This window comes from Phalangium opilio, unplaced genomic scaffold (assembly GCF_054372755.1).
Source record: "Phalangium opilio isolate 3A_F unplaced genomic scaffold, DU_Popi_V2 ptg000002l_1, whole genome shotgun sequence".
NCBI classification, from domain to species: domain Eukaryota; kingdom Metazoa; phylum Arthropoda; class Arachnida; order Opiliones; family Phalangiidae; genus Phalangium; species Phalangium opilio.
Window position 1 is genome coordinate 14,820,479 of NW_028324144.1, and position 143,378 is coordinate 14,963,856.

The following is a 143,378-nucleotide window of genomic DNA, read 5'->3' on the forward strand; positions in this document are numbered from 1 at the left end:
ATTCTGTAGGTCTGCGCTTAAACAGATTCCGTAGACTTGTACACAAGCAGACTCGTGTAAAAATTTAATTACCTATATTTGGTAATTATCTTTAATTGCTTATTTTGTTTAATTATCTTTAATTGCTTATTTTGTTTAATTATCTTTAATTGCTTATTTTGTTTAATTATCTTTAATTGCTTATTTTGTTTAATTATCTTTAATTGCTTATTTTGTTTAATTATCTTTAATTGCTTATTTTGTTTAATTATCTTTAATTGCTTATTTGTTTAATTAAGTTTAATCTGTACTTCGCAACTAAATTAGTTGGATGCGCAATAGTTTTAATGACAATTAAGCTAGCTAATTGCCCTACCAATTTGATTATCCGCAGTAAAACGACGTAAGTCCTAGAATGAGTTTCTTTATTACTTAACCCAAGCAAAAAAGTCTTAAGTTCCACAGTTTAAAGGTAAACCACGTAATTCGGAGCAGGTACTTAAAACTATTAAAAACAATACTTAAACTTTGCTTTTCTTAATGAAACAAAAATTGGCGCCCACTTTAAAAATGGGGCTTTCATTTAAGACCGTTTTCAAATCTATTAAACGTATAGTTATTTTTGTAAGGGTAGTTACAAAATGGGTAAGTTTGGAAAATTTCCCATGTTATTTCTATGGAGATTCTCTAGTTTTTCGCCAAAATCTGTGATTAATTTTATGGAAATGAAAACCACCCTTAGCAACTTTATGCTTTATAAAATAAACTATTAGGTGGATCATCTTGAAATTTTTACCACATATTAAGGGCCTGGATTTTAGTTCAGTAGAAAAATTTCGAAACAATAAACTTAATACGAAAAAAGTTAAACCAATCCAGAAACCTTCCTTATACATTAAAGCCGTCATCAGGCCTTATCTAAGGGAGCTACCGCTCCCTTAGAATTCTTACTATGCCAACATGAATGTTAATGTTAAATAACACCAAAGCTAAATTGTAGCTAGACGCACTAATAGTCAATGCGCACCATAAAGAGAATAAACAGTCTGTAGCTACTACCCGTTTACCATTAGCCCTTTTACTATTCTAATTGCCACCATGATCTTTTCTTCTATTATAAAATCTTAACCTGATTATTTAATAGTGTATTTAACTTTCGGCTCACTCTGAACCGCTGATTTCTCTTCATTTCAGACACGAAAATCAAAGCCCAAAGTTTACTTCACCTCAGGCCTCAATTATTTACTCTTTGTTTCACTAAGCCTATTGCGGATGATACTTAATATACCCGCCGGAGACTAGGTCTTAGGTTTCTTCATGAAATCACTAAACCAAGGATTATTCTATATACAGATGTAGTATAGCTTAAGTTATATATAAACAGCCATTTCAAATAACAATATTAAAAAAATCTTTGAAATATCAAAACGAAACAGAGCTTTAAAGCTACAAAAGTACTAAATGCATCATAATTACGAAAAATACTTCCACATATTCACTTTATATTATGGAAAAAGGGAATATTAAGGTTCTGTATGATTTCTTAACACATCAACACAAGGCTAACTGCTAACGCGACGCACTAGTGTAACAATGGACGGACACACACAGACAAAAACATAGACGGCTTTTTAACTCTTTCCGTATTAATTTTGAGTTGAGAAACAAAATTATCTTTAATATTTAAATAAATATAATTATTTTTAATTATTTTAATCTTCAATAATTAACATTAATAATAGTTAAATCGTTTAAAATAAAGTTATACCTATTATCATCTCAAACTTTGCTAATATTGACGTTTAAAGTGAAGGGTACCCCTCTTGCCCGCTTTCTTCAAATTTTGGGGTATATATACGATTCGTTTCCATTATAATAGTAAGGAAAAAGCGCAATTGCGAAAACCTTTGGTGGCGATCCCACCTTAGGGAGGCTAGACGTTACTCGTAACCCTAGCTGATCGCCGCGTATATCCTAAAACCAAACGATGATAATGGAGTAGAAGCCAATGAGACAGATTGGTGTCTATGTGGAATAGACTGAAGACCAGTAAATGGTGGTGTTAGAAGCCAGAATGTACAGACTGGTGTCCAAGTGGGATGGACAAAGACCAGAAGATGGTGGTGATTAGAAGCCAGTATGTACAGACTGGTGTCCGTGTGGGATGGACAAAGACCAGGGACCCTATTCTCTAAAAATCTAAATCATTTGGACGATGATCCAAATCTAAATGTTTGGATCGGCTCCATTTGGATAGGGCGCTTAAAACCGTATTCTCTAACCCAAATCCAAATCGACATTTGGATCTCCCGCCAAACCTTTATCCAAACCAAATGTACGTCACTTCCTCTTTCATTACGTAATTTTACTTAGCGTTTATTGGTCAATTCTTTTGCAGCGTTTAATATAAAAGTAAAATGTTTTTAAGCCTTGGATTTTTGCAAGTTAGATTGTAATAATTTTGTAAAATTAAGAAACCTCTTAATTTGATAGTTTAAGCTTATTAGGCCTAATTAATATTAATTGGGAAATTAATTTGAATGAAAAATAGGTGGATATCTTTTATTAATTGGGAAATAATGCACACATTTTACATTTAAATTTTACAAGTAAACATTTATTTTGTGTATATAAAATTCATAATTAATTTCACTAAGGCAATAAATTAATTACCTACGAGGAATTAACTAGTACATATGTTTAATATTAGAATTTAACTCGTTTCAAAACTAATTCTAGAGGGCCGGTAGGCCCTTCTAGATAAGATCCCACACCCTCCCGTAATGTATGGCGAGCCAAAGCGGACAAAATTCGAAATTCGCTCTCCCTCCTTAGATATTTCGCGCTCTCCCTCCTTATAATACCCTCGCTCCCTCTCTTTAAACCTCGCTCCCTCCCTTCAAAACCTTCCCTCTCTTTCAAAACCTCGCTCCCTCCCTTCAAAACCTTCCCTCTCTTTCAAAATCTCGCTCTCCCTCTTTTTATTACCCTCGCTCCCTCTCTTTAAACTTCGCTCCCTCCCTTCAAAACCTTCCCTCTCTTTCTAAACCTCGCTCTCCCTCCTTATAATACCCTCGCTCCCTCCCTGCAAAACCTTCCCTCTCTTTCTAAAACTCGCTCCCTTTCTTTAAACCTCGCTCCCTCTCTTTCTAAACCTCGCTCTCCCTCCTTATAATACTCTCGCTCCCTCTCTTTAAACCTCGCTCCCTCCCCTTATAAAAGCCTCGCTCTCACTCCTTATAATACCCTCGCTCTCCCTCCTTATAATACCCTAGCTCCCTCTCCTTATAATACCCTCACTCCCTCTCCTTATAATACCCTCGCTCCCTCTCCTTATAATACCCTCGCTCCCTCTCCTTATAATACCCTCGCTCCCTCTCCTTATAATACCCTCGCTCCCTCTCCTTATAATACCCTCGCTCCCTCTCCTTATAATACCCTCGCTCCCTCTCCTTATAAAAGCCTCGCTCTCCCTCCTTATAAAAGCCTCGCTCTCCCTCCTTATAAAAGCCTCGCTCTCCCTCCTTATAATACCCTCGCTCCCTCTCCTTATAAAAGCCTCTCTCCCTCTCCTTATAAAAGCCTCGCTCCCCTCCTTATAAAAGCCTCGCTCCCCCTCTTTATAATAGACTCGCTCTCCCTCTTTATAATAGACTCGCTCCCCCTCTTTATAATAGACTCGCTCCCCCTCTTTACAATAACCTCGCTCCCCCTCTTTACAATAGCCGCGCTCTCTCCTCGGAAAAAACGGTCGCTCTCTCCCCTCAGTAAAACGGTCGCTCTCTCCCTTCAGTAAAACGGTCGCTCTCTCCCTTCAGTAAAACGGTCGCTCTCTCCCTTCAGTAAAACGGTCGCTCTCTCCCTTCAAGAAAGCGTCCGCGCTTGCTTGTTTTTTATCGTTGCCTTCCACAGTACATTTTTTTGTTGGGATGCGCTATTTTGCAAAGCCATACGGTTGCGGTGAAGATATTAAAACAGCTCGCGCTACTTTGCAGACCGTAGTTCAGGAGACTCATACTGCAGACTCTGTATAGGTTGGAATTATATACAAATTATTATGGATAATTACAGATAATTATAAAATAAAGTGCAAAATAAACTAAAATCGTATTATCCATAATTTTTTCATGTAATACCATGCCAATGTTCTGAGTAATTTTAAAATAAAGTGGCGTAGCTTATGGTTAAAAAGACAGAGCTCTGGTGCTTAACTATGCGAACGTTAGCTCACACGATTGTCAGATATTGAAGAGGTAATTTCGGAAATTACTCGGGTACAAGCATGCTTGTTGTAGTGTTTTTTCGACAGTCATTTAGGCGGTCCAAAACAGTCCGAAAATTAGTGAGTGCACTTTTCGGCAAATTGCAAAATGAATTAATTAATCTTCATTAACAAATTAATTCTAACATCAATTTTGTCTGTATGTTGTACTCAAGCATTTATTGTGCAACTTTAGAAGTAATTGCTTTTGTGTTATGGTTTTAATTAACTTTCCCATCCCATTTCTCCCCATCTCAGAGAAATAATCGGATTTTTTTCTCCCAATTTTTAAGATTTCCATTTCTCCCAATCGGATTTTTTCTCCCAATTTTTCAGATTCCCATTTTCCCCAAAACCACGTTCCTCCCATAGCTCTTAGATACAGAATTTAGTAAGGTGGAATTGATTAGGTTCGTTGCAGTTGTAATTGATTACATTAGGTTAGGCTTGGTTGTATTATAGTTAATAAGGTTAATTAATTAATTTAGTTTGGAATTGAAAAAAATAGGTTGGGTTAGGCCGCCTTCTTATTGGAAATGTTTTCTATACGTTTTTAACTATATTTGGAAAGTCATTATTTTGGTCGAATACATCTTCTTTAGCAAAATATTGCTTCTTTTATAGGGCAGGTTTCGTTAGGTTGGAATTGAAACAATTAATAATGTTGCGCTCACTCAAAAACCAAATTTTTAGGAATTTCGGGAAAAATAACTCAAAATTAATAAAAACTCAAAATTAATAAAAACTCAAAATTAATAAAAACTCAAAATTAATAAAAACTCAAAATTAATAAAAACTCAAAATTAATAAAAACTCAAAATGGGATTTGATTAAACGTCGTAACTAATTCAGTATCTATAACCTATTGCGGAAATTAAGAATGAATGATAGAGCCAATTATAAGAAGTGCTTGAGAATGACTCCGACAACATTTGAGAGTTTATTGCAAATAGTGGGTCCTTATATTCAGAAGAACGACACAATTTCTATTGCTTAAAAATAAGGCCAAGTAGGATGAAAGAAAGAAAAAAAATCTTCTTTGGTCGCTAAAAAATAAATTTTTGGGCGATAATAGGTAAGAGCTGAGCAGCGAATAAAAAGGCCTCCTACCCACCCACATTTTATACGGGCAAAGCTGACCTATTCGCTCGTAAAAATAGTTTGGAAACTATTCCGGGCGAAAGGGGTGAGCGAATGGCCATAACTATGTCAGACTAGGCGAACGGACGAGCGAACTGCTCATGACGGGCTATTCGCTCCTCCGTTCGCTTCTCAATTCGCCAGGTGTGAACCAGGCTTAATGTTAAAGTCCCATAGAGCAGATCATTTAGCGGGCCGTATCCTAAAAAACTTAATTCACCGGTATATTTCCGTTACATTTTTTCCCAAAATTTTCAAATACCGACGAAAAGGTAACTGAACATAGTTGGATATAAAAAGATTCTACGAGTACGAAGAAAAAACCTGTGTATTACCATAAGTTAATTATCCTCCTCTAAGTACACAAATGCGGGGTTTCGGCTGGGTATCTTCGGCAGGGTGGCGTGACGTCAGAACTTGTATGGCTCTAAGATCGAAAGAGAGAAACTTCTGTCGAGGTGCAGCCACCGAACGGCCGAGACTGTTACTAAATGTGTGGAGCTATATTTTGGCAGAGTTCACTAGTAGTATTTCTGTTAGTGGTCAAGCTGTCAGGTGAACCCCCCCCCCTCCCGCTATCTCAAAACTTCGTATTTTTATCTCTCGCGTAGGGTATTGGGGGAAAGCATTTTTCAAACCGAACCCCAAAATTCTTCTCTCTGAAGAGTTCGAGGCAGGTTTCAAGCCTAAAGCGTAGTAAAGAATATGTAGGAAGCGCTAGCTCATACAGCACAATTTTGTATTAATGTTGAGTTGATACATGTTACGGATATAGTATAGGGTCTTTGTAAAGGAATCCAGACAGACACTATTGCCATAGGAAGCATAGCGTTTTGTGTACTTAGAGGAGGATAATTAACTTATAGTACTACCAAAAATATAAAGATATTAGAACAAAAAAAAACAGTTCGTACAATCTTAATTGCGAGGGGGTAGACACTTCATTTTTTTGTGTAACCTTGAGTTCGAATTTTGCAACCACCAAAGTTAATTAAAACCATAACACAAAAGCAATTATTTCTAAAGTTGCACAATAAATGCTTGAGTACAACTTACAGACAAAATTGATATTAGAATTAATTTGTTAATGAAGATTAATTAATTCATTTTGCAATTTGCCGAAAAGTGCACTCACTAATTTTCGGACTGTTTTGGACCGCCTAAATGACTGTCGAAAAAACACTACAACAAGCATGCTTGTACCAGAGTAATTTCCGAAATTACCTCTTCAATATCTGACAATCGTGTGAGCTAACGTTTGCATAGTTAAGCACCAGAGCTCTGTCTTTTTAACCATAAGCTACGCCACTTTATTTTAAACTTACCCAGAAAATTGCCATGGTATTACATGAAAAAATTATGGATAATACGATTTTAGTTTATTTCGCACTTTATTTTATAATTATCTGTAATTATCCATAATAATTTGTATATAATTCCAACCTATACAGAGTCTGCAGTATGAGTCTCTGCAAAGTATGAGTCTGCAAAGTAGCGCGAGCTGTTTGAATATCTTCACCGCAACTGTATGGCTTTGCAAAATAGCGCATGCGCATCCCAACAAAAAAATGTACTGTGGAAGGCAACGATAAAAAACAAGCAAGCGCTGACGCTATCTTGAGGGAAGAGAGCGACCGTTTTACTGAGGGGAGAGAGCGCGGCTATTGTAAAGAGGGGGAGCGAGGTTATTGTAAAGAGGGGGAGCGAGTCTATTATAAAGAGGGGGAGCGACTCTATTATAAAGAGGGGGAGCGAGTCTATTATAAAGAGGGGGAGAGAGGCTTTTATAAGGAGAGGGAGCGAGGGTATTATAAGGAGAGGGAGCGAGGGTATTATAAGGAGAGGGAGCGAGGGTATTATAAGGAGAGGGAGTGAGGGTATTATAAGGAGAGGGAGCTAGGGTATTATAAGGAGGGAGAGCGAGGGTATTATAAGGAGTGAGAGCGAGGCTTTTATAAGGGGAGGGAGCGAGGTTTAAAGAGAGGGAGCGAGAGTATTATAAGGAGGGAGAGCGAGGTTTAGAAAGAGAGGGAAGGTTTTGAAGGGAGGGAGCGAGGTTTAGAAAGAGAGGGAAGGTTTTGCAGGGAGGGAGCGAGGGTATTATAAGGAGGGAGAGCGAGGTTTAGAAAGAGAGGGAAGGTTTTGAAGGGAGGGAGCGAAGTTTAAAGAGAGGGAGCGAGGGTAATAAAAAGAGGGAGAGCGAGATTTTGAAAGAGAGGGAAGGTTTTGAAGGGAGGGAGCGAGGTTTTGAAAGAGAGGGAAGGTTTTGAAGGGAGGGAGCGAGGTTTAAAGAGAGGGAGCGAGGGTATTATAAGGAGGGAGAGCGCGAAATATCTAAGGAGGGAGAGCGAATTTCGAATTTTGTCCGCTTTGGCTCGCCATAGTAATGTTAAATGAAAATTCACAGATTTTCGCCGATTTTCCCATAGGAATAACATGGGGTTTTTGGTGCTCCTGTACATCGAATAATTTAAAAACTACATAGCCGTTAGCTTTCGGAATACTTTTAAATTAACAAGTAACTATTCAAGGTGTGCCTTTTTCAAGTTTCATCAAATTTAATTAAGTCTAAGTATGTTAATTTAATTAAAAATGTAAGTACCTCAAAAGATTATTCTACAGCAGACGACGCTAATTGTTCGTTACTCTACAGTAGACGACGCTTATTTGCCTATTCACCGCCTTGAAACTTTAACTTAATATTTTTCAATAAATATAACACTATATTTATTAAAAACTTCTCTGGCGGGTCTAATTATCATTTAATTATGTGTCTCGGTTGAAATTCTATACTTAAGATACCTTTTTAATTTATATTTTAGATGTTAGTTTCGACCAAGGCTTAAGTTGCCTTACTTAGGCCATGGATTTATAATAGAAGCTTACGCATCATGGATATTTCCCTGTAGCCTTCAGTAAGGCATTTTGATTTTAAACACATTTATGGCACAAAAATTCGCGCGGGTGGGGACTGGGGGGCTGATGACGTAGAAATTGAGGCAAACTTTTTACTTTTGGCGCGCGTGCGCGCGCGCTATTCAAAATTAGAACTCGATCACGTGAAAAACTTCAACCCCCCTCTGAATTTGCCTCAAATTCTACGTCACAAACGCGCGTGCCAGGCTGGTACTATTTCAGACGAGGAATAAATGTTGCGCGCGTTTTAAGGTGAGTGAAATATCCAGGAAGCGTAAGCTTCTATTATAAATCCATGCTTAGGCAGACTATTGAGTGAGTCTATGCAATGGGTGATTGTAAAAGCTGGAAGGATAGATGGATCAGTGTTGGAAATAAGGATATTTTTAAAACTGGACCTGTGGCCTAGGTATTTTAATTAAAATAACTGTCCACGGTGCCAATCACTGTAAACGTACAAGGGCAGTGCACGCAATGTCATGGATAATTGCAATCATAAAGTGGACTGTAAAAGATACGGCTTTGATAGTTTAAAATCGTGGCAGGTTTGTTTTGAAATTGACTATAAAGCTCGGGTTCTAAAACGAATTGTGAGCTGTATCTTATAAGAATTAGTAGAAGTGTAGAACCATTTTTAACCTCGTCCTAGAAGTGGAAAATTTCACATTTCAGGCAAAAAATTGTTTTATAATAGAATAATACAAACGCAGACTGAAGGAACAGATATTATATAAAAAAGGACTTGGTTTGCCCAAGCCTAAAAATCAAAACGATAAGAGTTTTTTCCAGTTGACTGAAGCGCGGATATTTTATTTTTCTATATAATTTTAAAGACAATCTGTATTTTACTACTCTTTAATTCAATCTCCTGATTTTACTGGTAATGGATTTATTTCCTATAAATTAATTGAAATAAAATATTACTTATTTCAGATTTTTCATGATAAAATTTTTACGAAAATGGAAATTGTTGTTGAAAAATCTGAGATAAGATTTTTTATTTCAATTAATTTATAGGAAATAAATCCATTACCAGTAAAATCAGGAGATTGAATTAAAGAGTAGTAAAATACAGATTGTCTTTAAAATTATATAGAAAAATAAAATATCCGCGCTTCAGTCAACTGGAAAAAACTCTTATCGTTTTGATTTTTAGGCTTGGGCAAACCAAGTCCTTTTTTATATAATAAAGTTTTGAACCGGTTTTTTTAACTTAGTAAAATTTGTGATTGTCGATTGGTCAATATTGTAAATTAACCAATGGTGGAAGCAATTTTTTTTAAACTCAATGAAACTGAAATATCAATCAATCATCTACTGAAAGAGGTAAATAAGGATTAGATGGCCGCTTGCTGCTTCAAACAAGATTTTTAATCATGAAGAGAATATTTTGTTAATTTTGGTCAAATTTAGATATTCGGTAATCGAGTTGATATGACTTGAAGCACTTTTTGCTCATGTCTATTTTAAACTTTAATCACAGATTTCGCTTACCATTTTACAAGCATAATAAACACTACTGAAGGACGCAAATCTATCTGTGATCGGTAACGGTGACCAATATAGCAATTTGCCCAATTTATCGGTTTGAACTTCATTTGCACATTTCTACTCGTTAATTTGAAATGTTGCGAGAAATTTGAATGCCCTTTCAGTAGATAATTGTTGATGTTGATATTTATGATTCATGGAGTTAAAAAAAATTATTAAGCTTTGATATCAACATCGGTTAATTTACGATATGGGCTTATGATGGTAGTCTGTTTATAAGATTAAATCGTTACTTTAAGTGTCACTAGACAGTATCTACCTCCAAAATCGAGAGTTAGTAACTTTATAACCATCTCCTAGTCACAGGATATCCGAGGGTCAATTTCTTATATCATATGACATGTGATAATCTGACGAAGGCTTACTATAGCTCAGTCAGTTTTTGGCAAGGCCTAATACCGTTTTGCTTGACTTTCGCGGCCAAATTCCTTTTAAAGCATAGATCATATAGTATCCACCCTTGATTTTCATTTCGCAACACACGTTGGATTCGTAAACCTCGACGCGCACCACGATTAGAAGCTTTAAAATACAAAAACAACACACTGACCGCATACATTTTTAGTAAATAACATCATTTCTCACTACAGCTGTGTTTTGAGGTCTGAAGCGAGACGGCGATAAAGAAAAAGAAAGGGGGTAGTTTCGAGGGAACGAAATTCAAATGCAAGGCGCGTCCCTTGAATTCGTAAATACCGACGTTTAACGCTATTATAATATTGAAATCTTATACAATTAAGTTAAATTTAAGAAAACAAAGCACTACTTTCAAAGTCTAAACTTTAAAAATACGACGATAAGAGAAGGCGAAGTAACGGGCAACGAAAGGCAAACATTTAAATGGCAAAAATTAACGGTAAGCCAAGGCTTAGCGCAATTTCACCGCCTTAAAAAAAGGGCCAAGTTTAGAAATAGATTGTGGGACAATAAAAAGGTGGAAAATTATGATATTAGGCTTATATTAAAGCTTGAAACCTACTTTATATATTATATTTAAAATCCATCCATCAGCAAATCCTCAAAAAATATGAAAATGACCACAAAAAAGAACCCACTCTCAAATTGTTTCCCCTTAAAAAAATGGCGGCCACAAACGGGGTGAAAATGGGGAAAAGAGCTATCCAAATGACGATTTGGCCGGCCATTTGGCTTGCCAAATGTTTGGATAGGGTTTGAACCAAATGAAAAGGGATTTGGAGTTACAGAATACGGATTAGTGTCATTTGGGGATGAGCCGACCCCAAATCCAAATCATTTGGATTAGGAACGATCCAAATGTAGTTAGAGAATAGGGTCCCAGAAGATGGTGGTGTGAGAACTCAAGTAGAAGAGCCATTTCCGTGACTGTGAAAGCAGTTCGGAAATGGCGAACACGTTTGCTCCGATTTGTAAACTGCGAACGCGGTCACGTGGGGTCTGACAGACAGACAGACAGACACACACACAGACACATCCAGTGTAAAACCTCTCCGTGACGTCATCGTCACTCGGAGGGGTAAAAAGATAATTATAATTTTGTTGGATATCATTACATACAAAGACAAGGCAAACTGCTAACGTGGTGCAATATTGTAACCACGGACGCACTCAAACAGACACAGAGATAGAGAACTTTATTACTCTTTCTATAATAAAACTGAGCTAAGAAGCAAGATTATCTTAAGTATAAAATTAAATATATAACTAATATTATATATTTTCCTCGTTAATAATTCACCTTATTTGCGCGTTATATCATTTTAAAAAAGAATAATTGAACAATTTTGAGCGACGAGACTTCAATTGACGTTGGAAATGCAGCGTATGTCTGTTGTTTCGCCATACAGGATTCGGTAGTGCGGGTTTTGAATCCCATCGAAGTCTAGTGTGTCAACGGTTTAAGATTATCTTAAACATTAAAATAAATATAATTAATATTATATATTTTCTTCGATAATTATTAACCTTATTGCGCGTTACATCGTTTAAAAAATAACTATTAAACATTCTTGAGAGACTAGACTAATATTGACGATTGAAATGAAGCATACGCCCATTGTTGTCTTACTCAAATCGGTACATAAGGTTTCGAATCTTAGTAATGGATAAGAACAGCTCAATTGCGTGAACCTTTGGTGGAAACTGCACCATTAGGAGGCTAGAAGTTTCTTGTAACCCTAGCCAATCGCTAACCTTAACGATGATGAAGGAGTAGAAGCCAGTAAGTACACACTGGTGTCCATGTGGGATGGACAAAATACCAGATGAAAGTGGTGTTTAGAAGACAGTAACTACAACCTGAAAGCCGACCATAAATAAGCTTTAAATCCGACCATAAACAATCCATAAAGCCGACCATAAACAGTCCATAAAGCCGACCATAAACAATCCATAAAGCCAACCATAAAAGAGCCATAAAGCCGACCATAAACAAGTCGTAAAACCTACCATAATCAAGTCGTAAAGCCTACCATAATCAAGTCGTAAAGCCTACCATAATCAAGTCGTAAAGCCTACCATAATCAAGTCGTAAAGCCTACCATAATCAAGTCGTAAAGCCTACCATAAATCAAGTCGTAAAGCCTACCATAAATCAAGTCGTAAAGCCGACCACAAACAAGCCATAAAGCCGCCCACAAACAAGCCATAAAGCCGACCACAAACAAGCCATAAATCCGACAAATAACAGTCGATAAAGCCGACCGCAATTAGATTAATAATCCGACCATAACCAGAAAACAAAGTCGACTTCTTGTTTGATAAGGTAAGAGCTGGACACGCTTACTTTTTAGAGTCGGTTAAAGTGCTGGCAAAATTTGTATGACCTGAAGTCGGGCCGACGCTTAAACGGATAGGACATTTCGACGGTCGAAATGAAAGTTTACCGACGCTTTTACGTCAGTGTTGGTTGGACCTCGAACCGACTGCGTCGGTCCAACGTCGATTTTGTTACTGGGGACTTAGCGTGTGCTTGGGGGAGCTACACGATATTCTCTAAGCTCCTAGGAAAGACCTCCCCTTACGCGGAGGAACATAATTCAGTAACACGGCTTCTTCGCGTCCTTAATATCCTTCCGCCTTAAGAACCGATTTACCAGGGAACTACTATAAAGACTGAGAAGGGTGTCTAAAATATTTTTTGGATAAAACTATTCACAATACCAAAGATTATTTGGGAGTAAGGCACGAAGATCTTATCAATCTGGGTAGCTTTTGCTTGGACTATTTAAGACGCCGTGTATCCGCTTTATTTACGAGAAATGTTTTCTGTTCTCGGGATATCACTGATACCTAGTCAAGGCTTAGTTCAGTTTTCGAGTCTACTATTATTCGCAGAGCTATTTTTCTGTTGAAATTAAAAACAATTCTTATAATATTTAGTTGAACACTTATTAAATGACTCGAAAATGTTCGAAACTTGAGCTTAAAAACTTTGAATATATTATAACGACTAACGAACGATACCACAAATTAGCCTTCCGAGCTTCCCGGTTATGTTGACGGCGAGGTCGAGTCGAGGTCTCATGCAAGAAAATAGTACTGTAGCCGTCGCCGATTGGTCTGGCATTAAAAAGGTTATCTACGATTAGGGGGCTTATGATTATAGTCTGTCAAACGAAAGAAGAGCCCTGAGAAATTTGTCCAAATTGGTGTCGCCACCATCGACCCCATAGTACTTTATCAACTTGTTTTGTTTTGTCAATAGTCGTCTGTAATATAGTCTGCTATATACAGATAGGCTTAATCGCAATAGAACCAATACATTTTGCAATATATATTTAATACGTTTATGTTTCATGGTTTTTTACGATCATCGAGTATTAAAGAATATAAAACAAAATTAACGACAAGACACCAGTTTTATCTTTGTTGAACTAGCATTGAAATATATTTTAATGACATAAGTTAAAGTATCTGTATATAGCAGACTATATTACAGACGACTATTGACAAAACAAAACAAGTTGATAAAGTACTATGGGGTCGATGGTGGCGACACCAATTTGGACAAATTTCTCAGGGCTCTTCTTTCGTTTGACAGACTATAGTTAAAAGCTGTTTTGTTTGTCTGCTTAGTTTTTACCTCGGGAATGTCATGAAATCCATGGCCAAAAATATGGAAAAGTGGGACTTACGTACTTTATGTGTGAAGCATAATCCGCTTTTGGTAAAAGAGTTTGTATTCAGTACATACGTAATATTTGTTTTTTAAAATCGGAATAAGACCCTTTTGCTTCTTTTTTTAAATTCAAAGATGTTCTCCTCTACCGTGTCGCGAATGTTCCGAATGATCATTGGAGTTAAAACTTGAGATTATTTACTATGGGCACCCACTGTCTCGACAGCGACTGTATAGATCCAGCACTGTTTACCCAAGCCCGAACGAATTACCATTTTGTCTGTAGTTTAGCTTCAGATCCAGGGAATTCTCATAAGAACGATTGTCCGGATGACGAAGGGACCAAAGACAATCTAATTGTCTTTTCCGCTCGTCTCTGAAGCTGACCGAGGATGGTTTCTTCCGCAGTGGTGTCTAACGCCCTTGGTTTTGCCACTGAGTGTTACATATGCCGGCATCATTGTCATAAGACTGAGAATAATAGTTATCCAGAAACGTGTTTGTTGATGTCAGAGCCGAAGTAGGGGCTGGTTGTGCATTTAGGAAAAGGTTAAAATGTTTATGTTTGAAAGTGTGCTTCGTTTGAGGGAATTGATGCCAAACCCTTGAGGTAAGCGAGAGGCATTTAGTCCAAGGGCTGTTCCCAGTTGAAAACACCGAGCACCTTCAGTGGGGCGTGATAGCTGACAGTGCTTACTGGACTCTAATGCCTTGCATAAATGAAGGGTCAGCGGAGAAATTTAATGACTTGGGGATAATTTCCCTGACAAAAGGGGCAACGCTCAAGCTAGAAGTAAAAAATTGGAAAACGGCACATTTCGAGGTAAAACAGGTATCCAGACCCCTTAAGAGACTGTGCGGTAAAGTCAAAACATTGTTCGACTAATGTGCATTTAGTAGTTTAACTTTATTATATAATAAAGTTCATCCATACTTCTCTTTTATATTTTTTACAACACAAAATATTAGGATATCTACTTATTTCAGTAGAATAGGCCTAATACTATCACCAGGAGCAGATGATCACATTGAAGCTTTGGAAACAAATGTCGAGCCCACTCGTATATGTTTTTGATAATACCTGGCGTTGAATCCAATTTAATTTGTTTTCTCAGTAGCATATGATTTAAATAGCAAGTAATTTTCAAATTACATAGGAGAATTATTAGACAGTCATTTTTTGCGAAACATAGGAAATGAATTGTTTGCAATCGAGCTTTCCAAAAACTTTTATGGGTCCCGACAATTTGATGATTGTTTAAATTTCAATAGTTCTAAGTCGGCACCGATACTACGGGTTTACCGATAGTGTCAGATCGGTTAGTTTTATCCTATACTTCACTGATACTCGTTGAAAATCGGTTTGATTGAGCCACATATCATACTTTCTAAATTTCTTTTATAATAGACCGCTCATTAACATTCAATCTATATCTATATAAATCAAAGTCCTGACTGACTGACTGATAATCAACGCCTAGACCAAACCGCTTGCCCTAGAAGGCTGAAAATTTGCAGGAACGTTACTCATAAGTAGTAGGCGCGTACTAAGAAAGAATTTTCCAATCCGCCGCCATCTTAAAAAATGGCGCCCAGAAATGTAAAAAATCTTCTCTATGCAACTGAGTCCGCGCGTTTCAACCGATTTCACAAATATTTAGTACACTGGTTTCCTTTAACCTATAGACGGGCTGAATGGTCTTTTTGGTTCGATTTGTTGCCATCTTTTGAAATGACGGCCATAAATTTAAAAACTCTTCTTTATGGAATAATGTCCGCATGAAAAGTAATAAAAAATGTACCGACGGGCTGACGGGCAACGCCGAGTGCCTTCGCTGCTCCTAGGGTGTTGCAAAAATATTAGGCGTCAGTAAAATCTACCCATTCTTTATATCCTTTTGATGGAAGTTCTTATTACACGCGAGCGACGCCGCGGGCAACAGCTAGTATGTTCATATATTTAGTTAAAAAGAGTGACTTTTAGGTTTGAAACAACACCTCTTTAATTCAGCACCTGTTCTGGTAAAAATGTTTTTTACCTTTGCCACTCTTTAGAGTGAAAACGTATTGTTCCGATCTCTGTTGGCTGGACGGCTGGCTGGATATGTTGTGACTGGAAATGTTGTGACCTGATGAATTTTGTCATAAATGAATATTTCGAATTTTAAATTTCCCGCGAATTATCAACTCGAAATTCACCCGTAAGTTCACGTTACACCTCATAGATGGCGTAACGTATTTAATTTCAATTGAAATTATTTTTCTGTCGGTGCCGGGCCTCGAACCTACAACGTCCTGATCCATACGAGACGCCAGTGAAGGCGCCCGCCCGCGCGTGCTACCACGAAGCCACGCTTGCTTGTATTATAAAGCGAGTTAAATTATAGTGAAGAGAAGAGAGAGGTTAGAAGGATATGGACCCCCCCCCCCACCTCCCCGACGCCCGCCACTCGCGGCTTTAGCGGGAGACGAGAGAGAGAGGGCTATGGAGAGAGCTGTTTGGCGTAGCGCCCCCTAATTTTTAAAATTAGCGATATAATTTAAATCTATGAAACATACTCATTTAAAGTTAAATAATTCTAATTAGCTAATATGATTATTATAATTAAAAAAAATTATATTATTTAAGTAATAAATTTAACGATAGATGTTGAGAGATAATCAATAGAGGGCAACATGAGATGTCATAAATAGACTGCAAACTTCGTCTAGTTTGTTTTCTGCCTATTGCAAGGTCTGATGATTGATGATTAGATAGTTTAATCAGGTGTTTAAATGTAACTTAATTCCGGCGATACCATTAATGACAAACGCAATCAACATACTCATGGTTTAATTAAAGTTAATTAAATTGAATTGCTCAAAGATAATTATAAAATTAAATCAACAATTCAACTATCTGCTCAACGATAATTTGGCTAGTTTTTGTCAGTTTTGCTGTTTATTTAAACGTAATTAAACAATGGTTAAATACTGCAGCGTGTATGGGTGTAAAATTAATGCCACAATGAGTGGTGTCCGCTTTCACCAATTTCCGCGCGACGTTAAATTGTCGAAACAATGGGATATAGCTTTAAAAATGGGTAAACCACGCACCAAGTCCATGGTTGTCTGCTCCCTTCATTTTAAAGAGGATTACCGCCCTCAACCGAAATATGAACAGTCAGGTATGATTTAAGCGTACAATATTAATTTAAAACCAATTATAATAAGAGTTATTATTGTAGATAAGTTAAGTTACCCTCCCAGACTTGGACCTTTGGCTGTTCCTTCCAAAAAACTGCCGTTAAGGAAACAATAGTTCAAGTCTAATGGGAGATTGGAAAGACTGAAAAAAAGAAATCAGCTCTCACAATCTCCAACTTTGCATGCAAGTGAAACAGCTGAAATAAATGGACCAGCAGACGCAGAAATTCAAGCTGAAAGATTGGGGATTGATGCTGTTCAACAAACTACCGAGGAAACTACGACCGACAAATGCACCACTCCAAACCCCAATGATAAATCAGGGTTGCCACGGGTCAGGGAGAACCTGGAAAAGTCAGGGAATTTGAAAATGGGCCAAAAAGGTCAGGTAAAAGTCTGGGAACTTTGAAAAATTTCAGCAAAGTCAGGGAATTTTATTTTAGTAGGTAAAATTTGTGGGGATAAGTCTTTATTGAAAGAGTAATGAAAGTTTCTTCTCATCCTCTCTTAACACAGAAAACTCGAGAGCAATCCTAAAAAATGTCTAGAATTGTTTTTGTAAAGTTAATGCTCTCTAAAGAAATCTCTCAGACTGTTATTTATAGTTAAAATTTTTCTTAATCATTTTGGCGAAAATGTTTCTTAATCATTTTGGTGTGAAAAATACATTGGAAAACTTAAATGTAGAGACTTCATTTAATTATAAGCACTTAAAACGTGCTGTAAACATTTACACTTTCGGCCTAAAAGGTCAGGGAAAATCTCAGAAAAAGGTAAGGGAAAACCTGGAAAAGTCAGGGAATTTGGTTTTGAATATTCCGTGGCAACCCTGTAAATGCATTATGGTCAACACCTTGGAAAATCATACATGTTATGTTAATGCTTCTAATGGAATATTGAATGCCCCCTCTATAATTTCATTAACAGGATTACAGAGTACTGGTCTATTTGATGTGATCATTAAAAATATTAACAGTAAATTCATACCCCTTTTCATGGACAAATAAGGTAGAGAGGAAGCATGGGCCAAGAATGGGGGAAACTACGAGTCTCGAGATAGGGTATTTTTGACACTCATGAAACTAAAACTTGGCATTTCATTCACCGCTCTATCAGCTTTGTTCTAGGCGCGGAATCTGGCAGAACTGAACTATTAAAATTTTGGTCCAAATGGTAATTTCATTGAGTTGAGAAAATTACCACTAGAGTGGCCTTTGCGTTAACCTGCCTATTGGGGTACGTGGCACACTTTTGAAAACATTAGGACGGACGGACAGCTACCAAGTTTATCACTCGATGGGGTCGCCATCTCGAAACCTAGATAAGAAATGTATAAATACATGTATTCTTGAAATCAGTCAAATTTCCCGCCTTTTCTTCTAGTTCCCTCGGTTGCACCAGGATGGCGTCACAAGCGCGTGATATAGTTAATCGGATTATATCCTAGCGGATGAAAGGCCACTCTAGTGGTAATTTTCTCAACTCAATGGGTAATTTAGTCCAGTTTAAAAAAAATCCATATTTCCCACCCTGGTCCGACATAAGTGAAGGACGTGACGTCATGCGAGACTGCGCAGTGCAAATTTACTTTCGTCATCGCAAAAATTTGCCCCAGAAAAGAGCCATCTAACGGTTACTAATCGCAAATTCAAAACGTCACATAAAAAACGCTTCTGTTGTACATTCAAGGCAGTGATGTGCGTGAGGATATTTGTTTTCACGCTTAGAGGATAGGTAACTCCTTATCTCCGACGGCAGCTTATTTGATATATAATCTTTTCCAGCGTTGGTTGTCAAGCACGCGCAAACCCAGATTTCTATGTTGGAGCGGCTAAATTATGATCACTAACGTAGGTTTGTGCGTGCAGACAACAGACAATGCAATTACTGATTTACAGGATTTAAAACGTCGAGATTTTAAATCCTAAATATCAGTTATTTTTTTCGTCTTTTGTCTCGAAATATTTCTTTCGTGTGTTGTCAGCACGCTTAAAACTAGGTTATAGATTACCGCAAAATCACTCCAGTATAGGAACCAGGGTTTGCTCGTGCTGAGAACCAAAGCTAGAACAAATTTTAAATAGAATAAGCTGCCGTCGAAGATAGAGAGTTGCCAATCTTGTAAGCGTGAGAAAAAATTTCCTCTCAAAGTTTTTACTTTCGCGAGTTTTAGAGGTTCGGAAAAGTATTGGTGCGACCCTGGCTGGCAGGCTGAGCGTCCCTTCAACCACATTTTTAATTATAAATTATTTCCTTACAAAGTTTTCACTTTCGCGCGTTTTAGAGGTTCGGAAAAGTGTTGGTCCGACTCTGGCTGGCAGATTGGGCGTCCCTTCTACCCCATTTTTAGTTCTAAAATTGTTTTATACTAAATTAAGATATATAAAATTGTTTTTAAATTAACTTTCTTGGCACAAATATTATGAGATTTTTGTAAGTTTTTTCGTTTCCGGCTTCTCTGATTAATTAACGCTTAGTACGTCATAAACAAAAAGGAATGAGGTTGTTTTGGGCGGTAATATCTATCGGGCCTGCGATTCAGTACGATTTTCTCTGTTCTTTATCTCCACCATCCGTTTCCGTGTCACGTCTAGCGTTGTTCTTTAGGGATTATGCAAATTACTTCAATTCTATCGCGGCAAGTTTCAAAACAACATGACTTGGGGCTAATTCTAAGCGCTTGTTGCATATTGCTATAAGCGTGCAACCAATAAAATAATTTTACTGCCCAAACGCATCAATTATCCCACAAATATTAGGTTTGCAACAAAATTGTTCCAGTTCATAGGACAGAAGTTGGTTATTTACTTGTTTCATAAATCTATAACCCAAGATCAAGCTAGATTATTTTTATTCATAATTGGAATGATATTTGATATTTAGAAGAAAAAAAATAACCGTAAAGTATATAGGCCGGGGTCACCTTACAATAAGTTTAGCTTGCCCAGGCAAAACGTCATATGGCCGGGGCCATCTTGTTTCTCATCTAAAGTCATTGTGGCTACCAATTGATCCGATTAATGTGGGGTTATTTTGTAGTATCACTAGAGAGTTAATCTTTAGCTAACATCAGTTTCGGTATCGGGTTAAGCTAGTATTGGCCTTCCCTATCTCTAAGCCAATGGATTTTTTTCAATGTTTTCAGGTTAATTTAAGGCGTATTTTAATATTTAACAATAATAGTATTTTATAACGCAATAAGGTTTGGGAAGACGTCCGCCTGAATTGGGGCGCAGCAAATGACAGTTTTTCCGCGATCGAGGACACCAGACTCCCGCAAAAATCAGTTTGGCATCCAAAAGTTAAACTGCACGATTTGACACGAAAAGAATACGTCCCGAAGCAACCTGACCTGATGGTGGACAGTCTGGGAATGGCCAGCCGCGATTTCCTTTTCCACGCCCACTTCCCTTGTGAAAAACAAACAAGCAAAAGTGAACACTTTCGATGCAAAGATCCTAATCTGGTGAGAAAATTTATGATAATTAAAGACCTACACATAATTGGTACATGTACGATTTATTTACCAAGTTAAAAAACCTTTAAGGTGAGTTTATTGCGTTAACAATTTGACAAACTAACCATGATAAAACGTCCGAAATCCAGAAGTGTTTTATTCAGGGTAAAACGACGTAAGTCAGAGTAATTAAAACTATAAAAAAAAAGATAAAGGCGTATATGTTGTACCTTTCATTTGAAAGATAAAGGCGTATATGTTGTACCTTTCATTTGAAAGATAAAGGCGTATATGTTGTACCTTTCATTTGAAATCGCTTTCAAATGTAACAAACCTATTTTTAAAAGAGTATCGACAAAACGGGTAGGTTTGGGAAAAAAATGCCCATTCTATTTCTAGGGGAAATTTCCAGTTTTTTGTCAAAAGGTTCTATTAATTTTATTCAAATGAAAACCACCCCTAGCTACTATATTTTTTTAATGAACCATTTAAAGGATTTCTTTGAAATTTTGACCAAACACTAAGGATCCGGATTTTAGTTCTAAGGAAATTATTAAAAAAACTATAAACACAATTAATCAAAACTGTCTTGGATAGAACCAAGACTTAACATCATGGATATAAATGATATGGATTACTGGATATTGAAAATTTTAAATTTAAAGAAGTGCTTAAGTAAAAGTTAAATTTGTGCTTAGTTTGAACTCTTTAGAGGGTGAAATGAAAAATCAAGTGATTTTTATCGATTCTGTTTCTCTTATCAGGGAGTTACGCGATTGGTCGAAGATGTAAAATTATACATGAAATCTCAAACTAATTTGATTTTTAAAATCATTCGGAGGTATTTCCTGTATGTTTCACAATGCAGATTGGTCTTATAATTAGAAGAATAATTTATAAAAAAAACTTGGTTTTCCTTTTCATCCTCCATTTAAGAGAAAGTGAAATGAAAATTTTTGAGGCATTGAAAAACGTTTCATCACCGTATTAGATTGATTAACTACTAATCAATTTAATCCCTCTCAATTATTTGAAAAAGTTACGTCCACTTTTTCGACAACAATTCCATTCAGGATCATTCAACTTTAGAGTGGATCGTTCTATTAATAAAAATATATTTACTATGTCTGCTTTTTGTTTAAAAAAACCCTCCATTTTAAAACTAAACTTTGAAACCATATTTTAGTATAAAAGAATAGATTGTGACACATGTCTCAGTAAAGTTTCAGAACATTTGGAGCAGTTAATCCAAAGATGTGTTTAGTGTTACAACTGAATCCATCATTTTGACATTTGCAATTATTTTTTTAAAGCTGTCCACTCTAGAACTCGAGGGTTTGAATTTTATGAATTGTTAATGCGAGAGTTGCACCTGTACGATAAAATTGCCTGTGGTGAGGGTTTCTAGTCATAACTTAATTACGAGAGAAAATTCGGATTATAGAAGAGCAGAAATGATTGCCACGAGAGGCAAAATTAAAGTTTGACAGGCTTTGATCCAATAGGCTACACCGTTCCATAAATGGGGGTAGTAACAGTTGACAAAGACTAAGTATTTTTATCTCAAGTGGGCAATTACTATTTTGTGGGTTTTAAAAATGTATAGCTTGGCAACCCTGTAATTGCACCGCGTTTCGGTTATCGGTTTCGTCAATTTCACGGCTAGGGTCCGGCTACGTTTATGATTCTCTCTATCGTCTCGGCTGAGTCAGCTAGCTTCGTTTTGGAAAGGTAGAAATACGTGTTGCTGAACCTCCAGTAGGATCGCCTACATGTGTCGTATTCCCATAAGCTTTGTCGCTCAGAAGCTTGGCTTACCGGAGTGCGCCACACTCTTACCTATAGTATAATTATCGATATATGTTTTGTTTTAAGCCAAATAAGATAAGCTTTTGACAGTCTTAGTATGTATCTTTATTCTCCGTCAGATTTGGTATTGCTTTTAAAGTGTAACTATTCAAATTATTAGAATAATAATAAATTTCCTTGCTAAACTATGTCATTATGAATTTCCTTGTTAAACTATGTCATTGTTTACAATCGGAAGGTCAAACCATAGCAGAAAACTTCTAATTGCTTTGGTTGTTTTAGGTTACAAAACTGAATGTTGGCTTCGGAGATAATGAGGGAGATCATAGTGAGACAACGATAAAACTCGCAACATACACTTCGATCATTTCACGTAAGCTTTTACTGTTTAAATTTAATATTAAAGAGAATTTATAGAAGTTGTACTTTGAAAATAGAAATGCATGGCCCTACAAAATAAAAAGGTGTTTCAAAGGTGTTAGGAAATACCTTGGGGTGTTTATATACTCTTTTTAGGTTTTTTTTTAACTGAGATGGTGTTTCTTCCGTCGAATAGCATCTAATGCCCTGTTGAAGAAGAGCTTGAAGAATGTTTGGCACACGGTTGGCAAAAATCCGGATTTTTCTTGAAAAAGCCACTGGTATTTTTTTTTGCTGGTTTAAACCGGATTTTATTGGATTTATCCGGCTTTTTTAAACTACTCTCTAGTGCTTAATTTTAGCACTTCTTTTTACATTTTGTGCGCTAGTTGTCTTCTGCTGGGCCGTCTGATTGAGAATCATTTCCCTTAGAGATGAGTAGGGCCCCTAATTTAATCGGGATTTTTCAATGCAACCCGACCCATATCGGGTCGAAAAATCCTAGGTCGGGTTGGGTTAGAAAATTACTTAAAACGTTTTGCTGGTCGGGTCGGATAGGGTTATCATACCATCAACCCGGGTAGACATTTTTATATCTTCAATAGGGCAGGGTCGGGCCCGGGTAGACATTTTTATTATCTTCAATAGGGCAGAAACGGGCCCGGGTAGACATTTTTATTATCTTCAATAGGGCAGAGTCGGGCCCGGGTAGACATTTTTATTATCTTCAATAGGGCAGGGTCGGGCCCTGGTATGCTTTTTTGTGATCTTCAATAGGGCAGGGTCTGATAAAGATTTTTCTAAATGCGCGGTCCGACCCAACAATTTAGCGTTGCGAAAAGTTCAACTCAGTCTCATGATTTTTGGGTGGGGCAGTGGGAGGAGGGCGCGTCAAACTAGCCCACAATATATGGGAATCGACCATTTCGATGAAGTAAAGAGGTAAAGACATGTGTGTCAAACTTTTCCTTCCATCTCACTTTATGGTGCCTGCACTGTACTCTATTATCATATTTTTTGAAAAATCCACTGGATTTTTCAACGTGGTTTAAACCGGTTTAATCCAGGTGGATAAAACTGTACTCTATTATCATATTTTTTGAAAAATCCACTGGATTTTTCAACGTGGTTTAAACCGGTTTAATCCAGGTGGATAAAACCGGACTGGTTACCAGCGTGCCAACCCTGGTTTGGCAGTACCTTTACCTCAAGATATTATGCAACTGAATTAGATTCTGGGAATTGTGAATTTTTGCAGCAAATTTGCTAGTTTTGAAGCAGTTCACTACCAGCTTAAGCTACGCCCACACTTACACGGGAATTGGTTCGTTACCGGTTTGGAAAACCCCCTCCATAGCCAGTTTAAAGCAATTTCAACAGCCTAAGTTCCCACTTCAAGACGCTTCTATTATAACTGTTGCGCGAAAGTTTAGATACTCAAATTGGGCGAGCTTAATTACTTTCTAACTCGACTAAAAAGTCCGAAAGTTTTCAGATAATATTTTTAAGAATGTTCGTTCGACAAGCACCGACTTAAATTGAGGATAATAAACCAAATGCGACTTTAGTTAAAAAAGAGGGAGATAAAACTCCCAAGATTTCCTTATATGGTAATGCATTTTTTAGTGGGATTGACATGAATATTTTTAGAGGTATACAGTTTTTTAAACAGGGTCGCTTACTAGTTAAATTTTAAGAAAGGAACTAGATTTTTGATTTAAATAATTCGTTCATTTAGGTGCTGTCTGCTATGGGAAATTAAAATACCCTTACGACCTATCTCATCCCAGTGGGGGAGACAAGCGAAAGAAATACGACTTATTAAACACGGTTAAGTCAGACTATTTTTCCAATGTGACCGCAGGGCCGTCGAGAGAGGGGGGCAATTCGGTCCATTTTCCCGGGGCCCGTATCTCCTGAGGGGGGCCGGCTTGGCCTCGACCTTTGTTAATTCTAGTCGATAATAATTTTGAAAATTTAAATGTAATAGTTTAAAAAAATGTTATCTTCAACTAGAGCTTAAACAGTAAAAGCTAAAAATTGAATGAAGAATGGTAGTTTCATTACTTGAGTCTTCTATTAAAATGCTCTCAGTCCCTAATTCTCCCCTTTTCCCACTAAGCATGAATCACTGAAAGTAAAATATAAAACGGAGGTTTAAGTTTTGTTTCTCACGGGAATCACCCTAGGCCACGGAAAAACTTCAACATTTTTACAGTTGTTTCTTTGCTGAGAACAATCGCTCCGCCATAAATATAATTAAATATATCATAAGCCAATAAGTCATATGCCAACAGCTTTCTGTCTTCAAAGTTAATGTTTACGGGTTTAGGCAAAGTGGTCTAATAATTAAACAACACAACATGTAGTGCATATAGCGTCTCGCAGTCGCTCGTAAATAGTTTGCTTTGTTGTATCTTCATATTTTGTGAGTTGAAATTGAAGAAGCCTAAAAATATCATAATTTTAAGTTAAATGAACTTCTAAACTAGTTATCCGAAAAAAAATAACATGTAAAAATATGACAAGCTTCGCCTGGGACCTGCTACACCGTAAAATGTTCTGACATGTCATTTACAGTCAAGTTTTAAATAAAATTTTGTAAACTTCCTTTATATAATGCATATATTTACTTGGTTATGGTTATAATATAGGTAATATTGTTATAATTATCTTATTTTTGCTGTGCTTTATCCAAGTAACAATACGTTTTATATAAAAGCGTATAAAATTCAAAAATATTTATATGAAACTTAGCTGTACAAGGGATCATAGAACTTATGATGTAACAGTTCCAAAACGAAGCTTTGCATATTTTTGCACGTTAGTATTTTTTGGTTAGGATTTCACTTCCTTTTATAGTTAATGAGAGCTGAAACGCAATTTAAAGAAATTGTAGAATTTTTAAATATTCCCTTACTTTATAAATTACATACTAAATAAATCCCAAATTTTAGGTTACTAGCTCTTCCAGAAGTACCTTAGAATTTTCATGAGTGAAATAGTGAAAATTTGACTTTCGTAAGTATAATAGGTACAAATATAATAGGTACAAACTTGTAATTTAGCGATAGAGGTACCCAGTAAGTAAGTACTATTAGTTAATGAAATTTCAGAATTTTAACTTTAACCAAAAGTCCAAAACGAAGATACCCGGGCTTTAAAGTACCTTAGTTGCTACGAGAAAAGAATGTTTGTAATGCTTTTGGCGAGGGCACGGAGTGCTTAATTTTGCAAACCCACTGCTGTGCACCAGGATTTGGGTTTACAGCGTAAATTATCATTCAAAAATATATTTTATTGATAGTTTTTAAGCTAAATAAAAAAAATACATGAACTTTTCACAGCATTTTTATTTCCTTTTTCAAATAAGAACGCATGCGTGGATAGAGCAAAATTTTTATGTGTAAGACGATTTAAAACATTAACTTCTAGACGATATTCTAGGCCAAAGAACTAAGAATTCTGTGGTAAATTACTACGGTAGTTATCATTTTTGTTACTTACCGGAGAAAATCGTAAATTTCAGTTACCGTGGTTTGCCTCCCAATGAGTTTCTGAATTTTTCTAGGGGCCCGACCCATAACCTTTCCCGGGGCCCGCAAAGTTTCTCGACGGCCCTGCGATGTCTGTGGATATGAAATCAATTCACAATTACTTTTCTGTTAATTCGTTGCTGTTTGGTTTACAGAAATACTTTAAGATCTGTAGCAATTGTTTTTTCTATTTTCAAATCTTCTCTAACGGACAAGAGTTTATCTTTACCGATTATTTATCTTTCCAGGATGAGAACATATCCCAAAAGATTCATTAGGTTAATTACATATCATTAATTTGAATTCAAAACTTTTTGAAAATTTATATCGATATATTTAGGAAAAATGTTTTTTAAAATTAGTTAAGAACGCTACGTAGACGAAAAATTTTTAGTATACTCAAAGGCAAGTTTTATAACATCACGGAAGGGTGTCAAGTCATATCTACAAGGGCCTACTGGCCCTCTAGAATAATATTTAAAAAAATTAAGGGCATGTTAAATTTTATTTCATGTCATAAAATATTTCACATTACATACGAACTTTCATCCATTGAAGTAATTCCTAGAAAGACTAGAAGATGGTGGTGTTTAGAACCCAGTAAGTACAGACTGATGTCCATGTGGGATGGACAAACGAACAGAGGATAATAATGTTAGACATTCGATGGAGTAATATCTATTGTAAGTGGAATACAATTTTCCAAATTTCCGGGAACTGTAAATGCGGGCCGGAAATTAAGATCACATTTGCTCCAATTTGTCGGCTGCGAACGCTGGGGTGTAACGACAGACAGACAGCTACACGGACAAACAGACACACGCACACAGACACGTCGAAATTAGAACCTCTCCGTGACATACGTCACTCGGAGAGGGAACAATTTAAGACCTACGTAAAATGAACACTAGATCCAAACGTTCTCTAAATTATTATTTTAAAACTAAGGATTGTAAGAACAAAATAGTAATAAATCAGCAAATTATGACATAATAAAACCAGTTGCTAATATTTATTTTATTTTTTATGTTATATTCATCATGAAAATACTTTAAGCCAGCCCTTTTAATATACTTGAAGTGTATAACAGCTTCAAAGAGGAAGAGACTGTTGAATTTTATATTGTGCCCAAACGACAATAGGCATATATATCTTACTTTAATTAATTTGAGTTAAAATTTGATTTATTGAAATGTAATTTTTTTTGTTTGTGCATTTTTATTTCTTAATATTTTTAAAACAAGTTCGCTTCTCTATCTGTTCGAAAGAGTTGTTTTTATCACGTTTGGTTATTTTCGTATTCCCTCCGTTGAAAGCCTACAGAAAGACCTGCCACGTCATTAACGCCCCTTTAGCTACCTTTACTAGATTTTCGTACTGGTGGTCTATACCTGCCACGTCACTAACGCTCCTTTAGCTACCTTTACGAAATTTTCTTACTGGTGGTCTGCAAGCTTGTAGAGTATAAAAATGTACGTTAGTTTTTTAGTTGGTTTTTATCTAAACTCACACCTATTTTTTATAGACTAAGTAACATATATAATCTATCCTCTGTATTAAAAACGTGTCATTATCCTGGCAGCCAGAGTAACATGTATCACGGTGTCAAACAATAAAGATAACAGTTCGTACCGACGACCCAGTAGTTAATTCATTCAAAGCCTAGTCGAACCCCAACATTGGCGACGGAGGCGAGATTCGAACTCGCGCGGGCATAACCAGCACTCATGGCCGCCATCAACACATCCTTCGGCCAATTCCCACCGTTCAATGAACATTCGGACCACTGGACCATATACGCTGAGCGCCTTGACCAATTTTTTCTCGCCAATGGCGTGAAGGAACGCCCAACAACTCCTGCGTCAGCCACCGCCGGAGCCGACGCCTTATTCAACCAGGACATCCAAGAACAGAAACGCGCCGTCCTCCTAACAGTCATCGGGACCACAACGTATACGCTATTGCGCTCCATCGTGGCGCCGGCGAAGCCTCACGAGAAACAGTACACGGACCTCATCGCCATCCTGACCAAACACTTCAATCGTAAACAGCGTGCCAGTCACCTTTCAGGTGGACACAGGATCCGGGTACACCATCGTCTCTACAAACACCTATAATCAACTGCACGGCGCCCCACAGCTCGAGCCCGGTCCGGATAATCTGGCCGGGTACACGGGACATCTTCTAGACATCAAGGGCCAAACCAACGTCAACGTCACGTTCCGAGGAAAAACATTGCGATTACCCCTAGTCGTTGACGGAGGTCACCGTCCAAATCTGCTGGGCAGGAACTGGATATACTCTGCATTCAATATACTACCGAAACCGGGAGAGTACGTTAATCTATTCAACAACACGCAAAAAGTTCTCACCGACCTGCTTATCAAACACAAAGAACTCTTCTCACCAGGAATGGGATGCATTAAAAACGTGCAAGTCAAATTGCACATTAGCGACAACGCCCCAACACCTCGATTCTACAAGGCACGATCGGTCCCTTACCACATGAAAGACAAAATTGAAAAAGAGATCAGACGTCTTGAATCGGAAGGTATCATTAGCCCTGTCGCACATGCGGAATTTGCCACACCCATCGTGCCGATCATGAAGAGGAACGAAGATGTTCGCATCTGTGGCGATTTCAAAGTCACCACCAACAAGATTATCGACATCGAACGCTATCCATTGCCACGCGTCGACGACATTTTTGCCAAACTCGCCGGTTCCAAAGTGTTCGCCCGTTTAGATATGCGCAATGCATATAATCAGCTGGAACTCGATGAAATATCATGAAATTTTGTCATCATCAACACAACCAAAGGTCTATATCGCTATAACCGTCTGCCTTTTGGTATAGCATCAGCGTCGGCAATATTTCAGAGGTATATGGAAGTACTGTTACAAGGTCACCCGAGCACGCATCCATTCCAAGACGACACAGTGGTAGGCGGGACAGACGAAAACGACCTGTTGGACAAATTGGCCAAAATCTTCCAGACATTAGAGCGCGCAGGCGTCAAGCTGAACCAGGACAAGTGCGAGTTCTTAAAGAAATCCATCAACTTCTTGGGTTATCGCTTAGACGAAAACGGATTACATCCGCAGCTAGAAAAGTTGGCCGCCATAAAGAATGCACCGCCACCCAAGAATGCTGATGAACTTCGCTCGTTTTTGGGATTAATAAATTATTATGCCCGATTCATTCCGAATGCCTCCACTATGCTATCGCATCTCTACGGTCTACTCAATAAATCAACACAATGGACATGGTCGAAGATCCACCAAGAGTCGTTCGAAGCGGCCAAGAAAGCGCTACAATCAACCAATTTACTCACCTTATTTGACCCCAGCAAAGAGATCATCCTGGCTTGTGACGCATCACCTGTCGGAGTTGGCGCCGTCATATCACACAACATCGACTCCATCGAACAACCCATAGCGTTCGCATCCCGTACCTTATCGTCGGCAGAGAAGAACTATCCCCAGATAGAGAGGGAGGCGCTATCCATCATCTTTGGCGTCACGCGGTTCCGGGACTATTTGCTAGGAAAGCAGTTCGTCCTGGTCACCGATCACAAACCGTTGGTCACAATCTTCTCCGAAAACAAGCCGATCCCGCAGATGGCTGCTGCTCGCCTGCAAAGATGGGCACTGATGCTGTCGGCGTACGACTACCGAATCGTGTACAAGAAAGGCAGTCTGAACAGCAACGCCGACGCTCTCAGCCGACTTCCACTGCAGACGATGGACATTGAACCACCGCTACCTACAGAACTGGTGCTACTGACCAGAGACGCAGAGAACGCGCCCGTCACAATTCAGAAACTGGCTTAAGGCTCTAAAACCGACCAGATCCTGGCAAAGGTTATGGGACACACAATCAAGAGTTGGCCCAAGAATGGCAAGAACAACGAGGACATAAGCAGATATTTCCGGCGGTCTACGGAGATATCCACCGCCAAAGGTATTCTTTTCATCGGTAACAAAGTCATCGTGCCCGCCGCACTGCGAAAGAAGGTCATGAACGAACTGCACAGCACACACCAAGGTGTACGGGCAATGAAGGAGCTGGCACGGGCCAAAGTATGGTGGCCTGCCATCGACCAGGATCTACAGAAGCTATCAGACAGCTGCAAAACATGCAGGATTAACGCACCTATGCCACGCAAACAATTCTCACCATGGCCGGAAGCCACGGCGCCATGGCAAAGAGTACACGTGGATTTCGCTGGGCCAATTGAAAACCGTTACCTACTCATCACTGTCGACGCGCATTCCAAATGGATCGAGGTAGACATAACAAGCTCCACGTCCTCCGCAACCGTCATACAGTGCCTTCGTAGACACATCGCACGCTTCGGAATAATGTCGACGCTGGTTCACAAGCGATGAATTTAAGACCTTCACAACGAACAATGGGATCACACATATGACCACGGCACCATACCATCCACCATCCAACGGTCAGGCCGAAAGATGCGTCAGAACAATGAAGACCACGTTAAAGAAACTCTCCGGAGAGTCATGTTCCGAACTGAATCTGCTCAGCAGTAGTCTGCAACACCATCCCAAGGACTCGTTAGAAGTACGGGTATCGCGATTTTTGCTGAACTACAGACGTACACCGATAGATGGTCACCTGTCACCAGCGGAAAAGATGTTCAAAAGACCGATCATGACCAAGTTGGACGTGTTCAATCCAAAAGTCGCCAGAGCAAGCATTACAAACAGCAATCACAATCAGACCATAGTAACCATGATGCCCGGACAACACGTATACGCCCGCAACTTTGGCAGAGGCCCGCAGTGGCTACATGGCACAATCACGGAAAGACTTGGCCACGTCATATATTCAGTCAAAATCAGCACGGGCATCATCCGTCGACATAGGAACCAGCTACGCGTAACGACCGACATGCCATCTTCTAGCGATGCTAGACCACACGAATCCAACCACCCAAGCTTCGACAATCTTACGATGCAACCTTCTTTCGCCCTACGACAACGCAAGACCACGAGCGGCTCCAATCATCAAACCACAGGAGACACAGGTCGCAAACGAAGGCCCACGAAGATCGCAACGCGCGAGACAACCACGACAACTTTACGACGCATAAAAAAAAAAGTGTGAAGTGATGTAGAGTATAAAAATGTACATTAGTTTTTTAGTTGGTTTTTATCTAAACTCACACCTATTTTTTATAGACTAAGTAACATATATAATCTATCCTCTGTATTAAAAACGTGTCATTATCCTGGCAGCCACAGTAACATGTATCACGGTGTCAAACAATAAAGATAACAGTTCGTACCGACGACCCAGTAGTTAATTCATTCAAAGCCTAGTCGAACCCCAACAAAGCTAGATACAGGCAAGGAGTAAATAGGCTTTCCAGCTACGGGTAGATTTTCGGGACCCCAGAAAAACCCGTGACTCATGGAACTACTATAGAGAAGCCAGTTGTTAAGATTTTTTTCTTGTACGTTTTATTGAAAAACATCAGTTGCTGTTAAGAACGCCAAGGAGAAACACCTTTCTCTCCCCAGCGTCTTTTTATACCGCCTCGAAACTTAATCAATTTTTTGTAACGGAAATACTATTTTCAAGTATTAAACAGTTTTATTTCTTTAAGTTTAAAATTCGTGTCGACTCTCAATTCAATCCCAACAATTAGTAAAATAAATTATGCGTAACAACGAATCGCTTAGATAGGATGTAGCTCGTCCTCCTCGAAACGGTATTTGGATGGGTGGCACATGGCTCCGCAAGTATGGAATATTCTCAAGCCAGCATCAACACCGTTACGGTCATGACAGCCATTTGCGAAGAACAAAGCTTGTCTGATCAATTAAGAGCTTTCTGGGAGCTAGATTCCATAGGAATCTTGGATAATCAAAACGAATTAGAAGATAGAGTTCAGTCCTTAGAACAATTCGAGAAAACAATTTCCTTTTAAAAGGGAAGATACGAAGTTACTTTCCCCTGGAAACCCAACCGAGACCAACTCGGTGAAAACTATGGCGTAGCGGCTAAAAGAACTGAAGGCCTAATTAGAAAACTGAGATCTGATCCCGAGCTTTTCAAACAATATGACGATATCATCCAAGAGCAACTTCAGTTGGGTATTATCGAAGAGGCCCCTGACACTGAGGGACATCCGATTTATTATCTTCCTCATGACGGCGTCAAAAGAGAAAGCGAAACCACTAAATTACGAATAGTTCAAGATGGTTCGTCACACGCGGAAGGAAGACCCTCCCTCAATGACTGCTTGGAGACCGGAATGAATCTGAACCCAGAACTACTTGAGGTCTTAATACGGTTCAGAGAAAACCCAGTAGCCTTCATAGGTGACATTGAAAAGGCGTTTCTCCAGATTTCAATATCGGAGAAGGACAGGGACGCACTCAGATTTCTATGGGTGGATATCAACAAATCAGATGACGGGTTCAAAATTTATCGGATGACACGAGTGGCTTTTGGAATAACGAGTAGCCCATACATCTTGGCAGCCACAATTCGTTATCACCTCAAGTCTTATGAAGCCACCGAACCGGATATTTGCGAATTAATCGACAAAAGCCTCTACGTCGATGACTTAACGGCTAGCGCAAGTTCAACGTCCGTAGCATTTAAAATCGCCACGCGGTCAACAGAAATCCTGAAGGACGCGGGAATGAAGCTAAGAAAATGGCGAACCAATTCCTTAGAACTGCAAGAACTATTGGATAACACCGAAGCCCTTCCAACATCGAATCTGGTCAAGGTTTTAGGTGTTCTGTGGAACACGGAGCAAGACACTTTCCTCTATGAGGTGGATGCCCTAATAAAATTCTTGCTGAACCGAAAAGGCACTAAAAGATGGGTCCTCAAAGCCGTCGCAAGAATCTTTGACCCTTTAGGATTGGTCACCCCATATACCATACGAGCCAAATTTATTTTTCAAGCACTATGGGAAAAGGGGTTGGAATGGGATGAGCCCCTTCCACAAGACATGGCTTCTCAGTTTGATTCTTGGTGTACTGAATTGGCGGAAATGAAGAACATAGAGACACCGCGCTACTATTACTGTGGTTTAGACGACAGTGACTCAGTCAAAGCGGAACTTCACACATTTGTTGACGCTAGTGAAAAGGCTTATGCAGCAGTGTCTTATTTGCGCTATAAGACTAGCGATAACAAAATACGAGCGTCTCTGGTGGCGTCCAAGGCAAGGTTGGCACCGTTCAAGAGACTAACTTTACCACGCCTCGAGCTAACAGGAGCACTCCTTGGGGTCCGACTCGCTGACGCCATACTCAAGTCCATGTCAAAACCTCCAATGAGAGTTTTCTTTTGGACCGATTCGCTAATTGCCCTACAGTGGATTCGAAGCTCCTCCCTTCAATGGAAGCCATTCGTATCAAATCGGGTACGCGAAATTCAATCGAAAAGTGATGCACAAACGTGGTTCCACTGCCGAAGCAAACATAACCCCGCCGACATGCCAACTCGCGGACGCACCATCAATGACCTCGAATCAAATTCCCTTTGGTGGCATGGACCATCTTGGCTTTGTCAAGATCAATTAAGTTCACCTCAAGGCCAATCACGAGAACTCTCTAAAAAAGAATCCCAAGAATTAAGAGCTGCCTACAATACCTCAATTACACAAGCACTCACGGTAAATCAAAGGTCGGAGGAAGCCATTTTGGACATCACAAAATTCAGCTCCTTGACAAGGTTGTATACAGGGTGTTTCTGAAAAGTCCATCACAAATTAAGGGGCGTGTTTATGGGACCAAATCCTCAGAAGCCACCGGTTTCATCCTTTCCATGTTCAAAAAGTTCAAGGTTTGAATCCAGCGGACTACCCACGACGCACGGCGTTTTGTCAGTGGTTTCTGGCTAAAGTAAACGATATCGATTTCCCACGGGATTTGTTGGTTACTGACGAAGCTAACTTTTCACGGGATGGTATTATTAACTTACATAATAAACATCAATGGTCCCAGCTAAACCCCCACGCAACTTGCGTTAGAAGTCACCAAGTACAATTCAGTTTAAACGTGTGGTGTGGTATTGTGGGTGACAATTTAATTGGGCCATATTTCCTAGAGCCCAGGTTAAACGGTGTGGCTTACTTGCAGTTCTTACGGGACGATTTACCGGAACTACTCGAAGACGTACCCTTAGGTTTGGTAAACAGAATGTGGTTCATGCACGATGGTGCACCACCACATTTCAGCATCGCGGTCCGAAATAATCTTAACGCGACCTTCCCTTTGCGGTGGTTAGGTCGAGGTGGACCTGTGGAGTGGCCTGCTCGATCACCCGATCTGAACCCTTGTGATTTCTTTCTTTGGGGCCACCTGAAAGACTTAGTTTATCAGACTGAAGTGCCCGATGTTGAAGAGCTACGTCGACGAATAATTCACGGCTGTCAAACAATTCGCGAAACTCCAGGCATTTTTCAACGTGTAAGGGAATCATTTGTAAGACGTGCTAATGTGTGCCTTAACGCGGGTGGTGAACACTTTGAACAATTTTTGTAACTAGTTGCAATTAAATGTTAAAACTTGTCAATAAATTCATTTTCTTTGTGCATTAATCATGGCGTTTTATCTATGACACATGAAACACTTACTGAACGAAACAAATTAAAGTTTGTTCTTTTGTTTGGGACCACCTTTGTGGGCCATTAACGCCGAAACGTGGCTCTGCATTGTAATTGTTCTCTGGGCGAGTTTACTCTGTTGGAAACAAACAACACGCCCCTTAATTGGAGATGGGTTTTTCAAATACATTCGAGATGTCCTTTTAGGTTTTCTCAAGGTCATACCTAACGTACAAGAGTGTTGTCCGTGATGATGAAGATTTGCGTAGCTTTTTACGGTTTGAGATAACAGGAACAAGCCAGGGATCTTCCAACATGTCCAAGTATCATTCGAAAGACTGCCTCGTTTTTGTAATGCCGCCCGTGGACATTTGGACTAATTCCTGAAAATAACGTTGTTTACGCTGTGCTAATAAAAGTCCCTTCAATCAGAACCATTTTACTTGGTGCTGGGAAGATCTTGAAACATCATGTCACTTGGGATTAATTTTACATTACCACCGTAGGCATACTTCTACTCATTTATACGCTTCTGATTAGTAAAGGTAGAAATCAATTGTTCGATTAAAGGCTATTGAAATTGTCTAGTAATTTTAAACAAGCTGGTTAGTCGGTCTTAAGTGTTACTCCTCATTTTTGGATATTTCCTTGTTTTAGGGGCGAATGTTTGGAAGGCCATATCTCCGTAACAAAATGTTGTACACCCCATGTTCTTTGGTACTTTCCGCTCAGTTTGGTCCCATAAACACGCCCCTTAATTTGTGATGGACTTTTCAGAAACACCCTGTAGAATCAGCGCTTGGGTCCTCCGATTTATCCACAATTGCAAAAGCATGAACAAACGAATTTCGGGTTATTTGACAGCGGATGAAATGAGTAATGCTGAAATTTATTGGATTCGTCGCTCACAACGAGATAGCTTTCCAGAAGAAACTAGCAAACTGAGCCAAGGCGACAAAATTTCTGCCAACTCAAGGATCGCGACCTTACATCCAAAATTGGACAATAATGGTCTACTCTGCGTGGGCGGTCGACTAAACCACGCTGACCTAACTTATCAGGAGAAGCACCCATGGATCTTGTCTTCGTCACATCGCTTCTCAGAACTTGTCGCTCATTTTAACCATAAAAAAATCATGCACGGAGGGGTTAATGAAACATTGGTACAGACCAGAGAAGCATTTTGGACAGTCAAGGGCCGCCAATTAGTAAAACGCGTTATTAATCAATGCTGCACTTGTCGTAAATTCCTCGCGAAGCCATCAGCCACAATCATGGCACCTCTTCCTAACGCCCGTGCTACCCCAGCGCCACCATTTGCAGTCACTGGACTCGATTTCGCAGGACCATTATACAGCAAAACCGGAGCCAAGTGCTACATAGCCCTTTTTACCTGCGCTACAACTCGCAGTATTCACTTGGAGCTTGTCAGTGACCTTACGTCAGGAAGTTTCCTACTTGCTTTTCGACGTGTTAGCTATGATATTTGATAAAGCTATGATAGATGGCGACACTGTCGCCATAAGGAACATAACTCTTTTTTTTCACCCCCCCTTTCCCCATCCACGAGGAGAGGAAAGGGATAAATCGATAACGCACTCTCGTTGTAGATACGAGTCTGATCACAACGTAATGTAACTTAAGCCTCGTCATGTAAATTCATTTGTATCGTAACTATTAAACTTAAACCTCTTTTTTTTATTACAAACATGAACGTATTATTTACTAACGATAAGCAACGATAACGAAACGCTAATATCTCAGAAGTGGGATCAGAACGAGTATCTAATGACGACTTAGAGACACGCCGCCGATATTTTTTTTTGGACAACAACGGACAACGAGGCGACGCCATATTTGCTTTTTCAAGTCCGAGAACGATAACTCAACGGGACAATGAAAACTACGAAAACGGGCAAGCTGAAGTCAATAATGTTCCAATAAATATCCAAAGAACTATTAATCGAGATTATACAACGAAATTTTAATCGAGATTATACAACGAAATTTTAATCGAGATTAACCAACGAACTTTTAATCGAGATTATCCAACGAACTCTTAATCGAGATTATCCAACGAACCTTTAATCAAGATTAAACAACGATGCCGAAACAAAGAAACAACGAACCAAAGTTTCCCACGATGGCCGATGCATTTGATGACCAATACGAGGAAGCTAGAGATCAGAACGAAGGACTTCTAGAAGTGCATGGGACAAACGAGACACCGAATTTTATCTCTCTTGGAGCGTTTGAAGAGGCGATAAAGAACGCAGTAAGCAGCGCTGTAGCGGCTACGATGGCAGCTATGCAACAAGCCAACGTTAATAACGGACCGAACCAAGGGCAAGGAGGAAACGTAGCCCCACCACAACCTCCTACAAACGTCGCTTATCATCAATGGGGAGATGTAGGCAAAACCTTACCTGATTTCGATCCTGATCACTCTCCACATCAAACGTCAGAGATGTGGATAAAAAAGGTGAACGATATGGCAGCAATGTATGGATGGTCTGACCGCGTAACAGTCAACTATGCCCTACCACGCCTAAAGGGATCAGCGAAAATATGGTTTGAAGGGTTAGAGTCAAACGTCTACACTTGGGACGACTGCACCGCTTTGATAAAGAAGTGGTTCCCATCGGCGAAAAACACTCAGAAACTGCACCGCGAAATGGAGCAAAGAGTAAGAAAACCAGGTGAAACGCTAGAACGCTATTATCATGAGAAAATTGCGAAAGCACGTTTATGCGGGTTAACCGAAGAGGCAATGATTGAATACTTGATCACGGGTCTAAAGGATCAATCTTTGATTACGGCACTCAGCGTCCGAGAGTTCGCCAGTCCTCCGGAGTTATTACAATGCATGAAGCAGCTCGAAATGATGTTAGAGTTAGCGGATTCGGAAGAAGTTAAAAAGCGACCTCATCACGATCGCCCACGACACGCTGCAAATCATGGCATTGACCAGCCAACACGAAACGAAAATAAAGAGAATGCAAGAAGTTCCGAAAGGAGACCATTCAAGCCGCGTTATAACGATAAAGGTGAAACACTATGTTTCAACTGTAGTAATTATGGACATGTGTCCAAAGACTGTCTCCAACCTCAGCGAAGAGCTAGATGTGAAAGATGCGGTCGACCAGGACATGTCGCAAAAGATTGCCGAATCGAAAAGAAACCCCCGAGCACGCCTGACACTACGACGGTTAAAACAGTGGCAGTCACCGTATGCGACGATACAACGGCTCCTACTACCGGCCCCAACGAAACTTCTGCTACCGACACAAACGAAAAGTTTTTCAAGAATGCTATCGTTAATGGGCAACCAGTCAAGTCCTACATTGACCAAGGTAGCAAATGCGTACTCATTAGGGAAAGCGATGCCGCACAAATTTCGTTAACCTACGAACCAGTCAACGACACTTGCGTAATCAGTGGTTACGGCGAAGGTACAACGAAGCCAAAAGGAGTAACCACAGCTACGATCGAAGTAGACCAAGTGAAGGCCAACGTAGAACTGTTCGTGGTTCCAGATGAGTCCCAAACGATATCTTTACTCATCGGACAACCGCTCACCGAACTTCCGAACGTGACCGTAGTAAAACGCCAAAACACGTTAAGGCTATTCCAAGAAGAACATGCGACCGCGGAAGAAGACGACCAACTGTTAAAAATCCAGATTCCTAACCTCCCACCGCAACCTATTAATTTATGGGTGAAAGCAGCGACGGTAATCCCTCCTAAATTCGTAGGATATATCGATTTGATGACAGACGACCTAAGCATCGACAAGCAAGATGTCTTTGTAGAGGGCCAGTTTCGAGCGTTCGAGAATACAGAGTACTGCATCCCAAAAGGGGTGTATCAAATCGAAGAGGGCCACACGACTATGCCAGTTATGAATGTCTCAGATACGGAGTTGACCATAGCCAAAGGTCAAAATCTGGCAAGAGCGACACCTCGCCAAGCCGCCGTCGAGAATGAAAACGCCAATGTGCTGAGCATAGAACGAAACGAATTGAGGCTCTTCACCATCAACGAAATCAACGTCGATCCGAATGCATCTCCGGAAACGAAAAAGCGGATATGCAATACCTTAAACGAATATCGCGACTGCTTCGCCGATAAGTTAACGGAACTTGGTAAAACGGATCAAGCGCTAATGGACATCGAATTAACCACAACAACGCCAGTCACGTATCGACCGTACCATCTGTCTTACAGCGAGCGAGAAAAGGTACGCACAAAAATTTCCGAATTGCTAGCTGCTGGAATAATCACGGAATCAACGTCTCCGTATTCAAGTCCAATTTTGATTACCAAGAAAAAAACGGGCGACGAACGCCTTTGCGTGGACTTTCGAGCACTAAATCGAATTACGAAAAAGGATGCTTTTCCCTTGCCGTTAATTGACGACTAGCTAGAACGTTTACGTGGTAACAAATATTTTACGAGTCTAGATTTAATGTCCGGTTACTACCAGATTCCGGTAGCTGAGGAATCGCAACCGAAAACCGCATTCTGTACACCAGACGGACATTATCAGTTTTTACGTCTCCCGTTTGGATTGAGCAACGGTCCGGCAGTCTTCCAACGGATGATGAATGCTGTGCTCGGACCACTTAGATACGCTATAGCACTTACGTACTTAGATGATGTGCTAATTCCCTCGATCGACGAAGGCCAAGGCTTAGAGCACCTCAAAGAGGTATTGAAAGTTTTCCGACGCGCCAAACTCACGTTGAATTTAAAAAAATGTTACTTCCTGCGAACCAACATCGAGTACCTCGGGTTCGACATCAGCGAGAAAGGAATTAGACCTGGAGAACGGAAAATTCAATGCGTCCGAGACTTTCCACAACCGCGAAACGTACATGAAGTCCGACGATTTTTGGGACTCTCAAGTTATTTTAGACGATTCATTAAGGGGTTCGCAGTTCAAGCCGAACCTCTATCACGACTCATACGAAACGATGTCGAGTGGACTTGGACGAATGAACAGGAAGCGTCCTTCGCTGCCTGAAGAAACGGTTAACTGACCGACCAGTGTTAGCCCTTTATAGTCCACACGCTATCACCGAAGTTCACACTGACGCCAGCCAAATTGGACTCAGTGCTATACTCATGCAAAAAGAAGACGCTGAAGACACGTTATTCCACCCCGTTTATTATGCTAGTAGAAAAACCACCCGCGAAGAGTCACGTTACCACTCCAGCGAACTGGAAACTCTCGCGGTTATATGGGGATTAGAAAAGTTCAGAGTCTTCTTAATCGGGCTGAAATTCACCGTTGTTACGGATTGCAGCTCAGTTCGAGCAACGCTGTCAAAGAAGCATTTAGTCCCACGAATTGGTCGTTGGTGGCTGAGGATCCACGAGTTTGACTTCGAAGTAATGCATCGACCGGGAATAAGGATGGCTCACGCTGACGCTTTAAGTAGAGCACCCTTTGAGGACGCCGAGGAAATGCAAATAGCAAAAGGCCTGTGCGTCATGCACACCGAAGTTCAAACGGAAGATTGGCTAACGGCAGCCCAGTTTAGCGACCCAAAATTACGTTATATCAAGGAACAACTATTGAAGACAGGGAAACGTACGAAGGAAGACACTCGTCTCATCGAAGATTACAGCTTAATAAACGGACGAATATATCGAAAAATGATTGTCAACGAAAACGAAGTGCCGATTCTACTTTGGGTCGTACCAGATGCAGCTCGATGGAGAATCGTCAAGAACTGCCATGATGACATAGGTCACGTAGGCATAGACAAAACGTGTAAGAAAGTAGCGGAATCATATTGGTTTCCTCGACTAAGACGGTACGTCCGCCGTTACGTTTCATCGTGTCTAGAATGCCTCTTCCATAAACGACCAGCTGGAAGGCAACCAGGGATGTTACACCCCATAGACAAAGTCGGAACGCCACTACATACCCTTCATATGGATCACCTAGGTCCGTTCGTGCGTAGCACCAAAGGAAACACGTACGTCATTGCAGCTATCGATGGGTTTACGAAGTACACTATCCTACGAGCCGTTACAGATACCGGCATGAGAGCCACCACACGTTTTTTGAAGACATTATCGGATTATTTGGTGCTCCAACGAGATTGATTACAGATCAGGGTACTTCGTACACAGGTCGGGCGATCAAAGACCTTTGTAAAAAGTCGAACGTCAAACACATCGTAAACGCGACAGCAACGCCACGTGGAAACGGCCAGATAGAGCGAGTTAATAGGCAGTTAACTCCTGCTATAGCCAGCATGTGCATTAGAGAAGATGAGCGCGATTGGGATACCCATTTGTACGAGATTCAATGGGGGATTAATAACACGTACCACAATGCCACGAAAAGCACCCCCTTCGCTCTTCTCTTTAACTTCAAATCACGAAACCCAACCTCAGATTTGATTCAAGACACGTTAGAAGAAACGATCGACTTCGACGAAACGACTCTCAAACGTAGAGACGATGCGATTCAATCAATTCGCATTGATCAGGAAAAGCAACGCCAACGCTACAATATGAAACGGGCTAAAGCAGAGACTTACCAACCAGGCGATTTGGTGGTGGTCGAGAGACTCCCACAAGCAACTGGACTATCGTTGAAAACAGCTGCTAAGTATCGTGGCCCGTACATAGTCACCAAACGTTTAAATTACGATAGGTATCTAATTGAAGACTTACCGGAAAACCAACGATCTCAAAAGTTCTACCGGAACACAGCTCCGGTAGATAAACTGAAAAGGTTCCTGTTCCACGACCAAGATGAGATAGACGACACTCAGGAAGATGCAGCTGACCACCAGTTCATCGCCAACCCTAACGGACACAGTGGACACGGTATCCATCGAAGAAAACGATCCCACCGAACCAGGCTCCACTAACGAACATGATCCTGATGACGGTCAGCCGCCAAAATGCGTCCCTCGAGTTCGGAAGCCACCGACTTACCTCAAGGACTATTATAGGCACTAAGTACAAACTAATTCCAATGTAACCGTTTCAAGTATTATTTTTTTTTTGTATGTGTAAATCTGGGGATTTAATTAGTCAGGATTGGTCGAATGTTAGCTATGATATTTGATAAAGCTATGATAGATGGCGACACTGTCGCCATAAGGAACATAATTCTTTTTTTTCACCCCCCCCCTTTCCCCATCCACGAGGAGAGGAAAGGGATAAATCGATAACGCACTCTCGTTGTAGATACGAGTCTGATCACAACGTAATGTAACTTAAGCCTCGTCATGTAAATTCATTTGTATCGTAACTATTAAACTTAAACCTCTTTTTTTTATTACAAACATGAACGTATTATTTACTAACGATAAGCAACGATAACGAAACGCTAATAGACGATTTATAGCTCGTCGAGATATGGTTCAAAAAATCTTCTCTGACAATGCCAAGACATTCAAGAAGGCGGAAGGAGACTTAAAACAATTGTTGAAATGTCTCTTAAATTCGGAAGTCACCCACTACTTCGGGGAACTTAAAATATCCTGGCAGTACATAGCCGACAGAGCCGCCTGGTGGGGCGGATTTTGGGAACGCCTGGTGCGCTCAACGAAAAACGCCCTCCGTAAAACTCTGGGTCAAGCAAGATTGTCATATGAAGAGCTCGAAACCACTCTAACAGAGGCAGAGGCTGCTATTAATTCAAGGCCGATCTCTTTCGTCTATCAGGACGCTGGCGAACCCGTTCCTTTAAGTCCATCTCATTTCCTGATTGGTGCCAGACTCACCGCACTACCATCTCGAAGCTATAAGAGGAACGAAGGTCAACAAGCTAATCAAGCGGAATTAGCCAAGCGTTGGAAATATAGGCAACAAATTAACGAAAGATTTTGGCAAAGGTGGAAGACGGATTTTCTCTTGGAATTGAGATCCGCCCACCACCGAACGAAATGCACCCCAACTAAGCCTATCGAAGAAAATGATGTAGTTCTTATAGAAGAACCACGAATGCCCCGATTATGTTGGAAAACAGCTGTCGTCGAAGATACCTTCAAAGGTCGAGATGGGCAAACCAGATCGTGTATGCTACGACTATCAAACGGCACGCGACTTCGCCGACCCATTCAGTTAGTCTATCTTTTAGAATCGGCAATTACTTCTTGAACAAATCATGTTCAAGGGGGGAGGCTGTTGAATTTTATATTGTGCCCAAGCGACAATAGGCATATATATCTTACTTTAATTAATTTGAGTTAAAATTTAATTTATTGAAATGTCATTTTTTTGTTTGTGCATTTTTATTTCTTAATATTTGTAAAACAAGTTCGCTTCTCTATCTGTTCGAAAGAGTTGTTTTTGTCACGTTGGGTTATTTTCGTATTCCCTCCGTTGAAAGCCTATAGAAAGACCTGCCACGTCATTAACGCCCCTTTAGCTACCTTTACTAGATTTTCGTACTGGTGGTCTATACCTGCCACGTCACTAACGCTCCTTTAGCTACCTTTACGAAATTTTCTTACTGGTGGTCTTCAAGCTAGATACAGGAAAGGAGTAAATAGGCTTTCCAGCTACGGGTAGATTTTCGGGACCCCAGAAAAACCCGTGACTCATGGAACCACTATAGAGAAGCCAGTTGTTAAGATTTTTTTCTTGTACGTTTTATTGAAAAACATCAGTTGCTTTTAAGAACGCCAAGGAGAAACACCTTTCTCTCCCCAGCGTCTTTTTATACCGCCTCGAAACTTAATCAATTTTTTGTAACGGAAATACTATTTTCAAGTATTAAACAGTTTTATTTCTTTAAGTTTAAAATTCGTGTCGACTCTCAATTCAATCCCAACAATTAGTAAAATAAATTATGCGTAACAACGAATCGCTTAGATAGGATGTTTTCAGTCCGTCCTATCTCACAGGCCACTAATTAGCTCTCCCAGTTAATCATCGAAACCAAACGCGCTAAATTCTCGACAGTTTGGTCTCCTAACTAAACCTAACTTAACATCAATATTTTGGAAAAGACGTAGCATTGTTAAGTGATTTTTAAAATATTACTAACCTAACTTAACCAAATATTGGCGTTTCCGAGGCAGTAAAAATGTATTTAAAAAGCTTTCATTTAAAAACGACATTAATAGAAATTAAACTATATAGCATTTTTGAGGTCGCTTAATTCGACAAATAGCGTCGTTTGAATTGTAAATACCAAACTCACCGTTGGGCTAAATTCATTAAAAACATTGGCGGGATTCGGTCTAATGGAATTCTGCGCAATGGGAAGATACCGACTAGAAGATGTTAGAGGGTATATGCCACTGTGCTGAAAAACTGAAAGGAGATTAACGTTTACGAATAAATTCACGATTACATTACTAACTCTCAATAAAAAACTCGTGCATAAATACAATTTATTTGTGCTGTTATCGTAAATTTTCGCAAAAGTAACCGTAGGTTTTTCGCGTACAGGCTAGAATCCTTGAACTATCTAGAAAAAAATTATTCATCTTTATTCTATTCTATAATCGATTGTATCATGTGACTAGAGCTTTTGATAGGTGTGGTTATGTAGCTGTACGATACGGTTCTGGGTTTGTTTTTGACCCCGGGTAGGGTATATGAAAAACAAGCGTGTGTAGAAAGTATTTTGGAGCTTCAATCCTAATAACTCGACATCGGATGTTCTCCCTAATGATCAAAGATAATTATGTTAGAATATAGCTTTAAATCAAATACAAAATATTATCAGAAATACCTGTATAATTCGACATGAATGATAAGTTAACAATCTTTTGCTGGAAGTTTGACATAAGTTTATGTGCTCTGAACATGCTGTTATTAATGGATTTTGAATGTGGCTTCTCCTTTGTCAAAGCATCAATGAGGTTGATGCTGGTTTCTGTACAACTCCTCAGTTTGGTATGATTATCTACTCGTATACTATTTCAGAAATTCACCAAATACTTAAACAGAATAAATATACTGTTTGGATTAAACATAATTTTAATTGCGAAATTTTCTAACATTTTAAAATTATTAGAAATTGCATTATGTCGATTATGTAAGGTTTTTGTTAGGTGTGGTTATGTAATTAGACCTAGCATTGCGAAGGTGTTTTTTGCCGTAGAGTTGAAATCGTGTAAATGTCCCTAGTTCAGTGTTGGTTTAATACGAATTACTTTCTTCCTGTAAAAGAATGTTTTAAATTAACAAGTGTTGGCACTTATCATGTAACGAAACCAGAAGTGAGATGAGACCAGAAGTACTGAGCTAACCAAATTCTTCACTCGGCGAAAGTGAATATTCTTGATAACACAAGAACGGTTGGCCCTCTAGTAGCGGTTTCTGAATTTTCCCTCCAAAACGTGAGACGCTCGCGGTGGTAGACGGCCGAACTAGATTCAAGGAGCCGCGTCCGTGTTCGGCCGCTTTAGGTTGAGGGGAAGGGGGTAGGAATTGTTTTTGGGACTCGACCAATTTTTTCTCAGTAGTGTAGGCGCGTGGGAAGCGGCATAAAATCCTCAAATTTGATCACTAGTGCCAGGATCTATTACCAATGCTAGAGCCCTTCACTTCTAGTCTCATCTCACTTCTGACGAAACTTAAAAAGAAACATAAAATTATATAAGAACAGCTATTCTATATAATGATATGGGGTACCAATTTAAATACCGAAATTATAAACCCTAAATATAAATTAAATCCATTTTTAAATTAATAGAGTGTTTTCAAAAGAGGAATGCAAGATTAAAATTACAGTTTTAAGAGATTTTGGTTGTGTTTGAAATCACTCTTTCGTAGATTAATTACCGCTAATATCTTATTAAACGTTATACAAAATTTTCACTTCTCAAAGTGCCAAAATCAAAACGCCATATTCAGTTCCTTATCATAACGCGATAATTGATCAGAAATGTTTTCTTTGACCTACGTACAATTAAACAATAAATAATCGAAAAACGCTGAGAAATCTTACCCACTATGCATAACAAAATGTTTTTAAAAAAGTATTTCTCATACTAGGAATGTAATTAATAACACAATAATCTAAATAAACAGAAAAATCTTACTTCCTATGCAAAACACAATGTTTAAAGATTAATTGAAGCAGAACGTTTTATCAAACTTAGCACGGTGATATAAATATTCGAAATAAACAGGAAAGTCTTACGCCCTATACAAAACAAAATGTTTAAAGATGGAATTAAACGGGAAATGTTATCAAATTAGGCATGGAATTAATATATAAAGATTCGAAATGCAAAGAAAATATTACGTGCTTAGCAAACCAATTGTTTAAAATAAGATAAATTGGAAAATGATATCAAACTAGGCACAAAATTAAAAAATAAAATCTAGATATGAAAATAAAAATCTTACCCTCTGTGCAAAACCAAATGTTTAAAAGTAAAATAAAACAAAAAATGTTATCAAACTACAGCCATAGAACTATTAAATAAAAACTCGAAATTAACCGAAAAATCTTACCCGCTATGCAAAGTAAGATGATTAAGGAAAAAATAATAGGGAAAAATGTTATAAATTAGGCATAAAATTAATAAATAATCAAAGTAAATTGGAAAATCTTACCTCCTATTCAAAACCAAATGTTTAAAGATACAATAAAACGGAAAATGTTATTAAACTCTGCAGAGAATTAACAAATAAGAAACTTAGAAACAAATAGAAAAATCTTACTCTCTATGCAAAACAAAATGATTAAAGATTAAACAAACCGTTAACTGTTTTAAACTAGGCATTAAGTTAATAAATAAAAACCAGAAATGAAAAGAAAAATCTTACCGTCTATTCAAAACCAATGTTTAAAGATAAAATAACACGGAAATATTATCGAACTTGTCATAAAATTTATAAGTAAGCACTCGAAAAGAAAAAAATCTAACCCACTATGCAAAACAAAATGTTTAAAGAAAAAATAAAACAGAAAATGTTATCAAACTAGTCATATAATTAATAAGTAATCAAAATTAATTTCAAAATCTTACATCCTATGTAAAATGTTTCAAGTAAAATAACAAGGAAAATGGTTTCAAATTATTCATAGAATTAATAAATAACCAGGACGAACTTACCCACTGAGCAAAACAAAATGTTTCAAGATAAAATGTTATCAAACTAAGCATTGAATTGTGGAAAAAATATTCGAAATAAAAAGATCTTACAGACTACGCAAAACAAAATGTTTAAAAGTAAAATGAAACGGAAAATGTTATGAAACTAAGCATAGAAAAACAAATAAAAACTCGAAATAAGCAGAAAAATCTTACGTCCTATAAAAACATAACACAATGTTTTAAAATAAAAAAGATATATGTTATCAAACTAGACATAGAATTAATTAATACATTATGGAAATAAACAGAGAAATATTTACTTACCCTCTATGCAAACACAATGTTTAAAGATAACATATGAATTTAAAAATATGCTAAGACTTGACCGAATTAAAAAATGAACCATGGATGTAAAAGTAGAAAAAGAAAGGAGATGAGCTTTTACTTTTTGGGGAAGAAGGGACCGCAGAATCAAAAAAAACTTGACCACGCAACTAAACGAATCTTTTATCGTCATTAAAATCTTACCAAATTAGCCCACATTTCAACCCTTAATGCCTCCCACGAATCGGGTGGGTAGAGAAGCCGGGCACATTTCTTTTTCTTAATATTTTTCCTCCATGAATGTATCAGGGAGCCATATTTCAAAATAGATGGAAGGAACTATCTGTCATGAAGCATCTTAAATCCAACCGATATCTCACTGGTTGTTGTAAACCCGCGTAAGCGAGACGCGGGAGTGGGGGAGTGAACAATGATGCACTCCGATTAAGAAAATTTATTCCTATGGCTCTCAAAATCTTAAAAAATAAATCTATAAATCTTACTCTCTTTGGAAAATGGAACATTTTAAAATTAAAAGAAAATAATTATACGAATTTGACATACGATTAATAATTAAGCACTCGGAACGATTAAAGAATACTTACTGACTATTCATCCCAAAGTTATCAGGAAAATGCGCAGAAAAAAATGTTTTTAAACTGGAAATCGTAAATTGAGCAAAGCAGACAAACTTACTATCCATAGGCGAATACTTACAAATGATATTAATATTACCGCCATATTCAGGATTTTTCCTCACACTAAAAATGGATAACATCACGATGATAAGAAGGAAAGATGAGAGCACGAGAGTCTGAAGGAATGACATCTTTGTGTAACTAAAAAAATCATGTTTATGGTAAGATAAAAGTAGTTTGCAACGTCTTGTCTTGGGACATTTTTTTGGAAAGGTGCTAAACGTCACTAAATTACATGTTTTACAAGTTTTACTTGTAGGGACGGAAATGTGCTAATAGGTTGACAGGAAATTCATTATAAGAATGGCTAAAGTCCGTCCAGATTTTAGGGTAGTCATTAACATTTAAAAAAAACCTAGGTGCAACTGAACAGTTGCTTCAATCTTCAAGCTCTATTTGTTAACAAACAAGGGATTCAAACAGTCATTGTAATTAAACGTTTTAATATACAAATTGGATTTGATAATTTCAGGAAAGCTGCGAGCGAGGTGGGAGACGCGACGAGGCGGTAGACTAGGTGAGAGCGTCTGATCCCTCGAATGATTCATCGATTCAATAAAATGCTCTCCGCTCTCTGACGCCACAAAAGTGAGGTAGAACATGACGTAGAGAATAATATTACCTTCAATAAAACCAACTATTGGATGCTATCACCAGCCCAGTTACGAAGTTCAACGAATTATTAGAATTATTTGAAATGAAACCGACGCATGGCCGATTTATAGGGTTCAATAAGTTAACTCACCTATTAGTGGGAGATGTATAGAATAAGGGTGAAGACAGAGGTACATAATGGCTTTTCACAAAAAACCAATTTTAGTAGGTTAATCGCTACCTTGAAATTTGATAAACAAATTTCTTTTCCTTTAAATTCGTTTCAAAATAATTCCCAAGGTTTCTAAGAAGTTTAAAAAAAGTTTGTCCCCATATTAAAACCACTAGAAAGAAAAGATAAGGTAATTTACAACTTTGACCAGAAACCGCAAGATGGCAAACCCAAGAACAGATTGCTTTCGTGATAAATTACATAACGCGGCGTTTATATGTAAAAACCAGAATATCAGACTAGTGATCAGGGTACATTTCGATCGCAGACGAAAACTAATACTAGCCCTTAGTGAAAATATAAATTTATGCTCCAAAAAACTTACATTCGAGTGGAGTAGTATTTGCTAGTACAAGTATGGAATGAATCAACGTTTTGCGAATAACAGTGGTAGGCAGACTCTTATATATGCAATTTCAAGTACGGTTTTTAACTGCGTGTGGTTATGCATGCAATATCCAACGGAGTAATGCGCTGATACCCAGTTAGTTAGATAGATAGTATGGCCTTAGGATGCACGCGAATAGGCATTGCACGCGATTGCATGGTTATTGCTGTCGTAAAGGGGACTGGTAAAAGTGAAGAAGGGTAGAATCATTTTTAAACTCGTCCACGAAATGAATCATTTCGCATTTTTTGATAGTACCGTAGTATGTATTGTCCCTGACTTCCACTAGTCTTACATTAGAACCAGTTTTCATATACATACACATGTATACATGTATAGTAAGCCATAATCCCTCACTGGGAGGCATTCGTTACGGTGAGGTTGCTTTCCCAATTACATAGACATCACGAACGCCTTCGATAGGGTAGCAAGTTGATGGATTTAATTTTTTGACTAACGAAATTCTGAAATTAGTTACGGCGATGGTTTCTTTCTGATTGTGTTGATTTTGTACGATTTACGGAAAGAGAAAAAATGTATGGTAAATTAGAAATGACAACTTATGGTGTTGTAGTCACTGTATTTCACGTATATTGAATTGGGCAGGGATTCCTCAAGTTTATGTGGCACTCTTCGTAACTTTATAGTGTATGTGAGCCACAGTATAGCCTTAGATCGTTATTGGGTGCTGTACAACCTTAGCACATTGGAAACCACACGGAGTAATGCAAAATGATTTTTGCCCTTGTTTTATAAACCGTCTACTAGGAAATGAAACTGAAAAGCGAGTTGTTCTAGATCCTATCGCACTCGACGTAGTTTCAAAAGTACCAACTACGAAACACAGGTCTATCAATCGTCTGAACAATTCCAAGTTACGGTGTCAACTAAGGATTTTTATTCAATTAGAATATATTGTTTAAATACTTATTAATAACCCCTATCTGGTCAAAGGACTAAATGTACCAACAGGCTTTGCGCGTACTCCTTTTTGTGAGTTAGGGAATAAAGGGGCGATCAATGACGTTTTGTCACTACATCAACCTACTCGATTTTCAAGCCAATACCTTTATATTATGGCAGCTGTAAAAATTCAGTTAAACGCTGCGTTAAAAGCATTTATAGTTCAGAGAAACCTTCCATGAACCCATTTTTAATACGCAATCCAATGGAACAATAACCAGGCATGGAATATTGCTACTGAAACGGTGGTATGAACCGAATCCACTGACTCTCTACTCTCGAGAACTGGAATCTCAATGAACTTTAAGAAAAATTACAATTAATTGCAGATAATTTAATCGACGTATTGGATTACTGAATATTAATGAGCTTAAAAAATCAGTACAACAATTAATAATATCTCACCAGTAAAAAACTAAACTAATTTTTGTACACTAAGCCCTAAGTGCGTAAAGAAAACTGACCCTCAAACTTTCTTCAAAAACTAGCAACCGTCAATACGGTAAAAACACAATTTTGTAGATGAGGAAAAACATAAAAATCCGGCTATAATTGAGATAATTTCTTTATAAAAACAATATCATACGGAAATTCACGTCTCAAAGTGTCTAAATCTAAATTCAGTGCCCAATCATTACGTAATATTTCATTGAGGAAATAAAAAGCATATTATCTTTGAACTACACGCATTTAATTAGAAAGTAATCGATAAACGTTGAAAAATCTTACCACCTATGCATAACACAACTTAAAATTAAAACGGAAATTGTTATCAATCTAAGCATATAATTAAAATGTAAAAACTCGAAAAAAAGAGAAAAATCTTACTAACTATGCGTAACAAAATATCTAAAAATAAAAAAAATAAAGGGTCTCTTACTAGAAATGTAATTTATAAAACAATAATCGAAACAAACAGAAAAATCTTAAGGGCTAAGCAAAAACGGAAATTAAAAGGGTAATTGTAATGAAATTAGGCAAAATGAAACGGAAAATGTTTTCAAAATAGGCATAGAAATAATAAATAGAAACTGGAAATAAACGGAAAATGTTACAGTCTATGCAAAATAAAATGTTTAAAAAATTAAAAAAACAAATTAGGAATTCAACCTAGGCCTAGTTTGAAAAAAAATAGATAATTGAGATAAGCAAAGAAATCTTACTAACTACGCATAACAAAACGTTTAAAAATACAAGATGACCCCGGCCATATTATGCTTTTGCGGCGACCTCTAGCGGCTAGAACTGGTATGACTCCTGCAAATATTTTTTGCGGTATTCATTTCTTCTTAATCAAATATCTTTTCGATTATGAATAAAATCAATTTAGTATGATTTTGTTTTTATGTAAACATTACTGATTTTTTGACCTTAAAATAAACTCTTTAACAAAAATAACTACAGTTGTTTTATAATAAACAAATTATTCGCAATAAAATCAAGGCACTTTTTAAGGTTATTTTCAGTTTCAATTTTTTAAAAACCAAAATGATAGTTTCAAGTTTAAATTTAAATCTTTCTATTAACGTCTAATTACTAAAAAGCCCTTAATAATAAGTGGGAGCAAGAGTTCGTAAGGTTCTTTCCACTTAGAATTTTTTACAAACCAAGATTATCAATTGAAGTTTAAATTTACCTGTAAACGTTCTTAATAATTTATTTAATTATCTCGTCATTTTAGCATAAATTAAAAGTAATCAAATTCTAACCATGACTAATCTTCATAGTTCTTAAATAAATAAAATATGTTGACGTTACAAGTAGGGTTCTAAGTACTATTTATAAATTTCAATCCAATTCCGCACGGAGAAAAGGGGGAAAAGGCACCCAGCAGGGCCGGAATAACCACTAGGCAAGTTAGGCAATTGCCTAGGGCCCGGATATCTGAGGGGCCCGTAATCAGCCAGTTTTCAAAAATTGATATAATTAAAATCCAAAAAAAAATATATATATATTCCCCCTGTTCTTTGTTTTTTGGTTATCAGATTTTCAGCCCCGTCTTAAATGTGATTTGATGACAGCCCCGCGCCACTTAACTGAAAAATTATTTAATAATGAAATAAAAATTTGAATATAGTACCATTTCAAATTCTTCATCAAGTAGACGAGCAATTCTCTCAAAATTTCCAATAAAGCGCATCTTCGTATTTGGAAAATGGAGGTTTAAATCCAATTCAGCTTCAAGCTAGAAAACAATTTATTTCAGTCACATAACATAATAACATGCGTCAACAATTTAATCTTCTTACGTAGCTTGGATCACTCAAATGTGGAAATTGAGTGTACATCTCTTCAAATTTAGTACTATTTTTTGCTGTTGGCAAACGTCTGTCTTATTAGTTTTAATAGCTTTGGTTTATCTTTCTCGCGTTCACTAAATGTAACTTTTAGTTCAAGTACTGCATCTTCGTGTGACGTATCATCTGTCATATCAATTTCCACGCTGCACAAAGCCTCTTCGTTGAGCTGGGTTTTTTTTTTGCGTTTTTTGGATACTTCACCTGAAAATGACTGTTCTTTGCGGTTTTCGAGCCACCTTATATGCCGAATTTTAGACGACAACTTGTTAATAAGAAATTGCTGAAAAAAAGAAAACAATCTTTACTTTATTACAATAAATAAAATGAATATTTCTAATTCACACTTACCCAAGGTGAATAGGCTGTCTTATCAACATGAATACACGGGTATTTAGCAAAAAGCATTTTCCCCACAGTTTGGTATTCGCCTTGTGTTTTCATGTCGTACTTAGCTAATAATCCATATGCGAGTTCCTTTACTATGGTAGATATTATTCCCATGGGTTTTCCTTCTTGTAATCGTTTTTCGGTGTAATCCGAAAATTTTGGGAGACTTAACTTTGCATTCTGTATTATAAAGATCTGTTAAATATTCACAGTTATGCCAATGTGAAAAACAAATGCTTACAAATTCAGTCGTTTGGGGATTAAATGCTGCAGTTTGCGAAGTAACTTCGTTATTTTGACAAACGATTTTACTTTGAGTTTCGTCAGTAAACACTGACTCCTGATGTCCACCACTTGAAATCACGAGTTCCGGTACTTCCACATTTGAGATTGTGCACGGATCCGTTGGTTGAGCATCTTTGAAGGAAACAGCCTAAAGTAATTTAACTCGGATTAAAAAAACCTATGGATCAAAAATAGCTGAAAGAAAAGGTCTTTCAAACACAAATGTCTTTCTCTCATTACAAGATGATTTAAACAAAGATATCAATGTACAAACATCCATGCAATAAAAACCTGATAATCCCTCTGGTTGAAATGGACTGCTGATGTCCGCGAATCCTTGAATTCATCATTCGGTCCAAGTATCATGATTGTCTGTTTCGCAAATGGCAGCAGCAAATCCCATTCATCAAGTTCCGTTCCATCAACTTCTAAAACTGCTCTAGCTCCGTCCGATGAAGGAAACGATAATTTTGAACAGGCTAAATATAAAAAAAAGTTTTGCAATCATACATATTTAGGGATTATGGCAACATTTCCATACCAGAATTCATGAAACCTAGAAAATTCTCGGCGATCACGGCTTTTTTTTTCACGGTCGTGTGAAATTATTTTGAATACAGTTGAAATTTTTTAACTCTATCAAATAAAAATCATTTCATCAGAATATCACGCTTTAGTTTTTAAAAATATTAATAGTGTGCCCATATTTATTCACATACCATTTAGGTCAAATGTTTCCCAAATGTACTTTAAGAGCACATTGAAAGGTATATTCATAAATACAATTAGCAATTAGGTCACCGTATCTCTATTGATGCGCTCAACTATTTTTGAAAACCATTTTTGCCTTCAATTAACAGAACTCTAAATTGGGGCTGTTATATAGCATAACGTAAAATTTTCCTCTGGTAAAATGACTTATCTGTGGCCATTTGAATTTTAAATTTTTAATTGGAATTAAATACTTTCGTCCGCCTAAAGGTCTTTGAAACACGTATCTGTTCAAATGGCTATCAAAATATTCTATTTTGGTTTGGTGGAAAATGGCATAACAGTTAAGATTTATAGTAACAACTTCATACACAATCATGAAAGTGGGACCATGCTCTTCAGTGTAGTCTTGCAGTAAAATAGTGTCTTTCTCATAGCGGTGACCGTAAATAGTGATATAAGAGCTTACGTGCATAGATGCAGTATCAATTGCGTTTTCATCGAAAAAATGCAACAAAGCCTTAATTTCATCAGTAATTTCACATTCATATCCCTCTTTAACGTCATCCAGATTCCCAAGGAAGTTCTGATTTTTTCCTCCACTACCATTGGTTTGTTGTAAACACAACCAACGTTGGTGCTTTAAAGCCATAGTTTTTGGTACATCTTTAAAACATCTCCATTTTTTCCCTTTAAAATACGAGTGTTTACTCTCCAGTCGCATGCACGAATGAAATCTTAAAGGGCCATATCGTCTCATTTGGTCAGGGAAATGTAACAAATAGTGAATTTTGGGTGTTACATTGGAATTTGGATAAAGAATTAGGAAGTTTTCATTGTGTTCCGAAATTAGACATTCAAGAGTGTTAGCCGTGTTGTTATTAGCAAGAGAAGAAAGACAAATCTGCGTTATTTGAATTATATGCAAAAAATTCGTCCAGTGTGGATTACGTTTTGGTACATTTAAACCAATATAAAACGGCATTAGAAAAAGCAGCGTTTTCATAGCAGATGCTGTTTGCTTCAGGTCTCCCTTTTTCTTTAAGTGTTTTTTTTCTATTATGGAAGGTTTCACGTCCAACTCATTCTTCTGATACGAGAATGACTGAATAGCATAATTCAACTTGTCAAGCGTAAATAGCTTCAATTCATAAATAAACAAATCAAGCATGAGTTTGGTTTCATATTTAACAACTCCATCAAGGAGCACATGCATTGGATCATGCAAGAGATCTTTTGTGACTTCAAAGTTTGGAATTTCAGCAAATGGGCTTTTTTTATTTACACCCCATTGCTTTGACCAGTAGATTTTTGCTTTTTTGGAGCAAGTTGCCAAAGAGTGCAGTCTGTCGGAGTGTTCAATACTATCTTTCAAAGGAAAAGTATCTGCTTGTATACATTCTCTTATTCTGGGTCTATTAATCTCGCAGGTTCTACAGAATTTGAAAGCACTACCCACGCCTTCCTTAAAGCCACCAATTTCCTGAGCCGCTAGTGTATCACCCAGCACAAATGCTAACTTCCCTTTCACTACTCTTTCTACGCCATTGAACATGCACTTAATACCTTTTTCAAAATTTTGCATCTCTCTTTTAAAATCATGCAGTAAAGTATCTAATCCAAATTCCTTTATGTCTTTTTGTTTGCCAACCGCGAGTAATTGGATGGAACTCAATTTTGATCTCATATATGGAGGTGTATTTAAAAGTTGCCAATAGAAAACTGTAACCTTATGCCTTTTTGCATGTGCCCCAATAGGATTTGCTATTTCCAAATCATCTAAATAGAATGAAAACAATAAATTTATGCTATTGTCTAGATTTGTATCTGCCCACTTCCGTTTCATTTCTTCGCCACTAAATATATCATCCATTACATCACAATTACAGTTAGCTGGGGCAATTAATAGATTTTCCTCAAGTTCGGGCATTTTTAGGAGATTTTTGACTGATGTTACACAAATGGGATGTAATAAGCAATTGCTGCTTTCGTTTTAGCAGTATTTGCAGTATTTGCACCTTCATCAAAGAACCGTTTTCGTATTTTTTTCCCTTTTTTCGTTATTTTGTTAATTATCTTTTTTGTGAGCTGAGCCATTATTTAAAATTTTTCAAATTATCACGAACACCGTGAATAGAGCTTATCAAGGAATCATAAAATGCAACTCCAGTGTTTAATGACTGTCAGTAACAACACGAATTTAAAATGAAATTTCATCCTCCGAGGATAGCCACTTCTGAAGATACATTTCCATTGAATTTTCAAGTTTTTTATCGTCTTTTTCTTTATTCCTTTATAAATTGCCACTTTAATGTTTATAAGGCGCCACAATGTTTTGGGTAACGGGTTTTTGAACATTAGGCTGCCGTTACAACTCACCTGGCATTTCCATGGTGTCAGTGACGTTATGTTTCAGCAGAGAGAGAGGGGGGGAATATATATATATTTTTCTTTGGATTTTAATTATATCAATTTTTGAAAACTGGCTGATTACGGGCCCCTCAGATATCCGGGCCCTAGGCAATTGCCTAACTTGCCTAGTGGTTAATCCGGCCCTGTTCCCCCCTCTCTCTCTGCTGAAACATAACGTCACTGACACCATGGAAATGCCAGGTGAGTTGTAACGGCAGCCTAATGTTCAAAAACCCGTTACCCAAAACATTGTGGCGACTTATAAACATTAAAGTGGCAATTTATAAAGGAATAAAGAAAAAGACGATAAAAAACTTAAAAATTCAATGGAAATGTATCTTCAGAAGTGGCTATCCTCGGAGGATGAAATTTCATTTTGAATTCGTGTTGTTACTGACAGTCATTAAACACTGGAGTTGCATTTTATGATTCCTTGATAAGCTCTATTCACGGTGTTCGTGATAATTTGAAAAATTTTAAATAATGGCTCAGCTCACAAAAAAGATAATTAACAAAATAACGAAAAAAGGGAAAAAATTACGAAAACGGTTCTTTGATGAAGGTGCAGGAAAGAACAAGGCGACCCAAGGGTTGGGCTCGTAATAGTAGCCACATCGTACTATACTTGACAGGCGTACAGAAATATTTTAGTGAATAGCCCCTCGAGGCGCTACCTTAACTCTTTTAAAATGATTACTTTAATTTTTTACTTCTGTTATAATTATAATTGTATGACACGAACGGAAAACGTGAGTACCCGCATGATGCGCATCCTTTAACAGTGGTTAAATGAAATACCCGTAAATGCCCATTAAAAGAAGTACAGAGAATGAGAGTGAATAGCCGCTCGATGCCCTAAAAAATTATAACCCTTAATCCTTACTTCAATAAATTTACTTACGTTATAATTGTAATATTCGGGGCTACAAGCTAGTACTTTCTTTTAAAATTGTTCTAGATTTGTGAAGAAATACATGTAACTCCTAATAATAAACATCTCCTTTAGACCATTCTAAATATAACGTCAGAATATACTTCGTTTTTCTTTTTAAAAATTCCCTTGATTTCTTTGAATTTTGAAATAGGGAGCGGGATTGAAAGGGTGAAACCCTCATTGTCGACGGGTGACAGGAATTTTAAAGGGAGTATTAAACCTTCCATTTTAATTAAGGTAACACCATAATCCTCTATCTCGCTTTAAATATGTAGAGCAATCGTAAAACACAATTCAAAGTGCTTAACCTAACTGGTACAATTAAATGCAATGCTTAAAGTTACTATTATAAACCCCATCCTCTTAAAATACACGAACGTAAAAATCACATCACCATAATTCTGTCCCATTCACTCTCCCTTAAATGACGAACGAAAAATTCTATACTGCCAAACGCGCTACTATTTCACGTCTACTGGTACTGGTACTAGTACGAGTACAACAGGGCAGGCCAAACAAAGAGCCTTATCGTAGATGTACATCATACAATGTAGCTAAAAACGATGATAAGTGGACGGGACGCTTTCAAAATAAAAGTGTTTTACGTCTTATGTGACAATCTTATGACAAATACTTAAAAACGATCCGAAGTTAACAAGGTCACTGATGAAAAGTTCAAACCTATTTTAAACTTTAATGCCCCCGATGAAACGTTCTCTGGAGGTTTCCAAGAATTGGCAGAAATGTATTGCAATGATTTAAATATTGAAAACAAACTGCTACAATTCAAACATTTCGTGAAGAATGAAGAAAGCAAAAACCCAGAATTATTACATTCCTTTATTCGTAACAATAATATTATTTCAACTTTTCAAACTTAGAAATTATTTTGTGAATTTACTTGTGTTTGCCAATTAGCAATGCAATTGGCGAAAGATCCTTTTCAGCTCTAAAATGAGTGAAAAACTATTTCAGAACCACAGTAGCCCAAGAAAAATTAAGTTCTTTATCTTTGATATATATATTGAAAAGGATTTACTAAACGACTTCATAGACTATGAAGAGATAATTGATAAATTTCTTTAGCTTGAAAGAAATTTAACTATCGAGTTAAAAAAGAAATTAAATATTCTGTTAAGTGTTAAGCAAATTAAAAATATGTCTCTCTATTATCTTAAACTGTGGTCTGTTGGGGGGCCCGGAACTAAGGCCTTGCCTAGGGCCCGAAAAATTGTTAATCCGGCCCTGGCACCCAGTCAGTCAACCAGCCAACAAGGGTCAGACCAATACTTTCGCAATTCAAGGAACAAAAGTAAAAAATAATAGCATGTGAACTTTTTTAAATTTTTTTGTTCCACTTATTGATAAATAATTTCCAATGTCAAAATTGTAAGTTCAGTATTCGATCCGATTGTCTACCATTGGGTCGAATCCCAATGGATCGAATGTTTTGTTCGACCGAATCCCATTAGACCTAATACCGCAATTTGGGCGGTTTTCCAATCATGAATTTTCCTTTCATTCCTATTTTTCAATTGATTTTCTAATTAAACTTCTTGATATTGTAGCAAATAATATTTATGTTCACCAATAACATTCTTCAATAAATTTTAGTAATTAATTTTCATTGTTGGAAATTGTCTAACCTAACCTAACCTAACCTAACCTAACCTAACCGAACCGAACCGAACCGAACCGAACCGAACCAAACCAAGCCAAACCAAACCAAACCAAACCTAACCAAACCAAACCTTACCTAACCTAACCTAACCTAACCTAACCTTACCTAACCTTACCTAACCAGACCAGACCAGACCAAAAAATAAAGTTAATATTCTTATTAAACTTCTTGATATTGAAGCAAATAATATGTATGTTCACCAATAACGTTCTTCAATAAATTTCAATAAATACCTTTCATTTTTGAAATTGTCTAACCCTAACCTAACCATAACCTAACCTTACCTAACGGAAGAGATCTCCCTCCCAAGTACTGACGGCGCTCGATGCTGCTTAACTTCTTCGATCATCCAAATCACTTTATCCGTTGCGCTACTCCAGCTCGGCAACTCAAGAAAACGCTATGATTTTATATGTGTAAACCCATCCCATTCAGTCGAAAGCTCTTCCTTATAAATATTCCCATTCAGCAGAAAATCGCTCCTTGGGCTATAAATTGTTTTAAATTTGGCTACAATTTTAGATATCTGAATTCGGTCCAACGGGATTCTATCCAATAGGAGTATACCTTCGATCCAGGTCTAATGGTCCAAATGTAAGGAAACCATAATGAGAAGTGTGTTACAATCTGTTTTATCTAAAAATGGTTAAAAACTTTCTAATTAATTAGCATTGTCAAAATGATAAATTTAGTACTTTCACCCCCGTTCCAAGATTAAACATATTGATCACAGTTGACACTAAAAATCTTTTAATTAAACTAAATTATAGGCCATAAAGCTTAAAACACCAGTTTTGGGGAAGTTCAAAAGAACCATTGTGTTTCTACCAAGTAAACGTTATTTTATAAACGAAATTTTACTTCAAAACTGTATTTACCGAAAATATTACATATTTTAAAAAATAAAGAAGAGTAGAAAATCATGATTAAGAAACTAACTGGAAAACGTTGGGGAAAAGTATCATAATACCAGTTACTGTTGGTAAAAAAAACCCAAGGTTTAGTGAAGATGTAGTTTTAAATTATACTTAGATATCAAGGAGAGCCAAGATTCGTTGACATTCTGAAGCCTCTTGTGTGGTAGACTTTACATTTTTATGCATTAAATCTTTATCAGTATCATCCGCTAATGCTAAGCTTTCTTAAAGAAAGACTTTATTATGCGTGTTTTTCTACTGCTCAGGTGTTGATGAAACAGTTTGACTATGGACAGAATGGCTTGGGAAATGACATTAAGTCAGGGCATCACCTCAAGGGTTTTCGCGACATCTGCCCCTCTGCACGTTTACAAATCTTAGAAGACTTGTTCAAGAGGTCTAGGTTTTGTAATCTATTACCTCCTAAAAGGCATATTTTGGATATGGAGAATGGGGTAGGGTTTTTTATTTTGGAAAACGGTTGTAAGTGTTGAATTTGGAATTGTGACATAGGAAATAAATTTATATTAAAAAAACTAGCATGAATCCATTTTAATATAATTGAATAGATTGTAACACACCTCAGAGTAAAATTTCAGGACATTTGGATAAGTAGATCCGAAGATATTTTCAGTCTTAGCACTAAACCCATCATTTTGACCTTGGAACATAATTTTTATAAAAACAAATATCCACTTTAGAAGCTTGAATCCTGTTTAGTATAATAAAACACGCTGATACACACGTCTCATTAAAATTTCAGGTCATTTGGATCAATAGGACGAAGGATCAGGCCAAAAAACCCACCTCTTCCTCTAGAACTTGATGTTAATGTAATGTTATACATGTAAATAGAAGTCCATTAAATTAGCCTAGGAAGTAACCAAAAGCGGGGTTTGGGACTCCCCTCTCTTTTGTAGCAATACTGAAGAAGGGCGACACATTCGCCACCTCGCGATAATTTTTCTCAGATCTCCAGTCTAGGTGCGACTCTTACGCCAAAATTTGCCCTATTGAGAGAGAAAAAGCTATTGGCTGAAAATGAACACTGTATCTCTAAAGGGACCGGAAAACGCCCCCGTCCACTGTAAAACCGAGCCCTCTTTAGCATAGAATCAGGAGAAGAGATGGGGGGGGGGTGAATTTTGGAATAGTCAAGGTCATTCAGTTTTTTATGACTCTTCATCATAAACCTATTGGAAAAACTATTTAACGACCGTGGCCGTTCGTTTTTTATTTTTTTATAAAGCTAACAATCTACCCTTTAAAGATGCAGCGTTCATTGCCCGAAGAAGTCACGCCCCGCTCTCGTCCAGAAAGACTTCCTAGAGAGGAGCTTGAGATTTCTAACAGGGTTAGGAAAGGGGAAACATTTAACACCCTATCCATGGGGTTAGGGGTTCTTACCCCAGCAGAGACTTACGCTATACCAGCTATTGTAATTATTTACTTCCTTGGCTAATTTAAAGGACTTCTGATGTAAATCGAATTCTTTGAACGGACTTGTATAGCGGGAGCAGCTTGCGTCGTGTTGCGCGTGATCGAGTGGGCTATGGCTGTGTGCGAGCTCAAAACGACAAGGATGATGGGGGAGTAGTATTAAAGGGATAGAATCAATCTTTTAGCTACTAATGAAAAGGTTTCATTTTTTAAATCGGATATAACCTAAAATTACGGCTTCAAATATTTATATAAATTGAGAGTTTTAATAACTTAACTATTTTTAATTAATTTTTAAAAGTATTAGTTTTCGGCACCGCTTCGATCACTGCACACGAGAGATACTTCTACAATACTTCCGCTACCCTCCTCTCACTTGGAGATGTAGTAGATTTACACCTAAAAGTAGTTTTAATTATCGAGGCCTCCGCGTCCAGCCTCCCGTCACGTTCACGGTCCACCCGGGTCACAGTATCTGCCTCATCTAACTCTTTTCCAACCGCCAGGCTGTCGCGCTGGGCCTCCGCTCCAGCTCCTTCCCTCTCCTCATCTTTTCAGACTCTCATTCTACTCTCGTCTCCTGGACACTTCCCGAGCTTTGGACCTTTTAGTCATCGGCATCTTCGACCTTTTGACTCGCGCCCGGCGCACCGCACGGTTCCTTTGGACTCCCGGTCACGTGGGGATCCCCGGTAATGAAGGTGCCGGCCGGCTCGCCCACCAGACTCGTGTTTCCCGTCCTCCGGCAATTAATGCCTCGTTCCCTTACACCGCGTCCGAGGCTACCCTCATCCTTCGGGCTGCTACCCGCCGTGTCTGGACCTCGACGTGGTCCGCCGATCCTGGCGCCCGCTTCCTCTATCGTCATTACTGTTGTGTTTATGGTAGTTTTAAAATCAGTTGAGATTATTTGGTAAAAACTTTATTCACACTAAAAGATCATTTTACAGTCAGTCCCGTAGTCCTACTCTAGCTCTGGCTTGTTATTCGACTGAGAGTACGCGTACCTATATATAACTGCCGTAGGCCTAACACTATTTTAACCCTTACGACTTTGACTAACATGTTTTTTTAATCCGAAGTCTACTATTAGTTTTTTATCCTAATAGTATATTTATACCATATCTTTTTTTAAAAATTAATATTATTACTATCCCGGAGAGAACCACGCAGGTGTTTTTAATGGTCTCCCATAGGCGGATGTTCGTGTTGGTTGCTGTGGTTGCTCTTGCAGTGCTAGCGGATGTGCCCTTGTTATTTGCAAAGTCCTGTTGTGGTGGTTGATCTGCTTGCTGGTGGTTATTTGCGATATCCGCTCGTGAGACTGTAGAGGGGTCTTCGGTCCGAGAGTCGGTGGTGCCGCGATGTTGTGTTATTGATGGCACTTGGCAGTTCCATCGGGTTGCTGCGGCGAGGTGGATGTGGTGATTGTTCTGTATGATGGGTTACATGTGGCCGTACACTTCGGAAGTTGTCGTGAGTGGAAAATGTGAAACTGGCACGTGATGTGGGTTTAATTCGCTTAACCATTGGTGGTGATTGGCTTCGTTGGTGTGGCGTTACAAGGGGTCGGAGTCCACTACAGGTTGAGATCTTGTCAATGTTCTGTTCTGTGGTCGGAGTTGAAGGCGAGTTCGTCGAAGCGATTGGTTGTTCTGGGTTTGTATTATGTAGGAGTCTGGAGTATTGGCCGAATGACGTATCGTCGCTAGTTTTGAAGTGCGAGGGCCTGTGAGGTACCATACTTTCTCTCCTATTTGCAGTGGACGTAGGCTTTTATGAGGTCTCGTACCTGCCTGTACTTTCATCGTGAGTTGTCGTTGTTGTAGTCCAGTTTGTATCACCCTTGTTGGAAAATTTGGCTTTAGGAGTGTATTGATAAATCCTTCTAAAATATTATTTGAGATAATAATTCAAGGAAATGTTTGGTTTGATTATCAAATATTCAGGTGAAATACCATTTTTTCTGTATTCTACTTTTTGCAGATCCTCGGTGGTTCAATGGTAGAATTCTCGCCTGCCACGCGGGAGATCCGGGTTCGATTCCCGGCCGATGCATGTTTTGGTCGTCATTTAATGCATAACGATATTGTGTTTACGAAAATTATGTAAATGATAATTGTTAAATTGATAAATCCTTCTAAAATATTATTTGAGATAATAATTCAAAGAAATGTTTGGTTTGATTATCAAATATTCAGGTGAAATTCCATTTTTTCCATATTGTACTCTTTGCAGAGCCTCGGTGGTTCATTGGTAGAATTCTCGCCTGCCACACGAGAGATCCGGGTTCGATTCCCGGCCGATGCATGTTTTGGTCGTCATTTAATGTATAACGATATTGTGTTTACGAAAATTTTAAAATGATAATTGTTAAATTGATAAATCCTTCTAAAAATATTATTTGAGATAATATTTCGAAGAAATGTTTGGTTTGATTATCAAATATTCAGGTGAAATACCATTTTTTCTATATTCTACTTTTTGCAGATCCTCGGTGGTTCAATGGTAGAATTCTCGCCTGCAACGCGGGAGATCCGGGTTCGATTCCCGGCCGATGCATGTTTTGGTCGTCATTTAATGCATAACGATATTGTGTTTACGAAAATTGTAAAATGATAATTGTTAAATTGATAAATCCTTCTAAAAATATTATTTGAGATAATAATTCGAAGAAATGTTTGGTTTGATTATCAAATATTCAGGTGAAATACCATTTTTTCTATATTCTACTTTTTGCAGATCCTCGGTGGTTCAATGGTAGAATTCTCGCCTGCCACGCGGGAGATCCGGGTTCGATTCCCGGCCGATTTATGTTTTGGTCGTCATTTAATGTATAACGATATTGTGTTTACGAAAATTGTAAAATGATAATTGCTAAATTGATAAATCCTTCTAAAAATATTATTTGAGATAATAATTCGAAGAAATGTTTGGTTTGATTATCAAATATTCAGGTGAAATACCAGTTTTTCCATTTTCTAGTCTTTGCAGATCCTCGGTGGTTCAATGGTAGAATTCTCGCCTGCCACGCGGGAGATCCGGGTTCGATTCCCGGCCGACGCATGTTTTGGTCGTCATTTAATGCATAACGATATTGTGTTTACGAAAATTATGTAAATGATAATTGTTAAATTGATAAATCCTTCTAAAATATTATTTGAGATAATAATTCAAGGAAATGTTTGGTTTGATTATCAAATATATAGGTGAAATACCATTTTTTCCATTTTCTAGCCTTTGCAGATCCTCGGTGGTTCAATGGTAGAATTCTCGCCTGCCACGCGGGAGATCCGGGTTCGATTCCCGGCCGATGCATGTTTTGGTCGTCATTTAATGTATAACGATATTGTGTTTACGAAAATTGTAAAATGATAATTGTTAAATTGATAAATCCTTCTAAAAATATTATTTGAGATAATAATTCGAAGAAATGTTTGGTTTGATTATCAAATATTCAGGTGAAATATCATTTTTTCTATATTCTACTTTTTGCAGATCCTCGGTGGTTCAATGGTAGAATTCTCGCCTGCCACGCAGGAGATCCGGGTTCGATTCCCGGCCGATGCATGTTTTGGTCGTCATTTAATGCATAACGATATTGTGTTTACGAAAATTATGTAAATGATAATTGTTAAATTGATAAATCCTTCTAAAATATTATTTGAGATAATAATTCAAAGAAATGTTTGGTTTGATTATCAAATATTCAGGTGAAATTCCATTTTTTCCATATTGTACTCTTTGCAGAGCCTCGGTGGTTCATTGGTAGAATTCTCGCCTGCCACACGAGAGATCCGGGTTCGATTCCCGGCCGATGCATGTTTTGGTCGTCATTTAATGTATAACGATATTGTGTTTACGAAAATTTTAAAATGATAATTGTTAAATTGATAAATCCTTCTAAAAATATTATTTGAGATAATATTTCGAAGAAATGTTTGGTTTGATTATCAAATATTCAGGTGAAATACCATTTTTTCTATATTCTACTTTTTGCAGATCCTCGGTGGTTCAATGGTAGAATTCTCGCCTGCAACGCGGGAGATCCGGGTTCGATTCCCGGCCGATGCATGTTTTGGTCGTCATTTAATGCATAACGATATTGTGTTTACGAAAATTGTAAAATGATAATTGTTAAATTGATAAATCCTTCTAAAAATATTATTTGAGATAATAATTCGAAGAAATGTTTGGTTTGATTATCAAATATTCAGGTGAAATACCATTTTTTCTATATTCTACTTTTTGCAGATCCTCGGTGGTTCAATGGTAGAATTCTCGCCTGCCACGCGGGAGATCCGGGTTCGATTCCCGGCCGATTTATGTTTTGGTCGTCATTTAATGTATAACGATATTGTGTTTACGAAAATTGTAAAATGATAATTGCTAAATTGATAAATCCTTCTAAAAATATTATTTGAGATAATAATTCGAAGAAATGTTTGGTTTGATTATCAAATATTCAGGTGAAATACCAGTTTTTCCATTTTCTAGTCTTTGCAGATCCTCGGTGGTTCAATGGTAGAATTCTCGCCTGCCACGCGGGAGATCCGGGTTCGATTCCCGGCCGACGCATGTTTTGGTCGTCATTTAATGCATAACGATATTGTGTTTACGAAAATTATGTAAATGATAATTGTTAAATTGATAAATCCTTCTAAAATATTATTTGAGATAATAATTCAAGGAAATGTTTGGTTTGATTATCAAATATATAGGTGAAATACCATTTTTTCCATTTTCTAGCCTTTGCAGATCCTCGGTGGTTCAATGGTAGAATTCTCGCCTGCCACGCGGGAGATCCGGGTTCGATTCCCGGCCGATGCATGTTTTGGTCGTCATTTAATGTATAACGATATTGTGTTTACGAAAATTGTAAAATGATAATTGTTAAATTGATAAATCCTTCTAAAAATATTATTTGAGATAATAATTCGAAGAAATGTTTGGTTTGATTATCAAATATTCAGGTGAAATATCATTTTTTCTATATTCTACTTTTTGCAGATCCTCGGTGGTTCAATGGTAGAATTCTCGCCTGCCACGCAGGAGATCCGGGTTCGATTCCCGGCCGATGCTTGTTTTGGTCGTCATTTAATGCATAACGATATTGTGTTTACAAAAATTATGTAAATGATAATTGTTAAATTGATAAATCCTTCTAAAATATTATTTGAGATAATAATTCAAAGAAATGTTTGGTTTGATTATCAAATATTCAGGTGAAATTCCATTTTTTCCATATTGTACTCTTTGCAGAGCCTCGGTGGTTCAATGGTAGAATTCTCGCCTGCCACGCGAGAGATCCGGGTTCGATTCCCGGCCGATGCAAGTTTTGGTCGTCATTTAATGTATAACGATATTGTGTTTACGAAAATTTTAAAATGATAATTGTTAAATTGATAAATCCTTCTAAAAATATTATTTGAGATAATATTTCGAAGAAATGTTTGGTTTGATTATCAAATATTCAGGTGAAATACCATTTTTTCTATATTCTACTTTTTGCAGATCCTCGGTGGTTCAATGGTAGAATTCTCGCCTGCAACGCGGGAGATCCGGGTTCGATTCCCGGCCGATGCATGTTTTGGTCGTCATTTAATGCATAACGATATTGTGTTTACGAAAATTGTAAAATGATAATTGTTAAATTGATAAATCCTTCTAAAAATATTATTTGAGATAATAATTCGAAGAAATGTTTGGTTTGATTATCAAATATTCAGGTGAAATACCATTTTTTCTATATTCTACTTTTTGCAGATCCTCGGTGGTTCAATGGTAGAATTCTCGCCTGCCACGCGGGAGATCCGGGTTCGATTCCCGGCCGATTTATGTTTTGGTCGTCATTTAATGTATAACGATATTGTGTTTACGAAAATTGTAAAATGATAATTGCTAAATTGATAAATCCTTCTAAAAATATTATTTGAGATAATAATTCGAAGAAATGTTTGGTTTGATTATCAAATATTCAGGTGAAATACCAGTTTTTCCATTTTCTAGTCTTTGCAGATCCTCGGTGGTTCAATGGTAGAATTCTCGCCTGCCACGCGGGAGATCCGGGTTCGATTCCCGGCCGACGCATGTTTTGGTCGTCATTTAATGCATAACGATATTGTGTTTACGAAAATTATGTAAATGATAATTGTTAAATTGATAAATCCTTCTAAAATATTATTTGAGATAATAATTCAAGGAAATGTTTGGTTTGATTATCAAATATATAGGTGAAATACCATTTTTTCCATTTTCTAGCCTTTGCAGATCCTCGGTGGTTCAATGGTAGAATTCTCGCCTGCCACGCGGGAGATCCGGGTTCGATTCCCGGCCGATGCATGTTTTGGTCGTCATTTAATGTATAACGATATTGTGTTTACGAAAATTGTAAAATGATAATTGTTAAATTGATAAATCCTTCTAAAAATATTATTTGAGATAATAATTCGAAGAAATGTTTGGTTTGATTATCAAATATTCAGGTGAAATATCATTTTTTCTATATTCTACTTTTTGCAGATCCTCGGTGGTTCAATGGTAGAATTCTCGCCTGCCACGCAGGAGATCCGGGTTCGATTCCCGGCCGATGCTTGTTTTGGTCGTCATTTAATGCATAACGATATTGTGTTTACAAAAATTATGTAAATGATAATTGTTAAATTGATAAATCCTTCTAAAATATTATTTGAGATAATAATTCAAAGAAATGTTTGGTTTGATTATCAAATATTCAGGTGAAATTCCATTTTTTCCATATTGTACTCTTTGCAGAGCCTCGGTGGTTCAATGGTAGAATTCTCGCCTGCCACGCGAGAGATCCGGGTTCGATTCCCGGCCGATGCAAGTTTTGGTCGTCATTTAATGTATAACGATATTGTGTTTACAAAAATTATGTAAAATGATAATTGTTAAATTGATAAATCCTTCTAAAAATATTATTTGAGATAGTAATTCGAAGAAATGTTTGGTTTGATTATCAAATATTCAGGTGAAATACCATTTTTTCCATTTTCTAGTCTTTGCAGATCCTCGGTGGTTCAATGGTAGAATTCTCGCCTGCCACGCGGGAGATCCGGGTTCGATTCCCGGCCGATGCATGTTTTGGTCGTCATTTAATGCATAACGATATTGTGTTTACGAAAATTATGTAAATGATAATTGTTAAATTGATAAATCCTTCTAAAATATTATTTGAGATAGTAATTCAAGGAAATGTTTGGTTTGATTATCAAATATTCAGGTGAAATACCATTTTTTCCATTTTCTAGTCTTTGCAGATGTTCGGTGGTTCAATGGGAGAATTCTCGCCTGCCACGCGGGAGATCCGGGTTCGATTCCCGGTCGATGCATGTTTTGGTCGTCATTTAATGCATAACGATATTGTGTTTACGAAAATTATGTAAAATGATAATTGTTAAACTGATAAATCCTTCTAAAAATTTTAATTGAGATAAACATTCGAAGAAATGTTTGGTTTGATTATCAAATATTCAGGTGAAATATCATTTTTTCTATATTCTACTTTTTGCAGATCCTCGGTGGTTCAATGGTAGAATTCTCGCCTGCCACGCAGGAGATCCGGGTTCGATTCCCGGCCGATGCTTGTTTTGGTCGTCATTTAATGCATAACGATATTGTGTTTACGAAAATTATGTAAATGATAATTGTTAAATTGATAAATCCTTCTAAAATATTATTTGAGATAATAATTCAAGGAAATGTTTGGTTTGATTATCAAATATTCAGGTGAAATACCATTTTTTCCATTTTCTAGTCTTTGCAGATGTTCGGTGGTTCAATGGTAGAATTCTCGCCTGCCACGCGGGAGATCCGGTTTCGATTCCCGGCCGATGCATTTTTTGGTCGTCATAAATACATAACGATATTGTGTTTACGAAAACTATGTAAAATGATAATTGTTAAATAGATAAATCCTTCTAAAAATATTATTTGAGATAATAATTCAAAGAAATGTTTGGTTTGATTATCAAATATTCAGGTGAAATACCATTTTTCCATATTCTACTCTTTGCAGAGCCTCGGTGGTTCAATGTTAGAATTCTCGCCTGCCACTCGGGAGATCCGGGTTCGATTCCCGGCCGATGCATGTTTTGGTCGTCATTTAATGCATAACGATATTGTGTTTACGAAAATTATGTAAAATGATAATTGTTAAATTGATAAATCCTTCTAAAAATATTATTTGAGATAATAATTCAAAGAAATGTTTGGTTTGATTAACAAATATTCACATGAAATACCATTTTTTCCATATTGCATTCTTTGCAGAGCCTCGGTGGTTCAATGGTAGAATTCTCGCCTGCCACGCGAAAGATCCGGTTTCGATTCCCGGCCGATGCATTTTTTGGTCGTCATAAATGCATAACGATATTGTGTTTACGAAAACTATGTAAAATGATAATTGTTAAATAGATAAATCCTTCTAAAAATATTATTTGAGATAATAATTCAAAGAAATGTTTGGTTTGATTATCAAATATTCAGGTGAAATACCATTTTTCCATATTCTACTCTTTCCAGAGCCTCGGTGGTTCAATGGTAGGATTCTCGCCTGCCACGCGGGAGATCCGGGTTCGATTACCGGCCGATGGATGTTTTGGTCGTCATTTAATGCATAACGATATTGTGTTTACGAAAATTATGTAAAATGATAATTGTTAAATAGATAAATCCTTCTAAAAATATTATTTGAGATAATAATTCAAAGAAATGTTTGGTTTGATTATCAAATATTCAGGTGAAATACCATTTTTCCATATTCTACTCTTTCCAGAGCCTCGGTGGTTCAATGGTAGGATTCTCGCCTGCCACGCGGGAGATCCGGGTTCGATTACCGGCCGATGGATGTTTTGGTCGTCATTTAATGCATAACGATATTGTGTTTACGAAAATTATGTAAAATGATAATTGTTAAATTGATAAATCCTTCTAAAAATATTATTTGAGATAATAATTCAAAGAAATGTTTGGTTTGATTATCAAATATGCAGGTGAAATACCATTTTTTTCCATATTGTACTCTTTTGCAGAGCCTCGGTGGTTCAATGGAAGAATTCTCGCCTGCCACGCGGGAGATCCGGTTTCGATTCCCGGCCGATGCATTTTTTGGTCGTCATAAATGCATAACGATATTGTGTTTACGAAAACTATGTAAAATGATAATTGTTAAATTGATAAATACTTCTAAATATACTATCTGAGATAATAATTAAAAGAAATGTTTGGTTTGATTATCAAATATTCAGGTGAAATACCATTTTTTCCATATTGTACTCTTTGCAGAGCCTCGGTGGTTCAATGGTAGAATTCTTGCCTGCCACTCGGGAGATCCTGGTTCGATTCCCGGCCGATGCATGTTTTGGTCGTCATTTAATGCATAACGATATTGTGTTTACGAAAATTATGTAAAATGATAATTGTTAAATTGATAAATCCTTCTAGAGTAGAATATGGAAAAATGGTATTTCACCTGAATATTTGATACTCAAACCAAACATTACTTTGAATTATTATCTCAAATAATATTTTTAGAAGGATTTATCAATTTAACAACTATCATTTTACATAATTTTCGTAAACACAATATCGTTATGCATTAATGACGACCAAAAAATGCATCGGCCGGGAATCGAAACCGGATCTCCCCCGTGGCAGGCGACAATTCTACCATTGAACCACCGAGGCTCTGCAAAGAATACAATATGGAAAAAATGGTATTTCACGTGAATATTTGATAATCAAACCAAACATTTCTTTGAATTATTATCTCAAATAATATTTTTAGAAGGATTTATCAATTTAACAACTATCATTTTACATAATTTTCGTAAACACAATATCGTTATGCATTAAATGACGACCAAAACATGCATCGGCCGGGAATCGAACCCGGATCTCCCGCGTGGCAGGCGAGAATTCTACCATTAAACCACCGAGGCTCTGCAAAGAATACAATATGGAAAAAATCGTATTTCACGTGAATATTTGATAATCAAACCAAACATATCTTTGAATTATTATCTCAAATAATATTTTTAGAAGGATTTATCAATTAAACAATTATCATTTTACATAATTTTCGTAAACACAATATCGTTATGCATTAAATGACGACCAAAACATCCATCGGCCGGTAATCGAACCCGGATCTCCCGCGTGGCAGGCGAGAATTCTACCATTGAACCACCGAGGCTCTGCATAGAGTAGAATATAGAAAAATGGTATTTCACCTGCATATTTGATAATCAAACCAAACATTTCTTTGAATTATTATCTCAAATAATATTTTTAGAAGGATTTATCAATTTAACAATTATCATTTTACATAATTTTCGTAAACACATTATCGTTATGCATTAAATGACGACCAAAACATCCATCGGCCGGTAATCGAACCCGGATCTCCCGAGTGGCAGGCGAGAATTCTTCCACTGAACCACCGAGGCTCTGCATAGAGTAGAATTTGGAAAAATGGTATTTCACCTGAATATTTGATAATCAAACCAAACACTTCATTGAATTGTTATCTCAAATAATATTTTTAGAAGGATTTATCAATTTAACAATTATCATTTTACATAATTTTCCTAAACATAATATCGTTATGCATTAAATGACGACCAAAACATGCATCGGCCGGGAATCGAACCCGGATCTCCCGCGTGGCAGGCGAGAATTCTACCATTGAACCACCGAGGCTCTGCAAAAGAGTACAATATGGAAAAAATGGTATTTCACCTGCATATTTGATAATCAAACCAAACATTTCTTAAAATTATTATCTCAAATAATATTTTTAGAAGGATTTATCAATTTAACAATTATTATTTTACATAATTTTCGTAAACACAATATCGTTATGCATTAAATGACGACCAAAACATCCATCGGCCGGTAATCGAACCCGGATCTCCCGCGTGGCAGGCGAGAATTCTACCATTGAACCGCAGAGGCTCTGCAAAGAGTACAATATGGAAAAAATGGTATTTCACCTGAATATTTGATAATCAAACCAAACATTTCTTTGAATTATTATCTCAGATAATATATTTAGAAGTATTTATCAATTTAACAATTATCATTTTACATAATTTTCGTAAACACAATATCGTTATGCATTAAATGACGACCAAAACATGCATCGGCCGGGAATCGAACCCGGATCTCCCGCGTGGCAGGCGACAATTCTACCATTGAACCACCGAGGCTCTGCAAAGAATACAATATGGAAAAAATGGTATTTCACGTGAATATTTGATAATCAAACCAAACATTTCTTTGAATTATTATCTCAAATAATATTTTTAGAAGGATTTATCAATTTAACAATTATCATTTTACATAATTTTCGTAAACACAATATCGTTATGCATTAAATGACGACCAAAACATGCATCGGCCGGGAATCGAACCCGGATCTCCCGCGTGGCATGCGAGAATTCTACCATTAAACCACCGAGGCTCTGCAAAGAATACAATATGGAAAAAATGGTATTTCACGTGAATATTTGATAACCAAACCAAACATATCTTTGAATTATTATCTCAAATAATATTTTTAGAAGGATTTATCAATTAAACAATTATCATTTTACATAATTTTCGTAAACACAATATCGTTATGCATTAAATGACGACCAAAACATCCATCGGCCGGTAATCGAACCCGGATCTCCCGCGTGGCAGGCGAGAATTCTACCATTGAACCACCGAGGCTCTGCATAGCGTAGAATATGGAAAAATGGTATTTCACCAGAATATTTGATAATCAAACCAAACATTACTTTGAATTGTTATCTCAAATAATATTTTTAGAAGGATTTATCAATTTAACAATTATCATTTTACATAATTTTCGTAAACACAATATCGTTATTCATTAATGACGACCAAAAAATGCATCGGCCGGGAATCGAAACCGGATCTCCCGCGTGGCAGGCGAAAATTCTACCATTGAACCACCGAGGCTCTGCAAAAGAGTACAATATGGAAAAAATGGTATTTCACCTGCATATTTGATAATGAAACAAAACATTTCTTTGAATTATTATCTCAAATAATATTTTAAGAAGGATTTATCAGTTTAACAATTATCATTTTACATAATTTTCGTAAACACAATATCGTTATGCATTAAATGACGACCAAAACATCCATCGGCCGGTAATCGAACCCGGATCTCCCGCGAGGCAGGCGAGAATTCTACCATTGAACCACCGAGGCTCTGCATAGAGTAGAATATAGAAAAATGGTATTTCACCTGCATATTTGATAATCAAACCAAACATTTCTTTGAATTATTATCTCAAATAATATTTTTAGAAGGATTTATCAATTTAACAATTATCATTTTACATAATTTTCCTAAACATAATATCGTTATGCATTAAATGACGACCAAAACATGCATCGGCCGGGAATCGAACCCGGATCTCCCGCGTGGCAGGCGAGAATTCTACCATTGAACCACCGAGGCTCTGCAAAAGAGTACAATATGGAAAAAATGGTATTTCACCTGCATATTTGATAATCAAACCAAACATTTCTTTGAATTATTATCTCAAATAATATTTTTAGAAGGATTTATCAATTTAACAATTATCATTTTACATAATTTTCGTAAACACAATATCGTTATGCATTAAATGACGACCAAAACATCCATCGGCCGGTAATCGAACCTGGATCTCCCGCGTGGCAGGCGAGAATTCTACCATTGAACCGCAGAGGCTCTGCATAGAGTAGAATATGGAAAAATGGTATTTCACCTGAATATTTGATACTCAAACCAAACATTACTTTGAATTATTATCTCAAATAATATTTTTAGAAGGATTTATCAATTTTACAACTATCATTTTACATAATTTTCGTAAACACAATATCGTTATGCATTAATGACGACCAAAAAATGCATCGGCCGGGAATCGAAACCGGATCTCCCGCGTGGCAGGCGAGAATTCTACCATTGAACCACCGAGGCTCTGCAAAGAGTTCAATATAGAAAAAATGGTATTTCACCTGAATATTTGATAATCAAACCAAACATTTCTTTTAATTATTATCTCAGATAATATATTTAGAAGTATTTATCAATTTAACAATTATCATTTTACATAATTTTCGTAAACACAATATCGTTACGCATTAAATGACGACCAAAACATGCATCGGCCGGGAATCGAACCCGGATCTCCCGCGTGGCAGGCGACAATTCTACCATTGAACCACCGAAGCTCTGCAAAGAATACAATATGGAAAAAATGGTATTTCACGTGAATATTTGATAATCAAACCAAACATTTCTTTGAATTATTATCTCAAATAATATTTTTAGAAGGATTTATCAATTTAACAATTATCATTTTACATAATTTTCGTAAACACAATATCGTTATGCATTAAATGACGACCAAAATATGCATCGGCCGGGAATCGAACCCGGATCTCCCGCGTGGCAGGCGAGAATTCTACTATTAAACCACCGAGGCTCTGCAAAGAATACAATATGGAAAAAATGGTATTTCACGTGAATATTTGATAATCAAACCAAACATATCTTTGAATTATTATCTCAAATAATATTTTTAGAAGGATTTATCAATTAAACAATTATCATTTTACATAATTTTCGTAAACATAATATCGTTAAACATTAATGACGACCAAAAAATGCATCGCCCGGGAATCAAACCCGGTTCTCCCGCGTGGCAGCCGAGAATTCTACCATTGAACCACCGAGGCTCTGCAAAGAGAAGAATATGGAAAAATGGTATTTCACCTGAATATTTGATAATCAAACCAAACAATTCTTTGAATTATTATCTCAAATAATATTTTTAGAAGGATTTATCAATTTAACAATTATTATTTTACATAATTTTCGTAAACACAATATCGTTATGCATTAAATGACGACCAAAACATGCATTGGCCGGGAATCGAACCCGGATCTCCCGCGTGTCAGGCGAGAATTCTACCATTGAACCACCGAGGCTCTGCAAAGAGAAGAATATGGAAAAATGGTATTTCACCTGAATATTTGATAATCAAACCAAACATTTCTTTGAATTATTATCTCAAATAATATTTTTAGAAGGATTTATCAATTTAACAATTATCATTTTACATAATTTTCGTAAACATAATAGGGTTAAACATTAATGACGACCAAAAAATGCATCGCCCGGGAATCGAAACCGGATCTCCCGCGTGGCAGGCGAGAATTCTTCCATTGAACCACCGAGGCTCTGCAAAGAGTACAATATGGGAAAAATGGTATTTCACCTGAATATTTGATAATCAAACCAAACATTTCTTAGAATTATTATCTCAGATAATATTTTTAGAAGGATTTATCAATTTAACAATTATCATTTTACATAATTTTCGTAAACACAATATCGTTATGCATTAAATGACGACCAAAGTATGCATCGGCCGGGAATCGAACCCGGATCTCCCGCGTGGCAGGCGAGAATACTACCATTGAACCACCGAGGCTCTGCAAAGAATACAATATGGAAAAAATGGTATTTCACGTGAATATTTGATAATCAAACCAAACATTTCTTAGAATTATTATCTCAGATAATATTTTTAGAAGGATTTATCAATTTAACAATTATCATTTTACATAATTTTCGTAAACACAATATCGTTATGCATTAATGACGACCAAAAAATGCATCGGCCAGGAATCGAAACCGGATCTCCCGCGTGGCAGGCGAGAATTCTACCATTGAACCACCGAGGCTCTGCAAAAAAGTATAATATGGAAAAAATGGTATTTCACCTGCATATTTGATAATCAAACCAAACATTTCTTTGAATTATTATCTAAAATAATATTTTTAGAAGGATTTATCAACTTAACAATTATCATTTTACATAATTTTCGTAAACACAATATCGTTATGCATTAAATGACGACCAAAGCATGCATCGGCCGGGAATCGAACCCGGATCTCCCGCGTGGCAGGCGAGAATACTACCATTGAACCACCGAGGCTCTGCAAAGAATACAATATGGAAAAAATGGTATTTCACGTGAATATTTGTTAATCAAACCAAACATTTCTTTGAATTATTATCTCAAATAATATTTTTAGAAGGATTTATCAATTAAACAATTATCATTTTACATAATTTTCGTAAACACAATATCGTTATGCATTAAATGACGACCAAAACATGCATCGGCCGGGAATCGAACCTGGATCTCCCGAGTGGCAGGCAAGAATTCTACCATTGAACCACCGAGCCTCTGCAAAGAGTAGAATATGGAAAAATGGTATTTCACGTGAATATTTGATAATCAAACCAAACATTTCTTTGAATTATTATCTCAAATAATATTTTTTGAAGGATTTATCAATTTAACAATTATTATTTTACATAATTTTCGTAAACACAATATCGTTATGCATTAAATGACGACCAAAACATGCATCGGCCGGGAATCGAACCCGGATCTCCCGAATGGCAGGCGAGAATTCTAACATTGAACCACCGAGGCTCTGCAAAGAGTTGAATATGGAAAAATGGTATTTCTCCTGAATATTTGATAATCAAACCAAACATTTCTTTGAATTATTATCTCAAATAATATTTTTAGAAGGATTTATCAATTTAACAATTATCATTTTACATAATTTTCGTAAACACAATATCGTTATGCATTAATGACGACCAAAACATGCATCGGCCGGGAATCGAACCCGGATCTCCCGAATGGCAGGCGAGAATTCTAACATTGAACCACCGAGGATCTGCAACGAGTAGAATATGGAAAAATGGTATTTCACCTGAATATTTGATAATCAAACCAAACATTTCTTTGAATTATTATCTCAAATAATATTTTTAGAAGGATTTATCTATTTAACAATTATCATTTTACATAGTTTTCGTAAACACAATATCGTTATGCATTTATGACGACCAAAAAATGCATCGGCCGGGAATCGAAACCGGATCTCCCGCGTGGCAGGCGAGAATTCTACCATTGAACCACCGAGGCTCTGCAAAGAATGCAATATGGAAAAAATGGTATTTCACGTGAATATTTGTTAATCAAACCAAACATTTCTTTGAATTATTATCTCAAATAATATTTTTAGAAGGATTTATCAATTTAACAATTATCATTTTACATAATTTTCGTAAACACAATATCGTTATGCATTAAATGACGACCAAAACATGCATCGGCCGGGAATCGAACCTGGATCTCCCGAGTGGCAGGCAAGAATTCTACCATTGAACCACCGAGCCTCTGCAAAGAGTAGAATATGGAAAAATGGTATTTCACCTGAATATTTGATAATCAAACCAAACATTTCTTTGAATTATTATCTCAAATAATATTTTTAGAAGGATTTATCAATTTAAAAATTATCATTTTACATAATTTTCGTAAACACAATATCGTTAAACATTAATGACGACCAAAAAATGCATCGCCCGGGAATCAAACCCGGTTCTCCCGCGTGGCAGGCGAGAATTCTACCATTGAACCACCGAGGCTCTGCAAAGAGAAGAATATGGAAAAATGGTATTTCACCTGAATATTTGATAATCAAACCAAACAATGCTTTGAATTATTATCTCAAATAATATTTTTAGAAGGATTTATGAATTTAACAATTATCATTTTACATAATTTTCGTAAACACAATATCGTTATGCATTAAATGACGACCAAAGCATGCAACGGCCGGGAATCGAACCCGGATCTCCCGCGTGGCAGGCGAGAATTCTACCATTGAACCACCGAGGCTCTGCAAAGAATACAATATGGAAAAAATGGTATTTCACGTGAATATTTGATAATCAAACCAAACATTTCTTTGAATTATTATCTAAAATAATATTTTTAGAAGGATTTATCAACTTTAACAATTATCATTTTACATAATTTTCGTAAACACAATATCGTTATGCATTAAATGACGACCAAAGCATGCATCGGCCGGGAATCGAACCCGGATCTCCCGCGTGGCAGGCGAGAATACTACCATTGAACCACCGAGGCTCTGCAAAGAATACAATATGGAAAAAATGGTATTTCACGTGAATATTTGATAATCAAACCAAACATTTCTTTGAATTATTATCTCAAATAATATTTTTTGAAGGATTTATCAATTTAACAATTATTATTTTACATAATTTTCGTAAACACAATATCGTTATGCATTAAATGACGACCAAAACATGCATCGGCCGGGAATCGAACCCGGATCTCCCGCGTGGCAGGCGAGAATTCTACCATTGAACCACCGAGGCTTTGCAAAGAGTACAATATGGAAAAAATGGTATTTCACCTGCATATTTGATAATCAAACCAAACATTTCTTTGAATTATTATCTAAAATAATAATTTTAGAAGGATTTATCAATTTAACAATTATCATTTTACATAATTTTCGTAAACACAATATCGTTATGCATTAAATGACGACCAAAACATGCATCGGCCGGGAATCGAACCCGGACTCCCGAATGGCAGGCGAGAATTCTAACATTGAACCACCGAGGCTCTGCAACGAGTAGAATATGGAAAAATGGTATTTCACCTGAATATTTGATAATCAAACCAAACATTTCTTTGAATTATTATCTCAAATAATATTTTTAGAAGGATTTATCTATTTAACAATTATCATTTTACATAGTTTTCGTAAACACAATATCGTTATGCATTTATGACGACCAAAAAATGCATCGGCCGGGAATCGAAACCGGATCTCCCGCGTGGCAGGCGAGAATTCTACCATTGAACCACCGAGGCTCTGCAAAGAATGCAATATGGAAAAAATGGTATTTCACGTGAATATTTGTTAATCAAACCAAACATTTCTTTGAATTATTATCTCAAATAATATTTTTAGAAGGATTTATCAATTAAACAATTATCATTTTACATAATTTTCGTAAACACAATATCGTTATGCATTAAATGACGACCAAAACATGCATCGGCCGGGAATCGAACCTGGATCTCCCGAGTGGCAGGCAAGAATTCTACCATTGAACCACCGAGCCTCTGCAAAGAGTAGAATATGGAAAAATGGTATTTCACCTGAATATTTGATAATCAAACCAAACATTTCTTTGAATTATTATCTCAAATAATATTTTTAGAAGGATTTATCAATTTAAAAATTATCATTTTACATAATTTTCGTAAACACAATATCGTTATGCATTAATGACGACCAAAAAATGCATCGGCCGGGAATCGAAACCGGATCTCCCGCGTGGCAGGCGAGAATTCTACCATTGAACCACCGAGGCTCTGCAAAAAAGTATAATATGGAAAAAATGGTATTTCACCTGCATATTTGATAATCAAACCAAACATTTCTTTGAATTATTATCTCAAATAATATTTTTAGAAGGATTTATCAATTAAACAATTATCATTTTACATAATTTTCGTAAACATAATATCGTTAAACATTAATGACGACCAAAAAATGCATCGCCCGGGAATCAAACCCGGTTCTCCCGCGTGGCAGGCGAGAATTCTACCATTGAACCACCGAGGCTCTGCAAAGAGAAGAATATGGAAAAATGGTATTTCACCTGAATATTTGATAATCAAACCAAACAATGCTTTGAATTATTATCTCAAATAATATTTTTAGAAGGATTTATGAATTTAACAATTATCATTTTACATAATTTTCGTAAACACAATATCGTTATGCATTAATGACGACCAAAAAATGCAACGGCCGGGAATCGAACCCGGATCTCCCGCGTGGCAGGCGAGAATTCTACCATTGAACCACCGAGGCTCTGCAAAGAATACAATATGGAAAAAATGGTATTTCACGTGAATATTTGATAATCAAACCAAACATTTCTTTGAATTATTATCTCAAATAATATTTTTAGAAGGATTTATCAATTTAACAATTATCATTTTACATAATTTTCGTAAACACAATATCGTTATGCATTAATGACGACCAAAAAATGCATCGGCCGGGAATCGAAACCGGATCTCCAGCGTGGCAGGCGAGAATTCTACCATTGAACCACCGAGGCTCTGCAAAAGAGTACAATATGGAAAAAATGGTATTTCACCTGAATATTTGATAATCAAACCAATCATTTCTTTGAATTATTATCTCAAATAATATTTTTAGAAGGATTTATCAATTTAACAATTATCATTTTACATAATTTTCGTAAACACAATATCGTTATGCATTAAATGACGACCAAAACATGCATCGGCCGGGAATAAACCCGGATCTCCCGCGTGGCTGGCAAGAATTCTACTATTGAACCACAGAGGCTCTGCAAAGAGTAGAATATGGAAAAATGGTATTTCACCTGAATATTTGATAATCAAACCAAACATTTCTTTGAATTATTATCTAAAATAATAATTTTAGAAGGATTTATCAATTTAACAATTATCATTTTACATAATTTTCGTAAACACAATATCGTTATGCAGTAAATGACGACCAAAACATTCATCGGCCGGGAATCGAACCCGGATGTCCCACGTGGCATACGAGAATTGTACCATTGAACCACCGAGGATCTGCTAAGAGTAGAATATGGAAAAATGGTATTTCACGTGAATATTTGATAATCAAACCAAACATTTCTTTGAATTATTATCTCAAATAATATTTTTAGAAGGATTTATCAATTTAACAATTATCATTTTACATAATTTTCATAAACACAATATCGTTATGCATTAAATGACGACCAAAACATGCATCGGCCGGGAATCGAACCCAGATCTCCCGAATGGCAGGCGAGAATTCTAACATTGAACCACCGAGGCTCTGCAAAGAGTAGAATATGGAAAAATGGTATTTCACCTGAATATTTGATAATCAAACCAAACATTTCTTTGAATTATTATCTCAAATAATATTTTTAGAAGGATTTATCAATTAAACAATTATCATTTTACATAATTTTCGTAAACATAATATCGTTAAACATTAATGACGGCCAAAAAATGCATCGCCCGGGAATCAAACCCGGTTCTCCCGCGTGGCAGGCGAGAATTCTACCATTGAACCACCGAGGCTCTGCAAAGAGAAGAATATGGAAAAATGGTATTTCACCTGAATATTTGATAATCAAACCAAACAATTCTTTGAATTATTATCTCAAATAATATTTTTAGAAGGATTTATGAATTTAACAATTATCATTTTACATAATTTTCGTAAACACAATATCGTTATGCATTAAATGACGACCAAAGCATGCAACGGCCGGGAATCGAACCCGGATCTCCCGCGTGGCAGGCGAGAATTCTACCATTGAACCACCGAGGCTCTGCAAAGAATACAATATGGAAAAAATGGTATTTCACGTGAATATTTGATAATCAAACCAAACATTTCTTTGAATTATTATCTCAAATAATATTTTTAGAAGGATTTATCAATTTAACAATTATCATTTTACATAATTTTCGTAAACACAATATCGTTATGCATTAATGACGACCAAAAAATGCATCGGCCGGGAATCGAAACCGGATCTCCCGCGTGGCAGGCGAGAATTCTACCATTGAACCACCGAGGCTCTGCAAAGAGAAAAATATGGAAAAATGGTATTTCACCTGAATATTTGATAATCAAACCAAACAATTCTTTGAATTATTATCTCAAATAATATTTTTAGAAGGATTTATGAATTTAACAATTATCATTTTACATAATTTTCGTAAACACAATATCGTTATGCTTTAAATGACGACCAAAGCATGCAACGGCCGGGAATCGAACCCGGATCTCCCGCGTGGCAGGCGAGAATTCTACCATTGAACCACCGAGGCTCTGCAAAGAATACAATATGGAAAAAATGGTATTTCACGTGAATATTTGATAATCAAACCAAACATTTCTTTGAATTATTATCTCAAATAATATTTTTAGAAGGATTTATCAATTTAACAATTATCATTTTACATAATTTTCATAAACACAATATCGTTATGCATTAATGACGACCAAAAAATGCATCGGCCGGGAATCGAAACCGGATCTCCCGCGTGGCAGGCGAGAATTCTACCATTGAACCACCGAGGCTCTGCAAAAGAGTACAATATGGAAAAAATGGTATTTCACCTGAATATTTGATAATCAAACCAATCATTTCTTTGAATTATTATCTCAAATAATATTTTTAGAAGGATTTATCAATTTAACAATTATCATTTTACATAATTTTCGTAAACACAATATCGTTATGCATTAAAATGACGACCAAAACATGCATCGGCCGGGAATCGAACCCGGATCTCCCGCGTGGCTGGCAAGAATTCTACTATTGAACCACAGAGGCTCTGTAAAGAGTAGAATATGGAAAAATGGTATTTCACCTGAATATTTGATAATCAAACCAAACATTTCTTTGAATTATTATCTAAAATAATAATTTTAGAAGGATTTATCAATTTAACAATTATCATTTTACATAATTTTCGTAAACACAATATCGTTATGCAGTAAATGACGACCAAAACATTCATCGGCCGGGAATCGAACCCGGATGTCCCACGTGGCATACGAGAATTGTACCATTGAACCACCGAGGATCTGCTAAGAGTAGAATATGGAAAAATGGTATTTCACGTGAATATTTGATAATCAAACCAAAAATTTCTTTGAATTATTATCTCAAATAATATTTTTAGAAGGATTTATCAATTTAACAATTATCATTTTACATAATTTTCGTAAACACAATATCGTTATGCATTAAATGACGACCAAAACATGCATCGGCCGGGAATCGAACCCGGATCTCCCGCGTGGCTGGCAAGAATTCTACTATTGAACCACAGAGGCTCTGCAAAGAGTGGAATATGGAAAAATGGTATTTCACCTGAATATTTGATAATCAAACCAAACATTTCTTTGAATTATTATCTAAAATAATAATTTTAGAAGGATTTATCAATTTAACAATTATCATTTTACATAATTTTCGTAAACACAATATCGTTATGCAGTAAATGACGACCAAAACATTCATCGGCCGGGAATCGAACCCGGATGTCCCACGTGGCATACGAGAATTGTACCATTGAACCACCGAGGATCTGCTAAGAGTAGAATATGGAAAAATGGTATTTCACGTGAATATTTGATAATCAAACCAAACATTTCTTTGAATTATTATCTCAAATAATATTTTTACAAGGATTTATCAATTTAACAATTATCATTTTACATAATTTTCATAAACACAATATCGTTATGCATTAAATGACGACCAAAACATGCATCGGCCGGGAATCGAACCCGGATCTCCCGAATGGCAGGCGAGAATTCTAACATTGAACCACCGAGGCTCTGCAAAGAGTAGAATATGGAAAAATGGTATTTCACCTGAATATTTGATAATCAAACCAAACATTTCTTTGAATTATTATCTCAAATAATATTTTTAGAAGGATTTATCTATTTAAAAATTATCATTTTACATAGTTTTCGTAAACACAATATCGTTATGCATTTATGACGACCTAAAAATGCATCGGCCGGGAATCGAAACCGGATCTTTCGCGTGGCAGGCGAGAATTCTACCATTGAACCACCGAGGCTCTGCAAAGAATGCAATATGGAAAAAATGGTATTTCACGTGAATATTTGTTAATCAAACCAAACATTTCTTTGAATTATTATCTCAAATAATATTTTTAGAAGGATTTATCAATTTAACAATTATCATTTTACATAATTTTCGTAAACACAATATCGTTATGCATTAATGACGACCAAAAAATGCATCGGCCGGGAATCGAAACCGGATCTCCCGCGTGGCAGGCGAGAATTCTACCATTGAACCACCGAGGCTCTGCAAAAGAGTACAATATGGAAAAAATGGTATTTCACCTGAATATTTGATAATCAAACCAATCATTTCTTTGAATTATTATCTCAAATAATATTTTTAGAAGGATTTATCAATTTAACAATTATCATTTTACATAATTTTCGTAAACACAATATCGTTATGCATTAAATGACGACCAAAACATGCATCGGCCGGGAATCGAACCCGGATCTCCCGCGTGGCTGGCAAGAATTCTACTATTGAACCACAGAGGCTCTGCAAAGAGTAGAATATGGAAAAATGGTATTTCACCTGAATATTTGATAATCAAACCAAACATTTCTTTGAATTATTATCTCAAATAATATTTTTAGAAGGATTTATCAATTTAACAATTATCATTTTACATAATTTTCGTAACCACAATATCGTTATGCAGTAAATGACGACCAAAACATTCATCGGCCGGGAATCGAACCCGGATGTCCCACGTTGCATACGAGAATTGTACCATTGAACCACCGAGGATCTGCTAAGAGTAGAATATGGAAAAATGGTATTTCACGTGAATATTTGATAATCAAACCAAACATTTCTTTGAATTATTATCATTAATAATTTTTTTAGAAGGATTTATCAATTTAACAATTATCATTTTACATAATTTTCGTAAACACAATATCGTTATGCATTTATGACGACCAAAAAATGCATCGGCCGGGAATCGAAACCGGATCTTTCGCGTGGCAGGCGAGAATTCTACCATTGAACCACCGAGGCTCTGCAAAGAATGCAATATGGAAAAAATGGTATTTCACGTGAATATTTGTTAATCAAACCAAACATTTCTTTGAATTATTATCTCAAATAATATTTTTAGAAGGATTTATCAATTTAACAATTATCATTTTACATAATTTTCGTAAACACAATATCGTTATGCATTAAATGACGACCAAAACATGCATCGGCCGGGAATCGAACCAGGATCTCCCGAGTGGCAGGCAAGAATTCTACCATTGAACCACCGAGGCTCTGCAAAGAGTAGAATATGGAAAAATGGTATTTCACCTGAATATTTGATAATCAAACCAAACATTTCTTTGAATTATTATCTCAAATAATATTTTTAGAAGGATTTATCTATTTAACAATTATCATTTTACATAGTTTTCGTAAACACAATATCGTTATGCATTTATGACGACCAAAAAATGCATCGGCCGGGAATCGAAACCGGATCTCCCGCGTGGCAGGCGAGAATTCTACCATTGAACCACCGAGGCTCTGCAAAAGAGTACAATATGGAAAAAATGGTATTTCACCTGAATATTTGATAATCAAACCAATCATTTCTTTGAATTATTATCTCAAATAATATTTTTAGAAGGATTTATCAATTTAACAATTATCATTTTACATAATTTTCGTAAACACAATATCGTTATGCATTAAATGACGACCAAAACATGCATCGGCCGGGAATCGAACCCGGATCTCCCGCGTGGCTGGCAAGAATTGTACTATTGAACCACAGAGGCTCTGCAAAGAGTAGAATATGGAAAAATGGTATTTCACCTGAATATTTGATAATCAAACCAAACATTTCTTTGAATTATTATCTCAAATAATATTTTTAGAAGGATTTATCAATTTAACAATTATCATTTTACATAATTTTCGTAAACACAATATCGTTATGCAGTAAATGACGACCAAAACATTCATCGGCCGGGAATCGAACCCGGATGTCCCACGTTGCATACGAGAATTGTACCATTGAACCACCGAGGATCTGCTAAGAGTAGAATATGGAAAAATGGTATTTCACGTGAATATTTGATAATCAAACCAAACATTTCTTTGAATTATTATCATTAATAATTTTTTTAGAAGGATTTATCAATTTAACAATTATCATTTTACATAATTTTCATAAACACAATATCGTTATGCATTAAATGACGACCAAAAAATGCATCGGCCGGGAATCGAAACCGGATCTTTCGCGTGGCAGGCGAGAATTCTACCATTGAACCACCGAGGCTCTGCAAAGAATGCAATATGGAAAAAATGGTATTTCACGTGAATATTTGTTAATCAAACCAAACATTTCTTTGAATTATTATCTCAAATAATATTTTTAGAAGGATTTATCAATTTAACAATTATCATTTTACATAATTTTCGTAAACACAATATCGTTATGCATTAAATGACGACCAAAACATGCATCGGCCGGGAATCGAACCAGGATCTCCCGAGTGGCAGGCAAGAATTCTACCATTGAACCACCGAGGCTCTGCAAAGAGTAGAATATGGAAAAATGGTATTTCACCTGAATATTTGATAATCAAACCAAACATTTCTTTGAATTATTATCTCAAATAATATTTTTAGAAGGATTTATCTATTTAACAATTATCATTTTACATAGTTTTCGTAAACACAATATCGTTATGCATTTATGACGACCAAAAAATGCATCGGCCGGGAATCGAAACCGGATCTCCCGCGTGGCAGGCGAGAATTCTACCATTGAACCACCGAGGCTCTGCAAAAGAGTACAATATGGAAAAAATGGTATTTCACCTGAATATTTGATAATCAAACCAATCATTTCTTTGAATTATTATCTCAAATAATATTTTTAGAAGGATTTATCAATTTAACAATTATCATTTTACATAATTTTCGTAAACACAATATCGTTATGCATTAAATGACGACCAAAACATGCATCGGCCGGGAATCGAACCCGGATCTCCCGCGTGGCTGGCAAGAATTCTACTATTGAACCACAGAGGCTCTGCAAAGAGTAGAATATGGAAAAATGGTATTTCAACTGAATATTTGATAATCAAACCAAACATTTCTTTGAATTATTATCTCAAATAATATTTTTAGAAGGATTTATCAATTTAACAATTATCATTTTACATAATTTTCGTAAACACAATATCGTTATGCAGTAAATGACGACCAAAACATTCATCGGCCGGGAATCGAACCCGGATGTCCCACGTTGCATACGAGAATTGTACCATTGAACCACCGAGGATCTGCTAAGAGTAGAATATGGAAAAATGGTATTTCACGTGAATATTTGATAATCAAACCAAACATTTCTTTGAATTATTATCATTAATAATTTTTTAGAAGGATTTATCAATTTAACAATTATCATTTTACATAATTTTCATAAACACAATATCGTTATGCATTAAATGACGACCAAAACATGCATCGGCCGGGAATCGAACCCGGATCTCCCGAATGGCAGGCGAGAATTCTAACATTGAACCACCGAGGCTCTGGAAAGAGTAGAATATGGAAAAATGGTGTTTCACCTGAATATTTGATAATCAAACCAAACATTTCTTTGAATTATTATCTCAAATAATATTTTTAGAAGGATTTATCTATTTAACAATTATCATTTTACATAGTTTTCGTAAACACAATATCGTTATGCATTTATGACGACCAAAAAATGCATCGGCCGGGAATCGAAACCGGATCTTTCGCGTGGCGGCGAGAATTCTACCATTGAACCACCGAGGCTCTGCAAAGAATGCAATATGGAAAAAATGGTATTTCACGTGAATATTTGTTAATCAAACCAAACATTTCTTTGAATTATTATCTCAAATAATATTTTTAGAAGGATTTATCAATTTAACAATTATCATTTTACATAATTTTCGTAAACACAATATCGTTATGCATTAAATGACGACCAAAACATGCATCGGCCGGGAATCGAACCAGGATCTCCCGAGTGGCAGGCAAGAATTCTACCATTGAACCACCGAGGCTCTGCAAAGAGTAGAATATGGAAAAATGGTATTTCACCTGAATATTTGATAATCAAACCAAACATTTCTTTGAATTATTATCTCAAATAATATTTTTAGAAGGATTTATCTATTTAACAATTATCATTTTACATAGTTTTCGTAAACACAATATCGTTATGCATTTATGACGACCAAAAAATGCATCGGCCGGGAATCGAAACCGGATCTCCCGCGTGGCAGGCGAGAATTCTACCATTGAACCACCGAGGCTCTGCAAAAGAGTACAATATGGAAAAAATGGTATTTCACCTGCATATTTGATAATCAAACCAAACATTTCTTTGAATTATTATCTCAAATAATATTTTTAGAAGGATTTATCAATTTAACAATTATCATTTTACATAATTTTCGTAAACACAATATCGTTATGCATTAAATGACGACCAAAACATCCATCGGCCGGTAATCGAATCCGGATCTACCGCGTGGCAGGCGAGAATCCTACCATTGAACCACCACGCTCTGCATAGAGTAGAATATGGAAAAATGGTATTTCACCTGAATATTTGATAATCAAGCCAAACATTACTTTGAATTATTATCTCAAATAATATTTTTAGAAGGATTTATCAATTTAACAATTATCATTTTACGTAATTTTCGTAAACACAATATCGTTATGCATTAATGACGACCAAAAAATGCATCGGCCGGGAATCGAAACCGGATCTCCCGCGTGGCAGGCGAGAATTCTACCATTGAACCACCGAGGCTCTGCAAAAGAGTACAATATGGAAAAAATGGTATTTCACCTGCATATTTGATAATGAAACCAAACATTTCTTTGAATTATTATCTCAAATAATATTTTTAGAAGGATTTATCAATTTAACAATTATCATTTTACATAATTTTCGTAAACACAATATCGTTATGCATTAAATGACGACCAAAACATCCATCGGCCGGTAATCGAACCGGATCTCCCGCGTGGCAGGCGAGAATTCTACCATTGAACCACCGAGGCTCTGCATAGAGTAGAATATGGAAAAATGGTATTTCACCTGAATATTTGATAATCAAACCAAACATTTCTTTGAATTATTATCTCAAATAATATTTTTAGAAGGATTTATCAATTTAACAATTATCATTTTACATAATTTTCGTAAACACAATATCGGTATGGATTAAATGACGACCAAAACATCCATCGGCCGGTAATCGAACCCGGATCTCCCGAGTGGCAGGCGAGAATTCTACCACTGAACCACCGAGGCTCTGCATAGAGTAGAATATGGAAAAATGGTATTTCACCTGAATATTTGATAATCAAACCAAACATTTCATTGAATTGTTATCTCATATAATATTTTTAGAAGGATTTATCAATTTAACAATTATCATTTTACATAATTTTCCTAAACATAATATCGTTATGCATTAAATGACGACCAAAACATGCATCGGCCGGGAATCGAACCCGGATCTCCCGCGTGGCAGGCGAGAATTCTACCATTGAACCACCGAGGCTCTGCAAAAGAGTACAATATGGAAAAAATGGTATTTCACCTGCATATTTGATAATCAAACCAAACATTTCTTTGAATTATTATCTCAAATAATATTTTTAGAAGGATTTATCAATTTAACAATTATCATTTTACATAATTTTCGTAAACACAATATCGTTATGCATTAAATGACGACCAAAACATCCATCGGCCGGTAATCGAACCCGGATCTCCCGCGTGGCAGGCGAGAATCCTACCATTGAACCACCGAGGCTCTGCATAGAGTAGAATATGGAAAAATGGTATTTCACCTGAATATTTGATAATCAAACCAGGGCCGGATTAACCACTAGGCAAGTTAGGCAATTGCCTAGGGCCCGGATATCTGAGGGGCCCGTAATCAGCTAGTTTTCAAAAATTGAGAAAATGAAAAACCCAAAAATATATTTCCTCCTCTTTCTCTACCAAAACATAACGTCACTGACACCATGGAAAAGCCAGGTGAGATGTAACGGTAGCCTAATGTTGAAAAACCCGTTACCCAAAAACCTTATGGCAATTTATAAAGAAAGAAAGAAAGACTAAAAGAAACATAAAAATTCAATGGAAATGTATTTTCAGAAGTCGCAATCCTCGGAGAAAGAAACATCATTTTGAATTCGTGTTGTTACGGACCGTCATTAAACACTGGAGTTGCATTGTATGATTCCTTGATAAGCTTTATTGAGGGTGTTCGTCATAATTTTAAATATTTTAAAAAATTGCTCAGCTACAAAATAGATATTTTACAAAAGTAACGAAGAAAGGGAAAAATACGTAAACGGTTCTTTGATGAAGGCGCAGGAAAGAACGAGGCAACCCATGGGTTGGGCTCGTAATAGTAGCCACATCGTACCGTACTTGACAGGCGTACAGAAAATTTGAGTGAATAGCCCTTGATGCGTTACCTAAACTGTTTTGAAATGATTACTTCATATTTTTACTTCTGTTATAATTATAATAGTGTGACACGAACGGAAAACGTGAGTACCCCCACGATGAGCATCCTTTAACAGTGGTTAAACGAAATACCCGTAAATGCCCATTAAAAGAAGTACAGAAAATGAGAGTGAATAACCCCTCGATGCCCTAACAAAAATAATAACCCTTAATCCTTAATTCAATAAATTTACTTACGTTATAATTGTAATATGCAGGGCCACAAGCTAGTACTTTCTTTTAAAATTCTTCTCGATTAGTGGAGAAATGTATTTTTAGAAGTCGCAATCCTCGGAGAAAGAAACATCATTTTGAATTCGTGTTGTTACTGACCGTCATTAAACACTGGAGTTGCATTGTATGATTCCTTGATAAGCTTTATTGAGGGTGTTCGTCATAATTTTAAATATTTTAAAAAATTGCTCAGCTAAAAAATAGATATTTTACAAAAGTAACGAAGAAAGGGAAAAGTACGTAAACGGTTCTTTGATGAAGGCGCAGGAAAGAACAAGGCAACCCAAGGGTTGGGCTCGTAATAGTAGCCACATCGTACCGTACTTGACAGGCGTACAGAAAATTTGAGTGAATAGCCCTTGATGCGTTACCTAAACTGTTTTAAAATGATTACTTCATATTTTTACTTCTGTTATAATTATAATAGTGTGACACGAACGGAAAACGTGAGTACCCCCACGATGAGCATCCTTTAACAGTGGTTAAACGAAATACCCGTAAATGCCCATTAAAAGAAGTACAGAAAATGAGAGTGAATAACCCCTCGATGCCCTAACAAAAATAATAACCCTTAATCCTTAATTCAATAAATTTACTTACGTTATAATTGTAATATGCAGGGCCACAAGCTAGTACTTTCTTTTAAAATTCTTCTCGATTAGTGGAGAAATACACGTAACTTCTAATAATAAGCATCTCCTCAAGACCATTCTAAATATAACATCGGAATATACTTTCTTTTGCTTTTTGAAAATTCCCCTCGATTTCTTTGGATTTTGAAATAGGGAAGCGGGATTGAAAGCGTCAAACCCTTATTGTCGACGGGTGACAGGAATTTTAATGGCAGTATTAAACCTTCCATATTAATTAAGGTAACACCATAATCCTCTATCTCGCTTCAAATATGTCGAGCAATCGTAAAACACAATTCAAAATGCTTAACCTTACTGGTACAATAAAATGCAATGCTTAAAGTTATTTATTATAATCCCCATCCTCTTAAAATACACGAACGTAAAAATTATCTCACCACAATTCTCTCCCATTCACTCTCCCTTAAATGACGAACGAAAAATTCTTTACTACCAAACGCGCTACTCTTTCACGTCTACTAGTACTAGTACGAGTACAACAGGGCAGGCCAAACTAAGAGCCTCATCGTAGATGTACATCATACGATGTGGCTAAAAACGATGATAACACACTGAGTGGACGGGACGCTTTCAAAACAAAAGAGTTTTACGTCTTATGTGACAATCTAATGACAAATACTAAAAAACAATCTGAAGTTAACAAGGACACTGATGAAAAGTTCAAACATATTTTTAACATTAATGCCCCCGATGAATCTTTCTCTGGAGCTTTCCAAGAATTGGCAGAAACGTATTGCAATGATTTAAATTTTGAAAAGCTTGAAAACGAATGGCTACATTTCAAGCATTTCGTGAAGAATGAAGAAAGCAAAAACCCAGAATTCTTTAATCCTTCATTCGTACCAATAATGTCATTTCAACTTTTCCAACTTAGAAATTTATTTTGAGAATTTACTTGTGTTTGCAATTCAAGTGGCGAAAGATACTACTTAATAAGTAGTTTTTCACTCTTTTTAAAGCTGAAAAGTATCTTTCGCCACTTGCATTGCAAACACAAGTAAATTCTCAAAATAAATTTCTAAGTTGGAAAAGTTGAAATGACATTATTGGTACGAATGAAGGATTAAAGAATTCTGGGTTTTTGCTTTCTTCATTCTTCACGAAATGCTTGAAATGTAGCCATTCGTTTTCAAGCTTTTCAAAATTTAAATCATTGCAATACGTTTCTGCCAATTCTTGGAAAGCTCCAGAGAAAGATTCATCGGGGGCATTAATGTTAAAAATAGGTTTGAACTTTTCATCAGTGTCCTTGTTAACTTCAGATTGTTTTTTAGTATTTGTCATTAGATTGTCACATAAGACGTAAAACTCTTTTGTTTTGAAAGCGTCCCGTCCACTCAGTGTGTTATCATTGTTTTTAGCCACATCGTATGATGTACATCTACGATGAGGCTCTTAGTTTGGCCTGCCCTGTTGTACTCGTACTAGTACTAGTAGACGTGAAAGAGTAGCGCGTTTGGTAGTAAAGAATTTTTCGTTCGTCATTTAAGGGAGAGTGAATGGGAGATAATTGTTGTGAGATAATTTTTACGTTCGTGTATTTTAAGAGGATGGGGATTATAATAAATAACTTTAAGCATTGCATTTTATTGTACCAGTAAGGTTAAGCATTTTGAATTGTGTTTTACGATTGCTCGACATATTTGAAGCGAGATAGAGGATTATGGTGTTACCTTAATTAATATGGAAGGTTTAATACTGCCATTAAAATTCCTGTCACCCGTCGACAATAAGGGTTTGACGCTTTCAATCCCGCTTCCCTATTTCAAAATCCAAAGAAATCGAGGGGAATTTTCAAAAAGCAAAAGAAAGTATATTCCGATGTTATATTTAGAATGGTCTTGAGGAGATGCTTATTATTAGAAGTTACGTGTATTTCTCCACTAATCGAGAAGAATTTTAAAAGAAAGTACTAGCTTGTGGCCCTGCATATTACAATTATAACGTAAGTAAATTTATTGAATTAAGGATTAAGGGTTATTATTTTTGTTAGGGCATCGAGGGGTTATTCACTCTCATTTTCTGTACTTCTTTTAATGGGCATTTACGGGTATTTCGTTTAACCACTGTTAAAGGATGCTCATCGTGGGGGTACTCACGTTTTCCGTTCGTGTCACACTATTATAATTATAACAGAAGTAAAAATATGAAGTAATCATTTTAAAACAGTTTAGGTAACGCATCAAGGGCTATTCACTCAAATTTTCTGTACGCCTGTCAAGTACGGTACGATGTGGCTACTATTACGAGCCCAACCCTTGGGTTGCCTTGTTCTTTCCTGCGCCTTCATCAAAGAACCGTTTACGTACTTTTCCCTTTCTTCGTTACTTTTGTAAAATATCTATTTTTTAGCTGAGCAATTTTTTAAAATATTTAAAATTATGACGAACACCCTCAATAAAGCTTATCAAGGAATCATACAATGCAACTCCAGTGTTTAATGACGGTCAGTAACAACACGAATTCAAAATGATGTTTCTTTCTCCGAGGATTGCGACTTCTAAAAATACATTTCTCCACTAATCGAGAAGAATTTTAAAAGAAAATACTAGCTTGTGGCCCTGCATATTACAATTATAACGTAAGTAAATTTATTGAATTAAGGATTAAGGGTTATTATTTTTGTTAGGGCATCGAGGGGTTATTCACTCTCATTTTCTGTACTTCTTTTAATGGGCATTTACGGGTATTTCGTTTAACCACTGTTAAAGGATGCTCATCGTGGGGGTACTCACGTTTTCCGTTCGTGTCACACTATTATAATTATAACAGAAGTAAAAATATGAAGTAATCATTTTAAAACAGTTTAGGTAACGCATCAAGGGCTATTCACTCAAATTTTCTGTACGCCTGTCAAGTACGGTACGATGTGGCTACTATTACGAGCCCAACCCTTGGGTTGCCTTGTTCTTTCCTGCGCCTTCATCAAAGAACCGTTTACGTACTTTTCCCTTTCTTCGTTACTTTTGTAAAATATCTATTTTTTAGCTGAGCAATTTTTTAAAATATTTAAAATTATGACGAACACCCTCAATAAAGCTTATCAAGGAATCATACAATGCAACTCCAGTGTTTAATGACGGTCAGTAACAACACGAATTCAAAATGATGTTTCTTTCTCCGAGGATTGCGACTTCTAAAAATACATTTCTCCACTAATCGAGAAGAATTTTAAAAGAAAATACTAGCTTGTGGCCCTGCATATTACAATTATAACGTAAGTAAATTTATTGAATTAAGGATTAAGGGTTATTATTTTTGTTAGGGCATCGAGGGGTTATTCACTCTCATTTTCTGTACTTCTTTTAATGGGCATTTACGGGTATTTCGTTTAACCACTGTTAAAGGATGCTCATCGTGGGGGTACTCACGTTTTCCGTTCGTGTCACACTATTATAATTATAACAGAAGTAAAAATATGAAGTAATCATTTCAAAACAGTTTAGGTAACGCATCAAGGGCTATTCACTCAAATTTTCTGTACGCCTGTCAAGTACGGTACGATGTGGCTACTATTACGAGCCCAACCCTTGGGTTGCCTTGTTCTTTCCTGCGCCTTCATCAAAGAACCGTTTACGTATTTTTCCCTTTCTTCGTTACTTTTGTAAAATATCTATTTTGTAGCTGAGCAATTTTTTAAAATATTTAAAATTATGACGAACACCCTCAATAAAGCTTATCAAGGAATCATACAATGCAACTCCAGTGTTTAATGACGGTCCGTAACAACACGAATTCAAAATGATGTTTCTTTCTCCGAGGATTGCGACTTCTGAAAATACATTTCCATTGAATTTTTATGTTTCTTTTAGTCTTTCTTTCTTTCTTTATAAATTGCCATAAGGTTTTTGGGTAACGGGTTTTTCAACATTAGGCTACCGTTACATCTCACCTGGCTTTTCCATGGTGTCAGTGACGTTATGTTTTGGTAGAGAAAGAGGAGGAAATATATTTTTGGGTTTTTCATTTTCTCAATTTTTGAAAACTAGCTGATTACGGGCCCCTCAGATATCCGGGCCCTAGGCAATTGCCTAACTTGCCTAGTGGTTAATCCGGCCCTGCCTAGGCCCCTCCCTAAAAAAACCTTCCCGCCATTTTATCGAAACACTGACACCGCCTGGTGGACTATCCATTCATTATTTATCGAAATATTCGTTCTCGACATGGTTCTCGATCTCAATGTGAGGGAGACTGACTCCAGAATTAGGAGAAATGTTTATTAGCGCAACAGTTTATAGTGCTGGTTATGTTGATATAAATATAGACCGTATAGTAAATAGTATAATAGACAATAGTTATTCGATTATATAAGAAGGAAAGGCCACTATTATTTTCCTAAAGTGCCAGAACAACCAAGGCTTACGTTTGAAACTTCAGGTAAATAGCCATATTTTAATATAATATCACGTTATTTTTATCTGTCTCTACCCCGATTGATAAAAAATATATTTTTAATAAGGCCGATCCGATGTTATTAATCTGAATCGTATACTAATACTTAACATTGTTGTCAATAGTTTCTTTCGACTTCTTGCCTAGGCCGAGTTCTCGAGTCGCTACTGGCCGCGTCCATTTAACATTTTTTTCGGTAATTTCCGGTTAGTAGGTGGCGCGCTAAACCATACCCACTCGATCACGCGCGTCACGACGCAAGCTGCTCTCGCTATAGCTATAGCGCGAGTAGCGCAGCGTCTGGGAGCGCGGATCGAGTGGGCTATTGCTAAACAGACTTAAACTAGGCCCCTCCCAGAAAAAAAGATAACTCTGACTTCATGGAAGCGGATTAGACTGACTCGAACGTTCTCTCTTTACGTGAATGAGATCTTGTTAACATCTATAGTTACAATTTGACTGATAATCTACTCCGAGTCCAAACAGCTTTACCTAGAGGTATGAAATTTTGCAGGGACGGTACTCAAATACAGTAGGCGAGCTTTACCTTTTTTTACAATTCCTCATCATCTTGAAAAATGGCGGAGTCTACCTGTTACAACCGAATCTATAACATTTAAATCTCTGGTTCCGAATATCCGTAAGACTGACTTCATGTCTTTTGAAGCTCGATTTTCCACCTTCGTTAAAAATGGTGGCCTGAAAAGCAATAATATATCTCGATGGGCAACAAAGGTTGTTTTTTTTGTTACTCTGTAATTACTAAAGGTGATTGTTTTGAAAACATTGAAGATGGATTTTTTATTCTAGATATTCAAGTTGGAATTCTCCTAATATTCAAGTGGCAATTCTCCTAAATATTCAAGTGGCAATTCTCCTAAATATTCAAGTGGCAATTCTCCTTAATATTCAAGTGGCAATTCTCCTAAATATTCAAGTGGCAATTCTCCTAAATATTCAAGTGGCAATTCTCCTAAATATTCAAGTGGCAATTCTCCTAAATATTCAAGTGGCAATTCTCCAAAATATTCAAGATGAATTCTTTACTAAATATTGTAACATGGCTGCCAGAATCATTGGAGCTTCCACTCCTTGGTTCTGGCCGGGCATATCTAGCCTCCATGTTATAAGCCACTCCCCCTTCCACAGTTGTAGTATAGAATAATTAAGAGTTTTGTCAATCAGTTGTACTATTGACGGTCGGCGAGAATAGTTCGCTCGGTTTTAAGTTAAAGTCTCCTAAGACGGAGCAAGTCAGTATTAACAAAGTTTGGTTACGGGATTGTTATCCCTTTGTTATTTACTTTAATAAAAGTTAGAAGAATTATTTCTTCTATTTTTGGATATTAAACTGTAAGTTGTCTTTATTCATTTTATGGCCCTCGGGAGCTTTCTCCCTTAGTTAAATTCTACGGAGGGTTACATAAAATGGCGCCCGAACAGGGACTCGACTAGAAATGAATAGGCCTTAAGCCTTGGTCAGTCCCGTAGAAAAATTGTTTACCATTGTCGGTATATCCGCCCCCCCCCACGTGGTGTTAAGCCTTGGCTTCCACGATGGTAAATGATTAAAGATAATTAAATTAATTAATAAATTAAAAATAAAATTATCTTTGTAATTATGTACTGAATTTAGATAACTTACTCGTTTATTTTGTATGAACTTAACTTGGTTTTTGATCATTGTAAAACTTAACTTAATTAAATAAATAATGGCTTACTCAGACAACAAACAACAATGGAGGTCACCTCGAACATCTGAGGATGAGGAGGATGATTCTACCTTACATAAAGGGGAAGATCAGTCAAAAGAAGATCTCTTTACCTCTGCGGGGGACGATGGCGACACGCTTGCACCGCCAGAAACAGATGATCCCTTGGAGAAGTTTAACCGGATTCTTCGCATTGAGGAAGAGAAGGATGAAGAGGATACTAATACGAAAAAGAGGACTGCAGCATCTTCAGTATTGGGATTTTCTCCCTATCAATTATTCCCGCATAAGAGCATTCCTGCCCCCAAGGGAAGTTCAACTCCCTCGGATTTCCCTCCTCAAACTGGGATTGATTACCTTGTTCCTCCAAAAATCGTTAAGCCTAAAGTTAGTTTTGCTAACACTTTACCTAATCCTAGGGTTAAAACAACCGGAACCCAAATGTCTCCGTCTCGACAAGTCCCTCAATTTGGACCAGACATGACTGACGAGGAATTAAGATCCTTTATGTTACCCTTACTCCAAACCTTGGCTGATAATTCAACCACACAGGCTAACGCCATAGCTCAGAATGTAGTAATAAATAAAGCTATAGCTACGAGTTTGGATAAATTAGTTAGGGATCTACCCTTATTAATAAATAGAAGTACTATTCCACAGACGGGAAAAGTCCCTATTGAACCGCCGGAAAGGTTAGCTTTTATGGGATCGTCTAGCGATAATGCCACTGAATTCTTAGCTACCTTTGAGGAATATGCTAAATTTCACAAGCTATCAAATGAAGACAGGTTAGCGGCATTCCCTCTCCTTTTACGAGGGCATGCCTTGTATTGGTACAGGGATTTAATCCGTCAGTATGACGATATTTGCAAATCAAACCCTGCCCATCCTCATTTAGCTTGGAAAACATTTAAAACGCACTTTAAGGCTCAGTTTGGAGACTCAGAAGCTGACTCTAAGCTTAAAATAGAGATTTCCCATAGGAGTCAGAAAGATAAGGAATCGGTAGAGGATTTTTTCGGGGAAGTTATGAAGTTAAATTTAGGGATGACCCATCCTCTTTCCGAAAAGGATTTAGTTCCTATTATTAAGAGCAATTTAAAGGATGAACTAAGAACTCCTCTCCTTTTCTTGCAATTTAGTACAATGGAACAGTTAAGAAATTCCTGTAAAACAATTGAAAAGGATATCGAAGTTAGGAAAAAGAATGCTGAAAAAAGGGAAAAGAGGAGATCACCCCCTAAACCTAAGGTTACAGCTGAGTCCTCTTGCCCAGCTAATAAGGGCTCCGCCCATAGTCAGTGTTCCCCCGGGCATTGTCAAAGCTCTTGTAATCCTCCTACTTCTCCTCAATGGGAATATCCCTTACAACCTTTAGACTCTAGAGCCAAAGCTAAGGCTAACAACTCCAATAGAGGTCAAAGATCCTTTAACAGATATAATAATCAGAGATCAAAATCTCCTGGTCGTCAATTGGCCTTGTCCTACCCATCTACACGTACTATCACATGTTTCAATTGTCAAAAACCAGGTCATCTAGCGCCCGACTGTCAAGAAAAAAAGATTAGTAAGTCGGGGGAAGCCCAGACGGGAGAGGTCCCACGTGGTCCCTCTCCCGGTGCCCAATAAATTACCCTACCAAGAAGCGTGTCGCGTTCCCCCTGAGGATTGAATCCGTCAGGAAAGGTTCAGTTTATAAAAGGGTTACCATTCCCGTTACTTTTGAACACGCGACAGTTCACGCTAAATTAGATAGTTTAGATCAGTGGCAGAAAATTTGTAAATATAGAAACTCTTCAGAATTACCTGAAGATGAGCAATTGGATTGTGTAGTTTGGGGCGACGGCCGTTATACTTTTACAAAAGGTTCTCACGAATTAGAGTTTACTCTTAAGTCAAACGAAAGTGAGAAACAATTTAGATTTAAATTCTACATAGTTCCTTCCCTCAATAGCGACTTTATATTGGGACAAGATTTTCTTGAAGAAAACAGGGTCAAGTTAGATTTCGAATCATCTCAGTGTCTAGTGGGTAACTTAAGGATCCCTTTTTCAATTCCATCTGAAAAGGACCCCATAGACAAGGAGATTGTGAATAGTATTAGGGACGCAGTTTCCGCAGCCCCTATTTCTGATGAACAGATACCGTTTGTACGTTGCCGCCTTGAGGTCGAAGGACCTACGGGAGCGCACTGGGTAGGGCAACGTCTTTGGTTCAGCTCAACTTGAAAGGGACGAAAATGTCAACACCACGTTGGATGACAGCGACGAAATCGTTCCAACAATCGTCGACAGAGGAATTCCCGAGAAGATTAATCCAATCGATGTTGGCAAGGTAATTATTAAAACCCTCTTAGTCACCCATATAGAAATTCCGTAGAACACGGGTTGTCTTCATGGTCTGCGATGGTGGAAATGCAACCTTGAATAGGAGCGTGTCATGGTCGCTTGTACCTAATGGGGCTAGGTGGGAAACATCAAACACCAAGTCGGGATCGGAAGAGATAACTAGATCCAAGACACTATCACGGGAGTCACTGTCTTGACTGGATCGCCTAGTGGGCAGCGTAACGACTTGTGTAAGGTGAAGGTCACCCAGGTGATCGAAGAACATCCGTGTCTGAGGTGTAGCACCGGTTTCAGTTGCGGGCAAGGCCCAATTTATTTTAGGGTAGTTAAAGTCACCCAATATGAGGGAGTTGCAGTGGTGTAAGTTGCAATACTCGCTCACCCTGGTAAGTAGTGCTAGCAGTTCGAAGTGATTTTTGAAAGACTGAGAGCGGTAGACGACGCAAACCAGTAAGCTTGCAGCGGAGTTACAGCATAGAACCGTGACTGTTTCCAAACCAAGCGTCCTAAATTTTCACTTCCATATTATGGGACCTTTCCCTCAAAGTAGACACCACTTTAAATATTTAATAGTTTTTGTCGATTATATGACTAAATTCGTGGAAATGATACCACTTAAAACTATTACAGCTAAGACCTGTGTGCAGGCTTTCAAGTCTATTATTACTAGGTGGGGAGCGCCGAAAGCTATTCTTAGTGATAGAGGGGTACATTTTACTTCGAAACTTTGGCTGCAAACTTGCAGAGCTTTTAGAATTAACCCAAAGTTTACCACCCCCTACACGCCTAAGGGAAATCCCACCGAAAGAGTAAATAGAGTAATAGGCGAGCTAATATCATTCTATGTAGGTAATCACCATGATAGATGGGATGAATCCCTTGACCTTCTTCAATTCGCTATAAATTCCGCACCCCATGAGACCATGGGCAGATCATCTTTCTTTTTGAATTTAGGGTGGGAGCCACGTCTCCCTTGGGATTTAGAAATTGAAGAACCCCTTCAGGACCCAGATGACCCCAGTCGTAAAAAAGCTTTAAAGGTTCTTAAGGAACAATTAGATTTCAGTAATGAATTTTCTAAGTTAGCAAAAGCTCACCAAAAGAAATACTATGACCTCCGCCATGACCCTCTTGAGTTTGAGGTAGGAACATTAGTATGGATGGAAACGCATCCTTTATCAAGTACGACAGGTCAGCTTATGAAAAAGCTTAGTCCTAAATGGGCAGGTCCCTTTAAAATAGTAGAAAAACATTCTCCCGTTGTCTAGGAGTTGGAAGATGCTAGCAGCTAACTCAGGGCAGAATATAGGGAAAGTTAACTTAGAGCATCTAAAACGTAAACGCGACGCGAATGACGAAAACTAGGTATTTTCCGACTGAGGTGAGGCGAAATAGCCCGGCCTCCTTTTACGTCCCCCCCTTGTATTTTGAAAGTGGGACTGGGACTATGGCGCGCGAATATTTAGGCACCTTATACCTTCTCCCTAGTAAACTAGATATCGCTTCTTGGTAAAACTTTATATAACAAAAACCATGAGTTTATAACATATGTTCCATAACAAGGTTCATACAGCTTTTGGAAAACAAATTTCCCTGAGTTTTTCAGGTTTTTCCCGTATATGGAGTATCCTATGGAGGAAATGTTAACGAAGGAGGCAAGGGGAAAATAGGACTATTACATAACCAAAGGATATCCCCGTATCTCTAATATAACCAGAGTTACGAGCTTCCAAAATTTAGTGTAATGTTAATCCTTTGGAGGAGGCAAAGTACCTACAAGCACCCGGGGCAAGTACCTCCAAGCACCCGGAGCAAGTACCTACAAGCACCCGGAGCAAGTACATACAAGCACCCGGAGCAAGTACCTACAAGCACCCGGAGCAAGTACCTACAAGCACCCGGAGCAAGTACCTCCAAGCACCCGGAGCAAGTACCTCCAAGCACCCGGAGCAAGTACCTACAAGAACCCACAAGTACCCACAAGAACCCACAAGTACCTACAAGCACCTACAAGTACCCATAAGTAAATACAAGCACCATCAGGTACCCGGGACAAGCACCCGCGGCAAGTACCCATAAGTAAATACAAGCACCATCAGGTACCCGGGACAAGCACCCGCGGCAAGTACCCATAAGTACCTACAAGGACCCATAAGTAACTACAAGCACCCACAAGTACCTACAAGCACCCACAAGTACCTACAAGCACCCACAAGTACCTACAAGGACCCACGAGTACCTACAAGCACCCACAAGTACCCATAAGTAAATACAAGCACCATCAGGTACCCGGGACAAGCACCCGGGGCAAGTTCCCATAAGTACCTACAAGCACCCACAAGTACCTACAAGCATCCACAAGTACCTACAAGCACCCACAAGTACCTACAAGTACCCATAAGTGCCTACAAGCACCCACAAGTACCTACAAGTACCCACAAGTACCTACAAGCACCCACAAGTACCTACAAGCACCCACAAGTACCCACAAGAACCCACAAGCACCCACAAGTACCTACAAGCACCCACAAGTACCCACAAGAACCCACAAGCACCCACAAGTACCTACAAGCACCTACAAGTACCCATAAGTAAATACAAGCACCATCAGGTACCCGGGACAAGCACCCGGGGCAAGTACCCATAAGTACCTACAAGGACCCACAAGTACCTACAAGGACCCACAAGTACCTACAAGCACCCACAAGTACCTACAAGCACCCACAAGTACCTACAAGGACCCACAAGTACCTACAAGCACCCACAAGTACCCATAAGTAAATACAAGCACCATCAGGTACCCGGGACAAACACCCGGGGCAAGTTCCCATAAGTAAATACAAGCACCATCAGGTACCCGGGACAAACACCCGGGGCAAGTTCCCATAAGTACCTACAAGCACCCACAAGTACCCACAAATACCTACAAGCACCCACAAGCACCCACAAATACCTACAAGCACCCACAAACACCCACAAGTATCCACAAGCACCCACAAGTACCCACAAGCACCTACAAGTACCTACAAGTACCCACAAGCACCCACAAGTACCCACAAGTACCCACAAGCACCCACAAGTACCCACAAGCACCCACTAGTACCCACAAGCACCTACAAGTACCCACAAGCACCCACAAGCACCCACAAGTACCCACAAGCACCTACAAGTACCCACAAGCACCTACAAGTACCCACAAGCACCCACAAGTACCCACAAGTACCCACAAGCAACCACAAGTACCCACAAGCACCCACTAGTACCCACAAGCACCTACAAGTACCCACAAGCAACCACAAGTACCCACAAGCATCTACAAGTACCCACAAGCACCTACAAGTACCCACAAGCACCTACAAGTACCCACAAGCACCTACAAGTACCCACAAGCACCTACAAGTACCCACAAGCACCCACAAGTATCCACAAGCACCTACAAGTACCCACAAGCACCCACAAGTATCCACAAGCACCTACAAGCACCCCGGCAAAGCACCTACAAGAGCTCAAACGCCATGTTTTTCTTGCTTAATATCCCTCTAACGGCGTGAATCACGACAAAAACGCCGTAAGTCCAATATAAAAAATTAGGGCTAAAATACGTGTCTCTAACAGTGGTAAAACGCCGTAAGTCCAATATAAAAAATTAGGGCTAAAATACGTGTCTCTAACAGTGGTAAAACGCCGTAATTCCAATACCCAAAACAACGTAAGTCAAAGTATGTGTTAATAATGATAAAAATCAATACTTAAACTTAATTTATCTTAATGAAACTAAGGGAAGGCACATCTATGGACTGTTATCTTTCATTCCAAACGTAACGAATGAATAGTTTTCTTTTTACACTATCCCAATTAAGGTCATTTTTCAAAAAAATCCCATGTTATCTCTATGGAGCAATATAGTATTTTTCACCAAATGTCTGATTCATTTTATGGATTCTAAAGGCTCTTTCAGACGATCAAACTTTTTGATTCAGCTTGATGGGTCAACTCGAGTTGAATCTACTGGTTGGATCGTGTGAATAGACGCTGGATGAGTTGAGTCACCAAAAACGTTGGCTAGGAAAAATTGGATCAGTGATCCAATTTTTGCTGACTCAACTTTTTAAGTTCATTTCTCCAGCCAATCAAAATGAATTACAAAAAAATCCTTTTTCGCGGCTTATTACGTAAGTGCCAAGGTAGGTGGCGCTTAAAAAGTTCCATTTGGCGGTAAAAGTTTAGTCATGTGAATAGCAAGGATTTATTTCACTTTTCCCTTCAAAAGTTGTACAAGTTGATACAACTTTTTGACCCATCGAGCTGAGTCAAAAAGTTGGATCGTCTGAAAGAGCCTTAAAACCACCTTTAACAACTTTTTTGTTTATAGAATTAACTATTAGTTGGATCTCTTTGAAATTTTAACCACAAAATTAGGGCCCAAATTTTAGTTCACTGGCAAAATTTCAAAGCAGCAAACACAATACGAAAAAAGTTACGGCCAATCAAAGAACCCTCCTTTAGCATTAGAGGCAGTATCAAGTCTTATCTAAGAGAGCGACCGCTCTCCTAGAATAATATGATAAAAATAGTTGTGAATTTAATATTATCGACGCTGTGCAACTAAATTTTTCTCTTGAAATTTTATAAGGGGCCCCCAAATCTTCCTAAGCCTCCCTGCAAAAAAATCCTGGCGGCGCCACTGTGCTAACTCAGGGCAGAATATAGGGAAAGTTAACTTAGAGCATCTAAAACTCTACTTGACTACTGTAGCCGTCTTCGACATTGCCGAAAGTGCCCCTACTTCCCAGTCCGAAGTTGCAGATGATCCTGGGTCTAGTCCCGCAACAAGCGGTGGTACCATGGACCACCCTCCTACGGGGACTTCCTCAACTACTTCATCTGAATCATCATCATCTTCTACATCACCGTCACCCCAGGACGGTCAGCAAGTCAATCAACCGATTATTCCTGCTATTCCAGATGTCCCTCAAACCTCGACATCAAGTACTCTAGAAGATCAAGCAGCAGATCAACCGATCCCTACCGCTATCCCAGATGATTCACATCAACCTACAGACTCTGATAGTGAACCGGGCATGGCCCTTTTCAAAGACCCTCCTCTCCTACTCCATACTAACCACGATATGAGGGCTTTTCAGCTCAATCATCCCACTAACGATAGTCCGCCTTCTGCGGCAGGGGATGCTTCCCCGTCTTATCATGAAAAATCAGTCGAGGAACCAGAGCTACACACGTCAACTTCCAGTTTTACAGAAGAAATTCTAACGCTGGAACACAAATCAACGTCTTCTGAACAATCAGTATCGGAACCGGCGTTACACCATTCTCCTTCTTCTGGTTTTTCGGAGGAAATAGTACCTCCTGAACAGATTTCTACTCTTTCGGAGGAAATATCTACCCCTGAACAGATCTCTCAATCGAAATCCCAATCGCTGCGTGTGTCAGATTGTTCTTCAACCACGTTATCGGAGTCCATGAGAACTCCTCGTTTAAATAGGGCTACATTACCCGATATTTATTTAAATTGGGATGGCGACGAGAGGCATGTAAGAGGGCGACGGTTCAGCCCGGAGGTAATGAAGTTGATATCTACTATCGACCTCCCGACAATAAACGATTACGGTCAAGATATGAGGTCCAAGTTTACCTCCAAAATAATAAGATCCCGAACTTAACAAGGGAACATTTTTGTTTCACCCGAGAGCCCATCTCTGTTTTCCCTTGGGAATTTATCTCCCAAGCAAATAAGAGGAATTACTAATATATCTAATTTTAGATGACCGAAGGAGGACGTCCACTACCCATATACTTTGATCCTCCGTAAGAAGAGACTAATATCACAGTAAAAGGGAAGCCCTTCGGGTATGAAGATTGACCAGAAGCTCATGCAGCACCAATGAAGAAAAAATCATTTTTCTGTGAAAAACATTTTGTGAACGAACTTAAAAATACCTATACCCCTGCTAATGATTTTAAGGGTTCCTCGGGGTAACCCTACACTGAAAAAAAAAACATTTTTTCTATTCTATATTCTTGTATTATAATCAAAAGTTCCTAAAGAGGGGGGGGTGTAACATGGCTGCCAGAATCATTGGAGCTTCCAATCCTTGGTTCTGGCAGAGCATATCTAGCCTCCATGTTACAAGCCACTCCCCCTTCCACAGTTGTAGTATAGAATAATTTAGAGTTTTGTCAATCAGTTGTACTATTGATGGTCGGCGAGAACAGTTCGCTCGGTTTTAAGTTAAAGTCTCCTAAGACGGAGCAAGTCAGTATTAACCAAGTTTGGTTACGGGATTGTTATCCCTTTGTTATTTACTTCAATAAAAGTTAAAAGAATTATTTCTTCTATTTTTGGATATTAAACTGTAAGTTGTCTTTATTCATTTTATGGCCCTCGGGAGCTTTCTCCCTTAGTTAAATTCTACGGAGGGTTACAATATTCATGATATAATTTCAGTAAAACTTCATCTGCGAATAAAATACATAAATAAATTGAAATTTCAATCCGAACAACCTTTGAGAGGGCAAGAAAATGGTATTGAACTCTATACATGAGCGCCCGTTAAATTTCTCATTTCAAGTAAAAAATCCAAGGCGTCTTAGATTATTGTGTAAATCTAAGTGTCCCTCTATCCATATAGATTATGAAACGTAAACTTTAAGCTACAAAAGAATAATATCAAATTATTTTAGGGGAAATAGTTAAGGTTAATAATGGAAGCAGACTCAATTTAGTTTTTTGCCATATTAACGATAGTAAAATTGAGATATTAAATTCTCAATGTCATAAACCAAGGCGCTTACCGACTATATTATAGCAGGAAAAGTATCGGCTATTGAGTCTGATTGTTTTCCGATGATCATTGAAACTACTCTAAGCTAAAAAATATCTAGAGCAACCTTCATACGCTGAAACACGACACAATTGCAAACGATGTGCTGTTTATCGTTTGTAGGGCCTCTTTCTCTCTTTTTTTGCTCTATGTTCCAAAAACAGCCATAGTTTTCAAAAAACCAAATTTCCAAGTATAGTTTGAAGGGATAGTTATCACGTTTAAAATGTGCTGGGAATAAGAAAACTTGCTGAGTAAAGCCGAGAAAGTAGTGCTGTGCGAGTACTCGATAAGACTCGAGTACTCGGTGTTAAATCCCTCGGATAGTTTTCTCTTTTTATAAAAAGTTGTTTAGCACTTTAAACCCAAAAGGGGACCTAATGACACAAAATGTGCATACTGTTAAAAGTCGCCGTACAGGCTCAGTTATATCTTAAAAACAATAAAAACGAGAAAGCTCCCTTTTCGCACACATGTGTCGATTTTAAGTTTCCGTTTACTATTCAATACAAAAGAGAGTAAAAGCTCTTATTTCCACATCTTTATCTTTTTTAACGATAAGAAAATAATAAAATCTTTACGCTTGGCTGTAACCTATTAACTTAAAAGGTAGAGAAGCTACCCTAAAATCTGTATGTTGAACCATGTAATATGTAGGGGGAAACCAATTTTAAAAACTGTACAACCTTATGGGCTATAGTGCCCAAAAAGAATCACTCTTCTCCGAACTTTGATAGAGAGCAGATCAGAAAAAGACTAGCTAAAATTCTGTAGTAAATAAAGATATTTAAAACTTGCGATACTTGTAAAATTAATTCGTAGCCTAGCTACTAGTTCGGCGACTATAGCGACGCAGGATCGGAAATACTACTGAAAGTATCCTTTTTGAAAGCCTTTCTAAAAGTCTTTAGGAAGGCAATGGTAGTCTCCAAATGAGACATGGTTGGTCTCCAAAAGAGACAGTCTCCAAAAGAGATATGGTTGGTCTCCAAAAGAGACAGTCTCCAAATGAGACATGGTTGGTCTCCAAAAGAAACAGTCTCCAAATGAGACATGGTTGGTCTCCAAAAGAGACATGGTTGGTCTCCAAAAGAGACAGTCTCCAAATGAGACATGGTTGGTCTCCAAAAGAGACAGTCTCCAAATGAGACATGGTTGGTCTCCAAAAGAGACAGTCTCCAAATGAGACATGGTTGGTCTCCAAATGAGACATGGTTGGTCTCCAAATGAGACATGGTTGGTCTCCAAATGAGACATGGTTGGTCTCCAAATGAGACATGGTTGGTCTCCAAATGAGACATGGTTGGTCTCCAAAAGAGACAGTCTCCAAATGAGTCATGGTTGGTCTCCAAAAGAGACATGGTTGGTCACCAAAAGAGACAGTCTCCAAGTGAGACATGGTAGGTCTCCAAAAGAGACAAGGGTCTCCGAATGAGACAATTGGGAAGGTCTACTAAATAGACATAGGGTGGGCTTCCAAAAGAAGCCAAATAAAATAACATAAAATAAATTCCGTAACTGTAAAATCATACAACTGCCGCATTTGTTGGACCGATCAGGACTCATTAACAAAAATCCACGACATTTTGGTGCCGAAACCCGGGACTAGACGTCCAGAGACTTAAAACTTACAACCGTGGAAACTAAAAGAGCTAGCATGGACAACTACTCAAGCGACGAGGAGCAGACGCTGTCGAGCCTACGGACCCAGGAAAGAAGGCGGCAGAACGAACAAAGGAAACTGGAGGTGATACGGAGATGTGCTAGAGAGAGCGTGGCTACTCTCATCGGAGAACTTGGAGTGTTGTTGAGTGGTGATAGAAATTCGGGCGATGAAATAAACGCAAAAGGGACTTTGTTGAACCAACGCGAGGAAGAACTCGTAGTATTGGACGAAAAGATGAGAAACTATATCGATGATGTTGAGGCATTATCAAACGAGGTGATCGCCGCGAGAAAAATCCGCGATGAAATAACGCTCACTCGGTCGGCAACGCGCCGTTAACGGCAACGCGACTCTTCACCGATTGGGAACAATTGCGTATCGGGACATGGTTCCGTTTCCGGTTGCCAATCGGGGTCGTGTAGTGCCATGAGAAGAACAAATACCAAATTGCCCCGCTTGGACATGCCAAAATTTGGAGGGGACATAACTCAATTCAACTCTTTCTGGAGCAGATTTAAAGCTGCTGTGGATGATGATGAAACCATCCCAAAGGTTGAGAAATTTAATTACTTAGTTTCATATCTAGAAGGTGAAGCAAAAGGTGCAGTTAAAAACTATAACACTTCAGATGAAGCTTATGATGAAATAGTTAAAGACTTAAAAAACAGATTTGGCAGGTCAGATTTAATAATGCTAACTCATATGAACAATTTGATTTACTTAACACCTGTCAAATCAACTAGAGATATTAAGGCCTTACGCCAACTTTTAGAAATTTGTGAAGTTAATTTAAGGAGTTTAAAAGGGTTGGGTATGGACACGGCCTCCAAAAACACGTGTTTGGCCCCCTCGATTCTGCAAAGCATTCCGGAAGAAATACGTTTAGAGTACAGTCGTACACGCGTTTCGGACGATGATTGGACCGCAGAAACACTGGTATACTTTTTAAGAAAGGATGTGGAAAGCAGAGAAAGGGCTAATATTTTGGGAACCAACCTTTTTGGAGCCTCCTCAGGGAGCAAATGGTCAGAGAGAGATAAATACCCCGTAAAAGCAAAGACTGACTTCCGTCACAAAACACCTAACAAGTATGCCTATACGCGGAGCTCCTGTTTCTTCAGCATCCGTACTATTTACGCAAACAAAGAAAGCGGGTTATTGCATCTTTTGCAAAAATGATAAACATACGTCGGTCAACTGCACTGTCCATTCCCTAAAAGACAAAAAGGATTTGATAAAGGCATCGATGCGATGTTTTAATTGTCTGCGAATGGGACATTCTCTATCTGAGGGCAGATCTTATTTGCAAGGCTGCATGTTATGCAAGGGAAAACACAATCGAGCCATATGCCTCCAAAATAACTCAAACAAGGGACCAAAGAATACCGTTATGGCGGGTATAAACAATCAATCAAACGCCGCGATAGGGAGTGGAAATGCTACAGTCCATTCAGTATATTCCAATCGCAACGTTTTGTTAAAAACTGCACAGGCCATAGTCAGGAACCCCCATCCGGAAGAAGCCATGAAGAAAAGGCAAGCGCGCTGTTTGTTAGACGACGGCAGCGACGCTACTTTCATTAGGCAAGATGTTTCACGAGCTTTAAACTTACCAGTGGTTGGAATTGTAAGCCTAACAATAAATAGTTTTGGAAATAACGATCAAGAAGCTGTCAAAAGAAGGAAAGTGAAACTAACCTTAGAAAACAAGAATAACAAAAATAAGGCAGTAGAAATTATAGCCATAGAGGTACCTTATCTATGCCAAGCCATCACCACCATTGACTGCAAGGAGGTAGAGAAACACATGAATAGCCAAGGTATGGCATTAGCCGACGAGCCCGAGGAGTCCGCGAGAAGCGGGTCGGACATTGGGATACTAATAGGAAGCGACTATTATTGGGAAATCGCCACGGGCAATATCGAAAGAATGGGCAAATCTCTTGTCGCACAAGAAACGACATTTGGATGGGTTTTGCAAGGCCCACAATCTTCTCCATCTTTACCACAAGAATATTGACAAGCAACGTCTTTGCGTGTTGGAATAGAAGAGAAGAAAGTTTCCGACACGTTAAAGTCATTTTGGGAACTAGAATCCCTCGGGATAGATGCAAAGAAAGACGAAAACCCCCATAGTGATGACTTTATGACTTTATTTGAACAAACTACTACATTCATAGACAATAGATACCAAGTTAAATTACCATTCATAAAAGAAAAAACCGTCCTTCCTAATAACAAAGGTGTAGCCTACAAACGCATGAAAAGCCTAGTGCGAAGATTTAATAGAGACCCAGCTTACTTTCAAGATTACAAGGATATAATTAACGAACAGTTAAAAAATGGGATCTTAGAAACCGTAGAGACAATTGAATCAATTCCTGGAACATACTATATGCCACACCAAGGGGTAACTAGGGTATCTAGTACAACTCGCTTGCGTGTCGTATGTGATGCATCATCACACATAGAAGGGGTACCGTCTTTAAACGACTGTTTGTCTGCGGGACCCAATCTGAACCCAGACCTTCTACTCCTATTACTAAGATTCAGAAATCATAAGATCGCGATAACCGCAGATATCGAAAAAGCATTCCTTCAAGTGAGAATAGACCCAGAAGATCGGGACTCGTTAAGAATGTTATGGATCTCAGAGTTAGACTCAAATGAATTCCCAGAATTACGCATGACCAGAGTCCCATTTGGGGTGACGTCATCTCCCTTCCTCCTAGCCGCGACCATTAAATGTCACCTTAAAAAATATGACAGCGGAAGAAAGGAAATTATAGTTCTAGGAAGAGATCTATACGTAGATGACTTGTGTAGTGGCGACAGTGACCCCAAAGCTGCCCTCGACATTTCACTAAATATCAATAGTGTCATGAAAGAAGCCGGAATGACATTGAGAAAATGGAACACTAACTCAAAAGAACTAAAACGCATGTGGGGTCATAAAGGCTTATCAAGCGAAGGTGTCACGTATGAAGGGGAGGCGGGGAAGAAAGATTTCAAGATCCTTGGGTTACTCTGGAAGCCAGAAGAAGATTACTTCACCTTTAATCTACAAAATTTGATTCGTTTTCTCGAAGGAATAAAGAACAACAAACGCTTCATATTAAGCGCGGTAGGCCAAATTTTTGACCCTATCGGTGTACTAAGCCCGTATACCCTCAGGGCGAAACTTTTATTTTAATCCTTGTGGGAACAAGGCTTCGAATGGGATCAGGAACTTCCCCAAGAAATAAGCGAGCAGTTCAGACAATGGGGTAAAGAGCTTCCCGAATTGAGACACATCAAACTTCCCCGTCACTATTTCAATGAAACGGAAAATGTTGAAACCAGTGAAATACATTGTTTCTGTGATAGTAGCATGAAGGCATACGCCTGCGTTATTTACATACGCTATACATCGAAAGATCATGAAATACATACATCATTTGTAACCGCCAAGGCTAGAGTGGCTCCTTTAAAACGACTAACCTTACCAAGATTAGAACTAATGGCTTGCTTGCTTGGTTGTCGTTTAGTAAAGAACATAAAGAGCGTATTTCAAACCGACGCATTAAAGGTGCAAATGTGGACCGATTCGATGATAGCGTTGCACTGGCTAAAGGGTTCAGCAAAATCATGGAAGCCCTTCGTTTCAAACCGAGTAGCTGAAATACAGCAAGCATCCGACCCCTTAGATTGGATGAATTGCCCAGGGGAAAATAACCCTGCAGACTTGCCTACACGAGGCTTATCAGCCACAACCCTAAAAGAAAACGAACTCTGGTGGCACGGACCCCCTGGCTGAGACAGGAGGAAGAAAACTGGCCCGAACAAAGCACCGTAGCCCTTAGGGCAAAAGACAAAATTGAAGTAGAAAGGAAGAAAACAGTACTAAGCGTGAGCGTGAATTGTAAAGAAAGACTTTGCATTCAAAATCTCATCGACTTGAATAAATATAGCAAATTAGACAAGGTTCTAAGGATTACGGCTTTGATGTACCGATTTGTTGCTAATTGCAAGAAGAGAGATAAAGGCAAGGCGCCCTAACAGCATCTGAATTACTAAACGCGGAACAAAAATGGATAAAATCAGAACAAATAGAAGACTTTCAAGACGAAATAACGTCACTCAAAAACAAAACCAAAAACAAAAAAAGAACTTCAAACATATTAACTCTAAAACCCTTTCTTAACGCGGATGATATTCTATGCGTGGGTGGAAGGTTAGAAAAATCAAGCTTAACCTTTGAGGAGAAGCATCCAGCTATCCCAAACAAAAAGAAACGCCTTACAGAACTTAAAGTTAGGCGAAACCACGAAGACGTTTTTCACAGCGGTGTGACTGCAACATTCACTCAATTACGATCTCGTTATTGGGTTTCCGCTTGTCGACAATTAATGAAATCCTTATTGAAAAAATGCCACCTATGTAAAACACTTTGCTGCAAAGCAGGCGAACTTTCCACCGCACCTTTGCCAAGGGAAAGAATTGACCAAGTTCCACCCTTCCATCGATTTTGCAGGACCTTTGTACGTAAAATCTAATCAAACGTCCGAAAAGGCAAATTTCTGCTTAATCACGTGCGCGGTAACACGAGCCATTCACCTAGAGCTTGTAGGTTCTTTTACAACGGAGGACTTACTGTTAGCCTTCAGAAGAATGATAGGCAGGCGTGGTTTACCAAGTGATGTTTACACCGACAACGCAAAAACATTCACAAAAGCGAATGCAGACCTTAAAACCATATGGAACAATCTAGAGACACCTGAACTGAAAGATTTTTTTGGCAAAAGGGGTATCACATGGAGATTCATAGCGGATAGAGGTGTCTGGTGGGGTGGTTTTTGGGAGCGAATGGTGAGGACAACGAAAAGCCTCTTAAAAAAGGCCCTTGGCCCACAACCTACAACTTTCAAGAACTACAAACAATATTAGTCGAAGTTGAAGCGGTGATAAATTCGCGCCCCATCACCTTTGACAATACAAGAGTTGATGAGCCTTCCCCCTTACCCCCTCGCATCTGCTTATAGGAAGGAGACTCACGAGCTTACCTCCACAAAAGGTAAAACCAACCGTTTTCACAACTAGCTCCCAAAGGGAAACAGCCAAGAGGCTACGATATAGACTGGCCTTAATGGACCATCTCAGTAAGAGGTGGAAAAACGAATATTTGTTAGATTTGCGATCTGCCCATCACAGCAAACTTGCGAAAAACGAAACTATAATGAAAGTCGGGGACGTCGTTCTAATACACGACGACAAATTACAAAAACAAATGTGGAAAATGGGTGTTGTAAATGAAACTCAAATTGGCCGTGATGGCAAGGTACGGGCTTGCATAGTACGAACCGCGAACGATAATCTTTTACGGAGGCCAGTCCAGTTACTCTACCCCTTAGAAATCTCTGATAATTAAATAAAAGCATTAAACCTTGAAAACATTTAAAATTACATAAGCTAATTTAAAATTAAGATTTATTGAACACATTTAACAAAGAAGATTAAACCTAACTAAATACGGTTAAGCGGGACAAAATTATGCATAAGAAAACAAAAACAATATTAGAAATACTCCGTATTTCGCGGGGGAGTGTTAAATCCCTCGGATAGTTTTCTCTTTTTATAAAAAGTTGTTTAGCACTTTAAACCCAAAAGGGGACCTAATGACACAAAATGCGCATACTGTTAAAAGTCGCCGTACAGGCTCAGTTATATCTTAAACACAATAAAAACGAGAAAGCTCCCTTTTCGCACACATATGTCGATTTTAAGTTTCCGTTTACTATTCAATACAAAAGAGAGTAAAAGCTCCTATTTCCACATCTGTTTCTTTTTTAACGATAAGAAAATAATAAAACCTTTACGCTTGCCTGTAACCTATTAACTTAAAAGGTAGACAAGCTACCCTAAAATCTGTATGTTGAACCATGTAAAATGTAGGGGAAACCCAATTTTAAAAACTGTACAACCTTATGGGCTATAGTGCCCAAAAAGAATCACTCTTCTCCGAACTTTGCTAGAGAGCAGATCAGAAAAAGACTAGCTAAAATTCTGTAGTAAATAAAGATATTTAAAACTTGCGATACTTGTAAAATTAATTCGTTGCCTTAAGTATAGCTACTAGTTCGGCGACTATAGCGACGCAGGATTGGAAATACTACTGAAAGTATCCTTTTTGAAAGCCTTTCTAAAAGTCTTTAGGAAGGCAATGGTGTCTCCAAAAGAAACAGTCTCCAAATGAGACATGGTTGGTCTCCAAAAGAGACAGTCTCCAAATGAGACATGGTAGGTCTCCAAATGAGACATGGTAGGTCACCAAAAGAGACAGTCTCCAAATGAGACATGGTAGGTCTCCAAAAGAGACAGTCTCCAAATGAGACATGGTAGGTCTCCAAAAGAGACAAGGGTAGGTCTCCATAAGAGACAGTCTCCAAATGAGACAAGGTAGGTCTCCAAAAGAGACAAGGGTAGGTCTCCATAAGAGACAAGGGTCTCCAAAAGAGACAAGGGTAGGTCTCCAAAAGAGACAAGGGTAGGTCTCCAAAAGAGACAAGGGTAGGTCTCCAAAAGAGACAAGGGTAGGTCTCCATAAGAGACAAGGGTCTCCGAATGAGACCCGAATGAGACAATTGGGAAGATTATACTAAATAGACATAGGGTGGGCTTCTAAAAGAAGCCAAATAAAATAACATAAAATAAATTCCGTAACTGTAAAATCATACAACTGCCGCATTTGCTGGACCGATCAGGACTCATTAACAAAAATCCACGACACTCGGCTCGATACTCGATAAGAGATTTTCTGAGACTCGAAAAAGTTTCGAGTATCAAACCAAGGCTCGATAAATACTTGAACCTGCTTTTGGAAAGCCTTGAACTCAGAAAATAGGATGTAGTAGTTAAAAAAATATACAAGAAAGTCACGCTTATTGGTTAACAGACGCACATTAGTGCTCATCGGGGAGGTTAGATCATAATGCCAGTGCAATGTAGTAAGGTAGTAAAATTAGTGGAAGTAAAAGTAATGAAATACAGTTCAAGGCGCGTTTACTATTATTATTTTATTAATTTTTTTTAAGTTTAGGTTAGTAATTTTCGTTTTGAACTCTGCGCGAAGTATAACAATGGCTACAAGTGACTTCGGTGAGAAATGAGATTCCGAAGAAGATATTAATGAGGAATTCAGTTAGAAAAATTAAAAGGGAGGAAGACTAATACCGTCTGGGAATTGTTTGAAGTAGTTGTCGATGATCAAAATTACACCAAATGTCAATTATGAGAGCAATAAATTAACAGAAAGTGTGAAAATACTAGAAAATCAATTCCCAATTACTCGATAAATACTCGAAACAAATTTTCCAACTACTGGATACTCGATTCGAGTACTCGAAACTCGGCTCGATACTCGATAAGTGAAAATTTCAATACTCGAGACTCGACTCGAAACCAAAAATTCAAGGCTCGCACAGCCCTACGAGAAAGCGGGAAATATGTTAAAATTATCCACGTCGTAAAATATTTTCATGTCATAAGAACTTGCGAACAATTTAACCTGTATATATATTATTATAATTCAAACCATTCTCATCGGATATAAATATCCACTTTGAATTGAACAATATGTCTTCTCAACCATCCTCATGAATTCGCCGTCGAAATATTATTCCCACAATATCATTTTCGGAGCATTTCTCAACATTCAATTCTCATGTGTCCAACATTAATTACCGAACGTCAAATAAGTTCTGTTACACCTGTATTTTAGTCATGCCACCTATTTTGCTCCATAAACTATCTCTGTTACACCTGTATTTTAGTCATGCCACCTATTTTGCACCTTAATCTTTCTCAAAGTATAATCTTGAAACACTGTCCATCATTCAATACCGCGGCTCGTCCAACTTCCGCCTACACAAATTTATGACCTTGAATCAGAGACATGCCGTTCCGACGTTCTTAATCAAATATGCCCGAATAATGAATGAATGGTAGTTTATTGTGTATAAAAAAAGCCTACTGGCTCACGAGATTATACACAGGGATAAGAAAAAACAACAAAATACAAATATACAAATATACAAATATTTACAATGTTAAGGAATCTTCGACTAGTTACCATAAGTTTTAAGATGTGAAATTAAGCCACGCTATTTAATATCTTTAAAGTTAATTGAGAATAAATCAAAATTATCACCCAAGGTGTTAATTTTAACCTGCATTCGATTTAAAGGAACAAGAATCTTTTTAGGGGCAGTAAAAGTCCTAGGGTACCGCGTTGATCGAGGCACGTGGAAACTTAATTTTTCTATTAAATTGGGCAAGTTCAACCTGTTGTTTATTAATTTGTAAACAAATTTGAAGTCATTTAATTGGCAAAGGTAAGAAATGGGTTTTAAATTTAAAATTTCGAGTAAATGGTGATATTCATATAGTTCATTCTGAAGAAAAAATGTATGGCAATATTCTACGAATTTACGTTGGACACTTTCCAATTTAGCTCTAAGGTACAGAGCGCTACTACCCCAAGCGAGACAACCATATAACACTCGAGACCGAACTAAAGCCAGGTACAGTATTCGAAAATGTCTTAAAGACTTAATTTTTTTACAAATTTTGAGAGTGACAGCAAGTGTTCGGCGATACAAACCAACCGTGCGGGTTATATGGTCTGTATAATATAGTCCACGGTCAAATAGAATACCAAGGTCTTTAACAGAATTTTTACAAGGGATATCTACATTAGAGACTGAATAAGAATTGATTATCTCACGTGAGACCCTCCTAGTGAAGGACACGTGGATTGACTTGGCTGGATTAATAGCGAGATTATTTTTTGAGCACCAAATAGCAGTCGCATCAAGGTCCTGTTGCAATAGCTGGCTATCAAGTTTGGAATTAATAATTTTGGAAATTTTATCGTCATCAGCTAGTTGTAGTAAATGAGAATGCCGAATTGAAAATTGTAAGTCATAGAGATAGATGTTAAATAACAGCGGTCCCAGTGAGGAACCCTGCGGAACACCACAGGAGATCGCGTACGTAGAATTAGTAATGTGAGAGTTACATTTCAGGACGTTAACGCGACCAGCCAAGTAATTTTTCACCCATGCCAACAAATTGCCCGTCAATCCAAGTGCTTCAAGCTTATCACCGAGGTAGGCGTGAGAAACCCGATCGAAAGCCTTAGCGAGATCGAGGAAAATCATGTCGACCTGACCCTGACCTTCGACCTGAGGAGCTACATAGTCTAAAAACGCCACGTGGTTTGTGTCAACGCCTCTGCCAGGGACAAAGCCGTGTTGGCAATTATTTGGTAAAGCACCAAACCATCGTTGCAAATGTTGGTGCAGAACACGGTCGAAAATCTTGGCCAAAACACAAAGTAAGGATATGGGACGATAGTTTTTGACGTCACAGGACGCTCCAGATTTAAAAACTGGAACGACCACTGCCTTTTTCCAAAATTCAGGAAAGCAACACGTGCGCAGAGACAAATTAAAAATATGTTCTAAGACTGGCAGAAGCAAATCGCCACAACCTTTAATTATTAATCAAAACGCGTCTTGGATTTAACCAAGACCTAAAAAGTATCGATAAGAACAACGTTAATCACTTGACTGAATGCGCAGATATTGAAACTTTTTTTTTAATTAAAACTTACATGTTTAAGAAAGTAATGTTCCATCACCCTATTCCATTGAATAAACTTATTTTACTGGTAGTAAATTTTTCCCTCTCAATAATTTTAAAAATTTACTTATCTCGGGTTTTCGAGCACAATTCCATTCCCCGAAAACATTTTATAACTACATTTATTATCACTTTTAAGAGAGTACGTGTATGACATTGTGTCGTTAATAGGTTGCTAACATATCCCCGTTCATGCCCTGTACGCTTCATAGTGAAACCTTTTTTAGTGCAAATTTCAACAATGGCAGCACATTCAATAGCGACGTTATGATATTTACTCTTGGTTAAACTGATTTATGTAATAGACCACTTCGACATGGGGTAAAACTTTGCCTTCCATCTCGCTCGATGGAAAAATCATAAATAGAGCAGAGACGGCGAGGGGTGAACCCCCTGTATGTCCTGATACTGAGGATTGACATCTCTTTTTTTTACGTAGAAAGGGTCTATAGCAGCGACGGTTCTATGCCATGGCGTTTCTATGGTTCGCAAGCAGTAGGGGCGTGCATGATATTCGTAATTTTTTGATTTTCTTAAATTTCTTTGTTGTAATTGTTAACTTAAAGGGGCTGTCCGACCCCCTCTCCTTTTTTACCCACCCGCTATGTTAAGCTCTATGAGGAAGATCGTCGTTTGTCCCACTGTCCGAACAGCCCCTTTAAACGCGGTCGTAGCCTGAAAATCCTGACTTGGTTATTATGCAATATAGCCTGCGTCCACCGAGTCGCGTGATCTACGACGCTGTGGCTCGACTCTGCTACTTAGTCTGTATATCTTCTGTATTAACAGAAGTAAATCAAGTTCATTTACTTCTGGTATTAACGTTTTTTAAAGGAATATGGGATTTTTAAACTTGTCGCTGTGAATCTTCCTATAGTAAATGTAGTATTTCTAGTAGCCCCAGAGACTTCTGGTAGCACTCTGTAAGCATTTGGTAGAATAGTTTTATAGAAATTGAAATGGTAGAAGTTATTTATAAAATAAGATTTGTTCGAATATTTAAACTTCAATTTGGTCGAATTATTTCGTAGTTGTCCTATTTCAAGGCGAGGAATGCTCTCAAAAACAATTACAATTTGCTGACGAAAACCTTAAAAAGTACTATCCACACAAAATTCTCGAGCAGCTTAACGCGTAATTGAGTGGGCTATTGCCTTGGTGACGAGGCCAGCGAAAGACAAGGCATGAGAATGGCACAAGGCGCACTTCTAGCAAGGGGGATGTATACAACTATACATAATACATCCTCCTTGTTCGAATCGGGCGCAGCAGAGGCTAAAGCAGACTACCCTAAATGGTTTTGTCATTGTTACCGTGTAGTTATATGGTATTTTCCACACGAAAACTCTTAAAAGTGATAATAAATGTAGTTATAAAATGTTTTCGGGGATTGGAATTGTGCTCGAAAACCCGAGATAAGTAAATTTTTCAAATTATTGAGAGGGAAAAATTTACTACCAGTAAAATAAGTTTATTCAATGGAATAGGGTGATGGAACATTACTTTCTTAAACATGTAAGTTTTAATTAAAAAAAAAGTTTCAATATCTGCGCATTCAGTCAAGTGATTAACGTTGTTCTTATCGATACTTTTTAGGTCTTGGTTAAATCCAAGACGCGTTTTGATTAATATCTGTTACTTCGGTCTTAATTTTTATTAATTTTGCGTACATGCGGTGGTGATTAATTTATTTCAGTGCTCATTCCCGCTAGCTGCAGAAAAGGACATAGTTTGTCATTCAATAGACTGAGAGTCAGTAGCTAAGGGGACGTCACATCAATATTTTTAGTCTTAATTTGAGCTGATGAAATTCGTAGATATATACGAGGGCGTGATGTCATGACAAAGATTTTAGTTCGACTATTTCTGATGAACCCAGACCAGAATATACCAGTTGCTTTCACGCTAATTTTGAACCCCATTTCCAATGTCATTGTGTCAAAAAGATCTTATTCAGAACGGATATTTCTCTTAACCTTTACACGAGATTCAACATATAGATTACCATCTTTTGTGATTAACTTTAACCTAATTTAAGAAACTAAAATAGTTATTTTTTTGTTAAAAATGACATTAAATAAGACAACTAGCAATAATTTGGCAATATTTCGGAGGAAAAGAAATACAGTTTTGTAGTATTTTGGAAAAGCTGGCAATATCATAATAATTATATAATATAAATATAACGCGTCTTAAAAAGATTTTCTATTCCGTACAGTGTGGTAGTTTGGCATATTTTATTTTTCGCTCTGTCCTTAAGTACAATTTTAATTGGATTTAGCCATTGGGATAGATGACAAATGATTAGCCAGCGTACTACGGGAGTCTGGCAATGGAACTGTGCTTAGATTTTTCATTGAATATAGGAAATAATAGGATCAACAATTTGTTAGTAGTATTTATGAAACTAATGGTAACTATTTTACCTTTGATAAATAAAGTCAAATGAGAGTTACAGTAGTTTATTGATGTCAAATAATAGTATTATTTATTTTATAAAATATAAATTGTAATTTTTTAAGGTTATAGCTGTTCAATAATTACTTTCAAATCATTAAAACAATTGCTTTAAGAATATTTTGGTTAAACCTTTTTTTTCAAAGTTAAAACACGCATGATTATTATTTTATTGGAATGTGCTAAAGATTTATTTTAAAAACACATTTGGTTTGATAATTGCTACGTTTATTTATAGCATGCAATTTGGAATTATATTTCCCTGGTTGTTATTTATTTATGGTACTCATTATAATTATTTTCCAGTAAATAAAAATGTTGTTTTTCACATTTAAAGCTAATAGTTGCGTATTTTTTAAAGGGTTTCATTCATAACTTTATAAGGAAAATTATTTTGGACACCAGAAAGGCTTTTGAGAATAATTAGTGATTGCGTCCTAACTGGCAAAAAATAGACCTTAACAGGGAAAAGCTATGAATAACTATAATTAATTTTAACTGAATCTAAAATGTAAGTTTCACTATGAATACATGAGAGGGATTAAAAAAATGTTCAAAGACAGTCATACGTGAAGGTTGGACATAAAAAGTGTGAAAAGTTCAACATAAACGTTAATCATTTTGTTAAGCTCTGAAGTGAATAATTCGATGATGAAAAAATATTTATACACATTTAATCCTAGGACTGTAAAATTGAGAATATATAATAGCCAGAAAAATAGTAAGCATGGGTTTTAATGTTAAATTATTTTAGGTATAAAAAAAGGGAAGGGGGAGTTTGTTAAATAACTGCTAATATACTTAAAGATGCTTTTTAAAAAGGGTAGTGATTTGTTGGTGTAGAATCTGCAGTTTAGCTCAGAGAGTTAATGAAGCGCCTTGTATTTCGTTAGTGACATCTTCAATCCAGTTGATTTATTTTTTTTTCTATATTTAATACTATTGAACTAAGATGGCGTTAGTGGTTAATGTCGTTAATTGGTAGCTTTTTTTACTGGTTCCATCGCGCTTGGTTTTGTTTTATTGATGTAGAGTCTGCAGTTTAGTTCACAGTTAATGAGGAGCCTTGTGTTTCACTATTAAACTAAGATGGCGTTAGTGGTTAATGTCAATAATCGGTAGGTTTTTTACTAGCTCCATCGCACGTGATTTTGTTTTGTTAATGTAGAATCTGCAATTTAGTTCAGAGAGTTAATGATGTGCCTTGTGTTTGGTAGCGACATCTCCAGTCCATTTTATTTTTTTTATATTTATTACGTTTGAACTCAGATAGCATTACTGCTTAACGTCATTAATTGGCAGCTTTATTTTACTAAGTCCATCGAGCTTGTTTTGTTTGGCAAACGTCCGTAAAATAACGTTCATAAGGCGTTTCGATGGAAATTTAAATTGAACTCCAAGGTTAATCACAGTTGGGTTTTTTAGAGTTACGAGTGAAGTACTTGAGGTTTAATCGGGTAGTGAAGGAGGGGGGATTTGGGGTATTTCACCACCCGCGGACACGGGGTAGTCAGTTCCTGTAGGGTAGGCATGCTGACAAGTCCCTTATTCCCTCAAAACTTTGTCGCCCAGAAGCTTGGCTTACAGGAGTGCGCCCAAACTCCCAACATAGTAAAGTACATAATTTTAGTAACAAACCATTGCTGTTCTAAATTTTAATAACGTTGAAGCAACTTTTGTTCAAAAAAGTTTTTTTAGCGAATTCATATCTGTTAGGAACTTCTATTGTGTTGATGAACTTGAAGGCAAGGCTTGCCAAGCCTTTATATAATTATGCAGGGAAACCAAATAATTGACATGTATTGTTTGGCTTGACGTTCTATAGACACTCGCTCAACCAATACGAAGGTTATTTCTTTGATATCTTTGCTTTTTTAATCCAAAGTCGCTCTCATTCTTTGAACACGCCAGTCTAAAGTGTCTGTTGTTTCTGCATAGAAGTTGAATATTTATATTTCTGGATCTATCTATCGAAGTCTTGTGGTGTTGTTTTTTATAATGATGATGATCATATTTTTTAGCTGTGTAGTTTTAACCTTTTATTATACTGGTAAAGGCTATGATGAATTATCTTTCTGTTGAAGCTTAGCAGCTGGCACGTGTTGATAATTGTACGAAAATAGTCTTTAAATTGCATGTTTCAAAGTTGAAAATATGAACTGCTTGTAGCATTTATGTCGAAATAATTTTATTCTTCGTTATATTAGTTATCTAAAGGGCGGAGGGGGAGGAGGCAAAGGAAACTTTACCATTTACTGGCTATTATATGTTCATTTAAATATGAGATTTTGAGGGTCAATTTTTTTAAATTTTGTCAGGCAACTCTTAGCTTTAAGTTTGGAAACAGTGCTGCTAGAACATGACAATTATTGTTTTGCGCGTGGGTTACCAAAGGGACAATGAAAAGGTTATAAAATTTTGAAGAAAAAAAATTATTCCAGAAGGCTTTGCAAATTCTACACCTGTTGGTTTTACTCAATGCCACCCATCGCTCAGACTACTCCAGCTGGTGAGAAACACAAAGAAAATATGCAAAACTTCCTGGAATATTAATTGTAAAAAAAATCTTTTAGTTATTTTATTTACAAGGGTAATGTAATATATATATATATATATATATATATATATATATATTTTGGTAACCGCAATTGGGGAAATAATTCTCAAACTTTATAAAAACAAATTCTCCAACAATAGTAGGATATTAGTTAGTGGGACAAATTAATAAGTTCATATGGCTATTAAGTAGTTTAAAAATAAATTTTTGTAAGTTCTATTAGATTGGGTCGGGTACACATTATTGATAAGTTATACAAAGAAAAGGTTATATTAATAAATAATATTTAAACATAAAATCTTCGCTACAGGGGTTGAAATTAAAACAGTATAATATTAAATTAAATTAATTTAGTTTATAAAATCTCGTGGATTTTTTTTTGAACGGTTTGAAATTGTTAATGCAAAAAAAATATAAGCGTCTTAATGTTTAAAAAATATAGCGCGCTTAAAAGAGAAAAATGGTAGTTGCGAAATTGATATTTAGAGAACTCTTCGAATATATTAATTTTAATCAATATTTATTTAAAATTTGAATAAGAGTGTTTTAATCTCAGCCCAAAAAAACTGTTCAATGTTAACTAAAAGGATGCGTTTGTGTCAAGACTTTCACCAGCTTATTAAAGATTATTATTTAATCACATGGCATTACCAACAGGGGCTACGTTTTTAACTTGTTTTTACATGAAATACCATTGGGGCAAGAATAATACAGCGTACTAAAATTACTTCATTGGAAAATTCTAAATTTAATGCAACAATCATCATCCTTTTTCATAACAATAGCATGGCCCTACAATCCTCCCTACAGTTATTATAGTCTGGGCAACATCAAAATTTATCTCGAACCATTGTAAACCTTTAACTTGCTCGAGAATTAACAATTTTACCCAATCATAAAATACTTTAAAGGGAATATGAAACTATTAGTATATCTTTGACAGATATGATGCTCCTTTCTGGTACGAATATTGAAATTTTAGGCTTTACCCGGGGTAAATTTGATATGGATTCTTCAAGCACGTTAGATTCCCTTTAATGTGTCTGGACTCTTTCCAAGAGCAGAACAGTGACGTCAGTCAAGTTACTGACGAATCTCTCCCTTTTTCTGATCATTGTATCACTGACCTCGTACCAGCCGTTGTCTTTTCTCACAAAGTTCACATAATGTCCCTCGGCTAACGATTGACCTTTATGAATAATCACTCCTTTAGTTTTAAAAAGCATCTTGCTCAAAGTGACATTTTGATTTTCAAAACTTGATATTTTTGTCGAAATCTTAATTGGACGACCATCTTTGTAATCGCCACGGAGAAGACACAAAAATACGTACTTCCGCTGGATATCAATACATCACGCTCTTGTATTTTTGGGTTGTTACAAAATACGCATGGCATCTCTGTCAATCTCATTCTTTTTTCTAGAGATTTCCAATCAATTTTATCTTGGTTTTCTAGTGGAAGATTGAAAATGTTGCTTTCAACAATATTTTCCGAATTTTGTTCAACTTGACATTTGGGGCATTTGGTAACATTTCGCGACTTTGACCAAAAAAAGATCTTTTAGAGCCTTAGAGTAATCGCCTTCCATTTCTTTGCTTAGTGTCGTCAAGAGTACCATCAAAAATTCACTGGCGTCTTGTTGAACGTTTTGCGTAAAATGATTTCCGACAGCCATTCTCAGTTCCAACCCTTTACGACTGAAACTACCTTGAGAACTCTCTATGTCGTTTATCGTGTTTTGGAGGCAACGTAAAACTGGTTTTTCAATGAATGACCCATTGTAAGATTTAACCAATTCTCTTAATTCCGGCACTAATAAGAGCAGTTGCAAAACGCTATTAGAGTAGCACGTTACTTGATCATCGTTAGCTAAACCCTTCAAGGGCAAACTATCCAAACTCTGTTGGGCTTTCCTTTTCTTCTTCGGTGTTTCTTCACATCTCTCTTCCTCGCCTTCTAAAAGGCTTTTAGATAGTGTAGGCGCACTACTTTTCCCACCTCGACTTTCTTTCGACTCCGTTATTTCCAAAAGAGGCAGATCTGGCCTATATTTTTTGCGAAGCCTGTTATACTCCATAATGGCTCGTCCATCCGCCTTAATTTTAGTCGGATCGAACTGTAATAGATGGAGTCCGGCCAAGGACGTCACTCTCGATAAAGCCACATACGCCATGCCCGTTCCGAATAAATTCGAACCCAAATCCATAATGGCGCATTTTAAACTCATGCCTTGGCTTTTGTGTATCGTAATAGCGTACGCCAGGATGACGGGAAACTGGGAGCGTTTAACGTAAATGTTTGCCATGAGCAAAAATTTGACGCAAATTTTCTCAACTAAAAAGTCAGTGTTAGCGTCGTCGTTATTCGGTTCGCGATCTACTCTTAGAAAAATCCCAGTAACGTTTCCATGTTCGTCCAGTTACGAAACCCATCGTACCATTTACAACGCCTTTTTCAAAACTGATATTCCTTCTGACCATTATTCGGCAGCCAACGCAAAGAACTAACTCGCTCTCCAAACCGCCTGTTTTGGACGGTTCGTTTTGTAGCCCTTGCAGTCTCCTGAGAATGTTTTTATTCATTTTTCTGCCATAGTCAGCGAGTCTATCCTGACAAGGAATGACTTCAACTTTCTCGCCGTTTTTTCGCAGCATATCAAAGTTGAATTTTACGCACATGGCTAATTTAGGCATCAAACAAAATGGGTGAAACCCTTCATTGGACAGCTTAATGAAAAGCTCCATAGCCACCTCGATGTTATTTCCTCCAGCAACCAATCTAGTTCCTAAGGTTGCAACATCAGCTTCAGAAATATTTCCAATTCTAACTCTGCTTAGAATGTCGCCGTAACTTTGGTCGTTGGCTTGTCTAACATTTTGCGTTAGTTCATCGTATTTAAAAAACTTCCAAAGATCACTTCCTCCGATGCAATTGATTCTAAGTCTGGCTTCTTCGGAAGTGATTTTGATAAACGCGGGATTTCCTTGAACCGGGGGCAATTGGAAAAAGTCTCCCAAAACAAGAATAAATACAACTCCACCAAATGGTTGGTTCATTTCCCAAAATTCGTTCAGCCTCAAGTGAACGTGAGTCAGTAAAACCGATGAGACCATAGAAATTTCATCAATAATTAACAGTTTTAAATTACCCAAAGTTTCTTTCATAATGCTTTTATTCTCAGAACTCAGGGAATGGTATTCGGCGATACGCCCATGATCTACCGGCAACATTAGTAATCTGTGTAACGTTACGCCATTAACATTCAACGCTGCCAAGCCCGTTGGCGCGGCAATGGCCACGCTAGCAGGATTTTGAAAGAGTCGCCTTACAGCGCTGGCGAGAGTGTCGATAAGAAACGATTTGCCAGTTCCACCAGGTCCCGACACAAAAAGGCACTTGTTTCTAGATTTTTCTCCCTCTTGGGAGAAGTGATTCATGATCTGATCATAAATTCTCTTTTGATCCGAGTTTAGTGACGCCACATTGTCAACATCAGTCTCGAAATTCATTTCCATGGCAGCTTCCACATCAGCCATCGCGTGTTCGGTTTCGATAACAATTTCTTTCCCTTGCAGCGCATTTTCATCGTCCTCACTTTCTGCCTCCGAAATTATGGTTTCTGGCTCTTTCGCCTTTTTAGAAGCCTCCCGTTTCTTTTGAACTTCTTTGGAAACCGAGAGTTTGTCGTGATATTCTCTCATGTCCTTCAACACCGAAAGCGAGTTTTCGAAAGCATCGGCGTATGTTTCAAAATCGCCCAATAGCTCATTTTCGTCACGCCACGGTTTGAAGAGGATCAATAGAGCGTGACAATACTGTTCTTTCTCCTCTATCGGATCGTGAATGTAGTGCTCCACTATGTAGGGCTTAATTCTCTTTCTCATGAAACCCAAATTGTTTTTCAACTCGATTACATTCGCATTTTTCTCGACACCATCAGAGTGCTTCGCGTAATCGTAAAACTGACCAAATTCCCGCAAACTAATATTTTCCAAGCTGTCGGGACGATTCGGATACTTGTCGTCGACGAACCCTTTTTGGCAAGTGTCCTTGCTTTCGGGGTCAGTTTCCCTCAAACGAGCGAGTTCCTTGTAACCTTTCAAAATTCTCGATCGGTTTTCTTTCAAGTTAGTGTTTATAAATTTAGTGCTGTCAGACTTGTTGTAAAGGTCTTGGCCCAGCATCATATCGAGAGCTTCATAAATTCCTATTTGCTTGCACGTCAAAGATTTCAATCTATAGGCAAATAATTTTTTGGACAAACTTTCGTTGCCTAACTCGGCAAAAGTTTGATCCATGTCAGCCCGGTCTCCCTTTGTCACGTAAGCCGTAACATAGTTTGCCACTATTTCCGATTTGTCAGCGACAAATTGCAAATCCATGTTGGCTTTGGAAGCCAATAGTAGCGTGGGATTATAATCATTTATTAAATCTTCGTGCTGTTTTCTCGGCAAGTCGTACAGCCGTTTCTGCACCTTTTTCATCTTACGGTGACGAGTAACTGATCTAACGGCATTCATAGTCGCTACGTTTGTAACGTTACGAGGGAAACCGTAACGACACACTCTCGATCCTTTTTTAGAATTTTTCACCTTCTTGTAACAACTGGAGGTGCATTTGTGAAATTGAAATTTTTTTACGAGCCGGTGCAATTCTGGACTTATCGATGCGCTTGGCATCGAACACGTGACGTGTTTTTGCACGTAATCCAAAATAGTCTCGGCCGAAGAAGTTCCAATCTTTGGAGCGTCCTTGGCCCACAAAAGCATGTGATAGTGAGGTAAACCACGAGATTGGTATTCAACCCGCCAAAAATGATGTTCTATCATGCCAAGAACTGGATTCTGCTTACACAAGACAAAGTTGTTTAGCAGCGACCTCACATTGTTGTGAAAGTGCAAATTTACGCTAAGCGGATCCAAATTCAACAATTCAGCCACCGTCATCGACTCTACTCCTGGAACGTCTGAATTCACTTTTCTCAAGTGATCGTGCAGTTCCATATCATCGTACTCGGCCGGATTAAAAGTTAAAAGCCAGGTGGGAGGACCAAATTCCCGAATCATCGCTAAAACGTTTCTAAGAACTTTATACCAGTAGTCCTTAGTTCCTCGAATATGACCCAAGAAAGTAGCTAAATTACTCTCAAGTTCTTTATCGCCAGATTCAACGCGACTGAGCAAATTTTCAACCCCAATAGGCATGGGGTTTTTTTACACGAAGAACGTAGTTCAAACTGCTAGAAATCGCTTTCATTTCGCATTCTTGATAAGAATGGAACAAATACGCGTAATCTCGTCTAAAAATTGGACTCTTGTTCAAAAGACGGGATAAACGATACTCGGTTTCCGTTATTTTCCCAAATGGTCTATCATCGTGCTTGCCAAAGCGACCCTTAGGGAACAAATGAACAAAGCTCATGTATTCCAAGTTTTTGTCCCAAGTGCTAACTGGCTCGGCTTCGACGCGCTTCATTTGGTAAGCGCCAAGTAAATCTTTCGGTGGTTGAACGTTCACTGGATGAATAGAGTAATGATCGTACAGATCATTGGCTTCACCCTCAGATAGTTTTCGCAACAAAGCCTCGGGCTGTGTTAGAATTTTGTAAGCGTCGCCGGGGGCAAGGCTAGACTGATTTCCATCCTGCTCCTGCATGTTCGAAGCGTTTTGGTCACCTTGGACGTCGTGACTACTATCCGCTGGTCCTTCTGTTGGAAGCGCAGCGGAAGCACGTGTCAACGCATCAGATCCATCATTAATTAACGCAAGTGGATCTGTTACGCTCAGTAATTCTTCGGGAGTCAATGAATTTTCATTTCCATCAATTTCTTGCGTGCCACAAATATATTCCTCATTCATTGTCGAAATGTCAATGTCTTTGTAAAAAGGGTTTATCTTTTTCAGCACACTGAATGCTTTCAACACTTTTTCGAGGCAAACAACCTGTTGCCAAACTTTTTTGTCCGCTGTGGGAACGCCATTGACCAAGATATGCAGTTCGTGATTTTTGGGCAATGTCTTGGGAATCATCTTTAAATTTTTCTCCACGGGAATTGGAAGATAAATTACTCTTCCCTTTAAAGCTTTAACCGTAACAAACTGCATGTTGGAGTTGGTTTTGGTGCCTAACCGCACCACAGTGTGGAAGGCCTTCACAAGCTGAATTAAAACTTTCTCAAACATGTTTAAACTGGTGACATCTGGTGGAGGATTGTCAACCGCCAAGTTGTTCAGAAAACATTTGATGGGAACTTTACCCTTTCCCAAATCCGTAGCGCAGTAACGACATAGTAGCATGTCTGCTTCTCTCGTGTCGGAATTATTCATTATCCAGCCAGCTCTTAAAATCAGATAGGCCTCGTTCTCAAAAACAGCTCTGTTTACCAGTTTTTCTACTGCTCTTAAATCAGATTTTTTCAGTAATCTTAAACAGCAGTCGCAGGGCGTGTCGTGAAACTCGTTGGTGTTTAGCATTGCCCGAGCGAATTGATTCTCGTAAAGACTCAAGATTTCACTTTCATCGAGACTCGGCCGAGGAGCGTTAACGCTTCCTGTAGGAGCATCGTTTTGTTCCTTATTCAAATTTTTTCCACGTGTGACAAGGATTTTTCTCAAATCCGCCATGACTTTTGTCAGAGACTCGTAATCACCACGTTCAATTTCAGTTGAAATTTTAGTTAAAGCATTGAGCAACGCTTTGACGCGATAAATATTATTCAGAATAGTTCTAATTCCCGAATAATGAGGAGCGAGTTCAGCGAAAGAACGCAAATTACTTTGGCACTCTTCGCTATCAGCGCAGTAAGCAGTGTGTCCTAGGAACGGAACTATTCTCACCACTACTTCGTCCCCATCTGATGGTATAGACAAGTTTGATTTTTTGCAAAATTCTTTTCTTAATTCGCAAAGGTCCAAATCAGACTCAAAAATTTTAGTCAAAGATTTTTCATTCGCATTGGCAACTGTGTTTACGAAAGCTAGTACTTTTGCAATGGCTCGAGTTCGAACATTACAAATATCACTGCATTCCCAGTATACAGTTTTGTTTTGGTTTTCAATAAACCCCCCTTCATTGATCACAAAATTTGCTTTCGGATTCTTCTCTTCAGTTTCAACAATGTTAAAAAGATTCGTAACAACTCGCGACTCATTAACTTGTAAAACTCGTTCTACGTTACTAGTCTCGTTATTGTTTTTCATGTCAACGGAATTTCCCATTTCATCAACAAACAATTCTTTAGTCGAACTGGTAGCACGGTCTTTCAGAACTTTTCGTACACGACCATCAGAATCCAGTTGAAAAATTTTGCCATAATGTGACTCATCGTCATTTTTCAATATTTTACCATTATTTCCAATCAGATAATAGGTAGTTTCTTGGAAATAGGCCTCTTTCAGGCTACTGTGAAGCCTTTTTCCACCCACAACTTCTGCCAAATTGTCAGGATCAATGGACCCAATTACTTTGATTTTCTCGACAAAATCCTTAAATTCACTAACAACGGCTGTTAGTTGGGCGTGGTAAGCCGAATACAATTGCCTTTTTAAATGCAATATTCTACCAGCTAGCACTTGGCATTTTAGCTTGTAAGAGATAGACTTCGTTCGTCTATTTTTAGTCTCGGTGCCAGTCTTTCAGTGAGACGTTTGACTAGAAACCTTTTATAGCTTTCAGCAATAATTTTTTTGTTTTTCGTTTTGAAAATCCCCACATTAAGGAGTTTTTTCGCAAAGACAAATTTATCCCGTTTATTTGGTTTTGTATTTTTTGAACGCAAATTAGCTGCTCCACCTGGCGGAGTAGTTCTCTTAGTTTTTTTCCCTCTCTCAAGTAGAGATTTACGCCCCACATAGTTTTTTGCATTATTTCTTTTAAAGAACCCCTTGTTCTTAAGATAGTACCGTTTACACTTAAGTTGGTTGGTTTGATCATGTTTCAATGATTTACTCTGAACTTGCAATTTTAGCTTGGCTTCCGCTCTTCTTTTTTGCATTACTAAACGCTGATTTACTTTCTTTCGTTTTTCTCGAGAAAACATTTCAATTTTTCAAAAATGAGTGGAACTTTTTTACTGTATTTGTTATAGGTATACACAGAACGCCTTTGTACTTGCAAAAGGTACACGCAGACCTTTTTATGTTTGCAAAGGTACACACAGATCCTGTTGAATTTGCAAAGGTACACACAGATCCTGTTGAATTTGCAAAGGTACACACAGATCCTGTTGAATTTGCAAAGGTACACACAGATCCTGTTGAATTTGCAAAGGTACACACAGATCCTGTTGAATTTGCAAAGGTACACACAGATCCTGTTGAATTTGCAAAGGTACACACAGATCCTGTTGAATTTGCAAAGGTACACACAGATCCTGTTGAATTTGCAAAGGTACACACAGATCCTGTTGAATTTGCAAAGGTACACACAGATCCTGTTGAATTTGCAAAGGTACACACAGATCCTGTTGAATTTGCAAAGGTACACACAGATCCTGTTGAATTTGCAGGGGTACACACAGATCCTTATGTATTTGCAATGGCACACAGATTTCGTTAAATAAAATTGGAGTATATATATATAAAAATGAAAGAATAATGAGAACATACACTTTAAAAAGTAGGCTTAACGTGATTTTAAAAAATGAATAAGGAAATCGAAATTAAAACAAAATAAGAATGTGTTAACTAAAATTACTTAAAAATGAAAGCAATAATTAGTCTTGTGGTAGAATATTTACCTTAGGGCATCAAGATTCTCAAAATCTCAAGAAAGTGGCGTCAAAATAGAAAGTTAGGCCTTTTAAGAGTAAAACCAAAGTTTACCAAACTGAAAGACCATAGACATAAAAGACTGAAAGGCTAGCAGGAAATTTTGTGATCATGGCAGCACTGCTAGGCCTATAGGTTAGTAAAAAATATTGTATAGGTTTAGGGACGGCCAGCTTGTATTTCGTTCGTACGCCGTACAACTTGATAACAAGTTGGCCGTATCTTTGGCACCAGCCCACTTGATCACGCAAGTTGCACGCGCTTGCGTGATCGAGTGGGCTGTGCTTTGGCCAAACCGTCAACCGTCAAATTTAAAATTTGGAGGATCGAAAAACTCAAGTAACCCTTATCAAAATCTGAACAATACTAAGGCAGAAGTTGAGCAATTTCAAAACAACTCTTTAAAGAAAAAGCAATTTCAACTCGACTGTTCCCAACCACGATAGTTGCTAAACAATATGTTGTCAACTTTTAACCAACATCGTGATTGCTGCACAATTCTTAACGCAATCGTTAGATGTGTTAAATGTTGACATGATGTTGACCAGATACAGTTCGCTACCTTTATATTGCAAAAATATTGCCTCGGAAATGGCTTCAATAAACGGCCGATTGATAAACAACCACAGGTTGTTATCAACATCTAAAAAACACTGATCGCTACCATAATATTGCGTAAATATTGTCTCGACATGGCTTCCATAAATTGCCGACTGATAAACAACCACAGATTGCCATCCACGGCGGAAATCGTCACCTTTGGATTGCCGAAGTGTAGACTATTAAAGTTCTAAAATAAAATGACAATTGGTATTTACTTTATTGTCCTTTAAAGATCAGATTGACGTCGCGTGTTTTCTCAACCACGTTAAGTAGGCTTTGACATTTGAGTTTACTACCAAAACAGATGTACTACAAAAACTACCAAAACAGATGTACTACCAAAACTATGTGTACTGAATGTAAATATAAATACGTTCCCAGTTGATTTATGTTAAATAATCGGCCTGTAGGCAAATTGTGGCTTCATCTGACCTTGAAACAGTTAAATGGCCGATATATTTAACTCCTATTCAAATATTTTGCATATATCATCAGATGTTGTCCCAATGAGCAATGCGTGAAACGTTAATGACATCATGACCGTCAAGAACACCTTCACGTTTAAAACCATTACGAAATTTGATAATTCTATATAAAATAATCATAGGTTCTATAGACGGGTTTATTTAACCACGTTTATCATTGATAAATTTTATCACTTCCAAGTATACAAATGGCACACAACTATAACACGCTCATTAATCAAATTAAGACAGACATTTTAAACAATAAAAATGACATTTTAATCTTTTGAATTTCAAGGTACAGTGCATCGGTGTATTTCGTATTATATTTGCGTTAACGGTAGAACATTCAAGAATTAGTCGTTATTAATATCGTTCGCGGGAACAGACACATATCTCTTCAACCCTACATAAAGAGAAAAACAAGGTGATATAACCTGGGTAGTTCTATTTGCGCAAAACGGGTTATCGTGATCTTGAACTTGAAAAATGTGCGGAACCTCTAAATTATTGAACTGCAAAACGGTTAATTGTAGCGAACGTATCACTACAGCGTATTGTGGCACACATACGCAAGTGTTTATTTCGCAAAAGCATGGCTTATGACACAATAGCCAGCATATGTCTCCATAGCCTGTGGCGCCGTTTTATTTTTCATATTTAATACAATACGACATTTTATTCCCTTTTCGTGGGTATGACCTCGAGACATAAATATTTGGCCTTTTTGAATCGGTGAAAATAGAGTACTTCATCACCCAACTCCTTGTGTAAGTCTAAAAGACTTAAGGTAACTTGTGAAGGCACAGTGCTATATTTGTACATTTTCCCTACGACGAATGTGTCCAAATCAATCATGGCCGAAACGTTAAGACGTTTGCCTACTGACATGAGGTTTTTACAGAAGGCGAGGACATTCGAATCATTAGTTAAGGAGTGTAATAATTTAGGTATCGTTATTATGGTGGTTGCAGCGTTTACAACTTGGATTTGACTGTACCGTGTGCCATGGACCAATTTTAGGATCATTCCATTTAATGATTCGAATGGAAAACATGAAACGCCCCATAATGGACCAAGCATACGTGTACAGTCGGCTGCGTGTAGATGTGCGTGAAGGTTTCCAGTCATATGCCTCTTCCCGTATAGGCTCTCAAACTCACGGACGTATTGGCACAACAATAACTCTGCCTGGTTTATTTCAACGTTAGAAATAACATTTTTACATAAAATGTACATTCCACACGCAAGTAAAGCATGGTGGTTCAAATATTCAGGCTTCATTATGCCTTGGAGAACTGGAATGGAATAGTATAACAACCAGTATTTAAATTCTGCGGCTTTCCAGTACTTCCGATCTTTGAAGCTTCGAGGGATGCGATGCACAAAATGGGGCACATTCATTGATAGCAGTCGACTACTGACAACCTCTACTGACTTAGAAAGGGAAAAGTCAAATTTACAGTGCTGACTGTCGAACCATAACGACAAGAGTTTCCCTGCCTGACCTATAAATGTTGCGTGCATAATGTCAAATGCTGTGCATTTTATCACGTCTGGCACGAAACACTGTAAAACAGAAGGGCCTTGTATCCCGTATACTACATTTCCGGTATCCAAGGCTTCCATTCCCATGCTAATGAACTCCTGGTGGGTTCGTTTTGGACCATCTGGATCAATGTTGATATAGGGATATACACGTGGACCCCGGTTCAGTTTAATTTTGAATATTTCCCCTTCTTGCTTGCACGTAGCACAGCCGTACCGCCCGTTAAACTGTTTCATATTTAAGACTGCACATTTGGCAGGCAAATCACAAGTGCCACTTAATAATAAACCCTTAACTACAATTATTTGCTCAGACCGGTAAGGTTTAATGGGCACGCCCTTTGCAAGTGTTTGTAATTCTGCATATATACTACTCAGAAATATATTCATGTTTGGTTTTGATTGGTCAAACCATACCCCGGCAAGGATAACGTTTTCTTTTTTTACACGATGGTCGTAGGGTAGTTCGTTGATCATTAGATACAATGGCCAGATAGATGATTTGCTACTATTATACAGTGGCACACCATCAGTATTCCAGGTAAATGATATTTGATTGGGGTCGTATTCAGACAAATATTGTCTGTAAATTTCTCCATCTAAAATATCACTAACACAATGTTCTACTTTATTCCTATTATGCATTAATTGTTCTTTGAATCCGTTCCTGTCGTACAACAACTGCAATTGATCTCTAATTGATAATGTAATAAATTGCTTCATGTCCTTCTCCCTTAATTCTTTTAGGCAATTGTGACACTTAGGTTTATCATCTTCCAAGCGCGAAAAACAGTTTGAGCAATACCTATTATAAGACCTTCTAACACATGTTTTTAAACATTTGCGAAATAGATAAAGGGATTTTGAGAGATCATTCGGTGACGGAATGTGAAGAGATATTAGTTTAAGGAGAGAAGCTACCGCTACTCCGCTAATAGAATATCTAAAACAAAATAGAGTAATGGCTATGAAACTCTCCAACTTTGTAATTGGAGCATCTTTATACAAGGGTTTGTCATTGTCACTGTTACTTTCGTCACCAAATTCTTTCTTGTCCAGTTCACTTTCACTATCGTATGTTGGGGTATCATCATATTCTGCTTCACCTGACTGACATTCACCTTTACTTGAGTGACCCATACTTCTACTTGAGTGACCTTTATTTTTTCTTGAGAGACCTTTATTTCTAATCGATTGACCTTTATTTCTACTTGAGTGACCTTTATTTCTACTTGAGTGACCTTTATTTCTACTTGAGTAACCTTCAACTCTACTAGTGTGACCTTCAACACTACTAGTGTGACCTGCAACTCTACTAGTGTGACCTGCAACTCTACTAGTGTGACCTGCAACTCTACTAGTGTGACCTGCAACTCTACTAGTGTGACCTGCAACTCTACTAGTGTGACCTGCAACTCTACTAGTGTAACCTGCAACTCTACTAGTGTGACCTTCAACTCTACTAGTGTGACCTTCAACTCTACTAGTGTGACCTTCAACTCTACTAGTGTGACCTCCACCTCTGCTAGACTGACTTTCAGCGTCCTTAGACTGGCTTTCACCGTCACTAGACTGGCTTTCACCGTCACTAGACTGGCTTTCACCGTCACTAGACTGGCTTTCACCGTCACTAGACTGGCTTTCACCGTCACTAGACTGACTTTCATCGTCACTAGACTGACTTTCACCGTGTGCACTAGACTGACGTTCACCGTCACTAGACTGACGTGCACCGTCACTAGACTGACTTTCACCGTCACTAGAATCGTTTGTACCGCTACTAGAATCGTTTGTACCGCCGATAGTCTTGTTTTCTCCGCCGCTACCCTCATTTGAACACCTGTAGATAATATATTGAATTAGGAAATAAATTGCAGGTGTAGTTTCGTGTTGAATTACATCGTTGCCATTCTGATGTGAAACGATGAGAAAGATTATCTTTTCACCTCAGACAGCAAAGGATAGTATACCATTCGTCACCACTTGAATCGGATTTAATCTCGCTGCTCAGGTCATCTACGCTACTGGCGCAATCATTTACCTTATATTTCTTATTGGTAACGACCCGTTTTTTAGGATTCTCAGGAAAATATCGCTTTTTCCCACCAATCGTGGTCATATTTTACGAACGAGTGTCTCACATAGAATGTAATGCTTCCACTCTGATTTAGAATAGACAAAAAACGATGTTCACCGAATAGATTTAGACTTGTTGTTCTACTAAATAATGTATTTTACCAGCTACAGACAACATTTGGGGTCTTATGGAAAATTCCATTGGGTCCTCCTGGAGCGCTCCCATGGAGCAATAAACATGGGAGGAGTAGTTGCCGGATCGTTAAAGACTGTTTTTCCGTAATTAGGGTTTCTTATTTTTAATGCTCCATGGGAGCGCTCCGGGAGGACCCAATGGAATTCGCCATTAGAGCATTGTTTCAAGCTGAGATTGGGGCAGCCGCATTTCGCTGATAAGCGGAAACACGATGCGTCCTTAATGCCTTTCCCAAAACTAGCTCCGTTGTCGTCATATAGGCTAATGAAGCTACTCGGTTTATATATTCTCTAGCTTAGAGAACACGTTGTTGGTTTACGCGGGCTTGGGCTTTCATGTTTCACTAGTGTTGGCCATGATATTTGGTTTGGTCTTTCCTTACTCGGTCTATGCCTACTCTTCATAGATAACAGCCCCGTATTCACACTAAAAAAACGCCTCCGATCGAGAAGTTTAATTGTTCTGTCGGAGACGCTGGAGTATGTTGACCTAAGAATAGGTAGGCCTAACAGAAGTCGTTTTACAGAAATGGCTGTCGACGAGGATATAGCCAAAGAGCTATTAAAATTACACGCGACTGAGGTCCTACAGGATAAGCGCGAAGAAATCGCAGGTACAAAGTCGAATTTGCAAACCCATTCGAGCTCCAATATGCTAGCTTTAGTTTTGTGGATAGCAGGCAACAAAGTTAGTATCGTGTCCAAGAGGGACTTTGTTTCGTCGGACGCAATGGAGGAAGGAAGATGTGCCATGGTTAATTGGAGAAACGAGAGTGGTCGGTTAAGCCGATATAAATGCAGAGTGCTTAAAGTCAGCAGTGGTAAGTGAATTATTATCTATATATTCCGTGCTGTAACCGTGAAACCGAGATCAAATGCCAAATGTCAACGTTTAAATGGAAAGTCTTGAATGTATCAAACAAGTAAAAACACCACAAATGTTTTCCCAATACATTTGTTAAGAAATTCATTTCAAAGATGTACACGTACCTCAAGGTATGGCTCTTTAGACGTTCTGAACTTTAATTGGTTTAAGTATGAATATCTCAACAAAAGTGAACACGTGAAGCTTACATGTATAGTTGTATTTGGCCATGAAAAGTTAAAGAATAACGCCTAGATTACTCCATATTTTCAATCAATGCCTAGACTTAAACTTTCAATTCATGAACTCATATAGAACGTAAGAAACAATGTCAGAGTTCTTGAGTTCATGGACATGGAATGTCAATGCAAAGTGCCATATTGATAATATGAAATCATTAGTATTTGTACTAATTCATTTGGCTTAAACGGCTTACATGGGTATTGTTATTGCTTAGATAACCATTGTTAACATCTTTACCTATACATAGATGTTAGCTACCTGGAATGCCTGATGAGGGAACAAACTGTACACTTGTGTAAAGGTACCGCAACATTTACAACTGGTTATCAAGCGTCTTCAAGTAAACCAAAGACACCTTCCATTTTAAAAACGACAAGAGCCATTAACAAACGACGCAACATGTGCATGGCTTTAGCCAAGAAAAATATCGAGCATGATATTGTGGGTTTGTCGCCTGTCACATCATCTATTTCGGGATTCGCTTCAAAGAAACCGAAGGTTACTGCTAGGAAGCATAATGAATTCGGGGAAATGGCAACTGGTTCGAGCGAAGACCAGTATATAATGTATTCAGTCAAAGAGGGAGAAAAAGGTAGCACGAAGTGGGACGGCCGCAATAAAACAGTTGGCACTAGCGGATCCGACTATAATATCATAAATAATGTAACTGTCGCTAGCGAAGGCAGCCACAGCAGGACAATTGACAAACGCGGCAAAAACGATAAGACAACCAACAAAAAACAAAAATGTGACAAGAAACCAACAAACTGGAAAAAAGGTGGCAAGGCAAAACCAGCTCATAAAGAAGACGGCAAGGCAAGACCATCGAGAGAAGAAAGCGATAAGACACCATCATCGAGGGAAGAAAGCGATAAGACACCATCATCGAGGGAAGAAAGCGATAAGATACCATCATCGAGGGAAGAAAGCGATAAGATACCACCATCGAGGAAAGAACGCGATAAGACAACGCCATCGAGGGAAGAAAGCGATATGATACCACCATCGAGGGAAGAAAGCGATATGATACCACCATCGAGGGAAGAAAGCGATAATACAATGCCATCGAGGGAAGAAAGCGATAACATACCACCATCGAGGGAAGAAAGCGATAATACAACACCATCGAGGGAAGAAAGCGATAATACAACACCATCGAGGGAAGAAAGCGATAATACAACACCATCGAGGGAAGAAAGCGATAATACAACACCATCGAGGGAAGAAAGCGATAATACAACACCATCGATAGAAGAAAGCGACAAGGCTCCACCAGCCCGGGAAGTAGGTGGCAACAATACGGTAAATAACATAAATTGTGAAAACTATAATACAATATTGAACACTGTCAAAAGCCGTTATAATTTCTCTGAACGTAAGGGAGATGTGCCAGGGAACACTGGCGCTATTGGCCTTGTATCAACGCAAGAAAATACAGGTGGTTTGATAGCATCTACTTCTGGATTGTCCACCAGTCATTGTACACGTTGCAGTGTTTTTGATAATGGTAAAAACCTTTTACTCTTACAATATTGTGTAGTAGAGCGCGGACAGGCATACATGACAGGCAGGTATCTGTTTTATTTTACCCGTAGTTAGTGAATGTCTTTATTCCATGACATAGTTTTTATTCTAGGTAGCAGTCGATAGAAAACGTCCTTTCCACTCAATTACTTTCCCAATTTCAGTTTCAAGTGAATTCCTTTCGCATATGAAATATGTTTTAGAAAAGATGATTGATTTCAAATCCACGACACCGGACAATGTTCCAATTCCCATTTCAGTGGTAGAGACCAAGGAACAATTGGTAAACATTGATTTTGTCCATAGTTAGATGTAAACTATATCTCCACGTCTCTAAATCATTCATTAACAATGTGTCTGTCTATTTTATTAGATACTACATATCCTTAGTTGTATATACTCATGACATTATTACATTAGTGTAAATTGTGTTTATCAGGTGGAATTGGTTGCTGGTTCAGGATATTTTATATCTCAAAGGAGTAGAAATACTATTCGGATGAAATCCAAGACGCCTGACTCTGCAATTAGAGCCATTCTTTCTTCTAAATACACGATACATGAATTGAGTAAAATGACCGCCAGAGGGAGGAATGGCACCAAAGGAGTCCATTCCCAGATCCTTGATTCAATAAACTGTACTATGCATTTGTAACTTCAGTTCCATAAGTTTGACAATTCCTGTACTTTCTTTTATTACGAAAGACTTCGAGCTAGTTACAGGGTGACATGAGAACTGAATATTTAATACATGTAACATCCGAAACACTTATTTAGCCTAAATACTAACCCATAAGTAGCGCTTTACAAGGTTTATAACCGCTACTTCACGACTAGCTCTCAGGAATCCGTCAAACGTATGGATACAAAGTATATCAGTACCCCATGGTCTAGGTTCAATGAAAAATGTATTTGCAAGGTAGAATGTTAGACTAAGTGAATCAACTAGGCACTACGTTGATTCAAGTGTAAGATCTATACTATAACCATCTTGGATGTTGTTGTGTTCCCGAATAATGTAATTAACTGCCGGTTGATACACTTAATGTTTATTCGATACAACTGATTAAAATCTAATTACAAATTAAGGTAAAACTGTTATCGTTCGCGTCGGCTCTCCGAATCCCCCTTATCGCCTTTCGTCTACAGTATTTATAGTTGGTTGATACATTGGTTTTTTACTATATACATTCTAGTTTTTTCCTACTCTATACAGTGATAGTTTTTTTATGTGGAGTAGACGTAACAAATACCCTTTTTTTTTTTTTTTTTTTACATAGCGTGATAAGTAACTGTCAATTAGTTTTAGGTAGGTTGGTACCGCGCTGGGGTTTTCTTTGTCCGGTGGGCTTTCGTTTTGGCGATAGAGGTAGCGGTGGTGTCCAAAGATTCGGGAACGACTCTCAAACTTTGTCGGATGGATGATTCATCTATGACGTGTCTACTGGATTCGGTGGACGATTCTGCTAGGATGTCTAATCCGGGTTCGGTGGATGGTACGGTTCTGGCTTGCGGTATACTTGATGTCATCTCTCTAGATGGTGACTGAATTGACTGGAAGGGTCTAATGGGTTGACTGGCTTGTGAGCGATTGTCCGGTGGTTGTGGCATTTGATGTTCTCTTTCGGTGAAAGAAAATAGTCCCATATGTCCGTAACTGATGTCTGTGTCAGCAGAAGGGTTGTTTGACGTCGCTTCAAGATGACATCTGACTCGTGGACGGATCTGATTTCTGTGTCGTCTCACTTCGCCGTGCATGGTGGTGACGGAATACATCATATTGCCCATGACGTTGACGATGTTACCCGGAATCCATTTATCGCCGGATCCGAAATGGCGTACGTAGACCGAGTCGTTCACGGAATATTTGGGTAGAACCGTGTTCGGCACATGCGTGGAATTTCTCGGGTGGCATATATCGAGATGCGTCGTCACGTTCCGGCCCAGCATCATTTCCGCGGGCGAACGTCCGTTTGACGTTGGTGTCCGTCTATGGTTGAAGAGAATAGTAGCAATTCTCTTCTCCAGAGGTCCGGCCGTATGCATGTTGAGACCGCTTTTGAGGATGCTTTCTGCATCTGATGCGTGAGAGATCTTCTTGAGACTGTCTTTTATGGTCCTGACACCTCGTTCTGCGGTTCCGTTGGACGCCGGATGGTAAGGTGCGGATCGCAAATGCGTAATCCCGTTCTGATGAATAAATGAGGCAAATTCAGCACTTGTAAAACATGTGCCGTTGTCCGTGACGAGTGTGTTCATTATTCCAAAACGGGCAATTAACTCGCGAATAAAGGTGATGACAGCGTGAGATGTTTGAGATGACGTGATCGCAACTTCGAACCATTTACTATAGGTGTCGACGACAATTAGGAGATAGCGTCCGTCAATCGGACCAGCGAAATCCGCGTGCACGCGTTCCCAAGGCTTCCTTGATGGCGGCCACGGATGATAGTGAGTTGCGGGCATGCTGGCGTGACGCTGACAAGAAGCGCAGGATTTCGAGAGATCTTCTATATCTTTGTTAATTTGGGGCCACCAGAACCGGGATCTCGCAACTGTCTTCATGGCCACAATACCCTGATGGGAACTGTGTAGTTCTTGAAGGAACTTCTTTCGCATCGCCTGGGGAATGACAACTCTATTTCCCATTAGGATGATATCTCCGAAGGTTGAGAGATCGTTCTTGCGTTTCCGGAAAGGTTCCAGTTCTGACGAAGCTTTGGATCTCGGCCATCCGAGAGTCATGTAGCCTCGCAGGGTAACAAGCGTGTGATCAGCAACTGTGGATTCGGCCAGTTCTTCAGCCGTGACCGGGCCGTTGATCGTGGTATCTCTGAGGGCGAAAACGTATTCCACTGGTGCTGGAGTGTCTGTGATATTTCCAATGGGCAGAGGTGACCGACTTAGGGCATCAGCATTTGCATTGGCTGAACCTTTCCGGAATCGTATTTCATACGAATATGCTGCCATGATCAATGACCATCTTTGAATCCTTGCTGCCGCCATAGGAGGTACTGGTTTATTGGCAGCGAAGAGCGTGATGAGAGGCTGGTGGTCCGTGTATATGATAAATCTTTTTCCGTAGATGTAGTCCTTGAATTTCTTTACTGCGTATATCACGGCTAACCCCTCTCTGTCTAGCTGAGAATAGTTTCTTTCGGCCGCTGTCAGACTCCGCGACGCAAAAGCGATGGGCCTCTCAACGCCGTTGATGACGTGCGAAATGACCGCCCCGATTCCTGTTGGAGAGGCATCGGATGCTATGGTAATTTCTTTTCCTACGTCATAATGGACCAACACGCCGGAAGATCTGATGGCTTCCTTTGCTTCGTGGAATGCGGTGGCTTCCCTGTCACTCCAGGTCCATGGTGCATCTTTCTTTAGTAGAGCATATAGCGGAGCCAGTCGTGTGGCGTTCTTCGGTATGAATCGTGCGTAGTAATTTAGTAGTCCGAGAAATGACCTCAATGTTTCCACGTTACGCGGAGTAGGCGCGTCCATTATGGCGGTCATCTTCTGATTTTGTGGGTGAATACCGTATTCGTCGAGAGTGTGTCCGAGGAATTCAATTTCAGTCTTGAGGAATTGACATTTCTCTTTCTTCAGTTTGAGGCCAAAGTCCCTTAGTTTTTGAAGGACTTGGTCCAGGACTCTCAGGTGTTCTTGTTTGTCACGCCCGCCTATGAGCGTGTCATCTTGGAACGGCGTGACTTGATGGATGTCATTGAATATGGTCTCCATGATGCGTTGGAAGATGGCCGACGCCGAGGCTACGCCAAATGGGAGGCGGTTGAAGCGGAATAATCCCAGTGTGGTGTTTATCACTGCGTGTTTTCTGGATTCCTCGTCTAACTGTATCTGATTATACGCTTCCTTCAGATCTAGCTTGGAAAAGAATCGGCAACCGGCCAGCGTAGCGAATATCTCTTCGGCCCTTGGGAGCGGGTACGTGTCAATATTCAACATCGGGTTGAGAGTAGATTTGAAGTCCGCGCAGATTCTTATCCCGCCGTTTGGTTTTTGAACGGTTACAATCGGAGATGCATATGCTGAGTAGTCTATCTTCTCGATGATTCCTTCTGCTTCCATCCGACGAAGTTCTTTTTCGACGGCGTCTTTGCGAGCGTATGGGATTGTGCGTGCTTTACAAAACTTCGGCTTCGCTTCTGGTTTTATGTGCAGGTGGGCTTCGATATTCTTG

At 37.8% G+C, this 143,378-nt stretch overlaps 3 protein-coding genes and 49 non-coding genes across 52 annotated transcripts; 20 read left to right on the top strand and 32 right to left on the bottom strand.

The window, feature by feature from the left end:
• Window positions 1–32,065: 32,065 nt before the first annotated feature.
• Window positions 32,066–34,039, top strand: LOC149720139 (uncharacterized). Its single transcript, XM_089864354.1, has 2 exons — window positions 32,066–32,209; window positions 32,255–34,039. Exons 1-2 carry the CDS (start codon window positions 32,066–32,068, stop codon window positions 34,037–34,039), a joined length of 1,929 nt encoding a protein of 642 aa, XP_089720480.1.
• A 1,616-nt stretch (window positions 34,040–35,655) lies between these two features.
• LOC149720140 (uncharacterized) lies at window positions 35,656–36,381 on the top strand. The gene has a single exon (XM_089864366.1). The coding sequence runs from the start codon at window positions 35,656–35,658 to the stop codon at window positions 36,379–36,381; it is 726 nt and encodes a 241-aa protein (XP_089720492.1).
• A 5,896-nt stretch (window positions 36,382–42,277) lies between these two features.
• LOC149720141 (uncharacterized) lies at window positions 42,278–43,021 on the top strand. The gene has a single exon (XM_089864387.1). The coding sequence runs from the start codon at window positions 42,278–42,280 to the stop codon at window positions 43,019–43,021; it is 744 nt and encodes a 247-aa protein (XP_089720513.1).
• Window positions 43,022–63,174: 20,153 nt separating this feature from the next.
• On the top strand, window positions 63,175–63,250 carry TRNAG-GCC (transfer RNA glycine (anticodon GCC)). Its single transcript has one exon. It is a non-coding gene; the product is annotated as a tRNA-Gly (tRNA).
• A 181-nt stretch (window positions 63,251–63,431) lies between these two features.
• On the top strand, window positions 63,432–63,502 carry TRNAG-GCC (transfer RNA glycine (anticodon GCC)). The gene has a single exon. It is a non-coding gene; the product is annotated as a tRNA-Gly (tRNA).
• A 430-nt stretch (window positions 63,503–63,932) lies between these two features.
• Window positions 63,933–64,006, top strand: TRNAG-GCC (transfer RNA glycine (anticodon GCC)). The gene has a single exon. It is a non-coding gene; the product is annotated as a tRNA-Gly (tRNA).
• Window positions 64,007–64,187: 181 nt separating this feature from the next.
• Window positions 64,188–64,258, top strand: TRNAG-GCC (transfer RNA glycine (anticodon GCC)). Its single transcript has one exon. It is a non-coding gene; the product is annotated as a tRNA-Gly (tRNA).
• A 176-nt stretch (window positions 64,259–64,434) lies between these two features.
• On the top strand, window positions 64,435–64,510 carry TRNAG-GCC (transfer RNA glycine (anticodon GCC)). Its single transcript has one exon. It is a non-coding gene; the product is annotated as a tRNA-Gly (tRNA).
• Window positions 64,511–64,686: 176 nt separating this feature from the next.
• Window positions 64,687–64,762, top strand: TRNAG-GCC (transfer RNA glycine (anticodon GCC)). Its single transcript has one exon. It is a non-coding gene; the product is annotated as a tRNA-Gly (tRNA).
• Window positions 64,763–64,943: 181 nt separating this feature from the next.
• Window positions 64,944–65,014, top strand: TRNAG-GCC (transfer RNA glycine (anticodon GCC)). The gene has a single exon. It is a non-coding gene; the product is annotated as a tRNA-Gly (tRNA).
• A 430-nt stretch (window positions 65,015–65,444) lies between these two features.
• Window positions 65,445–65,518, top strand: TRNAG-GCC (transfer RNA glycine (anticodon GCC)). Its single transcript has one exon. It is a non-coding gene; the product is annotated as a tRNA-Gly (tRNA).
• A 181-nt stretch (window positions 65,519–65,699) lies between these two features.
• TRNAG-GCC (transfer RNA glycine (anticodon GCC)) lies at window positions 65,700–65,770 on the top strand. The gene has a single exon. It is a non-coding gene; the product is annotated as a tRNA-Gly (tRNA).
• Window positions 65,771–65,946: 176 nt separating this feature from the next.
• On the top strand, window positions 65,947–66,022 carry TRNAG-GCC (transfer RNA glycine (anticodon GCC)). Its single transcript has one exon. It is a non-coding gene; the product is annotated as a tRNA-Gly (tRNA).
• A 433-nt stretch (window positions 66,023–66,455) lies between these two features.
• TRNAG-GCC (transfer RNA glycine (anticodon GCC)) lies at window positions 66,456–66,526 on the top strand. The gene has a single exon. It is a non-coding gene; the product is annotated as a tRNA-Gly (tRNA).
• Window positions 66,527–66,956: 430 nt separating this feature from the next.
• Window positions 66,957–67,030, top strand: TRNAG-GCC (transfer RNA glycine (anticodon GCC)). The gene has a single exon. It is a non-coding gene; the product is annotated as a tRNA-Gly (tRNA).
• A 181-nt stretch (window positions 67,031–67,211) lies between these two features.
• On the top strand, window positions 67,212–67,282 carry TRNAG-GCC (transfer RNA glycine (anticodon GCC)). The gene has a single exon. It is a non-coding gene; the product is annotated as a tRNA-Gly (tRNA).
• A 176-nt stretch (window positions 67,283–67,458) lies between these two features.
• TRNAG-GCC (transfer RNA glycine (anticodon GCC)) lies at window positions 67,459–67,534 on the top strand. The gene has a single exon. It is a non-coding gene; the product is annotated as a tRNA-Gly (tRNA).
• Window positions 67,535–67,967: 433 nt separating this feature from the next.
• Window positions 67,968–68,038, top strand: TRNAG-GCC (transfer RNA glycine (anticodon GCC)). The gene has a single exon. It is a non-coding gene; the product is annotated as a tRNA-Gly (tRNA).
• A 178-nt stretch (window positions 68,039–68,216) lies between these two features.
• Window positions 68,217–68,292, top strand: TRNAG-GCC (transfer RNA glycine (anticodon GCC)). Its single transcript has one exon. It is a non-coding gene; the product is annotated as a tRNA-Gly (tRNA).
• Window positions 68,293–69,485: 1,193 nt separating this feature from the next.
• On the top strand, window positions 69,486–69,556 carry TRNAG-GCC (transfer RNA glycine (anticodon GCC)). The gene has a single exon. It is a non-coding gene; the product is annotated as a tRNA-Gly (tRNA).
• A 1,527-nt stretch (window positions 69,557–71,083) lies between these two features.
• Window positions 71,084–71,154, bottom strand: TRNAG-GCC (transfer RNA glycine (anticodon GCC)). Its single transcript has one exon. It is a non-coding gene; the product is annotated as a tRNA-Gly (tRNA).
• Window positions 71,155–71,843: 689 nt separating this feature from the next.
• On the bottom strand, window positions 71,844–71,914 carry TRNAG-GCC (transfer RNA glycine (anticodon GCC)). Its single transcript has one exon. It is a non-coding gene; the product is annotated as a tRNA-Gly (tRNA).
• A 438-nt stretch (window positions 71,915–72,352) lies between these two features.
• On the bottom strand, window positions 72,353–72,423 carry TRNAG-GCC (transfer RNA glycine (anticodon GCC)). Its single transcript has one exon. It is a non-coding gene; the product is annotated as a tRNA-Gly (tRNA).
• A 183-nt stretch (window positions 72,424–72,606) lies between these two features.
• On the bottom strand, window positions 72,607–72,677 carry TRNAG-GCC (transfer RNA glycine (anticodon GCC)). The gene has a single exon. It is a non-coding gene; the product is annotated as a tRNA-Gly (tRNA).
• Window positions 72,678–73,112: 435 nt separating this feature from the next.
• Window positions 73,113–73,183, bottom strand: TRNAG-GCC (transfer RNA glycine (anticodon GCC)). Its single transcript has one exon. It is a non-coding gene; the product is annotated as a tRNA-Gly (tRNA).
• A 437-nt stretch (window positions 73,184–73,620) lies between these two features.
• TRNAG-GCC (transfer RNA glycine (anticodon GCC)) lies at window positions 73,621–73,691 on the bottom strand. The gene has a single exon. It is a non-coding gene; the product is annotated as a tRNA-Gly (tRNA).
• A 436-nt stretch (window positions 73,692–74,127) lies between these two features.
• TRNAG-GCC (transfer RNA glycine (anticodon GCC)) lies at window positions 74,128–74,198 on the bottom strand. The gene has a single exon. It is a non-coding gene; the product is annotated as a tRNA-Gly (tRNA).
• Window positions 74,199–74,381: 183 nt separating this feature from the next.
• On the bottom strand, window positions 74,382–74,452 carry TRNAG-GCC (transfer RNA glycine (anticodon GCC)). The gene has a single exon. It is a non-coding gene; the product is annotated as a tRNA-Gly (tRNA).
• Window positions 74,453–74,635: 183 nt separating this feature from the next.
• On the bottom strand, window positions 74,636–74,706 carry TRNAG-GCC (transfer RNA glycine (anticodon GCC)). The gene has a single exon. It is a non-coding gene; the product is annotated as a tRNA-Gly (tRNA).
• A 435-nt stretch (window positions 74,707–75,141) lies between these two features.
• Window positions 75,142–75,212, bottom strand: TRNAV-GAC (transfer RNA valine (anticodon GAC)). The gene has a single exon. It is a non-coding gene; the product is annotated as a tRNA-Val (tRNA).
• Window positions 75,213–75,647: 435 nt separating this feature from the next.
• Window positions 75,648–75,718, bottom strand: TRNAG-GCC (transfer RNA glycine (anticodon GCC)). Its single transcript has one exon. It is a non-coding gene; the product is annotated as a tRNA-Gly (tRNA).
• Window positions 75,719–76,155: 437 nt separating this feature from the next.
• TRNAG-GCC (transfer RNA glycine (anticodon GCC)) lies at window positions 76,156–76,226 on the bottom strand. Its single transcript has one exon. It is a non-coding gene; the product is annotated as a tRNA-Gly (tRNA).
• Window positions 76,227–77,166: 940 nt separating this feature from the next.
• TRNAG-GCC (transfer RNA glycine (anticodon GCC)) lies at window positions 77,167–77,237 on the bottom strand. Its single transcript has one exon. It is a non-coding gene; the product is annotated as a tRNA-Gly (tRNA).
• Window positions 77,238–77,925: 688 nt separating this feature from the next.
• Window positions 77,926–78,001, bottom strand: TRNAG-GCC (transfer RNA glycine (anticodon GCC)). The gene has a single exon. It is a non-coding gene; the product is annotated as a tRNA-Gly (tRNA).
• A 179-nt stretch (window positions 78,002–78,180) lies between these two features.
• On the bottom strand, window positions 78,181–78,251 carry TRNAG-GCC (transfer RNA glycine (anticodon GCC)). Its single transcript has one exon. It is a non-coding gene; the product is annotated as a tRNA-Gly (tRNA).
• Window positions 78,252–78,434: 183 nt separating this feature from the next.
• On the bottom strand, window positions 78,435–78,505 carry TRNAG-GCC (transfer RNA glycine (anticodon GCC)). The gene has a single exon. It is a non-coding gene; the product is annotated as a tRNA-Gly (tRNA).
• Window positions 78,506–78,939: 434 nt separating this feature from the next.
• On the bottom strand, window positions 78,940–79,010 carry TRNAG-GCC (transfer RNA glycine (anticodon GCC)). The gene has a single exon. It is a non-coding gene; the product is annotated as a tRNA-Gly (tRNA).
• A 435-nt stretch (window positions 79,011–79,445) lies between these two features.
• On the bottom strand, window positions 79,446–79,516 carry TRNAG-GCC (transfer RNA glycine (anticodon GCC)). Its single transcript has one exon. It is a non-coding gene; the product is annotated as a tRNA-Gly (tRNA).
• Window positions 79,517–79,951: 435 nt separating this feature from the next.
• On the bottom strand, window positions 79,952–80,027 carry TRNAG-GCC (transfer RNA glycine (anticodon GCC)). The gene has a single exon. It is a non-coding gene; the product is annotated as a tRNA-Gly (tRNA).
• Window positions 80,028–81,469: 1,442 nt separating this feature from the next.
• On the bottom strand, window positions 81,470–81,545 carry TRNAG-GCC (transfer RNA glycine (anticodon GCC)). Its single transcript has one exon. It is a non-coding gene; the product is annotated as a tRNA-Gly (tRNA).
• Window positions 81,546–81,722: 177 nt separating this feature from the next.
• Window positions 81,723–81,793, bottom strand: TRNAG-GCC (transfer RNA glycine (anticodon GCC)). Its single transcript has one exon. It is a non-coding gene; the product is annotated as a tRNA-Gly (tRNA).
• Window positions 81,794–81,975: 182 nt separating this feature from the next.
• TRNAG-GCC (transfer RNA glycine (anticodon GCC)) lies at window positions 81,976–82,051 on the bottom strand. The gene has a single exon. It is a non-coding gene; the product is annotated as a tRNA-Gly (tRNA).
• A 177-nt stretch (window positions 82,052–82,228) lies between these two features.
• TRNAG-GCC (transfer RNA glycine (anticodon GCC)) lies at window positions 82,229–82,299 on the bottom strand. The gene has a single exon. It is a non-coding gene; the product is annotated as a tRNA-Gly (tRNA).
• A 1,449-nt stretch (window positions 82,300–83,748) lies between these two features.
• TRNAG-GCC (transfer RNA glycine (anticodon GCC)) lies at window positions 83,749–83,819 on the bottom strand. Its single transcript has one exon. It is a non-coding gene; the product is annotated as a tRNA-Gly (tRNA).
• Window positions 83,820–84,001: 182 nt separating this feature from the next.
• On the bottom strand, window positions 84,002–84,072 carry TRNAG-GCC (transfer RNA glycine (anticodon GCC)). The gene has a single exon. It is a non-coding gene; the product is annotated as a tRNA-Gly (tRNA).
• Window positions 84,073–84,761: 689 nt separating this feature from the next.
• Window positions 84,762–84,832, bottom strand: TRNAG-GCC (transfer RNA glycine (anticodon GCC)). Its single transcript has one exon. It is a non-coding gene; the product is annotated as a tRNA-Gly (tRNA).
• Window positions 84,833–85,267: 435 nt separating this feature from the next.
• On the bottom strand, window positions 85,268–85,338 carry TRNAG-GCC (transfer RNA glycine (anticodon GCC)). The gene has a single exon. It is a non-coding gene; the product is annotated as a tRNA-Gly (tRNA).
• Window positions 85,339–86,028: 690 nt separating this feature from the next.
• Window positions 86,029–86,099, bottom strand: TRNAG-GCC (transfer RNA glycine (anticodon GCC)). Its single transcript has one exon. It is a non-coding gene; the product is annotated as a tRNA-Gly (tRNA).
• Window positions 86,100–86,534: 435 nt separating this feature from the next.
• TRNAG-GCC (transfer RNA glycine (anticodon GCC)) lies at window positions 86,535–86,605 on the bottom strand. Its single transcript has one exon. It is a non-coding gene; the product is annotated as a tRNA-Gly (tRNA).
• Window positions 86,606–88,051: 1,446 nt separating this feature from the next.
• TRNAG-GCC (transfer RNA glycine (anticodon GCC)) lies at window positions 88,052–88,122 on the bottom strand. The gene has a single exon. It is a non-coding gene; the product is annotated as a tRNA-Gly (tRNA).
• Window positions 88,123–88,557: 435 nt separating this feature from the next.
• Window positions 88,558–88,628, bottom strand: TRNAG-GCC (transfer RNA glycine (anticodon GCC)). Its single transcript has one exon. It is a non-coding gene; the product is annotated as a tRNA-Gly (tRNA).
• A 689-nt stretch (window positions 88,629–89,317) lies between these two features.
• On the bottom strand, window positions 89,318–89,388 carry TRNAG-GCC (transfer RNA glycine (anticodon GCC)). Its single transcript has one exon. It is a non-coding gene; the product is annotated as a tRNA-Gly (tRNA).
• Between the last annotated feature and the right edge of the window lie 53,990 nt (window positions 89,389–143,378).

Excerpts from the sequence above, each read along its gene's own strand:
- LOC149720141 (XM_089864387.1), top strand. The coding sequence starts at position 42,278 with ATGGTTCAAAAAATCTTCTCTGACAATGCCAAGACATTCAAGAAGGCG.
- LOC149720140 (XM_089864366.1), top strand. The coding sequence starts at position 35,656 with ATGGACTTTTCAGAAACACCCTGTAGAATCAGCGCTTGGGTCCTCCGA.
- LOC149720139 (XM_089864354.1), top strand. The coding sequence starts at position 32,066 with ATGGAATATTCTCAAGCCAGCATCAACACCGTTACGGTCATGACAGCC. Across the intron at positions 32,210-32,254 it reads AAAACGAATTAGAAGATAGA|GGAAGATACGAAGTTACTTT; the intron begins GTTCAGTCCTTA and ends TCCTTTTAAAAG.